General features: G+C 40.3%; 2 protein-coding genes across 2 annotated transcripts; one reads left to right on the top strand and one right to left on the bottom strand.

The window, feature by feature from the left end:
- Window positions 1-39382: 39382 nt before the first annotated feature.
- LOC117720708 (transcription termination factor 1b, mitochondrial-like) lies at window positions 39383-44327 on the bottom strand. Its single transcript, XM_034519336.2, is given in 2 exon segments — window positions 39383-40655; window positions 44228-44327. A coding segment is annotated over 1 exon segment (1137 nt). The 5' UTR covers window positions 40631-40655; window positions 44228-44327; the 3' UTR covers window positions 39383-39493.
- A 16-nt stretch (window positions 44328-44343) lies between these two features.
- Window positions 44344-117276, top strand: LOC143434431 (uncharacterized). Its single transcript, XM_076913081.1, has 5 exons — window positions 44344-44505; window positions 113659-113818; window positions 115051-115194; window positions 115858-116041; window positions 116751-117276. The coding sequence occupies exons 3-5, from the start codon at window positions 115109-115111 to the stop codon at window positions 116913-116915; spliced, it is 435 nt and encodes a 144-aa protein (XP_076769196.1). The 5' UTR covers window positions 44344-44505; window positions 113659-113818; window positions 115051-115108; the 3' UTR covers window positions 116916-117276.
- Window positions 117277-129291: the final 12015 nt, after the last annotated feature.

Raw genomic sequence — 129291 nt, 5'->3', positions numbered from 1 at the left:
ATATAAAATTAAGGATAGAGAAATTATAGTCTCTTAAAAGTAAATACCCAGCTATATTCTTCACATCGAAGAACGATTACACCCCAGGGGATGGTGTCATGCTGGTTCATGTAAATTCATGACAAGTTTGACTTGGCTAACAAGGCAGATGAACCTAAATCTTGGCAGAAGGAGTTATTAGATATTTTAAAGGATAATGGAAAATGATAGGCTTTTTCAGGGGAGGTATTCATCATGGTTTTTGATGTCTTTTTTAAATAGAAGAACCTGTTTGTTTTTTTTTTTTTCAGATAATTTAGCCAAAGTCTTTCTCCACAATAAGCATGTAACTTCTTTTACAGATTGGGAACTCTCTGAAATTTTTTTTTCCTCTGAGTTTGTCATTCCTCTGTCTTTCAGTGGTGCTTTTGCACTGATCTTTCTTTACCCACTATGCAATTTGTTTCTCACTGTCTTGTGATAACAGTGTCTCTAGAAGGCAGTGTTACCAACAGTAGTTTCTTCTGTTTGGAGCAAGGAGAGACATATTTTAGACCCATTACTGAAATACAGCACGGCGCCTAGGTTTGTGGTTTTCTAAGACCTTGAAATGCTTCCTCCCCTGTGCCACCCACAGAATTTCCTGAATTTGATTTTAATATCCTCTAGAATTCTGTAGTTAAAGAGAAAAGCTTCAAAGGTTTTGAGAGTCTGCTGGTTTCTGGAAGGTTTTTATTGGCTTCGAGTTATGATTGAAATTATCTATTTGCTATTCAGTTTAATATGTTAAGAGAGATTTCTAAGTGGGCTGCCTCAGGTTTTGTGGTGCTGACTGGAATAATAATGTAAAAACTGCATGGCAGTGTAGGAGACAAAAGATAAGGTCAGAGGGAAACAGCTGGATAATTGCGTCAAAAAATTAAGAAGTATCTTAATGCTTTTGTCAAGTATTTCTCCCCACCCCGACTTCAGCTCTGGCATCTGTTATCTTTGCGCATGTGTTTTCCAAGTTTGGGTAATGAATTCTGACATGTGTATACATAAAATATACATACACACCACATACATATTCATCTCTGTCACATGAGGCATAGCTTTATGTTTCAGTGAAATAAAAAAAATACTTTTGGAGAAGAAAATCAATATTTGCATATAGATAAATAGGTTTCCATAAAATTCCCAGCTTAGTATTTGTCTCAGTATCCTGAATCCCTTTAGTAAGAAGATGCCCAGAACCACAGACCATTTTTTTCTTCATCTCAGGAACTGTGTTGTAGTTTATTCTACAGGTAGAATGTGAAAGATATTGAATACCACAGAGCAAAAGCCTTTGCATGTAGGAACCCGAGTATGTACCACTGTCTTGGCAGCCCCAGACAAGTCACATAGGAGAGGACATTTAAGAAAATTGTGATAAGATATTGACTGAGAAGACTGTATGATGATTCAATCTGATGTTTCTGCAAGAGCTCATTCAAAGGGCCAAGGCATCATTTCAGCAGACCAAGTTGAAAAGAGGCTTATTCATATAACCCATCTCTCTTCAGTGAGGTTGGCTTCTATAGCCATAGGCTTGTGAGCTTGTCAGCCAGTTGGTCTGGCTAATGATGACCCTGGGGAAGCAACACCTATGACCTACGTCTCTCCATCCCTATTTTCAAAACAGCCAAATTAGTTCTAGAAATTGTCTGAGAAAAAAACTGCTTCCCCAGAATGGGTGCTATTCAACCCTCTGGTCAGCAACACCCTTCAGCAAAGTGACAATAATTCATTGTCTCCCAACCAGAGCTGTATTGGAGATCAGCAGTGGTGGCATGGGATCCCTTATAGCCTGAAGAAATGAGAAAACAAAAGTACAGTTCTTTCAAACAGTTCATGTGGGTTTTCTATGACTTTGGGAAATGGGGCTTAGGAGAAAGAAGGGAGTCACCAGGGATGTGGGGAACCCCTGGTGTATGCTATCCCTGGGCACTGGCTGAATGCTTCTGTACCGTTAGGTGAACAGCCTATGCACCCACCACTATAACCTTTCCTATCTTGACAGATGGAAAACATGAGCCAAAATAAATTTTCTCTCCTTAAGTCATGTCTTTGAGAAATTGTCGCAGTCGCACAAAAGCACAGCAATTCCTGCTCCTAACAGGATTCTGCTCCAACCAAGCAATCTCCCATCCAGTGCATACCCATCCTTTGGTTCCTTCACCCCCACTTTCCTTTCCTAATGCTAGCCACCAGGCTCTACATCTAGGAGGACCCCCACTTCTAAGCCAAAAGCCATATAAATTCTCTGGCTGTGTAACTTAACTGCCTTCACTGTTTCAACTCTATCTTGAATTGGAAATTAAACATTCAAGCTATTAAATACTAAATTCATCAAAATGTATCTCACATTCAAAAGTATAGCAGAAAGGTTTGTTTATCCTGCTGACTTTTCAACCTTCTCCTCTCTCTCTCTCTCTCTCTCTCTCTCTCTCTCTCTCTCTCTCTCTCTCTCCATATTTCATTTAACCACACTTGCCATTGAGACTGAACTGCCACAAAATTTCTTATTTAACACCTGAGGGTAGGTTTCTTCTCCCTGCACTCCACTGAGCTGTTTTTCTTGGAAGGTGACTACATTTGAGGTTTCTACTAATGGATTTTCCTCATTATTCTCTATTTTATCATAACTTGGAACAGTTTATAGTCTTTTCAATTATTTCCTCTCTTGAATTCTGTGACACCACTACTATCCCTTCATGACTGCCTTTTTAATTTCCTTCACTGACTCAGTTACTATCTCTTACCCTCATTAAGATTTTACTCTATAACAATTACTCTAAAAACTGTGCTTACATGTCTTCTCTGTTGTCAACACCTAAATAGGTACTTATGACCTTCTAGTTGTGGTGAAGTGAATGATAATGGCTTCCATAAGTTCACGTGTTTGCATACTTGATCAAAGTTCATGGAACTGACTGGGAAGAACTAGGAGGTTTGGCCTTGCTGAAAGAGGTATGTCACTAAGGGTAGGTTTTGAGGTTTCTAAAGTCTACACCTCTATCTATCTATCTATCTATCTATCTATCTATCTATCTATCCCTCTGTCTATCTCTCTGTCTCTGTCTCTGTCTCTCTCTCTCTCTCTCTCTCTGTCTGTGTGTGTGTGTGTGTGTGTGTGTGTGTGTGTGTGTTTTTGTTGTGGTTGTTGTCTCGATATGCAGCCTGCCTGCTGTTATGCTCCTTGCCATGATGGACTTACCATCTGACACTTAAGTAAGTCCTAAATTAAATGCTTCCTTTTGTAAGTTGCCTTGATTGTGATGTTTTATTACAGCAATAACAAAGTCACTAAGGCACTACTCTAAAGCCCTACACTCATAGGTTTGGCTGCTGAAGTCCTCTCGTTAGATACTGTGTTCTCACTTTCAAATCATCATAGTTAAAGTTGAAGACTTTATCTTTCTACCCCTCAAGCCAAATACTCTACAGCCTTTCCTTTTTAAGATGTGTGTGTGTGTGTGTGTGTGTGTGTGTGTGTGTGTGTGTGCATGCGCTGAGTGTGTACAGGTACCCACAGAGGCTAGAAGAAAATGTCAGATCCCCTGGAGCTGGAGTTACAGGCAGTTGTGAGATGCCTGATGTGGATAATAGAAACCAAATTCAGGTTCACTGGAAGGACAGGAAGTATGCTTCACCAAGTAGCCACCTCTCCAGGCCAGCCACTCCCTATTGTCTCATTATGTGATCAATAGAACACTGTCATAGAGACATGAAAACATTCACTATATACTTTAGGTAGTAAAGATGAATGTATAGTCTTTTTAATTTCAGGCACAATACTAGGAACTAGGAACACAAAGATAAAACATACCCCTTAAATGATTTACCACAGTACATTCTCTATGACATGCCCACCCCCACCCACCCCAGGATCTCTTCATGTTAGACTCAAAATGCTTTCCCTGGAACTGTCCTCTGAGCTGTCCTCTGAGGTACTTCTGGGATAGATGTATCTGAGAAAAGTCATTTACTCATTCTCATAATCTCAACTGTGTCACTTTTTTCATATATTGGTTTTTATGTTCTGTCAACGTTCCTCACATTTAATACTTACTATATTTTTACTGGTCATCCACCCTTCTCAAAGTTTTTAACCCAGAACTGTTCCTGTCTAAAGGAAATGCAGGAACAAAGAATGAAGCAGAAACTGAAGGAAAGGCCATCCAGAGACTGCCTCACCTAGGGATCCATCCCATCTGCAGACACCAAACCCAGACACTATTGCTGATGCCAAGAAGTGGTTGCTGACAGAAACCTGGTATAGCTGTCCTCTGAGAGGCTCTGCCAGCACCTGACCAGTACAGACACAGATACTCACAGCCAACCATCAGACTGAGCCCAGAGACCCCAATGGAAGACCTAGGGGAAGGACTGAAGGAGCTGAAGGGGATTGCAACCCCATAGGAAGAACAACAATATCAACTAACCAGATTCCCCTAAAGCTCCCAAAGACTAAGCCACCAACAGAAGAGTACACATGGAGGGACCCATGGATCCAACTTCATATGGAGCAGAGGATGGCCTTATCTGGCTTCAATGGGAGGAAGGGCCCTTGGTCCTATGGCAGCTTGATGTCCTAGCATAGGGGATGCTAGAGAAGTGAGGAGGGAGTGGGTGGGTGTGGGGGAGCACCCCCTTAGAGGCAAAGGCAAAGAGGGATAGGATGGGAGGTTTTCAGGGGGGAAACTGGGAAAGGGGACAACCTTTGAAATTTAAATAAATATAATAATAGGGTGTTGATCGGCCAAAAAGAAGCACACGTTAAGCCCCTAAGCCACCTCTCATCACCCATCTGAGCTTTATAAAATGGCACATGGGGTTTGGAATATAGGTTCAAATGTCCTTGATGATTTTTTTTTTTTTTTACAATCCTTAAAATTTTTTTTACTACATTTATCTATTTACTTATGGTGTGAGGCCATGTTCACCCTACAGCATGAGTATGGAGGCCAGAGGACAGCATGTATCTTACAGGAAATTGTTCACTTCTTCCTGCACAGAACTTAGAATGTCATCAGACCTTGTTGCAAGCATTCTTACCTAGTGAGCTGTCTCACCAGCCCCATGGTGAATCTTTGTTCTGCCACTTACTGGATGGGTGACCTCAGGTAAGTTATTTAGTGGTTCACACCTCAATATCCTCTTTTGTAAGCTGCAGGCAATCATATTCTTTTTCTCCTATAGACATAAGAATAAAGTAGAGGGGCTGGAGAGATGGCTCAGAGGTTAAGAGCACTGTCTGTTCTTCCAGAGGTCCTGAGTTCAATTCCCAGCAACCACATGGTGGCTCAAACCATCTATAATGAGATCTGGTGCCCTCTTCTGGCCTACAGGATACATACAGGCAGAACGCTGTATACATAATAAAATAAATCTTTTTTTTTTTAAAAAAGAATAAGCCCCTCCTCCAGTCTGAGGCCTGCGGGTGAGTGCACCCGGGATTCCGCCAGACATGTTCGGGGGGGATCCACAGATCCCACAACCAGCTTTAGGTAGGAAAACCCACATACTACCCTGAGCTCATAGCTGGGCGCCCTGAGTGCTCAGAACCCAGCAGATACCCCTCCCCGCACCCCTTCCCCCGCGCCCCTGCCGGCTAGCACCCCTTTTCTGCCCATCTCCCGGGTCTGAGTCCCGGACCAGACCTCTACCAGGTCTGCAGTTGTGTGGACCCCAGTCACCGCCTGAGACATACTGGAAGGTCCGCTCAACCCAGAGCCACAGAGGAACAACTTAACTCAGAGTGTCAGACAACATACCCTGAGATATCCAAGAGGAGACACTGCACCCAGAACAGCAGACATCTAGCTGGACTGCTACATAGGAGGCACCATACCCTGAGGCATCCTAGAGATACTACTGTAATCAGGGCAGCTGGAAAAAATCACAAAGACATCTGGACTCCTAGAAGACCAAACACAAGCGAGACAACTGGAAAGACAGGCTTCAATCAGAGACAGAAGTACAGGTACCACTAGAATTAACCAGATGGCAAAAGGCAGGCGCAAGAACGTAAGCAACAGAAATCAAAGTTACATGGCAACATCAGAACCCAGTTCCCCCATCATAGCAAGCCCTGAACACCCCATCACACAAGAAAAGAAGGATTCAGAATTAAAATCACTTCTCATGATGATGATAGAGGACTTTAAGAAAGACATAAATAACACTCTCAAAGAACAGATAGAAACCCTTAGAGAGGAAACACAAAAATCCCTTAAGGAATTGCAAGAAAATGCAACCAAACAGGAGAAGGAATTAAACAAAACCATGCAGGATCTAAAAATGGAAGTAGAAACAATAAAGAAATCACAAAGGGAGAACACCCTGGAGATAGAAAACTTAAAAAAACGATCAAGAGTCATAGACACAAGTATTACCAACAGAATACAAGAGATGGAAGAGAGAATCTCATGTGCAGAAGATACCATGGAAAACATTGACACAACTGTCAAAGAAAATGCAAAATACAAAAAGCTACTAACGCAAAATATACAAGAAATCCAAGACACAATGAGAAGGCCAAACCTAAGGATAATAGGAATAGATGAGGGGGAAGACTCCCAACTTAAAGGACCAGTAAATATCCTCAACAAAATTATAGAGGAAAACTTCCCTAACCTAAAGAAAGAGATGTCCATAAATATACAAGAAGCCTACAGAACTCCAAATAGTTTAGACCAGAAAAGAAATACTTCCCGCCACATAATAGTCAAAACATCAAATGTACAAAACAAAGAAAAAATACTAAAAGCAGTAAGGGAAAAAGGCAAAGTAACATATAAAGGCAGACCTATAAGAATTACATCAGACTTCTCACCAGAGACCATAAAAGCCAGAAGATCCTGGACCGATATCATACAGACCCTAAAAGAACATAAATGTCAGCCCAGACTACTATACCCAGCAAAACTGTCAATCATTATTAATGGAGAAACCAAAATATTCCATGACAAATCCAAAGTTACACAGTATCTCAACACAAACCCAGCACTTCAAAGGATAATTGGTGGAAAACTCCACCACAAGGAGGGAAACTACAACCTAGAAAAAGCAGGAAAGTAATCTTCCAAAAACCGTAAAAGAAGGTAGCTACACAAACATATCTCCAATGCCAATAACAAAAATAACAGGAAACAACACTCATTTTTCCTTAATATCTCTTAATATCAATGGACTCAATTCTCCAGTAAAAAGACATAGACTATCAGACTGGATACGTAAACAGGACCCAACATTTTGCTGCATTCAGGAAACGCACCTCTGTGGAAAGGACAGACACTACCTCAGAGTAAAAGGTTGGAAAACAATCTGCCAAGCAAATGGTCCCAAGAAACAAGCTGGAGTAGCGATTCTAATATCAAATAAAATCAGTTTTCAACCAGAAGTAATCAAAAAAGATAAAGAAGGACACTTCATATTCATGAAAGGAAAAATGTACCAAGAGGAACTTGCAATTCTCAACATCTATGCCCCAAATGTAAGGGCACACACATACATAAAAGACACTTTACTAAAACTTAAAGCATACATTGCACCCTACACAATAATAGTGGGAGATTTCAACACCCCACTCTCAGCTATGGACAGATCATGGAAACAGAAACTAAATCGAGACACAATGAAACTAACAGAAGTTATGAACCAATTGGACTTAACTGACATCTATAGAACATTTCATCCTAAAACAAAAGAATATACCTTCTTCTCAGCACCTCATGGTACCTTCTCGAAAATAGACCATATAATTGGTCACAAAACAGGCCTCAACAGATACAAAAAGATTGAAATAATCCCTAGTACCTTATCAGACCACCATGGATTAAGATTTGTCTTTGACATGGACAAAAACATCAGAAAACCGACATACACTTGGCAACTGAACAATGCTCTACTCAATGATAACTTGGTCAAGGAAGAAATTAAGAAAGAAATTAAAGACTTTTTAGATTTAAATGAAAATGAGGACACATCATATCAAAACATGTGGGACTCATTGAAAGCAGTACTAAGAGGAAAAATCATAGCTCTAAGTGCTCACAAAAAGAAAGTGGAAAGAGCATACATCAACAACTTGACAGCAAACCTGAAAGCATTAGAACAAAAAGAAGCTAGTATACCCAAGAGGAGTAGACGGCAGGAAATAATCAAACTCAGGGCTGAAATCAACCAAGTCGAAACAAAAAGAACTATACAAAATATCAACAAAACCAGGAGCTGGTTCTTTGAGAAAATCAACAAGATAGACAAACCCTTAGCCAGACTAACCAAAGGGCGCAGAGACAGCATTCAAATTAATAAAATCAGAACTGAAAAGGGAGACATAACAACAGAAACAGAGGAAATTAAAAAAATTATCAGATCCTACTACAAAGGCCTATACTCAACAAAATTGGAAAATCTGGAGGAAATGGACAATTTTCTAGATAGATACCAGGTACCAAAGTTAAACGAGGAGCAGATAAACCACCTAAACAGTCCCATAACGCCTTAAAGAAATAGACACAGTCATTAAAAATCTTCCCACCAAAAAAATGTCCGGGCCAGATGATTTCAGTGTAGAATTCTTTCAGACCTTCAAGGAAGACCTAATACCAATCCTCTTCAAGTTATTCCATCAAATAGAAACAGAAGGAACACTACCCAATTCATTCTATGAAGCTACCATTACACTCATACCTAAACCACAGAAAGACCCAACAAAGAAAGAGAACTACAGACCAATCTCTCTTATAAATATTGATGCAAAAATACTCAATAAAATTCTCGCAAAACGAATCCAACAACACATCAAAACAATTATCCATCAAGATCAAGTAGGCTTTATCCCAGGAATGCAGGGATGGTTCAATATTCGGAAATCCATCAATGTAATCCACTACATAAATAAACTCAAAGAGAAAAACCACATGGTCATCTCACTAGATGCTGAGAAAGCATTTGACAAAATTCAACATCCCTTCATGTTAAAAGTCTTGGAAAGATCAGGAATACAAGGCCCATATCTAAACATAGTAAAAGCAATATACAGCAAGCCAGTAGCCAACATCAAACTAAATGGAGAGAAACTTGAAGCAATCCCACTAAGATCAGGGACTAGGCAAGGCTGCCCACTCTCACCTTACCTATTCAATATAGTACTGGAAGTCTTAGCTAGAGCAATTAGACAACAAAAGGAAGTCAAAGGGATACAGATAGGAAAGGAAGAAGTCAAAATTTCACTATTTGCAGATGATATGATAGTTTTAAGTGAACCTAAAACTTCCACCAGAGAACTCCTAAACCTGATAAACAACTTTAGCAATGTGGCTGGATATAAAATCAACTCAAACAAATCAGTAGCCTTCCTCTACTCAAAGGATAAACAGGCAGAGAAAGAAATCAGGGAAATGACACCCTTCACAATAGCCAGGAATAAAATAAATTATCTTGGAGTGAATCTAACAAAGCAAGTGAAAGATCTGTATGACAAGAACTTCAAGTCTCTGAAGAAAGAAATTGAAGAAGATCTCAGAAGATGGAAAGATCTCCCATGCTCCTGGATTGGCAGGATTAATTTAGTAAAAATGGCCATCCTGCCAAAAGCAATCTATAGATTCAATGCAATACCCATCAAAATTCCAAATCAATTCTTCATAGAGATAGAAAGAGCAATTTACAAATTCATTTAGAATAACAAAAAACCTAGGATAGCGAGAACTATTCTCAACAATAAAAGAACCTCTGGGGGAATCACCATTCCGGACCTCAAACTGTACTACAGAGCAGTAGTGATAAAAACTGCTTGGTATTGGTACAGAGACAGAAAGGACGATCAATGGAACAGAATTGAAGACCCAGAAATGAACCCGCATACCTATGGTCACTTGATATTTGACAAGGGAGCTAAATTCATCCAGTGGAAAAAGGACAGCATTTTCAACAAGTGGTGCTGGCTCAACTGGAGGTCAACATGTAGAAGAATGCAAATTAATCCATTCTTATCCCCTTGCACAAAGCTCAACTCCAAGTGGATAAAGGACCTTCACATAAAGCCAGGTACACTGAAAATATTAGAAGAGAAGTTGGGGAAGACCCTCAATTACCTAGGCACAGGGGAAAAGTTCCTGAACAGAACACCAATGGCTTATGCTCTAAGATCAAGAATTGACAAATGGGATCTCATCAAATTGCAAAGCTTCTGTAAGGCAAAGGACACTGTCAACAAGACAAAATGGCAACCAACAGATTGGGAAAAGATCATTACCAATCCTACATCTGATAGGGGGTTAATATCGAATATTTACAAAGAACTCAAGAAATTAGACGCCAAACAACAAAATAACCCCATTAAAAAATGGGGTACAGAGCTAAACAAAGAATTCTCAACTGAGGAAACTCGAATGGCCGAGAAGCACCTTAAGAAATGCTCAACATCGTTAGTCATCAGGGAAATGCAAATCAAAACAACACTGAGATATCACCTCACACCAGTCAGAATGGCTAAGATCAAAAACTCAGGTGATAGTAGATGCTGGCGAGGATGTGGAGAAAGAGGAACACTCCTTCATTGTTGGTGGGGTTGCAAACTGGTACAACCACTTTGGAAGTCAGTCTGGCGGTTCCTCAGAAAATTGGATATAGCACTACCTGAGGACCCAGCTATACCACTTCTGGGCATATACCCAGAAAATGCCCCAACAAATAACAAAGACATATGCTCCACTATGTTCATAGCAGCCTTATTTATAATAGCCAGAAGCTGGAAAGAACCCAGATGCCCTTCAACAGAGGAATGGATACAAAAAATGTGGTACATTTACACAATGGAATATTACTCAGCTATTAAAAATAATGAATTCGAGAAAGTCTTAGGTAAATGGATGGAACTAGAAAATATCATCCTGAGTGAGGTAACCCAATCACAAAAGAACACACATGGTATTTACTCACTGATAAGCGGAGATTAGCCCAAAAAATTTGAAACAACAAAGATTCAACTACCAGACGACATGAAGCTCATGAAGAAGAAAGAACAAGTGAGGATGCCTAGGTCTTTCTTAGGAGGAGTAACTAAATAACCAAGGGAGCAAATATGGAGACAAAGTGTGGGTCAGAATCTGAAGGGGGGGTTGTAGGGAGACCATTGCATCTGGGTATTCATTCCATAGGCAGTCACCAAAAATAGACGCTGATAGGGATGTCAGGATGGGAAAGCTGACAGCAGCTTGATAAGGCTGTCTCCTTAGAGGTCTCTCAGAGTCAGACATACCCAGAGACAGATACCCACAGCTATCCATTAATCTGATCAAAGTTCCCAATGGAGGAGTTAGAGAGTAAATTGAAGGAACTGTGAACTGTAAGGGCTGGTGGCCCCATGAGGAAAGCAACAATACCAACCAGCCAGAGCTCCCCAGGGTCTAAACCACCAGCCTAGGAGCACATAGGGAGAGACACATGACTCCAGCTGTATATGTAGGGGAGGATGGCCCTGTTGGGCGTAGGTGGGAGACAAGATAATTAGTACCCTGAAGGCTGAGCACTGAGGGGGGGGGATCTGAGAGTGGGGAGGGAGGCTGGGGGTAGGTGGGTAAACACCTTCATAGAGGCAGGAGGAGGGGGGATGGGATAAGGGGTTCCTGGGTGGTGGGGGAAATATGGTAAGGGGATAAAATTTGAAATGTAAATATTATATCCAATAAAAGAGGGGAAAAATAGAAAAGCGGTTAGAACCAACATTCTTAATAAAATGTCAGCCCTCTTTAAAAAAAAAAAAACTATCTTGATACTAAAATTTGTTTTGAGAATTGTATATTGCAGAATTATCAGCCTTGGTGTATCTACTCAACAAGCAAGCTGGGCAGACCTGCTCAAACCTCTGAGGTCCGTGAATTCCTTCTGGAGGCAGCGAAGACACAGCATCAGAGGATTGTCAATTTGCTCTCCCCCCCACTCCTCTTCTAATACCTCAACGCCCATAATCAGCTTGAAGAAGCTAATGATGAGTCAGCGCCCCTATTCCCTGGGCATGGGGACTAAGGTGGTAAATGTTGGGCTGTCTCTCTAGGGAAAAGTAGTGGTTTTGTCGGAATAGAGAGGATTAGCTAGGATTTATTGCATAGCCATAACCTATTAGTAGAAATCTGTATAATTAATATCAAGATGAAGATATAAATTCTTAAATGGCACCAATTTACTTTGTTTACAAATTTTAAGGTTTTCATTGGCATGAGCTTCTTAGTGATATAAGAGTGAGATGAATATTGTTACTCTCATAGGCATTGTACCAGTATAACACACTTAGGAATACAAAGCTTAGACCCAGTCCTTCTTTAACTTTTTTAACTGATTTGAGATGGTCAGCCTGTGAGTTAAGGGACTATAGCAAATTCATGACTTGGAGTTTATTATAAGGGTGTTCTCTATGTTTTATTTAGAAATAGCTGAGTGGAGTTAACAGGCAACAGTCCAGATTACCTTACATGGATAGCTGGTTTTCAAAACATCAGAAATCCTTAGAATTGACATGACAAACATTTCAGTATTAATGTTCATTTTCATTAGAGACCTGTCTGCTCCGGACAGCTTCCTATGTTAAATTCTAAGAAGAAATTGAGCATCCTTGGAGTTACTCCAGTTGTGGTGAGACAGCCACTAGGCAAGAATTGCCACTTTCCTTCTACAGACAAATTACTGTCCAGAAAAGGACACACTTGCAGAATAGTCGACTGATTATATCTGCCTAGACAGAGTAATCAGCCCTTAATAATTCTGCAGCACTAAGGTCTGTCAGATGATCCTGGGCCAGAAGGCAGAAGAACAGATGCTCCAACGTTTTGAAGTAGAGCGAGTGTCCAGGTGTTCAGAGGTCTCTATAAATTGGCTAAGTTTTAGAAGCTATGCTTTGTGCTTCCCACAATTATAGTCAACTCAGTCATTCTGGATTTCTGATGGGGTTGAAAACTTATAGCTATTTACTTTGAGAGAAAAGATCTGAGTGTATGGTCATCAGCTGACATTCATCCTAAAGCCAAGGAAAAAGCCAGGTTCAGAACTAAGTGTTTTAGTTAGGATAGATGACAGAGGTGCTGGTTAGTCAACAAAAGGATGGACTGGGTATTAGGACTATCTTGTACCTCACTGGTACAAATTGGCATAATTATGCTCTAATTGTATTTTGAGAGAAAAGTTTCCTTTTAACAGGAAGGGTGATGTGTAGGAGGAGCTAAGGTGGGAGGAGTACTGAGAGGAAGAAAAGGAGTAAGAAGAGGAGAAGAAGAAGGAGAGGAGAAGCTAGGTGATGAAAGAGAGATAGAGGGGGGAGACAGTGAAGCAGATGTTCATGTATCTCCACCAGTCAAAGATAGTTGATATATCTAGGTTGGGTAGTGGGTTACACCTCTGATTGAACAATACCAAACTTATAAAGCCTATGATTAACATTTCTTAAAAAAATGTATAAAGGCAAAAAGGAAAAGGGGGCATGGGATAGGGGTTTTCTAAGGGGGGGGGTAATGGGGAAACGGGATGGTATCTGAAGTGTAAATGAAAGATCTAATAAAAAAAACAAAAGTTATTAAGTAATATAAATGTAACAAATTATTGGGTTTATAAATCATGCTTAAATTCCCTATTCCATCTCAGTACTTAAAATAAGAAGGCAGAAAAGCACTGAAAAATATTCCATAAATTCAAACCATTAAAATGAAACCTGTCCCTGAAAGTTTGAAAAGATTTATGGTAAAAATATTGGTTTGATATTAAGTCAATAAAACTAATATCTTTCATGACTCTGGGTTGAAGAACACTACAAAATTTAATGCTCCTGTAATAGAAGGGACTTGTGGGTTCCTATAAGTTTACTAGCACTAAATTCAAACACAAGCATTGCCTTGTTGCTCAACTTAGTCAACTACCCATTAGAATTTTTTTTTTTAATATGGAGACATCACTATAAGCTAACTAAAATCTTACATAAGAGTTTGCTATTGGTTTTGTTTTTACTATCTGACAGGCTCAGTCTGTCTTTGGTAAAGCTGCTAGGTAGCAGTTGACAGTCAGCAATGTAAAATTGAATCCAATTAGTTACCTAAGCATTGTCTGTTGATTATAGAACATGCAGAGCTATGGTGGGTGGGAAGGCAGAGAGTGATAACCTGAAGCACAGCTTTCTCTTCTTACAGCACTGGCTGACAAAGACCCAGAATTCAGCTCCCATCTTCCACGATTCCATTTTCTAAACACATCTTTTAACTCCACAAACCTGTGCCTAGAGCAGTGTTTAGATGTTCCTAGTTCATCTAATAGGCTATAAGTCTCTTGTGATTGGGATCATGATGGAACCGTCTTCATAAATCTCACAAATCCACTTTAATCAGACCTATTGATGCACATGGACCCTATTAAACATCAAGCCTAGAAAGGACAGAAAATCCAGTCTGACTATTCTAAAGTTCCCCAACGTAATGCCTCAATCCTAGTCAGCACTTAAAAAACAGCACTTGCTGTTTAAATGACTAAATACTGGTGAACGAGTATCAAATACTATGCAAAGTCTTGATAGCAGATTTGGGAATCATTCCTACGTAACAGACAACCTTGTGAGACAGGCTCTTCTGCCCTTGCTGACTGATTCAGAGATGGGGAAATCACGGCTACGTAGGCTGTGGTAACTTCAGAAAAGTGAGCATTTCTGCCATGTCCCGAAATTGCTGCTTCAAGCTGGTAAAATAGAACATGAAAGACTAGAATTTTAATGAGCTTTGTTTAAGCACAAAGCACTAGTGGCCACTACATGGCATTTTTATGAGTCCTGGCTCTAATGTGAGAAGGGACTGGGGTCCAAAAGACTTCTCTAAATGTATACATTGAACTTTGCAACTGAATTTTAGTTGGAAAATAAATATATAAAAATAAAACCCCCTTGTCATTTATTAATGCCAATTGTGATTATTTGAATGAGAATGACCTTGTACATGTGAATATCTGGCTCCCAGTTGCTGGACTGTTTGGGAAGAATTAGGAGGTGTGTCTTGTTGAAGGAAGTGTGCCACTGGGGATGGGTTTTAAGGTTTGAAAAGCTCACACCAGGCAGAGTCTTCCCCTCCCTCTGACTCGAGCTTTCAAATCAAATATAAGCTCTCAGTTGCTGCTCCAACACCATGTCTGCTGCCCATTCTCCAAGCCATGAGCATCATGGACTAACCTCCAAAATGCCAAGCAAGACCCCATCAAATGCTTTCTTTTATAAGCATTTATTTGGTGTTTCTTCACAGCAATACAACAGTGACTAAGACATTATTTAAACTTACACTGTGCTTATACTTCTGTTATTACTAATATTGCTGTCATGCACTATAATGTACTAATATATAATACCAAACTATAGCGTCTGTAAAGTTCTATAATATGATAAACTCTGCCAAAATACTTTTCAAAGTAGAATTCTTGGTGCTTATCACAAACAAATGTGGGATCCAAAGTTTCATCCACAAGAATCTTGGGAATCTGGTTTTAATAATCTCCTAAGGGGCTTCTTGTAGAATCTTTTCCATAGAACATGGCTATTGCTTAAGACCAGGTTCCTATGAAAAAGTCATTCATAATTTCTTTTAAAAAAATCAAAGGACACATTCCCCACCACCAAAGTACCTTCTTATTGCAGTGAAGGCTCCCCGACTTTATGTTCCTAGCAAGGTTTGTAAGCTAAGAAAAACTTCCAACAGAGCTCCGGGGATAGAAAGGAAAGGAGTATATGCTCTCTAAAGGTGTGGAAAGAGAGAGACACAAGGCATCTGTGGGACAGGATTCCTGCCATTATCAGACTTTGAGAGTCAAGAGTTACCCCTCACATGTGTAATTCCAGCATGCAGCGGGCTATGGCTGGCAGAGAGTATACTCAACTCTATTCTCTGTATCAGAAACTAACGACTACAGGAGTACTTCTTGTGCCTACTCATTTTTCTACCACTACTATATTGGCTACTTTTCTGTTGCTGTGGTAAAATACCATCATCAAGAGTAACTTAAAGAGGAGTTTGTTTTGATGTATGGTTTCAGAGCATTAGTGTCCGTAATAACAAGGAAGGGAGCTGAACAATAACATTCAACCACACCTATCTACCTTTCTACCAATCTACCTATCTACCTATCTACCTATCTACCTATCTACTTTATCTATCTATCTATCTATCTATCTATCTATCTATCTATCTATCTATCTATCTACTTATCTATCTATCTATCTATCTATCTATCTATCTATCTATTTACCTATCTACCTATCTATCTACCTTTCTACCTATCTACCTACCTATCTTTCTATCTACCTATCCATCTTTCTACCTACCTATCTATCTCTCATTAGCATAACCCCATCCAAGCTACCAATTTCTCTGCTATCTCCAGGTGACTTTGATTACAAAGTTTCTCCTTTCCCAGCCTCACTATAAAATTCATAGCCTCAGAGTTTCTGTCCATGAAGCCTGTTATTAAATGCCTGCCTGATTTCTTATCATCAGTATGCAAAATAAGTGAATAGGTACTGGAGATAAAAGCATTGGCTGTGCTTGCAGAGAACCCAGAAGTCCCAATACCCTCATAGAGGCTTATAACCATCTTTAACTTCAACTTCTTCTGGCATCCACAAGCACCAGGCATGCACATGAAATACAGACAGACACTCATACACATAAAATAAGAATAGAACAAATGGCAGATAAAGGCCTCCCTTGTCCGCATTGCTCCATCTCCTACGGGTAGAATAGCCAGGCAAAAAATATAGACAATTAATTTTAGCAAATATTTTTTTAGTATAATATGTCTCAAATATCATAGGGGATGTATTTGTGTGTTATTTGTTTAACATCCTTATTTGTGAAATATGCTAGCTCTGGCTGGGGCAAAGGGATGCATACAATAATCAGGTGGCATGGTAAACATTTGTGGTCATAGAGGTTTGCAGTGAGAGCCATCTACATGGGATGAAGTCCAGACTCTAAGTCCTGTGGACATGTCACCTCTGCAGCAGAGGATCTGCTACACCGTGAATAGAATAAACCCCTTTCTCAAAAAAAAATGAAACAAACAAACAAACAAAACTATTAATAAGATTTAAAAAAACAGAACAAAGGAAGGATAAGAAAACATGGAAGAGAGAGGAAAGGCATTTCTTACTGAAGTGCAGTCAAGAATGATCTTGAACTAAGCCAGGAGGATTTGTAAACACCCATAATACAGTGCTGAAGAGACTAAGACAGGGCTATCAAAAGTTTGAGACTAGCCCTGTCTATAGAGCAAGATGTTATATACATGTGCGTGTGCTTTATATATATATATATTATATATGTTTATATGTATGTGTGTGTTGTATATATGTTATATGTTTTTCTATATGTTTTTTATATATGCTTTATATATGGTATATGTATTTTATATGGTGTGTATGTGTGTACATTCTGATCAATATCTGTCCTGGGCCACTTTAAAGACAGTGATCCTCAATCCCCAACTAAAAAGAACACACATAATTGAGAAATACTCATGTCAGTTTATTTATTTAAGCAGTTCCTATTTCCTAGAACATGTATTTGAGTGATCCTGAAGAATAATCCGTTCCAGTGAAAGCTGGCTCTAGTATTTTCTTTTTGCTGGAGCGGTAGCCCACGGCCCTGGGAAAGCCAGGCAAACACTTTACCCGAAGCTACATCCTCAGCCCTTGATTTTTTAAAGACAAAGAGTTTCCCTTTGTAGTCCAGGATGGTGTGATTTTGCCTTTATCCTACATCCCAAGCACTGGGGTTGTAGGCATATGCCATGTCTGACTTTTTCTCTTCTTCCTTAGAGTACTGGGGCACAGCTTCCATGTCCCTCAGGTCTCAAGGCTCCATAGAATAATGTGACTTGTTCTCAGCAGCAGAGCCAGAGAAGAGCCATTGGATTGATGAACATATATAATCTCTCTCAATCTCTCTCTCTCTTTCTCTCTCTCTCTCCCTTGCCTTTCTCCCTCCCTCTCTCCCTCCCTCCTTCTGCATACTTCAGAGCAGAGGTTGTCAACCCTTTGGGTTGTAACCCCTTTGGGAACCAACCCCTTTCACAGGGTTAGTCTAAAAACATCATGTATGATGTCAAGGTTCTCTGAAGTCACAGAACTTATGGAATGTCTCTATATATTATTAAGAAAAATTATTGGAATGATTTACAGTCTGCAGTCCAACTAACACAACAATGAGCAGCTGTGAATGGGAAGTTTAGAATCTAGTAGTTGCTCCGTCCTACAAGGCTGGGTGTTTCAGCTGATCTTCTGTATAAGCTGGAATCCTGGAGAAAAGGTAGGTTTCAACAGATGTGCTGGCAAGTAAGTGCAAGCAGGTGAAGAAGAAAGAAGGCTTCCTTCTTCCATTGTCCTTGCGTAGACCTCTAGTAAAAGGTATGGCCAGATTAAATACGTGTACCACCACACCTACATCTAAACTGTTCTTTACTTGGAACTTATTCTGTACCAAGCTGGCTTTGAACTCAGAGATCTGCTTGCCTCTGTCTTCTGGGATTAAAAGCTTGTATCACCTTGCTTGGGCCTAAGTTTTTCAATACCACTATGTCTCAAGATCTGGATCAAAAGCCTCTGTCTTCCAGCCTCAAGAGCTAGATCACAGGTGTGTCCTCCATTTCTCGATTGTAGTTCATTCCATATATAGTCAAGTTGACAACTAGAAATAGCCATCACACATAAAAAAACACATATATTTACATTATGATCCATTGGAGTACCAAAATTACAGTTATGAAGTAGCAATAAAAATAATTTGATGATTGGGCTCAACCACAACATAAGGAACTGTGTTAAGGGCCGAAGCATTAGGAAAGAAACACTAGTTTAGAGGGTGGCAGAATGATTTTCCCAAAAAGACTGGATACTTGCACTTAGCAAAGGCCCCTGACAGCCTCTGTAGGCTGTGATGCAGCAGACTGCCCTTGGTGGGACTGAGACATACTTGGAGTTACTGTGTCTGACTAACTTGACTCCCAAGTTAAACACAGGATGGATAACATTATGAAAAATATACTGGGCCTGATACAAACTGTTAGACAAACAGGTTCTTTCAAAGCATCCTGACCTTGAGCAAGGTATATCAGGGATGCTGTCAGTTTTCATTTTAACGTAAAAGCATTTTGTGCCTGTAGTTCTGAGATGGTAACTATATTAGCAATGCTGTCAATTTGTTTCTTTCTTTCTCCATACATTAATTTTTATGTAAATCACAAAATAAGGGCTATTTATATGGATGAGTATATGTATGTCTCTCTCTCTCTCTCTCTCTCTCTCTCTCTCTCTCTCTCTCTCTCTCTCTCTCACACACACACACACACACACACACACACAGACACCAAACCCAGTAGGGAATATCAGGGTAATGAAGAATGAATTTTATCAATCTGATACCCTTCAAAATTGTCTTATATAAGAATACAATCCTATAAACATTTAGCCTCCCTTGCCTTACCTGATAGTGGAACTAATTGCCTAGATAAATAATTTATAAAAGTGACTCAAATGAGTTGAGTTAATTTACCTTGTTGCCTATCATGAATTCCCACCACCTTCAAGATCTGACTCAGACACCCCGAGTCTTTCTTATCTCTCCTGGCTCTGTCTTACTTCCCCATCTCCTCACATTGACCTAGAAGCTTATTGAAAACACAGAAGTTTGGCCCCAGTGTTGAGAATTTTGTTCAGAAGATATGTGATAAGACTCTATCCTTTGAATTTTAAGTTATGAGTCGGAATTTTAATAAGTGTCTCAGATGTCTCTATCACAAGTGAATTACACATCACCTTTGGAGAAATGATCTTTAAAATAAATGATATGAATACCTAATACTTGGCTATATTTTACATGACAGAATCTTTACAAGGAAAGAAAACCACAAAATACATCTATTTCTGATATTTTTAAAATACATAACGCAGTTACTCTAGTCATATGTGAAGTTACAAAATAAACACGCAGGCCATTTCTAAAATGTCCACTGAATTTATTTCTAAAATAACTGCCAGAGTCACTTTCTACTTTGCCTAAGTACTAACAACTATCCTAACTTCGACTGTGGTGCTTTCAAAACTATGGGTCTGTATACTGAACTAGCAAAGTGTTGGCTCGATTTCTGTACCTATTAAGCTGAAAAAATAGAGAGTAGTAATATAAATAGATATTGCCCTGATTCATAAGGGTAAATAGTCACACAGCAAGTTCAATGGGGAAGGGCCCAGCCTCTGCCTGCTAGATATCTCAGAGTCACAAGCCACATTTTAAATTTTAGACAACAGTTTCATAGATATGAACTATCCGTACCTCAGTTAATTTAATTTCCAAAGTCAGACTCCTTGAGTGAAATTTGGAACTGAAGACTTTAACTTTTGTTTCTCACTTTACTAAATAAACCATGAGATATTTTATAAATCAACCCTCCTCTTTCTTATACTACCCCATCTAAAAGGTAGGACTAATCTTCGCCAGTAACCTTGAGATTTAAAAAATAAAAGATGCCATAATCGTATCTTTAAGAAAACTTGAAACTCCAGGAAATAAGTCACTAGCTATAACTGAAAATGTAATTATCTGAAAGTTTTCCCTGTTGCAGTCTTCGTAAGTTCACATTTCAAACATAAATATTGAAGAGGACCACGCTTATCATTAACATTAATAAATATTTATTGAGGTGCCTATCGGGTATTTGGTAATAATGCACCAGTCAGCAGTCTTACATCAATATTGAAATAGATTCACATTGCCAAGAAATATATAACTTAAATTAGAGTGTCAAAAATTGGAGAGTGGCCAGGTTCTCCACTGGGAAAAAAGAATGTGAACACAGAAAGATTGCCTGGCTACTTGAAAAAACTGGACAAAGATCTCAACGGCTAAGCCGAGCCACTTCCTCGGTTGCCAACCCCACCAGCATTACTTTGAAATTTCTTCTATAAAGTGATATGGCTATAATCCCCAGCGATCTTAAAGGAGTGCTCCTTAAAATTCAGGACTTTTTCCCTAGGAGCCGCGCGCAGCTCTTCAAGGCAGTCCTCTAAGCCTCACACCCCAAAGGGCCCGTAATTTTCATAAAACCTCAAACCTCCCCACCGAGAATCCTCTATTTAGGATTCTAGACTTGGTTTCTTAGATTAGAGATTCTTTTAGCCAATTTGTAGAGATTTAGTGAAGAGAAGAAGTAACAGGGCGCAAAGCCAAGAGGTCAGTGTCAAGGACTCAAAATCCCCTTCCACCTTTCATTCACTCTGGGAGTCAAAATGCTAAGTTCAGTTCTCTGGTACCCTTTTTTTTTTTTTTTTTTTTTTTTTATTCTCATCTAGAAAATGAAAAGATGAGTCTAACTTGCTTTGACCAGAAGCTTGATCATGAGGGGGACACATTTGTAAAGGTCTTTGAAAGATACAAAGCGCTGTAGCAGTGTTAAATAAAAGTTCTGTCGGAGCAGGACTAGAATGGCTACTTCTCTTCGTTTTCACTTCTGTTGGAAAAAAAGAAGGAGTCCTAACTTCCTCCCTAAGGAAGTTGTTTAAACACAGACTTTAAATGCCTTCTTGTTCCTGTTTCAAGTGATCCTGGAATTGACTTGCCCTTTAGCTTTCTGTCTATGTGGATGAGGAATTCAGATGAGTCACCTAATGATGAAATGTCTACAGGCTGGCTTGATGCCCAAGGAAGACGCATTCAATCTTCCTTGATTAGATTAGAGAAACTTGCCTCTTCCTGTAAATCGGGAGGATCCTTCACCTTCACACTTAGGGCGCTCCCAACACCTTAATATTTCCTCATCAAGTTAGAATAGCTTTTCTCAAGGGATTTGAGCTGGAAGTTGGTTTACTTCCTTACCACCTCAGAAGCTTTTCCTCTCTGGTTTATTTTCTGAAAATAACTCATTGATATCTACTACAGTTCACAAAAGGCTTCTATATTTATTGTACATGTACACCCAATGGAGATGGAAAGGAATAATAGTTTGATTCAATCCCTCAAACCTATGTATAAATTTCTATGTTTAGCAAGCAATAGCTGGCTGCTCCAGGTCCAAGTATTGAAAAGACAATGGTTCTCCTGCACCTTGAAATTTTACAGCAATCCAAGGTATTTGTAACATGTTGCTTTACCAATCCTGAAGTAAACTAAAAGAATAAAATATAAGAGTAAAGTAGAATTTTGAGCTATAAAGGAAATTATTGTCTTAGTCTGCTTTTGCCAACCCAGAAATACTAGATGAGTTACTGACAGTAATCTTCAGTATTTTTTCATAGGGAAAAAGGTAGAAAACACTATATAAAATCCACAGCAATATATTTTACAATGAGACCAAAACTTTATATTTTGATTATTTAGTTTAACTTTATAACAACCTGTGAGGTACATAGCACAGTTATTATTACTCTGTCTTTTGGATGAAGAAGTGAAAAGTCAGAAATGTCATTGTCTATTAAGTAACAAACGATAAAACTGAAACAAGTCTAGGTTTATGCTTTCTGTACTGTACAAACTGTTTATGTTAATTACTAAAAAAAATGAGAACTAAGTTTGGAAGATAGAAAGGAGCCGAGATCATCCCAGAGCACCTGATATTCAGGTTCCAAGGAAGTAGTTTTGTTTTTCTGTTTGTTGATTGTTTGTTATTTTAAATCAGAGAAAATCATACTAATCTGACCTCTGTGTGTGTGTGTGTGTGTGTGTGTGTGTGTGTGTGTGTGTGTGTGTGTGTGTGTTTAAGGAAAAGATAGCATATCAGTCTGGATGTTAAAAATAATCAGGAACCACACTGAGCAGGAGAAATTTAAAATAAAAATATTTATAATAAAGAAGTAACCATAAAGTTGTGAAAGAATTTTAAAAGAAACAATATGTCTGATGGATGTACACGTGAAAGAAATTGAGGGTAAGACCCTCTCCTCTTTGGAGTGGAGTGAAGATCTCATTGAAGAAAATATAGTTTCAGGCCACTGGTTAGTACTGACGCTAGTTCCAATCCTCATTCCTCAATCACCAGGTAGCAAAAAAAAAAAAAAAAAAAAAAATAGTGCTCCAAGAAGCAGGAAGGTCAATGCTGGTAGATGCACACACAGAGAGACTGGAGTACAACGTCTATTAATAGGGCTAGACCACACAGGATCCACAGTTACAGGAAATGACCTGAAGTGTAGGTAGACCAGGATTGAAGAGCAGATGAGCAGAAGAAATCATAGTGCCACTGTCAGAGTGAGTCCTGCAGTGCCAAGGTACACTAAGGACTACAGCCAGGTAGTCAGTGGTTCAGATCAGGACTGCTAGTCTCAAAGAGACTGTGTATTTGGGAACTCATCTGAAACAGAGTACAAGTAGATGGCCCCAACATACACTGACCAGTAGCAGACCCTTCATCAGAGTCAGAGGATAATTAAGTGCAGCATGGGAATTAAGAAGGAAAGATATGTCCTCCTGCAACACCCACCATCCACCAGCAATATCCATCCATAGTCAGCTTTTAACATCATTCTTACTACGACTGACAAAGGCCTACAGAGTTCAATCCATGACACCAGGGCAGGTAGTAAAGGTACATTTGGAGCTGGGAGGTGATTGATAATTAAATTCCATTCTTCCCTTTATATGAACGAGAGAAATGACAATATAGCTCACCCTTTGCTGAAAGCATGATACAGTCAGAATCCCATGGCCATTTATCTGAGCTCACATAACCATGACCTTAACTTGGTTTCTTTAAAACGTGTTCTGTTGCTGTTTATAATTGCAGTGTACTATCCTGGTTCATCATCTGGCTTCCTACCTCTTTTTTCTTTTTCTTTTTTTTTTTTTTTTTTTTTTTTTTTTTTTTTTTTTTTTTGAGGGGAGACAAATAGGACAAGGAAATGGGGGAAGTCGAAGGGAGACAGCATGTGGAGAAGCAGAGACTCTTGTTCCAGCATTCCCTCATGGACCAGGATTTTCAAAGCAACAGGACTTCAGTTAAAAACAACTTCTAATCCACTGAGTGAATGATCCTCTTGCCTGGTCAACAAATACTTTTGCCTCAAGTAGAGGGATCAAAACACTTCTCCATTGATCTTGTCAAGTTTAGTCTCACTCATTCAAGGAATGAAAGAGACCAAAGGGAAAGAAGGGATTAAGGTGTATAGTCTTCACAGAGCCAGCCTTGCAAAAAGCATGTTATTGCTCATAGTCTGTAAATAAAGGACTGTCTTGTGTAAGCTTCTCCACCCAGAATGTATTTACACGGATTTTAACAAACTCTTTAATGTTTAGTGATCTAAAGGTCTCTAATAAGGGAATAAATTCCAAAGGAGGAAGAAAAAAACAAGATGGCATAAAACTTTGAGTTCTCCCATCTCTCATACAATGTACTGTTCTGTCCACAAGCCATCAGTCCATCCACTTTCTTTTCTTTTTAAAGTAAATCATCTTTTACTCTATGGGCACATCCTAAAAGTTGTAATACATACTAACTAAACATCATCTTATTATTCAATAAAGCAGCAGTACATTTGATATTGCCAATCGCTCACTTCTAGTGGATTCGACAATACCATGCTCTCTTAATTTTCTTCTGACTTTACTTTCCTCTCTAGGCCCCTTCTGTCTTTACTTACTCATCTGTCTCAGTCATAGTTCTGTGGCTTCAGTCACGACCTACATTCGGAAGCTGTGAGTCTGTTCTGAAACCTAGACCGACCTTCTAAAAAGCATATCCATATATCCCACTGACTCTGAATACAGTCTGAGTGCATCCATTTCATACAAAATGGAAGTCTTCATTTTGCCTCCCAACTTCTTTCTGCTTCTTTATTCTTAATCCAGAAAATGGCACCATCTTCGCCTAGCTATCAAGCTAGAGACATTAAAAAAAAAAAAAGGAAAGAAAGAAGAAGGAAGAAAGGAAGGAAGGAAGGAAGGAAAGAAGGAAGAAAAGAAGGGAGAAAGAAAACACTCATTCATCTTTCCCTCTCTACTCCTGTTGAAAATTCTGTGTCCTAAGTATTTCTGAAACATACCTACCCCCTCTAGCTTTCCTGAAACTCCCCTATCATATGGCAGATTCTATCACACAAGGCTCACTCCATACATTTTCTATACATCAAAGACACTCCTAAAAAAAAAACAGAAATTACATCATGTAATTTTATGGTGAGAAAGAATAGAGTTCCAATTTAACAGAAGGTCTCATATCTTGCCCAGTGTCTGTTCACACTGGTTCCTCATCTTCTGTCACCAGCATCTCCGGAGTGTCTTCTTGATACACTATTGGCTCTGCTCACCTTGTTCTCCTTCTACTTAACCTGTACATCCAATCATGTTATGACTAAGGGTTTCATTCCATGAAGATATTTTTTGAAGCCTCTAATTTCTACTCTACTCTATGCTGTGGCTCCAGAGCACTCTGCACTCCTCTCTGTCTCAGCATGTGCCACACATCATTTTTCCTTAACTGTATATTTTAAAAATATATTCTAAGGTAGAATTTGATTCTCCAACCTAAATATAAACCTTACCACATTTTGACAAGAGTATTAGTTGTGTGTCCACCTCCATAATGAAGACAGAGGAAATTTCCATGAGCTCTCAACTCTCTGCTGTGCTTCAATCCAATCAAACTTCTTCCTCTGCCTCTGATTTCAGATTAGTTTTGATTTGCTATCACTATCATTTTGCCTTTTTTCTGAAATACCATAGGGACAGAATCCTATAGTACACAGCAAGTCTCTTGCTGATGGGTTTGTTAATATAACAGAATGCTTTTGAAATTGTCCATGTTGTGTATAGCAATAATTGTTTGTTGTTTCTCTCTTTTTCTCCTTTTCATTTGAATATGTGCGGTGTGCACGTGTATTATAGTTACATGTGTGTATGTGTGGACAGGGAGGCCTAAAGTTGAGATTGGAACCCTTCCTTGATTTCTTTTTCCATCAAGGGTTTTGTTTTGCTTGTTTGTTGTTTGTTTGTTTGAGGCAGAGTCTCTCTATTTTACCCAGAGTTCCCTGAAGTGGCTAGTCTCCTTAACAGCCTGCTCTAGAGATCTGTTCTGCCTTATAGATGAGCCACTGAGCCTACCTGCCGTTTGCATGGGTCCTGAGGATCTGGGCTCCTGTCTCACTTTTCCAGTGTTGTCTAGCATTCCATTGTGAAGTGCCAGTCTCTTTACTTATCTGTTTTCCTAACTGTTTGCTTCCCTTTTTGGACAATTAGAAACAAAGTTGCCACAAGTATTTGCTTTACAGAATTTATACCACACACACACACACACACACACACACACACACACACACACACACACACACACATTTGACTCAGGAGGTTGAAGCAGGAGGATCAAGAGTTTGAAGCCAGCCTGGGTCACACAGCAAGACACTGTTTCATATATCCTTCTTGATCGTTATATGTAAATAGTACCTCTTTTCTTGTACACCACTTTATTTCTTTTGTTGGTTTGGAAACAGTGTCTCACTCTGTGGTCCTGACTAGTCTTGAATTTATCATTTCCCAGCGTCCTTCCAGAATGCTAGTATTATAGTTCTGTGTTGCCATGATTCACTGTTTTTGTTTGGTTTGATTTTGTATGCAGAAACATGTTCTTTAAAAAAAAAAAAAAACTTCATACTCACTTTTGTATATAGGTTTTATAAAGTTTAAAACTACCTCTCTTCTATTTTAATTCCTCCATAGTTTAGAAATTATTCTGGTATTTATAGATATTTCTTTATCTCTTATAGGTACAGATAGAAACCAACTACACTATGTCTCCAGTGACAAGTGCTCACCTAGCTAAGGACCTGCTGATCTACAGGTTCCAGAAGGATGACTCCATTGATCCAGACACTTAATAATTGATCCTGATTTCGTCGTAAATACCAAACTTGGCAGTAGTGCAGCCAATGAAGACTAGACCCTAATGGTCGAGAGTAAGGGAAGGAGGAGCTGTAATTTAGGATTCTGAATAAGGTCAGAGGAAGGTCATGAGTTTGTATTTAGCTATTCTTAATAAAAATGATGAGAATGTTTGACAGGGTTGAAAATGTGGACTTCGAGCTTGGAAAACAGTTGAGAGTGGTTGAATGTGCCAAGAGAAGGAAATGAAAGCTAAGGACTTAGCCCCAGGTAATGAATGGCCAAATGAGAGAATATAAAAAGGAACACATGGAGAACCAGCTTTAAGGGAAAAATAAAGGGCAAAGTACTCGGAAAAATACAAAACTCTGCAGCATCCAGGAACACTTGAGAGCAGAGAATTTCAAGATGCATTAACTCAGCAAAGTCAAGGAAAACAACCGAAAAATCCTTGTCTGGGGATCAGAGAATGGAAATCAACAAATCCTTCAGGACTGTCTGACTCACAGTTTCCCAAATGCCATACAGACTCCTCTGTATCAACCAAAGAAGATGGGGTGGAGAAGTGACCGGAAATTAATCAGACAGTGTCGGGACCTCAAGAAGAACGGAGTTTATCAGAGAAACATAACTACTGTTTTACTGACATTTCTGCCGATGCTTACAAAAACCACGCCTTAAAGTTAAAAAGCATTCTGAATATACTTTGTTTTGTGGATTTAGAAGCAGCACCCCAGAGAGAGTTTTGTTTAAAAAGGAAAGTAGCCAAAAAAAAAAAAAAAAAAAAAGCACGATTGCATAAGAAGCCAAATATAATCTTCCCTTTTGCTGGCAGTCACTGGGTATCCTCTGAAGTTACAGTCAGGAGCTTTTAATTGATAAAGCTTTGATATCACAAAAGGTCACCATGGATTAGTCAGGCCTGTTGTGAAACATACTGTGCTCTTCACAAACATTAGCAATTAACTGCAATAAATAATAGCATGACTCACCCCTTTCAAACACAGGACAGAGACTTGAAGTCCCTTACCTGCAGTTGGAATTAGCCTTTGTTATAAACTTTCAGTTGCCTTCTATGTCATTCTGAACCTCCTCTGGTTCCCCCCTCCCCTGCTTTAACATCCCCAGTTACACTGGGGTCCACTGATATTACCCACATGATAAGAAAATTACATTTTAAAACAAGCACATTGTATCATAAACACAGTGTGTGTGAGACCCTTCAATTTCTGTAAATCTCTTTGATTAAATTATTCCTCCTGTTAAGCAAGACCTTTCATTGTCTTAATGATTTATTTTAATTCAGCCCAACTGGCATCCTGCTGTAACATGTCTTATCCCCATTCCAATTTTGTTCGCAATAAATGTGCTACAGTTCTTCCACTGGCGGTCAGGGAAACTTCGTACAAAAGCGGCATTTATTTGCAGTTACAACAGAGCCAAGTAATACATGCTCCCTTTGACAGTTTGGAGGATCTGTTTTCCAGTATTCATCTGGAGCTGTTATTGGAACCATTAAAATAATTTTTTTCCAGTTTTTAAAGGCCCAAGACACATTAATTTATCCTGATAGATGGTATAATGTGTTCATGTAAAAGAAAAACAAGTGTTACATAAAACATGACCAAACCATCAGCCACCTTTCCTTTATGTTCACTCTTACGTTGTTTCATTCTCCAATGAAAATGACAAGCAATAAAAAAGGAATAATTCCCCCATTTGCTCTATTCTTTACTTTTCACGCCCCTTATCACACCGGGCGACACCATTTTTGATCTGAAGTAAGAGTGAAACCTTTGCTTTCACACAAAAGTAAACACAGATGGTCTGATAATAGCCGAGAAGTTTAGAAGCAAATGCCTTGCTTGAGCAGGCTCGTTTAATGCCACATTTCATTAAATATGTCCGTTCTTAAAGCAGACAGGCACTCCTCCAAGGAGCCAATCTTTATCTTTATTTGAACTCGGAGTGTGTGGCTTGTCTTTCACTGTAGAAGACGTTGCCCTCTTTGTACAAGGACAGCCATGAAAGCTGAAGAACAGGTGGCCTTCTTCAACCCAACCAGACCCATCCAGCTGACAAGCAGATTGCATTCAAACGTTCTTTTCTGCCAGTCTATTTCGGGACATTTACAAGCACTTTGCCATAGAAACAGTGTTACCCACAGTGGTATTATTCTTAGGAAAAGGTATGAAGCCTGCTTCACTCATTACATACAGGGTTGTGGTAATAATTTAATAGGATCAAACTGTGCTTGTGCTAAATAATATCATAATCAAAGAATGCACACTAATGCTTCCATAGGAACGAACTCATTGGCAATGCCAGCCTCTTTATACCTGGAACATTTCCTTCTAGTAATACCTCTGAGTTCCTCTTTCAAACCTCTCTTGGCACTAGGTAACAGGGCCCCAAATGCCAGCCACAGATGCCAGCCACTGTTACCTGGAGCCAGGCTGTTATAGTTTGGCCTGAAATGTGCCATCAAAACCTGTATATTACTGTCGTGGTCACCAGCCTGTGGCACTATTGGAAGGTGGTAGAAACTTCAAGTGTTGGGCATAGTAGAAGAAACTGAGTCACACTAGAATCCCAGATAACTTCTCTTCCTATTTGTTTCCCGGCTGCCATGAGGCAATCAAGCCCCCTCCACTGTACTCCTGATGTGCTGGGCTACTGCAGGTCCAAAGCAACAGGCGTAAGCAACTGCGGATTGAAGCCATGTTGGTTCTCTCACTATTTTGTCACGGTGATAGAAACTGACTAACACAGTGAACAGCAGCGTGTACAAGGATTCACTCAAGGGATAACAACTGACAAGGGCTGGGCTTGCGGAGCAAAGGTGCGAGATGGGTTTAGGAAGATCGAACAAAGTATGCGGCCAGTGCACACACCAAGCATTAATTGATCCTGTGCATCGTCTTTCTCATCTTCCACCCGCCCCAGGTTGTTCGGATCCCCCCTTTCAAAGCTACTACCCCCAACTGCGTCTACAAAGGTTTTTCTCCTCCTTCTGGCTGACCACACCACAGACCAGTAGCCTCAGATGGCTCCTTTGTTCCTGAAGTTCCCTAAACAGTGCTGCAGCTGCTAACAAAAGAAACCAAGAGATAAAAGAGCTCTCCTAAATTTACCTTCCACGGCTTTTTGTTTTTAATTCAGACTATGCTGAAAGATACAAGCCTACACCTGGATGGTAACAAAAGATTTTGAAGGACCGAATGAGGTTTGAATTTGTTTTACAACCATCAAGGGAAGTCTACCCAGAAAATATATATTAAACAGATATGCTCCACTAATATATATTATATTAATATGTAATTATGTACTTTATATATGTATACATGCACACATATATGTATATATATGCTGGTAGGAGAATGTATACACACACACACATGTATATATATATGTATGTATATATATACACACACACACACACACACACACACATATGTATTCTCCTACCACCTAGAGAAATCAAGATACTACAAGCCATGCTTAGGAGATAACCTTACTCCTACACACACACCCTAAGACTGGAGGCAGAGTGGTGCCCTGAAAGTGGTAAGCTTTCTTATTCTCAGGCCATCATGTTCACAGATGTAATGTTCTTTGCCTAAGACCAGCATCCCATTCAAATGTGGGACACAACATCAGCTTCTGTGACATTTATAAATGTTCACTGTCCACAGCATTATGTCCCAGCTTAACCTGCAATCTTCGTACGAAGGGAAGAAGGATGAGATCCATGGCTCACAGCGCTGTCTCCTTGACCTGTTAGCTCTGAAAAGGTCTTCCATGCCCGTCAATTGTTTTTGCTCCCCTCATCAAACCTCAGCATCTTTCATGCCACTCTCCCCAGCAGTATCTAATCCTATGACATAAATCTGGATGGTGGAGTTTTATTTCAAAGACTAAAGAACCTCCTCACTGTGATGTAAGTCCATCCTATAAAGGCAATTTACAATAGGCTGAAACTAGGAAGCCCAGAATCAGAGCATACTCTTCTAGGAATGGTGGAAAGGTCTAAAATCTATGTCCATTTTCTACCCTGCCTGGTATATTTCAGAGGAATTGCCAGTCTTGGCTCTTGGATTGTTTTGTAAGCCAGCTGTAAAGACCACTGGATATGGGTTGTGAGTATGAATGAGGGCTTCCAACAGAAAACACACCAGACCTTATGCACAACTCAAGCCCAAGTGGATCAAAGAGCACAACATAAGACTGGATACATAGATGTGATGGAAGAGAAAGGGAGTAGCGGTCTTTAACACATTGGCACAGAGACAGCTGCCTAAAAAGAACACCAACAGCTCAGGCACTAACATCAACACTTGATAAATAAGACTTCGTGAAACCGAAAAGCTTCTGTAAGGTGAAGTTCACCATCCAAAAGGCAAAATGGCAGCCTACAGAATGGGAAAAGATGTTCACCAACCCTACATCTGACAGATGGCTAATATCCAAAATATATAAAGAACTCAAGAAACTAGACATCAACAAATAATTCAGTTGAAAACTGGGGTACAGAGCTAAACAGAGAATTCTTGGGAGAAAAAAATCTTAAATGGCACTTAAAGAGATGCTCAACATCATTAGCCATCAGCAAAATGTAAATCAAAAGAACTCTGAGGTTCCATCTTACACCCATCAGAATGGTTAACATCAAAAACTCTAGTGATACCACATGCTGGTGAGGACGTGGAGCAAGAGGAACACTCCTCCATTGGTGGTGGAATTGCAAATCTGTACAACCACTTTGAAAATCAATTGGTGCTTTTTCAGAAAACTTGGAATAGTTCTACCTCAAGACCTATACAACACCTAGGAGTATACTCAAAAAATTCTCCACCATACCGCAAAGACACATGCTCTACTATGTTCATAGCACCTTTCTTCATAATATCCAGAAACTGGAAACAATCCAGACACCCCTCAACTGAATAATGGATACAGAAAATGTAGTTCATTTACAGAATGGAATACTACTCAGCTATTAAAAACAAGGACATCATGAATTTGGCAGGCAAATGGATGGAACTAGAAAATATCCTCAGAGATACCCAGACCCAAAAGGACATGCATGGCATGTACTCACTTATAAGTGTATATTAGTCATAAAGTACAGGATACACATGCTGCAATCATGGACCCAAAAAAAGGCTAAACAGGAAGAAAAGCCTAAACAAAAATGCTTGAGTCTCACTCACAGAAAGGAGAACAAAATAGTCATAGGAGGCAGATAGAGGGAGGGAAGTGGGTGGGAGAGGGGATAGGGAGAAGAATAACAGGGTGTTCAGGATCAGGTGTGGGGAGAGTTAGGAGAAAGGACCAGAGGGCCAGGAGAATGGATGGAAATCGGCAGCTGGAAGAGGGAAGGGCATGCCAGAAACCTGGGATGGGGGAGGCTTCCAGGAGTCTATGGGGGAGGGGGTGACTTTAGCTGAGACTACTAGCCGCTGGTATATAGTACCTGAAGTGGCCACCTCCTGTAGCCAGGTAGGACACTCCCCCTGCAATGGAGGGATAAGACATCAAGCCATCCACAAAACTTTTGAACAAAAATTTGTCCTATCTACAAGAAATGCAGGAACAAAAATGGAGCAGAGACTGAGGGAACAGACAACCAATAACTGGCCCAACTTCAGACCCATCCCAAGGACAAGCACCAATCCCTGACACTATTAATGATACTCTGTTATGCTTGCAGACAGGAGCCTAGTATAACTGTTCTCTGAAAGGCTCCACCCAGCATCTGACTAAAACAGATGCAGAGACCTCCAAGCCAAACACTGGGCAGAACTCAGGGAGTCTTATGGAAGGGTTGAGGGAAGGATTGAGAGCTCCAGAAGGGATAAGAACCCCACAGGAAGACCAACAAATTCAACTATCCTGGACCCTTGGAGGCTCTCAGAGAATGTAGCACCAACCAAAGAGCATACACTGGTTGGACCTAGGACCCCCGGATGTATGTAATAGATGTGCAGCTTGGTCTTCATGTAGATCTCAATCACCTGTGCAGGGGCTGTCCCTAAAGCTGTCACCTGTCTGTGGATTCTGTTCTCCTAACTGGGCAGCCTTGTCTGGCCTCAGTGAGAGAGGATGCACCTAACCCTGGAGAGACTTGATGTGTCAGGGTTGGGGGAGATACCCAGGAGGAGCCTCCACTCTCTCAGAGAAGAAGAGGAAGGAGAATGGGGGAGGGACTATGTAAGAGTAGGATCAGGAGGAGGGAGGCAGTGATAAAGATGTAAAGTGAATAAGTAAATAATTTAGTGGAAAAAGAAACAAAACTGACTATTGGATACAGGCACTGAGTATGGATGTGAGGGGCTCCCACAGAGAACACACCAGACCTAGGAGATGAGAGCTTTACGACCCCAGTTTTCTTTCCAACCTTCTTTTCTGTTTAAAAGCCAGCATTTAAACAAGCTCACCACATTCTAAGCAGGTCAATAAATGATTAATATAGATTATTTTAACAAATTCTCACAAGCCAGTGAAATAGGCTATTATACCAATTTATAGGTGAAGAAATTATGGCTTCATTCCCAGAGAAAGTATTATATGAATTTATGGCTACAAATAATTTATAGTTATAAAGAGAATATTAAAAAATAAATCAAGGCTGGGGAGATAGCTCAGTTAATAGTGTCGGCTGCCAACCATGAGGCCCTGAGTTTGATCCCTGGAAGCCACATAAAAAGAGAAGGATAAGAGCATGTGCTTATAATAGCCCAGCACTGGGTGGGGTGGGGGGGTGGGGGGTGGAGATGAAGACAGGCAGATCCCTGGAGGCTGTCTTTATATCCATCCTAACCTAAATGGTGAGTTCCTAGTCTCAGTCAAGGATCCTGTCAAACAAAACAAAACAAAAACCAACTAACTAAAGAACAACAACAACAACAAACCCAAAACAAAACAAAACAAACCAGGTACATACTCTTGAGAAACAATACCCAAGGTTGACTTCTGGCCACATATCCATACCCTCACTTTCATATTGACTAGATAGTAATTTTTAAACAACACAAAGTATAAGCTAAAACACAATATTAAGAAACAGGCAAAAACCCTTCCTCTCAGGACTCAGGGAACCCTACAGAAGAGGAGGTCGAAAGAGTATAAAACCCAGAGGGGATGGAGGCCATCAAAGAAACAAGTCCCTCTAAATCAACATGACCATGCACATATGAACTCACAGAGACTGAGGCAGCGTGCACAGGGCCTGCACGTGTCTAATCACACGAGGTCTTGGAGCTGAAAAAAGTGGGCACATGTCCCCATCCCTAACTCAGAATCACTCAACAATTGATAATCACATGAAGTGTGTGTGTATGTGTGTGTGTGTCCACATGAGTGCAGGTGTCCACTGAGACCATAAGAGAGCACCAGATTCCCAGAACTGTAATTACAGACAGTTGTGAGCATCTCAATATGGATGCTGGGAAACAAACTCGTGTCCTCTGCAAGACCAGCAAATGATCTTAAGCATTGTTGAGGCATAACTAGACTGTATAATACATTCTTTCTGTTGAGAAGCATTGGTGCTAGTTACTATTTCATGGTCTTAGTCACTATTCTACTGCTGTGAAGAGACACCACCACCAAGTGACTCATAAAAGAAAGCATTTAAATTGGGGGCTTGTTTACAATTTCAGAGCTTTAGTCTATTTTCATCCTGATGGGCAGCATGGTGGTACACATGGTGCTGGAGAGTAGTGAAGAGCTATATCCTGATCTTCAGGCAGGGGCAGAGGGACTGGGCCTGGCATGAGCTTTTGAAACTTCAAAACCCACCCTGAGTGACACACTTCCAACAAGAAGCCACAACCCCTAATCTAATCCTTCTCAAGTAGTGCCAAATAGTAGAAACAAGATGGGATTTCCTAGACAAGTCACACTGTGTGTGATGACTTCCTGGGCCCATGCTAAGCCTCCTGGGAAGCCAGGTCTAATCCACAACCACTGTGGGTCAGTGTTCTCAAGTTTTACACTTACCTGAAAACATACCATAATAGTGTATGGTATAGATAAACAATCATCACATTTCTAAAGTTAAAACATTGATTAATTTGGTTCAATTTCCTTGCTATAGTGACTAAAACAGCAATAGGCATTGGGGTGTATGTGTCTTCTGGTAGGGCATGAAGTCTTCTGGGTATATGCCAGGAGTGAAATGACTGGAGCCTACTAGTTCTATTTTTAATTTCTTAAGAAATCTCCAGAAGACGTCTATACTCGCTTTCTTAGTTTCCATTCCCGTCAGCAGTGAGTAAGGGCTCCTGTTGTTTAAAAGAGAATCAACAAATAAAATTCTAGTTCATCAACAGATGAATGAATCGTGATAATCTTTTACATACATGAAGTCTAATTGTATTCAGCATCAAAGAAAAATGAAATCACGTTTTGTAGGACAATGGACGTGTACAGATATATGTGTAAACAGATGTGTGTGTGCACATTGTAACACTTAGAAAGGAAAAAGAAAAGGGTGATGTCAGACGATGGGAAAGAATGGAAGGCAGATAAAGTCGTAAAAGAGAACTTAAAGTTAACTCTTTTTCTGTTTTAACTGTCATGGTTTTTTTCTTTTTATGGTAGGTAAGTACATAAAAATGCAACTGAAAATGAAAGCATAAAGCCGTAAGTGAGGCCCCACAGCTTCAGAAGGGCCACTGAACATGAGAGAAGTTCACTGAGATGCAGTGTTCAGAGTGAGCAAGTGTTTGTTTCCAGTGGCTACATCACTCTAGCTTTGTGATGTCTGTTTGTGAGTTCATTGCAATAAAACAACTTTTATAATACAACCCCTAAGAACACTGTTAAACACCATGGTACAGAGTTGATACTTACATATATGTTGACCACATTTTCAATTAAATTTTACAAGGAAATTGTATGTATGTATTTTCTACATATAACATTTTATTTCAGAAAGTAACTAGAGGACTATATGCCTCCATGTCAACAAGCATTTTCTCCAGGGTACTGAGATTATGAATATTTTCATGTGCTTATTTTTCTGTATTTCCCAATTTTTGTAGTCATGTGGTTATTTTGAAATCAGGAAAATATGTTACTTTTGCAAATAAAAGCTACCAAAGCTACCAGGCTTCTAACATCCTCGACTATGGTGCTGACTCAGAGTGTGGTGATTCTGTAAATACAAATGACAAAGTTACAGTGGTGTGACTTGTGATTTTCAAGCTTATGATGATACAAAAGTGATACACATTCAGCAGAAACCAGGCCCTGAAGTCTGAATCTTGATCTTTTCCCAGGCTAACAATGTGTGCTATGGGATCAGCATGCCCAGAGGTCCAGAGTTCAATACCCAGTCACTACATGGTGGCTCACAACCATCTGTAACGAGATTTGATGCCCTCTACTGGCATGTGAGTGTACATGCAGATAATGTACTTACACATAAAGTAAAAGAAATTTGTTTAAAATCAACAAGTGCTATTAAACTAAAAAAAAAAAAAAAAAAAAAAAAAAAATATATATAAAAATGATTTCTTTTCCTCCAGCTTGAGGGTAACAGAACCTATAGATAAAACAACTGAACTCCTCTTCATGTCTATGAAATGTTCTTCAGTTTGAATCACCCACCAGATTTGTGGTTATCTGCCTTTAGAAAAGTGTGTGACCAAACTGCTGTCTACAGTTCCCCCTACAGCTCATCAAGTTCTATACACAAGTAATCACGGGATGACTAGGACATAATATTCATGTTTTATCAGTCTATATTTTATCAGTGATCCATAATTTCTATAATTAACTTTGTTACCAGGGGCTCATACACTAAACTGGACTTTAAATTCAGCGAAGTTTATCACATGACACGCGACTGATAAGCTGAAACCACGTATGCCGTGCTCATGTGAAGTGTAGGCATAGGGCTTTCATCAAAACAGCAGGCACTTGGAAGATGCTGAGCAGGTCTGAGATACAGTCACATACAGTGTTCCAAGCAGGCTGCAGTAGTCCTAAGTGCATGATTCAGTTAGAGGCATTCCAGTTAATATTCACATGGTAACGTGACCCAGCAGGGAAGAAAAAAAAAGGTAATGTCTTCAAGTAGGGGTTCATACTCTACCCATAGAAAAAGAACTGAGAATGGGATCCCATTTCATTTACTAATGAAGAAACACCGGTTCACCACAGGCCAACGTCCTCATGAGAGCAGAAAGGGCAAAGTCTGTGAGTACAGCTCCTAGGCAAGGAACGGCAACACAACGCAGGCCTGCACTGCTTGCTTGGTAAACTCCAGCTACTGATCCTGTCCTCACTATGAAAATGAAAACCTGCAGGTGTTGTCCCTACGGTCTGATCCCCAGGTTCTTCCACTGGGGGGGGCGCAACCCCACATGGGGGTCGCACATTGGTACTGTGTAAATTTTTGAAACGACAAAAAAAGTAATTCAAAATCAAATATGTAATGAATTCTGGCAGTGCTCACCCGCGTGACAACGGCCCTTCAGGGACTTGGTCCTGAAGGCACGCAGTGTTCACTTTGCACTTCGTGTTCCATCGTACAGTGCTAATGATCACCGCTGGCCAGCAACGCCTCGACTGGACACTACTGTACGTTATGAATTGCAGTGTTTCAATGTTCATAAAGTTTTTGCTCTTATGAAAATATAATCGTTAGGGCTTTTAGCATTTTCCGACTGTAATTCTTCAGCAAGCATCACATTAGGGGACCTCCGGGACTCTCATTTTTTAGAATATTTGAGTTTTTAAAAACGCTGAATTCCTGACTTAAGTTTCAGTTTTTAAAAGTCCTTAAATTAATTTTAGCTTAAGAGTGGGACAGAATTTCTAACAATTTCTGCAGAGGCCTTTCTACACACACTTCTGTTGTTGCATGCATCTATTTAAAACATTGACAATTAGACAATCGACACACCAATCAACCCTAAAAAGCACTGAAAATGCTCTGGGTTCTCCGGCACCAAACAGCCAAGATGTAACACATCCATAGTGTGCAAAGTTGCTTTCAATCATTAATAAATTGGAAATTTGTATGTATAGCAAAGAATTCTTTCAAAATAAAACTTTGTGACTTATTATCAGTAAATGTTTCATTTACATGCTTATTTTATATACATATATAGGGTTATATAAAAATTTCTCAAGTGAAAAAGGGTCTTAGTAGAGACAGATTCCGAAACCCTGGTCTAACCTATGTTACAGTGTGATTTGAGTACAGGTTGTTAGGGGAAGGCAGAGGTTTAAGGAATTTAGCACTCTTTTGTTTCTTTTCGTTTACATTTTATTGCTTATTTTATTTACTTACATTTCCACTGTTATCCTCCTTCCTGGATTCCCCTCCAAAAACCCCCTATCTCATCCCCTCCCCCCTGCTTCTATGAGGGTGCTCCCCCACCCACTCACCCACTCCTGCCTCACTGCCCTAGCATTCTTCTATGCTGCGGCATCAAGCCTTCACAAGACCAAGGGGCTTCCCCCCACTGGTGTCGGATAAGGCCATCCTCTGCTACATATGCAAATGGACCCATGGGTCCCTCCATGTGTACTCTTTGGTTGGTGGTTTAGTCCCTGGGAGCTCTGGGTGGTGTGGTTGGTTGATATTGTTGCTCTTCCTATGGAGTTACAAAACCCTTCAGCTCCTTCCCCTAATTCTTCCATGGGGACTGGGTGTACAGTCCAATGGTTGGCTGCAATCATTCGCTTCTGTATTTGTCAGGCTCTGAAAGAACCTCTCAGGAGACAGCTATATCAGGGCTCCTGTCAGCAAGCACTTCTTGGCATCAGCAATAGTGACTGGGTTTGGTGGCTGCATATGGGATGGATTCCCCAGGTGGGGCAGTCTCTGGATGGACTTTCCTTGGCTAGCTATATTGAAATGAAAGAAAATCTTGGGATTAAAACGAGAAGAAACAGAACTATAAAATTATCAATATTCCCATACTGGGTATCTGACCCAGGGTCCACGTGCTGAGAAAGCTATTATCTCCAACTCAAATATGTCGACTGTTAAAACATAAACAGAAACTATGAAAGCAAATTTTGTAAAAATTTTTCTACACATGGTTCTACTGTAGATTTCAGGAACTACTTACCACCACCACTACTACAACAGCTAAAGCTTAAACCACATAATTGATAATGGACTGTTACATTAACTTAAACTAAGAAGGGGTAGCTAGAAGGACTATATTTGAGCATAGTAACTGCAAGTTCGTATGTCCTATAAAACAAAGTATTCATGAAATCATTATACATGTGTCCGTGGTGAAAAATCAAAGCTCTTGGGCCAGCAAAAGGCTCAGTGGATAAAGACACTTTGCTTCTGACCCTGATAACTTAGCTTGTCCCTGGAACCCACTCTGCAGAAAGACATTCAGCTCCTAACATCTCTCCTCAACCTCCACATGTGCCTTGGCATGTACACACGTGAGCAGACACACACACACACACACACAGACTTGCTATACATACACACAAAACACATATACAAGTAAATGTAATCTTAAATATTTTAAAATATTTATTAAAACAATAAAGCTCTCCTGTTTGAAAAGTCCAACTGGAGCCAGCACACTAGTCCGGTTCCCCGTGACTCCTCCAGCGCTGTCCTATCCACTCAGTCTCTTCAGCTTAGCTTCATATCTTCTCTGACTCCAGGACAGCAGAGCGATGCTAGATGTGCTCAAGTCATACCCAGCACGTGACAACTCTCTGACGCGAGTGTTCAAAGTATCTATGCTGGAGTCTAACACCCTCGGATTTTCAATTATTTGTGACATACTGATTTTTTCTTCCATAAGGCAGTCTATTTTATCGTTAAACTTTTTCTCTGACAAGAAGATCATATTCAGATAGCTTAGGACAAACCTCTGTATCTCCTCCTCGGTGCATCCGAGAGAAAGCAGCCTCTTTTTGATGTTTGTGTAGTTTTTTTTGGTACAGTCGTTGGAAAGGTCTAAGATTCTAGCCCCTGAACCACATATCAGAAGCAGCAGGTCCTTTTTGTTTAAGTTAAAAGTTGACTGTAAAAATTCAATGTTAGTTTTCATGCATTTGGTACTCTGAATTAAGATGGAAGGATTTTTAGAAATTATCTTTCTGACAAAATCTGTGGGATCCTTGTGACCTAAGGATATACTGGTCTCCTGCAAAAACTCAACCATTTGTTTATTCAAATTCAGACTGTTGGAGAAGGTTCTGGGAGCACTGGTCAGCAGTCGGCAGAGGCATTTCTGAGTCAGTCCAACAGAGCAGAGGAACTTTATGTTATTCTCTAAGTTCAGGTTGTTATTAGACCGAAAAAAGGATTCAGGAGAATGCTCCAAAATATTTACAATGTCAAGGTCTGATGTCATAATCTTTCTCCACAGATCCCACCATTTTGAAAGACTTTCAGGAGTGCATGTTATGGCTCGTGCATATCTTGATATGATGCTACCAATCACTTTGTCACTAGCTCCTTTGGAGAGAAGAAATAGCTTCAGCTCCTGCTCATTCGTAACAGCCCTGTTAAAAACTCCAGGCTGTCACCTCCTTGCCCTGTCAATGTCAACTCCCATGGTGAGCAAGTTGTTCAGTAGGTCCTCATTCTCCACAGACTCCTTGTCTTTACTGTTGCACTCCACACTAAACGGCCTGAATGAAATCGACCAGAGGAAAACTGTTGAATACTGGAGCATCCAACCTCTTAAATCAAAGAGAAAGTCCCTTCTTATAGACCAGATGTTTCTTGATGCCATAATCATCAGATAGCCCAAAGTATTTCAAATGCTGTGTGAAATACAATATTATGTGAATAACCAATGTCAATATTATGATTCTCCAGGAGAAAGTGTCTCTCTCTCCAGCTCTCCTGGTACTGCATGCATCTCCTGTCTCACTGCTTCTGTTGGGCTCCTGTGGACTTAGGGCTCTTCCTCTACTGACTTACAGAGAAGCAGAACAGCACTATTGCTGCCCCAAGCTGCCCTGCCCTTGTATTGTTCTGTTTGTTCACTGTGCCTCCTGTTCTGACTCTGAATCAGTTCTCCTCTCCATCTCTTCTGTTCTCTGGTTTCTTTGGTCTCTGGCATCTTTGTTTTTTTTCCTAATAAATGGCACTTTCATTACCATTTGCCTTTCAACTTGCTAGATGTCTGGACTGACTCTGCCCACAGACAATAGATTTCTTTGCTTCTGGCTACCTTAATCTCAAACTCTAAATGTAGTTCTAAAAAACAACACTTCAGACTGTCTAATTTGCATCTTTGCATCTTTAATGTTTTTTTTTTTAATTTATAATACCATTTAAATGGATCACATTGATCACACACAAACACACATCTCTGGACAAGAGCTGTCAACATCAATCTCTACCTCAGTTTACCAAACTGTTTCTTTGAGTGCAATACAATAATTCTGAACTCATTTCCATCTTGACAATGATACAGTTGAGGGGATGGAGTGTAATTCAGAGGTAGATCAGTGATACAGCATATATCCTTAGCATGCATGAGGACATGAATTCAATCCCCAACACCAGAAAGGAGAAGGAGGAATTAATTTTCTAATTCAAAGTTGTTTGGTCTTAAACCAGGGACAAGAGTTTGCCAAGAACACTAGCTGAAGTGTTCTTGACGTCAAGATACTTCAGCTAGTATCAAAGCTGACCTGGCTGCCAGGTTCTCCCACCATCCCTCAGTCCTCTACCTGTTACAGGGTCCTCCTGGCTGGCATATCCCACCCCTGAACTCTCCAGCCAGAGGCTGGGCTGCCCTTCCCCAAGCTGCTCTTCCATATATAATCTAGCCATTTGGCAATGCCAGCGCTTTTGGTCCTTTTTGCCTCTTGGCTGATGCTCAAATTTCCCCTCTCTTCTTCTCCTCTCCTCTCTCCTCACATGGCCCAGCTCAGTCTGCCGCTCATGTCCACTATAGATTATTCTAGATATCTCTGGCTGTTATATTCCCCATATCTACAATAACCCTTCTCATCCACCAACCTCAAGAATAGTCATGTCCTCCTTTAATTTGTTTGTTTGTTTTTTCAGTCAAGGGTGTGGGCCCCAGTACATCAAACATTCTGATGGTGGCCATATAACCAAAGGAATACAGGCAACACTAACTGGATTTAATGGTTTAAAAAAGAGAGAGAGAACACAAAGTTGAATGGTCACAGGATGGGATGTGAATCTTGGAGGAGCTGGAGGCGTGGGGTGAATTTGATGAAAATACACTGCATTAAATTCTCAAGAAAATAATAAAAGTATACATAGTAAGTAAGAAAGAAAGCTCTAGCCTGTATAATTCAGCAACCTTTTCCCTTCCAGATACTCATGGGTGACCTCTGCTGGATAACTGGACAGAACAGTCACATTACAATCAGCCAAGTTTTATAACAAGCTTTATAAATAAACATGTAAAATGATCCAATAGGGTGTAAGAAGAGAACACAGTATGAATTTCCAACTATACTTGTCTTATCCTGTGAAGATTTCTATTTTATGTACCTTTTATAACATATATATCATTGAATAATAAATTTTTAAAAAATCAGTCACTAACAATACATATACTAAGTCTATCAGCACGATTACTACCCTAGACAGTGAATTCTCTTCAGATGATTAGCACCATGGTAAACGATAAACATGCCACCAAATATTCAAAAGAAATTCTAAAGCCAATAAACCAAAGATAAGCAAAAGCTTGGGTAAAACTCCTAAGGGTAAAAAAAAATCTATTAAGGTTTCTGCTAGATCTGTCACAAGTAGATTTTGTTTTTCTTTATATAACTTACCCTCCAAATAAATATCTTCAAAGTGAATCAACACATAAGAAATTGAACTGAGCATCTATGATTGCCCAAAACAGCCCTCCTCTGATTAATGTCATTTGTGATAAACACCCCCATGGGAGTTTTTTCTCTCTTCCTTGCCCACTCAACTTCACTCAAAACAGTAAGAAAGCAATCTTGTTCTGAACATCCTCGCCCATTTTAGTCTCAATGTCCTTGTTGTCTTTTCATTATTTTTAACTGACATAATAAATGATAGAATTTATATTTATATCTACCTTTCCAAAGTCCCTCTTTTGTTTTCATGTCACAAACATGCATATATATGTACATATATCTATGTATATATATTATAAATATAAATTCTACATTAGAAACATGTCCTATTATTTTTACCCATAATTCTCATATTCCCATCCCCTTCTAGGTAGACCCTTCCTCCCCACAGAACTTACTACTTTCATATCAAACTCACAACTCACATATGAGTGCACTTGCAGATACACAAGCACGTGCACTTTTCTGAGTTAAATTATCTTTTTGTTCAGAAAAAAAATGACATTACAATCATTTTCTTGAGTCCAAGCTATATTTGCAAGTCACTGTATAGACACAATGTCCTTTTAAAAACAGATTGTTGAGCTGAATTTGTAACCTCTGGCAAGTTAACTAGCCCAAGACAATTTTTTAAAGTAAATATAGAATAATTACCTTCAGTTTTACTCTAAAACAAACCATTTTCTTAAGGAACATTATAGTGAGCATCATCAACATCTTGGTGATTGTAACTAGTGACGTTCAAGAAGAAAGACTTATGTTCTGTCCCACAGTTGGAAAGCTAACAGGCTTTTAAAGAAAACTGTTTATCAGTGGCATTGGGGCATCACAATCCAGCTAATTTTGTTTGTTTTTGCTTTTCTTTGACGCAGCATTTAAGTGGGGAGGTTTTCTTTTGGTTTTATTTATTTATTTATTTTTGGTTTGTTTTCTGGTTTTTGTTTTTGTAAGACGGGAGACTTTGGATATCTTCAGAAAAGGGTAAGGACCAGACTACTGCCACACCTCCAATCCCGAAAAGAAAAGGCAAAAATATCGCCAGTGTAATAGAGAATAAAGAGATCCGGGCTGGACACCTCCACATCATTTTTGCGAGATGCACGACCTCTCGCTAACTAAACATTTCTCAGTCATAATGAAAAGAAAACGGCAACAAAAGACCATCCTCCATGCATGGAGGAAAGGTGGCGGAATCACAATCGCACTTTAACCCAGAACCCAGTGTTTTACATACATTATTTCATAAAGATATATATATCCTAAGGGGCGGGCACCGTCCCTAAGGTTACAATGCTGACACAATGCCGAGCTCCTTAGCTGTGTGAAGGGTAGAACTTGAGTCTAAACTCAAAACCGCCGTAATTCCACATCGAAGCCTCTCCTTCCCTCAATTCTGCAATGGCCTTTAGCATTGCACTGTCTAGCAGAGACCTGCAACCCGCTTACAAACGCCACAGCGGCGCCCCAACCTCAGCCCCAACCCAACACTGTATTCGCGTTCCCTTCCGTACCAAAGCTCGCGGTAGACACCGTTTACTTCCGCCTCTAGACGCCCAGGAGGGACGGGAGAGCGGAAGTAATGACTGACTTCCGGCCTCCGGCCAGGCGCTGAGATGACGCCATCGGCTGTGCGCGGCGTGCTTAAATCCTAGCAAGTCTGACCGCAGGAGACCAGCAGAGGGCGGCGACAGACTATGGATGCTCCTCTGTGGCGCTGGTTCGAAACCACAGAGCAGAGCCAAGGCTTCCTTATGACTGGGGCTGACATTCTGTCTGTACCAAGGATCAGGTTTGGTTTTGATCTCACTCTTTCTCTTAGGTTGCTTTATTTTTTTTCCAAATACTTTTCTATTTTTATGTTTGGTTTGGTGTTTGTAAGAAAAAACATTTCTATTTGGGAATTTACATTATTAATAATCAGTTTACCCAGAAGGTGAAACTACTGACTGATCACAGTTTATTCCTTGCCTGTGTTTATTCAGTGACTATTTATTGAGGACATGTGCATTCTTGGCCTGTTTAACGTTCACCAGTATCGGGAAAAGCAAAGCAACCACTCCCATGGTGTCACTTCTCCCTGAATATTCTCTCCTCAGCATGCCCCACGGATTTTCATTTACAAACACCAGGAGATGGCTTAAGTCCCCACGAAAGTGATGTCAATGAGGAAAAGGTGCGGCTGAGATATTGGAGAGTTTGGGAGGCAGGAAGACCAAGGGTAGGGAGTGAAAGTTGAGGAGCAGAGAAGAGGAAATGAGAACTAGCAGCAGTATGGTAGACTTTTCCCAAAACGCTGTTCTTGGGCGCTCATCTTCCTTTAGTCCTTTAAAGGATGATTAAGTCAACTTTGTATCAAAGTTGTGTTGGTATGCAAACATCTCTCTTTTACCATTTCTTTTTTGAAAGGATGGTGACGTGTGATGATGCTTGTGACTTTAAATGACCTCGCGTGGAAGGAGGAGAGTAGGGAAGTCTACATCAAGACAAATTTCTCCCTAAGATTAGACTTAAAGCACTAGGTCATTGTCTTACCTAGGGTTACTGTTGTTTTCATGAAACACCACAACCAAAGCAATTTGAGGAGGAAAGGGTTTTATTCAGCTTATGCTTCCACATCACAGTTTGTCACCAAAGGAAGTCCAGACAGGAACTCAGACGAAGCAGGAGCCAGGAGCTGATGCAGAGGTCATGGAAGAGTGCTGCTTACTGACTTTACCTTTATAGCTTGCTCAGCCTGCTTTCTTATAGGAACTAGGAACTCCAGCCCAGGGATGGCACCACCCACAATGGGCTGACCCTCCTCTCCAACCACTTATTAAGAAAATGCTGGACTTGTCCACAGCCAGATCTTATACAGGGATTTTTCTCAATCGAGGATCTCTCTTCTCTGACTGTTAGGGCCTAGGTAAAATGTTAAGACCTAGGTAACAGTTACCTGACTAGCCTGCCAGTATAAGGAAACTTTCTCATATGTTTCTTGTGTTACTATGGAATTTTTCAATGCCAAGTTTATTACATATTCTGTTATATTATGTGCCCTTAGAAACCAATCACAATAGAAGTCAGTAGAACAGTATAGTTACCTACAATAAGCCTTGACCCGAACCGACCGCCCAACAGCACTTCCTACACCTATTCTGAGGTTTTATACTATAAGCTGCCTCTGAGATGGACCCCAACTTAAGAGAGATACCTGGACCAATAGAAGGAATCATTGGGAATAAGTTTTCTCTTTTGAGTAATGGTGGAGTAAAGTTTAAGTTCCTAAGACATACCTGAGAATTGACATCCTACTTTGTAAAAAGAAACAAGTACATGGGTAACTGACATCCTGGTGGGCAGTTCAGACATGACTATTAGACTAGGCAAGTCCCCTGGCACAGCTGAATACCCCAACCAAAGAGAACAGGCTAAATGTACAATGACACGTTCCTAAGGGAATTCCCTATCCTGACATCCTGATTGGTGGAATAACATGGGACAGATGTTTGTGGATTTTAGGCATAAAAAAACCACTGTAGGATCTAAACTTTGTGTCACATTGCAGTTCCCAAATCTTGACTGTGACTCTGATTGATCAGTCCTGGAGTATATGCTCAATAAACTGTCCTAGTCTGGCTGAGATTGGTGTTCCTGTAGTTTGTAAAGTGATTCGTTGATCAGTCCTGGAGTATATGCTCAATAAACTGTCCTAGTCTGGCTGAGATTGGTGTTCCTGTAGTTTGTAAAGTGATTCGTGAACCCCAATACTGACGACTACATTGTGTGAGGTTGACATTGAACTAGCTAGTATACTCACCAAGGGAACATAGGTCTCTACCAGGAGGGCTGTATAGTCTTGCCTGTGGTTGTTTTGTTTGCACATGAGAAGTCTACATAGAGTTCTGGATGATTAAAACAGTAAAGTTACCCAGTGAGTTTAAAGTAGTTAACATCCTGTAAACTAACAAAAACCTAGCTCAATGTCCTTCCCTTTCTGATGACTTCACAGTCCTAAAGATCTTACTCTAAGCAACTTACTTTCTTTGAAAAGCGCCTAACGAGAATCTAGAAAGACTCCTTGAGTCAGATATCCTATTATAACAAAGGCCTGTGGCGAAGAACAGGACGGTAGCTTAGGAAATTTAATGCCTGCAGACCTGAAGGGATCCTGGATTCCCATGGGAATTAGGCTGACAACATAACAGGACAGAAGTGGCCAAGACAAATGGAATAATTCCTAGAAGTAGTAGACAGTCATGAGTTTAAATGCCTGTGTGATGTTTTGATCTTACAGAATTGTATCTCTACTCAATTACCATGCAGTAATTTTCAATTTTGGTAGAGAATTTATCTCAGCACAGAGATGGAAAGCAAAAACTCAGAAGGATGGTATCTTTCTGTTCAAAACTGCTTACATTATGTTTTAAAATTCCATCCATAAAGACTTATTCTTCATTATTATAGTGTGGTAGTTGCATGCCAGGCAGTGGTGGTGCACGCCTTTAATCCCAGCACTTGGGAAGCAGAGGCAGGCAGATTTCTGAGTTAGAGGCCAGCCTGGTCTACAGAGTGAGTTCCAGGACAGCCAGGGCTACTCAGAGAAACCCTATCTTGAAAAACAAAAAACAAAAAACAAACAAACAAAAAAAGAAAAGAAAAGAAAAAGAAAAAAGAAAGAAAAGAAAAAAGAAAAGATGAAATGATTTGAAAGAGGAAATATTAAGCTAACAGTGGGAAATTTTTCTACAAAGAGCCAGTTATCATCCAAAGCTTGTAAACTGATTTGTGTATTATTTTCTTTATTCCTGCTTCTTGTTTTAACCTTTTACTATTTTCTACCCCCTTTGTTTTGTGTGTGTGTGTGTGTGTGTGTGTGTGTGTGTGTGTGTGTGTTTCTGTGTACATCTCTGTGCATCTGCACTTAAGTGCATGCAAATGCCCCAGGGGCAGGGGCCAGGAGAGGGCATCAGATTTCCAAACTTACTTGTTTCACATTTCTGTATACATAGGAAGTCATTCCCATTTCTGTATTTTGAGCCTTTGGTCAATCATAGTAATTCTAAATTCATCCCATCTGTATTTAAATGACGTAGCACCCATATCCTGTCTCCTTGCTGTTCAACAGCACCGCCTTGTAGACACAGTATCTTACTCATCCTTGTGGAATCCAACTACCAACTGTCTTCTCATCCTCTGCCTCTGCTAACTACACATGACCTGGTGCACACAGAACCCAGAACGATTGGGCCTGCTACTCCAGTAATTTACACCTAAAATATTCAGACAAATGAAGATTATACATATCAGCAATGCCCTGACACACTGTTAAACTGACTGACTCACGGTTTCTTTTTTTCTGAATGGTCCCGAGAACTTTAGGATCCTCTGGTTTTTATCCCAGTTCAACTGTGTTCTGTCCTGTCTCCACACTGACATCTCTAACTAGCCTGAGTCTCAGCAGAACCATTTCACATCTAGGACCCTCCATTGTTGGAATAGTGGGCAATACTTCACTATGGCAAACCCATTTTCCCAATCAGGCAGTTTACTATTCTGTTTCTTCACAGAAAATACCATAAGGAGCATAAATAATTAGTCCATGCACCTAAATTGTAAGCAGAAACTACGCCCATTACTATCTGAAACCAGAGTCTCAGCGCAGACCCAAACTCTGCTAATCTCTACAGCGCCGAATACAATGCCTTCCCTACTGAGTGCATTAGAATGTTAACTGGAATAAAACAGAGCTGCATTTTTCTAAGAGTTCAGAAATATGTTATACGTGAGAATTTTGAGGAGAAAAGAACAAATCCACAATTGTCCAATTAAAGCAAGCTGTATTTCGGGATGCACCAGGACTGGCCAGTATGCTGTCACACCCTAAGTAGGGATGTGAGAGAGTACCCCCTGTCAGCATCTTGAAGTCTCTTTTGTTGGAGACATAGGTGTTAACCTGGGCAAAGAGTAGGCTGTTACATATTATTAGGATGATACATTGAAAGGGAAGGTCAAGGGTAAGGATTACATCACGGGAATGGGCTCACAAGTTTCGTGTAGGTTGAAAACCTGCTTTGCAGTTTACCTCAGATCTAAGAAACAGGAACATATTCTTAATTACAAGTGGAAACTTTAACATGCAAGGAATTAACACAGGAGAAACAGGAACTTTTTCATTACAAATAAAAACCTTAACTTGCAAGGAATTAACAGAGGTTAGTTGGGAACATATTCTTGACTATCTTAACTGCAAACAGAACCCTTAACCTGCAAGGTGTATGGCTCCTGTTGTGCTCTCTGACTGACTTCTAAGATGTCTTGTTCCTCTTTTGGTCTCCAACTACCTTGCAAAGTATATTCTTCTTGTTTGGGTTTCACAATACTCAAGTCTAATATATCTAATAACATTTTGTTTTATTTTCATGCATATCTGCAGCTTTCTATGGTTTTTTTTCCAGTTTTGAATAATGTATTAACTCTGAAACTCTGTTTATTTATGTTTTATTTAACCATGAGTTGGCCATTTAATACTTTTGCACCAACTCTGTGGTGAACCGAAACAAAGATACAGGAGAAATAGCCCTTGCTATTTCGTGCTAGCTTTGAGAAAATAATCAGAAACACAGGTTTTCTGTAGCAAGGACAGGGCAGACTGCTGGGAAGTATTTGCTGCATAGGTTTCACTGTGTATTCCAGTGAAGATCCCTCACCCAGGTTAGCCTCTATGACCTATCATGGAGACTACAGAACTGTGGCTTCATCACAACCTAACTCTCCCTGGCAGGAAGTGCTTTCCTGTGATTAAGAGAGCTGGCTATCTACATTGCAGAGATCTTGGTTTGTTTATCTCTCAGGCATCCATACCACTTCTTGGAATTAGTGGATGCTGTGCACTGCATACCTTGGTATCCTCTCCTTTGTGATTGCTGTGGTAGGAGTCTGTTCTCCAAATTCCATGTATTGGAGCTTGAGACCCAGTGCAGTGGTGTTGAGAGGTAGGATTTTTGCAAGGTGATAATGTCACAAGGGGTATCTTCTTGAGTGGGGTAATGCCACAATCTTAAGAGTGGCTTTGTCATGTAGAGGAAATGGGTTTCCCATAAAAGGATATGTTTAGCTCTCTCGTTCTCTCTCTCTCTCTCTCTCTCTCTCTCTCTCTCTCTCTCTCTCTCTCCTTTTTCTTTTTTTTCTCTCTCTCTCCTTTTTCTTTTCTCTCTCCTTTTTCTTTTCTCCCTCCTTCCTTTTTGCGCTCTCTCTCTCTCTCTCTCCTTTTTCTTTTCTCTCTCCTTTTTCTTTTCTCCCTCCTTCCTTTTTGCTCTCTCTCTCTCTCTCTCTCTCTCTCTCTCTCTCTCTCTCTCTCTCTCTCTCTCTCTCTTTCTCTCTCTCCTTTTTCTTTTCTCCCTCCTTCCTTTTTGCCATCTCCCATGGGATGATATGGAAGGAAAGCCCTGTCCTGAAACCAATGGATGTTAGATTTATCTTATGCAATCTTTGAGAAATAAATGTATTCTCTTTATGTGGATATAGAATATCCACTATGTGGTATTCAATCTTGTAATATGAAATAGACTGAGATAGTGCTACAAATGCTTTTGCCCATGAGACCTGAATAAACCCAGCTGTCCTGAGTTGTAGGTCAGAGGCCTGAGCTCATTTTTCTTCTCTATTTTTTGTCTGCTGTTTTCTAGTGACAACATTCAGAAACAAATGAATTGTAATTTTTGAATAGGAAGGGATATTAGAGTTGGAAGAAAGAAAATTAGAGTTGGCATCAAAAATCTTTTTATTCCATTTCTGCCTGAAGCAGAGACCACAGGACAAACTTCTGCTAGCTCAAAGTGACAAGGATTGAAGTGAAAGTAACTGGGGTGTGACCAGGCCCTGGCTTCTCAGGTCCTCCTGCCCCTCTCCCACAGCATGTGAGCAGGCCCTGGTCCTGCTCCTCTCCTGGGACAGCTTCTGTTAGAGCATCTAGATGAGCATCTAGATAAAGCAAACAAATCACTTCAGGACAGGACAGTGACACCCATCTCATGGCATATGACTTCTGATAGATTCATCAGTCATAGGACCAGAAATTGTGAATTTAGGAAAGCAGAACTTTTGTATGTGCCATGTGAAATAAAACATCTGCTAGCAGTGAATAAGCTGTTCTTTTTAAAACTCTTCATAGAAACTCTTCTGAAAATGTCAGCATTTCAGAAAACCTGGATGGACAAAGATCAGGAAAGATTTAGGGAAAGAATTCAATTCTTGCAAACTCTTCTGACATTTCAAAATTTTTGGATTCACTGCTCTGCCCCAGTCCCTTGGTTTGTCATGTAGAGAAGACTTCTATAACGTCTGGAAGCCAAGAAGCCAAGTACAGTCCCTTTCCTAGGAAACAAGATGGCTGCTACTTTCACATGGTAACACTCTGATTAAGCAAAATAACATGAGGAAGGAGGACTTTCTCATCAGAAGTGGGTACTTCAGAGCACACTGGGCTAGGGATGTTCGGGAAGGCATCTCCATCTCAATCCCCAGGTAGCTTTCACTGTGTTTGAGAAGCTCACCAAACCTTGCTCCTTACTCCTCATTGGTTTATCTGTGAGGAAAAGATGATTTAAATTTTTCATTTGTTCTGAGGGTTATTTTTATGAATTGGAATGAATTGTGTAGACAAGTATAAATATATGTGGCTATTTTGAATATCTTTGGTTTAAATTCCACACTTCAAAGGGCAGCAATGGGGTGTGAGACCTGACACCGAAGTGTGTGTCATAGAGCTCAGGAAGTATAAATTCTGATGGCCCCTAGATTGGAAAAACATGACTTTCTGACAAAAATAGATTTGACCTGTAAAATTTTTATTTTCTAATAAAATAATGCTGGTACGTAGACCTTCTTTAAAAATCATCTGCTTGAATTCTGTGAGGTTTATGACTTTGAGGACATGTGGATGATGCTATGTGGCACACGGAAGAAAGGAAAAGGTCTAGTTGTAATAAAAGTAGAACAGTGAGGGGAAGCAAAGGAAATGTAAAATCAAGTCGAGATCAAAGGTGGGGTAGAAATGTCAATGGAAAGGTAGGAGAGGCCAAACCGTCTTGAATATTTTATAGAGAGCTTCAGTGTGAGCTTGATCACCCAAAGGACACACCACAGGGATCAGTGTTCGAAAATGAACAACAGCTGTTGGATGTCAACAGACAATGTCGCAGTGGGTAGAGAGCATTTCAGGTGAGAGACTATGTCTTCAGGTGGTCGCTGGTCCTTTGGGTAAATCTTTGATGAGGAATAAAACCTTTCCCATCCTTAGAGAATTGTTAGAGCAACCCAGTCGTTTTCTGGTGAGTGTGCTTCACGGTGAGTCTGTGAGGAAATTTAGTTAGCTAAAAGTCATTTACAGAACATCCTCTGAATGTAGGTCACTGTGCTTTGTCATAGAGTTTCCCAGAGGAGTTTTTAACTGGAGAAGACTCTGACTGACCAGTGCCTTGGAGCAGCTCAGGTTGTATGAGGAGGAATGATGGGTTTTCAGGATGTGACCTCCTCCAAGTTGTCTTCTCTGGCTCCTCTATTTCTGAAGTGTTTCTGAGATCTTGCTCTGATGAGTGTTTACTCCACTCTTCACAGTTTGTCCTCCCAGTGTTGTATCATCTTCTGAAGTTTTATGTACATATTCTTCTTTATTCATTATTTGTCTTCTTTATGTGTGAATTCTAGCAAATTAGAGATGGTTTTATCTTCACCACAGTATCCTCAATGCCAAGAACAGAACCTGGCACAGTGAGTGGCAGGCACTCAGAAATGTACCCAGTGGTATTCCAGACACAAGATGTAGTTAAAGAACTCAAATGAAGAGGGCATGTATACTTATGATGAGCAGAAAATGTAGAAGCCACAGAATAGAGAGGGAGGCAAGTCACAATGTGCATGTTGTTCTCGCTGTCTTGAGTGGTAGGTTGAGAAAACAGCAAGTCTAGACAGTCTCTGGTCCAGCGGAGTGTGTCTGAGGAGCTTGCATGAAAGGACGGGGCAGGCTGTGTCTGCAGGTGCTTCAGGCCAACGAGCATCCAGCAAAACCTGCTGCTTCCTTCTCTCCTTCTCTCTCCTACCCACATCCTCGAAGGAAAATGCCGAGGATTATTGTTCCGGTTTCAGAAACCTGGGTACTGATGATTCTGCCAAAATTACCACATTTACCTAATAAATACATATCATTTGATGCTATACCAATCAATGGTACCACTCAAAGAAAAAAATGTATTAATTATCTCTAAGCGGAATTTATTTTTGATGACTGGCAAAGGTTTAGCTGAGGTTGTAATTGGTGGAACTCTACATTTACTGCTCTTAGAGGACGGCAATGGCGTCTTTGGGAGCAAGCAATCTCTACCACTGTTGATTTGTGACATCAGTTGGAAACAGAGAGCACTAGATATTGAATTGTTTGCCCATTCATTAAAATAACACTCAAGAACTTAATAACTGTGCTTCAAAAATGACTGCCACCTTAGGTTATTAAGACAATCCAGTTTCTCTATTGTGAGGAGTCAACTATGTTCAAAAATCAGATTAATTCCTACTGTGTGCTAGGTCCTGAGGAAATAAAATTGAGATGGACAAACATTCATACTACAAGGAGCTCAAAGTACAGAAGGTGAGACACACCAGAACCACAAAGCCACATGAGCAGAGCAGAGGTGGAGCTTAGAAGAGGATCTGTTTCCCCTCAGCTAAGTGCAGGGAATAACGAACATAGGGGAGCAATCCTAGCTAAGAATCTCTGCCTATGGGGCAAGAGTTGGTCTGTTAAATGTCTCCTGAGTCTGAGGTCATAGAGACGGGAGATGCAGTCACCACTGAAGCACAAAACCTGGCAGCCTGTGATTGGTCCTAGAGAACTCCTGAGTTGGTTTCAAGTTTAGTTCTTTTAACAATTTTAAAGTTATTATTTTGCCTGTACGTGCATGACATGTGTGTGTTAGTACATGTGTCAGAGTGTGCTCATGCAGGCCAAAGGACACCTCTGTGGGGTTGGCTATCTCTTTTCACCTTTACATGGGTTCTGAGAATGAACTCAGGTCAGCATCCTTGTGAAGCAAGTGTCTTTACTTCCTGAGCCACCTCTCCAGTCCTCATACTTAAGTTCTTGATCCAAGCATTAAGGTTGTGGGAGGAAACATGGCTTTAGCAGGGGAGTTTCCTTAGGTGTGGAACTAGCCTGTACTTTTCCATAAAAGTAAATCTATTCTATTTCAATAAATAGTCCTTAATTGGAGACTATGTCTTAGCTGATGCTAGGCTTCTTAGTTGGACACTATGTCTTAGCCATTGCTGAGCTTTTTCTTTTGTGAATGATGTTAACGAGTGGTTATTGTCTTGCTTTGGCAGAGACAATATAGGGATCGACAGATGCCATAGAAAAAATGGCAATATGAAAATAAGAGGAATTAAATGATATATGAAAATATCTGTGTAAATTCATGTCGTGGGGTTGGAAATGCATCTCTGTTGCTCCTTTTAGGTGCAGATATCTTTACCAGTTCAAGTGCTCAACATGCCTTAAATTGGATGCAGAAACCGCTTTCTTCTGTCTACAGTAACTAGTTCCTAAACGTTTGAGCCCAGTTTGTCTGATTTGTGACCCTAAAAAAAAGTGATCACATAAACATATCGGTAGCAGTGACAGCAGTGGGTACTTTGCTTTTTGTCATAGTTTGGTATAAGAGCACTTCCAGTAGAGAGAAGTGTGAGTCTTCCATTAAAGAGGTGGGTGCGTAAAGCTGGAGCTAGCTGCTTATCTGCAGCCTCAGAGATTCCTGAGAAACCACTCAGTCACTTACCAGCTATGAGTGAGCTCGAGGAAACAGAGGAAAGAAGGCATCTCAAAGGCTCCTTCTCCAAAGAGTTTACAATGCAGTGAGTTACAAGACATGTGAAAACAATTTGACTTGATGCAGACATGGGAAGACAGAGACTCGAATCTTTCCTGTGAGAACTGAGGAAAATGGCTGAGTTCCACTGTGTGGTCATTGACTACTTCCAGAGGAGAATGCAGGCTGGGCCTCCTGAGCAGGACTTTTCAGAGTGAAGTCAGAGGCTGAGGGTTGGGAAATAGATAGAAGACCTGTGTCCATCAGAGAACAAGTGGTTCACTCTGGCTGGAACATGTGTCCATGGGTAATGTGGGATGTTACAGATGCAATGATAAATAGGCAGTGACTATGTCACAGGTTGGTTCTCATGTGTCAAGAACAAATTTGATCTTATTCTTTAGATGTGAGAACTCTTAGATCAAATAAGATTTTAGAGGTTTTAAAAATATACGTATTTATTTGTTTATGTGTGTTTGTATGTGTCTGGTTGTCTGGAGAGCTGAGGACACATCTGGGCAGTGTGTTCTTTCCCTTTACCATGTGAGTTCTGAGGATGAAGTCAGGTCATCAGGCTTGGATACATGACAGGTATTGTGACAGGCTTTTCCTGAAATATAATATACTCTTTGCATAAAGATCAGGAAAGTGTGTTTTGGTTCATTCACTTGCCATATATTTCACAGGTTCTCATCTCTAAGACTGTGCTTTGACTACTGGGTTATCTTTATGTTTCTGTAAACTTCATAGTTAAGAAGCCCCCTCAATTTCTCACAAGCTCAAAGGAATCAGTTGAGCAACCCACTCTTCCAGCTTTTTTCATCTCAGACATACACAGGTTGTAAGGTAGTTTTCAGAATGCAAGTTCTGGAGTCAGAACATGTAGCATTTTACTGGAACCTAACTACTGTGTTTCAATCTGCAAAGACACTGGTGCTGGTCCCTGTGTCACAAGCTTAATGGAGCATTAGCTGCTGGGTTACCTGTTTGTCATATGGTAAAATATTGAAGCAAACAACCTAGGGAGGAAATATATATTTTCATTTTTTCAATCCCGTCCTTGATCCTATTGTTTGTGTGGCTGTGGTGAGGCAGAAGCTTCATGACAGAGAGCTTATGGCAGAACGGCTGACAGCATGGTGACCAGGAGGCATAGAGAATGAGGACAAGCCTGTGCTAGTGGAATGACTACTTTTTCTGCTTTGCCCTACCTACATCCTTAACCCACTCATGACCGGTCTTCCTCCCTCAGTTGCTGTCCCAGTCTATCTTACTCTAGAAAAACAGCCAGAAGTGTTTTTCACTAATCCCCCTAAGTGTCCCCCAGTCCAATCAGATTGCCAACCATCACGTTGAGTTCTCTTAGGCAAAGCTACTCACCAGGAAGACATTTGATGAACACTCAGTGAGTGATGGCTTTTGTCATTCCGCCTGTCTCCACAAAACCCAGCCCCACTTTGTTGTAACCATTTATGGAAATCTTTCTCATTGACCCAACGACTGTCACCTCCTTGAGGGTAGGACTCTTTTTCTAAGTTTTTAAATAACACTTCTTCATACAAAAGGAATTTGTTGATCTACTAATCTGTTCTATATTGTTGGTTTAGAGTACAGTACTTTCTTGAGAAAGCAAACTGTCAGACTATTTTCCCTGTTTACACCATTAACCTAGTATTTTTAGTTGAGTGTTAAGACCTTTTGCCATTGATATCTGTGGTGTCCTTGATTCTAAGTATTTGGTTAGGAATGTTATTTATTATTTCACTTTTGTGATGGGAAACATAATCTTCTTATGATTTAGTTTCTAGGAATGGTGATAATTCTTCCAGGAATTGTAGTAATTATGGACTATTTATACTTTTTCTAAAACATTGACTAATATATCATATATTATATAATGCATAATACACAATAATAATACAATATATAACACATAACATATAACAAATAATAATATTAATATATAACATATAACATGTAATGTGTAATTATTATATAAGATATAACATAATATTATATTATTATGTGACATATAATATAAAACATGTAGCATATAATGTGTAATATACAATGTGTAATATATAGAATTAAATATGTAATAAATAAATGTGATAATATACAATTATATATATTATATTTATTATAGGTATAATTATTATATTTTAAATTATCATAGGTCTTACAAATATATATATTATCATAGGTCTTTCAATTTTCTAGTTTTCCTGTCTATTTTCTGGACACTAAGGCAAGAAAGGCTTACCATTCAGTTGTCCACCAACATAATAATAATGAGATCCCGTTTAATGATAAATATATCAGAATCAAAGTGCTGTTTATAGTTAAGCTAATAAATAAAACTTTTCATTCATATCTAGTCATGAATGTCATGTCTTTGTTATAAGGAGCTGCACTTAAATGAGTTTTCCACGGAATTGAAGTTTGTCATTTAGGTTCCCAAACTATCCTCAGTTTTGTTTTATTCACTAGAAATTCTAAAATAATTATTTAATTTACTAATTTCCTTTTTAAAATATTCTTCTCTCATGTATTATATTCCGACTGCAGTTTGTGCTCCCTCCTCTCAGTCTTCCTTTCTCATCCCCCCCCCCCAAATCCACTCACCTGCACCTCCCCTCAGAAGCAAGCAGGCCTCCCAAGGACATCAACCAAACATGGGTTAACAAGCTACAATAAGACCAGGCAGCGAACCGCCGGTGGCCCTTAAGGCTCCCGCCCTCAGAGGGCGCCCCGTCTCTTTGTGTGCCGGTTCGAGTCCCGCTCTCTCTCCCGCTTCCCGCGTCATCTCGTGGGGGGGGGGGGGAAAAAAAAAAGAGTTTGCCGGGCGGTGGTGGCGCACGCCTTTAATCCCAGCACTTGGGAGGCAGAGGCAGGCGGATTTCTGAGTTCGAGGCCAGCCTGGTCTACAGAGAAACCCTGTCTCGAAAAACCAAAAAAAAAAAAAAAAAAAAAAAAAAGACCAGGCACATTCAATCACATCAAGGGTGGATTGGGCAACCCAGTAGGAGAAGGTCCTACAAGCAGGCAAAAGAGTCAGGGGTACCCCTACTCCCACTGTAAGGAGTCCCACACAAACACCAAGGTACTTACCTGTAACATATGCAGAGGACCTAGGTCAGACTTGTACAGACTCTATGATCTCTGTGAGGCCCCATGAGCCCCAGTCAGTTGATTCTGTGGGCTTTGTTCTTGTGGTGTCCCTGACCTATCTGATTCCTTAAGTATATAGTATCAGACATCAAGATTTTCACTGATAACTCACCACAGATTTCATTGCCAAAACACAACATGTGCTTCAATGATATAAGAAATACAAAATGTGTTAGGGTGAAGGAGACATGATTCTTGGTCGAATGATTATAACAGGACTCAACACCTCACAGAACACGGTTATGAGGAGCACATCTGGGAACCTAAGTGACAAGACACAGTCTCAGAGAGGTGGGTGAAGGCAGAAACAAACAATGGAACACCAACACGCCCATCCTGTGCTTCAGAGGAGCCTAACAGTATGGAGACAGTCAGTGTGAGAAACCAGGAGCTATGGAGTAAACTAGGCTCAGGTGGGGAAAGGGAGAACCTGTGGGGAGCCATGGGCAGAGCAGCAGGTGATGTCTCTTTTGGCCAGTCAGCTGCCAGGCTTGTGCGTAGAGCCACATGTGAGAGTGCTGAGGTAGTTCCTCAAAGCCAGACAGGATCAGACATCAATTGCCTGATGGGAGGAAGAAGGAAGCTACAAGATGGCATTGAGGTGGGTTTGCAGAGCAGCAATCCAGGTTAGGCAGGCACTCTGTCCAGACTCCAGACTGACCTTCTCATTATCTCTGCCTCAGTTTCTCCCTCTGCACTCACTGTCTGTTTTGACATTTCCCATCATCCATCCCTTCTCTAATCTTTCTTCCTTCCTTGTTTTTCCACTTCTTTTGCCTGCTGTTTTTTTGTTATTGGTCACTACTGCCTACTGCAAGTTTCCACAGCCCTCCCAAAGCTCTGTGAGTTATCAAATATCAGCTATCAAGTAGTGATATTTTGAATAACAAGGAAAAGAGGCATAGAGAATATGATGCCTCTCTTAGAGACACCATCCAAACAAAGATTTGTGGATTTTTCTCGCACTGAAAACAACAGCTGCTTCCCTGCACCCTGAAAAAGCACCACACAGGACTATTCACACAGCTTAACTGGTGCTATAATGGCAGAAAATCAGGGCAGGAACCAAAGCCGCTGTCACAAAGAAATAGCTCTCCCCATTCTCTATTTGGTATTTAAAAATAGGAGAGAAGTGCATGGCTTGAATCTGAGATAATGCTCGGCACTTTGGGAAGGCTCTCCCAGAGTGTCACCTTCGAAACAAATTGGCCCTCGCCTATAAAGGTTTCTTTTTTGTATTCTTGAAAACTCATTTTTAATGGCCTGTGTGGCATCAGTTATGCCCCTGAGCTGTAATGAAACTCTCTGCACGTCACCACATGCAAGTCAGAAATGCATCTCACCAGAGAGGAGAGTACCTGAACGTTAATGGGTTTTAATCCAAGGTAAGCAAACACATTTAGCTGCCACCATGTGCTTTTAAAAATCTAAATGTCATGAAATTTTCATCAGCTTTTCCTCGCCTGCAAATCAGTTTGGGTCCAGAGACAGCCAAGGAAGGCAGCTTTTCCTCGCCTGCAAATCAGTTTGGGTCCAGAGACAGCCAAGGAAGGATCAGAAAGGGAAATCTCAATGCACACAACTGCCCAGGAGCACACCTTGAGGAGTTTACAAGCACCACCCAGGCTAAACCAAGTAATAATTGCTGGAGCACAGGGGAACCTGGTGGCTGAGGCAAGCAGATGTGTAAAAAGCTGGAGCAGCCGACTTTGTCTTGCAATGCATTTGATTGTATCTGCATATATGGGGTGGAAAGGGGGTACTGAACCTGAAATTCTCTATAGATGGGCCCTCGGGGTTCACTGAAGCACAGTGGCAGTGAATGTGCTGCTTGCTTCTTGCAGTGATCACAGAGTTAACAGAGACTCAGCTGCTAGGCACCTGTCTGAGACTGCATTTTGCACAATGCCTCAGCAGCTTTTGATAGATGACACTCTCCACATTGAGGCAAAACAAATCAACTAGTGAGACCTTTGCATACATGGGAGTCTAGGGTTTAAGTTAGCATTTTTTTTTATTTTACAGGTAGATAATAGTAACATATGCGTCTAGACTCGGGGACTCCTCCTTAGGGCTTTAGGACCCAGGCTACTGATCTCATTTGCAAGAGTCTTGTAAATATTTGCTTATAGTTAATTGCTCCAGTTAACTGCAGAGAGCATCCTGACCCCTGAGATAGGATCTCTTCTCTCTCACAAAGGCAGAATATGTTCTAGTCCTACTGCAACTGACACACAAAAGCAAGTTAGGTAACTCCTAAGGCTCTGGAAAGGAAAACTTAAAAGTTAGTCATACTTTCAAATTTGTATTGAGACATCATTGCAGAGCTTGCTGTGTGCAAGGCATGATTCCAAGAGCTTTATGACTTTAATACTCGTAAGTCCTCACAGAGGAGGTCCTCTCATGACACCTGATTTAAATGAGCCAGCAGAGCATGGGGAAGCTAAGGAATTTTCCCCAAGGTCACACAGCTCACAGGCGACATAAGTACAATTTGAACCCAGGCAGCCTAACTTATCTTTGGAGTCTCTGTGTGCCAATGCTGCTCTGCTACCTTCCTTCCTGAAGCAAGCAGAGTGAATGTCCCCACTTAATAGTGAACTGGAGAGGTTGTAGAACTCTCATTTTATTTTCCAATTATCAAAGTCTATGAGTATGGAGTCAGAAAAAAAGCATATGAGTAATTTGCAGTGACCCACAGAGAAATCCCAATGCACTAGATTTTAGTTTGACTCAAGTGTACTCTGTCTCCCTACAATCTCTCTTTACACTTAGCAAGTGCTGGATTATCCATGGCACTACCCATAGTTTGTAAAATTCAAAGCTACTGGTAAGTCTTTCATATAACCCCACATTCTGCTACCCTGGGTCATGTGTGACAGACTGGGGACCATAAACAGTTATTCTAAATGACATATCTTCACTTTGTTGCTTGGAAAATCAGATCCAATGGAAAGAGCAGGAGCCAGAGGTCTAGGATAAGATTCAGACTTTCATGTGCTTATGAATCTCTCACTGATCTAGTGGGAATGTACATTCTCTGTTGATTGATGTTGGTTTTCTATACTGCAGTAGAGAGAGAAATTTACCAAGATGCCAAGACTTCATTTTCTGAAGGATCAGTGGGGTTCAGCCTTCTTGGGAAAGACTGACACCCATCTAGCTCATCACATTACTTTATTCAAACATTATACAGAGGTAACTGGGGCTGGGAAAGGTTCCTATGACCAACGTCATCTTGCCCTTGCTGCCTGTGAGAGCAGACAACCCATAGCAATCTCAGTCCCTTTTGACCATGGCTACCCATAATCCAAAGAAAGAACTCCAGGTTTGCCAGCAGTGTTTTAGCACCAAGGTTGGTGCAGCTGCAAATTCTCATGTAGCACCAATAGCAGATTCTCTAGAGAGACAATAGTTCTTCAAGATTCAAGCAGTCTCAAAAGAATTCTCAGCATCAACTGATTGACACAAATGTAGCAAAAGCTTTGCTAAAACCTCTCCCTCAAAGCCAGGCACAAAGGCTTTCAGCTACAGCCAGACACGGAGGCTTACTCTAACATCACTACAGTTCCCACTTACAGGTCTAGGGTGGGGCTGCATGGCCTGCTCTTCTGACTTTGAGGAGTTGCTGATCCAAAGACCATATTTTGTTTTTGTTTCACAGTTTAAAAGATTATTTTTAATTTTATATGTACATATAATGTATTTTGATCAAATCCATCCCTTCCCCCTTCCCTTCCATCTTTCCCATACTCCCTACTACTTTTCTCTCCCAACTGTTTTTATAACTTATGAGTCCATTTAATGTGACCAGTATCCTTCATGAGTATAGGGCGGTTCACTGAAACTGAAACATGGGTAGTCTATCAGTGGCTTCTTCTAAGGTAAACTTATTCTCCCATTTCTTAGCAGATATAGCTTGTCATAGTTCTCAGCTAGGCAGGGACTCTGTGAGCCCATTCATGCTGGAGTGTTATCTGGTTTGATCATGAGTTTGTGCATAATAATAGCTTCTGTGAGCTCATGTGTGCAATGTCTTTTTCATGACCAGAAAACACTTTTCCATAATAGTGCTCTCCTACCTCTGACCCTTACACTTGCCCCACTCTTTCTATAATCTCTTTGTTATTCTCTTCACTTTGACTAGCCATGAGTATCTATATTAATCACCATGTATACAAAAGAAACTTCTCTGATGAAGATTGAGAGCTGCATTAGTCTGCGGCTATAAGGATAAGTGTTTATGATTCAGTTTAATATAATTTCCATTTAGCAAAACAATGGTGAAAAGTGCTCTCCTAAGGCCCATGGCCTATATATATGGGCCATGGGTTTTGGGCTAATTAACAGTACCGGACCATGTTGCTTTGGTTACTCAGAATACATTTGTGCCACTACTGCACCTGTTCCCATATCATACCACATCCTTGACCGTATTTTAAATACAAAGATCTGTTGGACTTTAGAAAGGTAGTCTTCAATTATACTCCAGGATTATTTAACTATAATATACATTATAACAAAATATACATACACAGTATATTGTATGTACACAGTTAAACACACTATAAATCAACTGGTCATAGTGAAGGAGGATAGAATCAATATAAAGTTCTTACTAGAGGTTTTATTCAAGTCTTTCAAATATTTATTTTATTTTCAATCACTTCAGTTAAAGAAAAGATCCTTGAAATGTTCTATTCCTTAGTTTATTTATAAAATTTGTGCAATATTTTCATTCAGAAAAACTGTTCAACTCTAGTTCTTCATCCTTTGGGGTCTGGTGTAAACCAAAACATTGGGACAATTAGAATTTGGAAGAAAGCCAGGGGCCTTTCACACTGGCATCTCCACCTCTAGGTTGCAGAGTACTGTGATCTTGGTCACTTTTACAATGTGGTACTCTCATCCAGACTGAGGATGACTACCACCTTGCCCACTCAGAGACTTTCTGAAACTCACGCTCAACTCCGACCCTTCCTGTGTTAGTTCCTCTGTGTGTGTGTGTGTGTGTGTGTGTGTGTGTGTGTGTGTGTGTGTGTGTGTGTTTAGGCTATTATAGAGGACAAAGGAATGTGGGTCTAACTTTTTCCCTCAACAGAACTGGGTGCTTCTCTAGCTCATAGAAGTTTTTAGGATACGATGTAGGAGAGTGAACCCAGGTTTGCGAAGGTGCCAAGAGTCAGAAGCATAGGGACTGAGAATTCAGCTCAGGAAGGGAAGGAGATGTTAGGAGACAGGACTATGCTAAATCCTCACACCTCCCATGATTCATCTTCACATTGACTCACAGACTTACACATCAGTACCAGTATATGAATTTTAAGACGGTGACTACAGCTTTGAGCTATTAGGGTAGGACCTTTCTGAGGATGGGGCCCTGTACAACTGCATGGGTCACATGCTCCTGAAGCCAGATTTGACTTTGGAAACTGGAATCTTTGCATTTGAGGCATTTATTCAGAGCTTAGCAGGTTTTGTCTGTCTAAACCCAAATCATGCGGATGATATTTATAGAGTCTAACAAAGTGCATCTCTAGTTCTGCGCCTAGATCAGCATCAGCAGCAACAGGACATGAAAACTCACTGGGAACAGATTCTTGCTCTCCCTGCCCCCAGTGAGAGCAGGGTCTCTAGGTGTGGAATCTAGAAGCTCTCCCAGTGGATTCTTGTGCTCTGCCTTTTTCTGGTGCTGGGACTTGAACCCATGCTATTGTGCATACAAGATTAGTTCTACCCATTGAGCTACATCCCTTGCCTTTCTTATAAAGGATCTAAAGTTTTCTATGTTCGAGAATCAAGTGGTGAAATGGTTCTAAGCTTTCTGTAGATTTAGAGTAACTTTATACAGATGTTTCCTGTGAACTGTAAGTTCTTTTAGAATTCCTAACAAGTATTTGGAGGTTACAGTGACATTGAGTTATGGGCCACACAGGTATTTATTACTTATGCCCATTTTCTGCTAATGAGGAAAATCTTTTTACAGCAGATTTGTGCCTGGTGAAATGGTGCTTTCTATAATGCGAGTACTTGGGAGGCTGAGGCAGGAGGCTGTCATGATTCTGAGGCCAGCATGGGCTACATAACAAGTACTAGACCAGCTAGGGTCACCTAACTATACCTAAACACTAAACCCAAACCCAAACAAAACCAGCAAAAGGACACACACACACACACACACGAAAGCTCAGATTCTTCAAGTGCCCTAAACCTTAAGTATGTGCTCCCAATAGCTGTTAAAAGGTACTAGGAATACTCTAGCATTGTATGGGCAATGGATAAAGAAACTGCTTTGAATGGTTCAAATTCCAGTTCTCTTTCTAACTAGGAGTGAAACCTCAGAGAGATTATTTACTCTCTCTGAACTCACTGGGATAATTACCATTGGCCATAAAATTGAGATGAAATTAATATGTACTTTATTGCTTTTTAAATTTTTTGTGAGGTTTTATTGAGCTTATGAGTGGGAGTCTTTATCATTGATCCTGGTATAGAGTCAGCGCTTAAAAGAATAATTGATTGCATGCTTATATTATTAAAAAGTAGAGGGGTATATATTTGTGGATTGGACTGCCACTAACAATTACCTAATATAAATTGAAACATTATATTTCCACGAATATTCATGGAATATATACATACACAGTTACACACACACTTACAGGCACACACAGGCATATACACATACACAGACACACAGAATCACACACACAGAGTTGCACAGAATCACAGACACACAGAGACACAGATATGCAGACATCCACATACTCAGACACACGTATAGACACGCACAACAAACAAGTGGAGTCACAGACATATACACAGACACATACACACATTAAAAACAGACATACACATACACAAACAGATATACACACAAAGATTCTCACACAGACACACCCAGAGACACACACATACACAATCCCAACCCAATGTAAAAACTATTTCTTGGAGCAATGTGGAGAGTCCATTCAATAGGTCTACAAGGCAGGGACTTTCATCAACTTCAAGTGATAGAAAACAGAAGGAGTGATGGAGCATCTTCATCTTTTGCATAATTATTTGGACATGTTTGGGAGTAGGGAAGTTGAGTAAGTAGTATTGCCCTTCTTAGGTACCCAAGTTTGGTTCCTAACACCTACATCAGATGGCTCAGAAATATATGTAATTACAATTCCAGGAGATATCACTCTATATTGTAAAAACGGGGGGGCTTTCTTTATGTCTATTTTATACCTTTTAACTAAATTAGCTTATTTTCAGTGTAAAACAAAATCTTTCTTCTGCATTCTCTTCTCTTACTGGGTTTTCAGGGTTTCTGTTTGGTCCTCTGGGGGCTTCAGTTTGGTGCTGAAAGTTCACTTCTTTCCATGATGAGCTTTTGTGCTGAGCATACAATATGAGAATTTCATGGGCTTTCCTCCTCTTAGATCCCAGATACTTTAAAAATCAATAATTTGGAAAGTTAAAAGGCCCTGTTTCAGTAAATATTTGTGAGGAGGTAGATCCATCTCCCTCTGCATCCTGAGCCGAGCAAAGGCTGACTCTAAGCCTGGTGACGAGAGGATGATGCTGTATTGATTTTCTACCTGCTACTTGCTCCATCATTGCATCCCTTGTAGGAAGAATAGAATTAACCTTGCTCAGATTCTCGGGTCTTTTCCTGTGTGTTTGTGTCTGAAAACCAACTCCAGGCTACTTGTATTCATCTTATTGAATAATAAATGAAGATCAAGGTCTGTTTGGCTCTGAATACAAGCTAACTTGAGTGTGAGTTAACTATCAAGGACAAGCTTTTCCTGCAAGCACGCCCTGCTTTTCTATTAGTGAAGAACCAACTAAACAAAAGCAAGAGAAAAACAACCCAAACCCCAAATGGCTTAGTGGTAAAAGAATAGTCTGTTTAGAGACTTGGGTCCCCAGTGGTATGCATCTGGATGCCATTAGTGCTGCAGAACTTTGATGCTAAGGGCTGAGCACACGTACACCCGGCTCTCCCTGGTATCAATTTCCTTCACACTGATTCAGAGTCGGCCTCTTGGCATTTCTCTACTGCTGCTAGCAGCTCAGCTCTGGCCCCAAAGGGCTTTATTTAATGAAACATAGAGCTTAGACTGTGAGAAGCTTGCCCTGGAATTGAAGTTGTAGACGTCCCAATGGAGAACATAAGTCACAGGAACCACCAAGGGATGAGACGATGATGCGGAATCTGAACCACTGCATTTGTTTTCAAGAGAAGGACGGCAGCCTTCCAATGACTGTGGAGACTCAACAGGAGCTGAAAGATAAACTGCTTATGTGAAATATGTACAGAAGTCGTACTGGGAGAGGAACCAGAAAGAGGAGGGGGCTGGTCATTATAAGGAGAAATCTGTCTGGCTATGTATTAGAACTGGGCACAGACATCAGGGCCTTTAGGAAGAGTTAACAAAAATGTATCTTTAAAAATACAATTTTATTTCAGAGCAGTTTTATATTTACAGAAAAATCGTGACAATGGTAGAGAGAATTCCCACATGCCCTGCACATCATTCCTCCCCTTGGTAACATGGCGTATGAGTATGTTACATTTGTTCCTCTTAGTATCCTATGTTGACAAAGTATCTGTGGTGGCTTGAGTGGAAAATATTCCCATTAGGCTAGGGTATGTGAACTCTTAATTCCCTCCCAGTGGCACTGTTTGGGGGAATGTTTAGAAGGTGTGATCTTGCTGGAGAAAATACATCACTAGGACAGGCTTTGAGATTTTCCAACTGTATCCTACTTGCAATTTGCTGTCCCTATTTCGTACTTGTAGTAAAGCCTCTGGTTTCTTAGCTTTCTGCTCCTGTGGCCATGCCTGCCTGCCCCATACCTCCCTGCCATGTTAGATTCTTATTCTCTAGGATGGTAAGTCAAAATAGACTCTCTTCCTTCAGTTGGTTTTGGCCATGGTTTTTGTTACACTCAAAGAGAAGTAATCAATACCTTAATAGAAACTAAAACCACCAACTCTATCTAGATTTCCTTATTTTCCAACCAATGTTCTTTTCTCGTCTAGGCAATTATCTGTATGACACTTAGGTTGTTATGCTCAAGTCTCAGGACCCTAAAGACTACTGAGGAGCCAATTCTGAAGCAAACACATAAAAATCTTTACTAGGAGTTCTTGAGCAAGGACTGTCATCTTTGAGGGTAAAAAATGAGGGCCTCTAGTCCAGGGGTGCAGGGTATTTATTGTGGTTACAGCAAGCTTGGGGAATTTCCATATGGGTCAGCAAGTTAACATTTTAAAAACTGCATTTCTGGCATAATCTTCAGGAATCGAATGTGGGGCAAAACCCCCTGACAAACAGGATGGCTAGGTTATCTATTTTCTGTAGGATGTCTTACATTATCTTTAGGTACTTTGATCCTGCCATTGTAGCCTGACTGACTGTTAATAAGGGGGGAGGGGGGTGCAATAGGATGTCTGTTCTTTTGGTGCACTCTCAAAAGCAGAGTTGGTTGAACTTTACAAGGTATCATATCTCCTGGGCTGGGACAGTTTTCCAAACATTCCTTGTTTTTGACAAGCTTGACAACTTTCAAAGAACTGGTCAAGGACGGGGTCAAATGATCTTCGACTAGGGAGGCAGGATTTATCACCTGCTTTTCTCATGACTAGATTGGGGTTATGTGTTGTTGTGGGGGAGATTGTGCAACTAAAGTGAAAAGATAAATATGTCAAGTGCTTATTTTAGCAAGAAAAAAACACCTTTGCATCTTACAGAAGTGGTTGAAAATGTACTAGACATGAATGAACATCGGAAAATATGAAATATATTTGATCCTTCTTCTACAAACTTAAAAGAATTTCAGTGACACAAGTAGTTTACCTACAAAAGAACTGACCCCTGGTCACAAGGACACTTTAAAACTCAGAATCTGAGATGGCCTCACCAAGCTCACCTACTCAGAAGGAATCATGAAATAAGAAAGATACAGAGGTTCTCCTACCAGCTGTGTTTTCTTTGTGGTACCTTTCTACAAGTCTGCACTTCAGAATGACTTTCTGGTTTTCACCGATCCAGCAAAATATTGATTTGTATAAAATCAGCATTAAAATCAAGGTAATCGTAACTGTCCGAGACTGTGTTGTATAAAGTCTTCACCTCAGTGGCAAGGAGTTGTGCAGTTCCAACCAGAATTATGACTTCAGGTCTTCCTGCCTCAGAAGTTGTTTCTACAGCAGGATCAGCCACTGCTGAGCATAGGAAGCTCACACTCAACCATTGCAGTGGCTAGGGTGAGGATGAGCATGGTGTGTGTGTGTGTGTGTGTGTGTGTGTGTGTGTGTGTGTGTGTGTGTGTGTTGTAGTGCAAAATTCTGTGAGTTAAGATCACTTTGTGGTGGTGGGGAAAGACCTTAGAGGAAGAATATTAGATTGTTGGGGTTTCCAGAACAAAGTGTCACTACATGTGGGCTTAAACAAAAGAAGCTTACTCCCTCATAGTGTGGAGGCAAGAAGTCTATCAAAGGGTCAGCAGGGCTTGTTTATTTTGAGGTCCCTCTCTTGGCCATGTTGATGGACTTTCTTTCATTGAGAATGCATAGCATTGAAGTCTTATCTTTGCCTGTCCAGGTCTTAATTAATCTCTGCTAATACCGATCATAGTGGATTAGGTCCCTAATGACCTCAGTTAACCTTAATGACCTTAGGTTTTGCATCGAAATGAAGTCCCAGTCTAAAAATATTGGTGGTTGGGGTTCAATATGCTATTTTGTGGGGACACAGCTCCACCATTGAAAGACACTGAAAGACACAATGGGAGCATCCCTCTCTCCAGACTTGATTCTAGGAGCTGAAGATTTTGGACAGATATTTGGAGCAGACTTTTGGCTAGGCTATCTGAGGGAATTATAACAAGGAGGAAAATGTGTGAGAGAGCGAGAGCCCTTCGCATGGGGAGCAGACGTGCTGTGTAACATGGCTTGGTCAGGAGCCCATTGCCAGGAGACGCCTGTGGTGTTTGCTCAGCTCTTCCGCTATTGTCCCCCTCAGCAGCCAGAGGCTGATGTCCTGGTGATATTTCACCTAATGTTCTTTGCATCTGCCTTACATGGGATAGTTTAAGTCCTGAATTAAAAAATACCTCAGCAGAGTGCTGATTTATTAATGTATATTTAAAAGAACAATCACAGAGAGAACTGGATACTGCAGGTCCTTGGCTGGCATGTGCTACCCTTGTAGGCTTGCCGCCAGCATATGCCCATAAGCAGGAGACTACATTATCATCAGAGGACAGCTTGGTGTGTGTGGATTGACTCTAGAAGGTGGTTTTCTGATTTGGTGACCCTATGCTTTTTATTCTTTAGGCTAAACAGTGCTGAGCAGAATGTAGACCGACCTTCAACTTTCTGCCTTTCCCACCGTCTCTCCCCTATCCAGTTCCACCAGCCCTGCTCTCAAGAGCATTTCAGTTTCCCCAGGACAGAAGGGGACCCTCCTCTTCCTCCTCACCTGTAGCATTTTATGCAGTTAGAATTTTGCACTCTGTGCTGTGGTAACTTGTTTTCTGTGAACATAGATACTGAAGTGAAGAGACTCTTGTGTATCATGTAGAAGACATAAGTGGCCAGTGTTCAGTAACTACTAGACTGGTTACTGGAAGTAGTTTCATTTGTGCCTGCTTTTGCTTTTGCCTTGAGGTTTAAGACACTTTCTAGAAAATAATTCATAAGATATAACCTTGCACCAATAGCAGTGAGGTGCAATGGGCAGTTTGGCGTGTTTCAGAAGCGAGCTTGCTCAGAGGTCAATGTCTCTGTCCAAGTTCTTTTCCTTTATTTTTTTCTAAAACTTTAAAAACTAATCTTGAAGTTTCTTCAATGTTTAAATATTTGTTGAGTAGTTTCAGCTATCATAACATTCTGTACATTTGGTATATTTATGAAAATTATTGGGAATATCTTCAGTCAGACATGTGCACAAAGAAGCACTCATTAAAAATAGTTTTCATATCAATTATCATCAGCACCAGGCACTGCACTGTGGCAGAAAAGAGCTTCACTGGACCTTGTTGACGATATTCTTCAGTGTTTGGGTAAAATGTTCTCCAGATATCTGTTAGGTCTTTCTGAATCAAAACCTTTGTTGGTTTTGTTATTTCTGTTTAGTTTCTGTCTCATTGACCTGTTCATTGGTGAGAATGGGGTGTTGAGGTCTCCCACTATTAAAGTGTGGAGTTCAATATGTGATGTAAGCTTTAATAATGTTTCTCTAATGAATGAGGGTACCCTTGATTTGTGGCATGATGCTCTGAATTGAGATGTCCTCCTGGTGGATTTTTCTATTGATGAATATGAAGTAACCTTCCCTGTCTGTTTTTATTGCTTTCAATTGAAAGTCTATATTATTAGATACTAGAATGGCTACTTCAGCTTGTTTCTTGGGTCCATTTGCTTGGAAAACCTTTTCCTAGTCCTTTATAATGAGATAGTGACCATTTTTTTGCTGAGATGTGTTTCTTGTATACAGCATAATGATGGATTCTGTTTATGCATTCATTCTGATAGAACTCGGGATTTTTTGGCAGGTTGGTCAATAAGTTACTGAAGTTAATCTTCATTTAATGAACCATCAGCAAGGGAGATGACAAGTGTTCAAGTTCAGGAACCTCTTTCCCAATCTTTCTCTCTTCCTTCTGTCTTCCTAGTTACTGGTTTAATGTGTGAGCCCCTCCTCCCAACCCTTTAGCCAGCACCCTTGAGAGTTCAGTCTTGTAGAGATGTTCTCATTAGAGTCAATAATTCACCATGGCATATTATATAGTGCCCTGAATATCTATAAAGACGCTCTTTCATGTTGAACATCCTGGGATGCTCAAATAATTAATTTTACTAGCTTTACAGAACAGTACCTTCTATTGTGAATGGTAAAAAATGTACTATGCACAGAGACAAATATGCAGTCATGGCTGGGAGGACAGGCTGTGTAGGAAAACTTCCCTGAAAGATTTAATGTTAGAATCAGGTAGTCAGGTCTTGGCTTTATAGAGAGCTATAAAGTGTACTTGTGGTGTGGAAACAATCAATGGCCAATTGATCGAAATACTTTCTTTGGGTGTTTTCTTCTCTCTTCTAGCTTTTAAGAGTAAAGAAAAATTTTTTAAACAGTTTACTTGGTGGCATTAAAAACCTTTCTTTGGCATAAAGAATTCCAAAGGCACAATAGTAAGGCGGAAAACCATACCATCTCTTTCCCACATCAATTTGGAGCTGTTAGGTTTCAAATAGCTATTTATATAAAATTAAAGACCTCAATTACGTTTATATAAATGAAAGCCATTTGCTAATGGCCAATTTGGTTAAAAAAGAAATATGGGTAACATTACGATTTTAGTTATTGTTAAATAGCAACACAGACTCAAATTTATATTGTGTCACATGAGTAACAATTTAGATAAAAGAGACAAGGATTTTAAACAAAACAAGAATCTTTAAACTTATATGCCATGAGTAAGAGTAAGTGGTCCAGATTCAAATCCACCTTCTATAAGAAACTGAGTAAGAGGCCCCGCTCCTTCCTGTTGGAATGTTCTGTATGTCTTTCTATGATCATGGCTTGGCTTCCAATTAAAAAAACAGTAACCAATTGGAGCAGACAAGTCCAATAAACTTCATAGAAAGACAGAAAGGAAGGAAAGAAGGAAGGGAGGGAGGGAGGGAGGGAGGGAGGGAGGGAGGGAGGGAGGGAGGGAGGGAGGGGAGGGAAGAAAGGAGGGAGAAAAGGAAGGAAGGAAGGAGGGAAGGAAGGAAGAAGGGGAGAAATGGAGGGAAGGAAGGGGGAGGGGGAATAAAGCTGGAAACACAGTAGCTATAGATTCTATAGATTTAGCCTAACATATACACAGGAGGAAAAACAATATTGCTCGAGAGATCAAAGGTCTCTCAAAAGTACCAAAGGATCTCTGCCTTACTATATGGGGATTTGTCTTCCTGGAGACTTGAGCCATCCTTGGAGGCACCTGGAAAATCTGAGACTGCACTTCCTTTTCTAGAGGACTAAGTGTAACATCAAGTAGATTGAACAGTTTTTTCCCTCCTGCTGCTCATTAGGAAATAATGACTCATTCAATTAATGATAAAATAATAAGAGATTGTGTTTATAATCAGTTTTGCACATCCAAGCTGTATGTGTATATGTGTTCTAGTTACCCACTGTTTCTTGCTGTGGTTAATATACACATTGTATTTTGTAAAATTCCTATGTTTACTATCAAATCATAGGCAAAGAACACATTTTTTTGGCACATCATATTGTACTTGTCAATAAAAGTCCTTTGTCCCCAGACATCTATTTCTCAGTGCTATTCAGAGGATCCCAATCGGTACAATTTTTGGACTTAATAAAACTCTGTTCTCACTGGCTTCCATTGCTGTTCTGTGCAAAATTCCCCACTGAGTATTTGATGAATATACTCCTTGGGAGCCCCGATGTTTTGTGAGTGTGCTGGGGGATCCACATGCCTTGTCAGAGGGAGGAAGATGATTCCTCTGATAACACTCCCCTGGCACCTGAGTAACTTACCTGAGCCCTTTATTTGGCTGTTCTGTTATGCTGGCACGGGGCCAGAGCACTGGGGAAGAAAGGCTTGTGAGAACACTTTATTCCCTCTTGGGAAAAGTGAACATGACTCAAAGTCAGGAAGGGAAATTTTTCATATAGATAAAGGAAAGGAACATCCGCCCACCCTTCCTAATGGTTAAAACACATTTAACAGCCCTTCTGTGTTCTGTTTTCTTGGGAGCTTGAATTATTCCAGAAAACTCTAATTTCTTGAAGCAAGACCAGGCCCAGATTTTTTTAAAAGTAAAAATAGTCTATTTTCCGTTTCCCTGGAGATAAAGAGGGTGAGAAGACTTAAAAGGAGGAGGTGCATCCAATGGGATGCAGATTGGAGCATGTGAGGGTAGTTTCTGGATAAAAGGCCCAAGAGTGAACAAACTGAGCTCTTGATGTTGAGAAACAGAGGAAGGAATGGCAACTACTAAATTGGTCACATAAGGTATTTATTTATCAATAGATGCACATCTATTGTAAAGAACCTTGCTACTAAACCATCACATAGACCATACATCCAAATAGGAAGGTGATGGGTGGCAGCAAAAGCTGGTCTAATCCTTGTTGACCTTTGTCACATTTGCCTTTGCTTGATCCTAACATCTCTGGAGAGAGTAGAGATTATTCTATTTTATGTTTGAAAAACAACCCCACAGTCAGAGTTCTAGGACTGTGCTTATTACCATTACATATGCTCAGTAAATATTCACGAATTCTCAAAGATAGGCATTTATTGGTTCTAATGCAATAATTTATATAGACCTCAGGGAAGGCCCTGGCCATCATGTAGGAGGAAATATTTGTCTTTCCTTATGTTGTCTGTGATTAGAAGACAAGTTTATTGATAATCAAGGCACAATTTTTGTATTTCCCCCCAGCCCCGTTTCTTCCACTCTAGTTAACCTGTGAGTGAAGGATGAGTAATGTAGGGTGTCGGAGAGCCCCCAGTAGCCATTCATCACATTTCTACTCCTTAACAACTCAAGTAATATAAATGAATTTGACTTTGTTACTGTCTTACTTCACTTGACACAATGTCTTCATGGTTCTTCCATGTTAAGCATGTGTCAAAGTCTTCTCTCCATTCAAGGCTGGATAGTATTTCACTGTGTGCATGTGTTTGCCTGCTTACCTTCATCCATGAATGGGAATTTTGAGGAACACATAGATTTTGTTTATAGAATTCCCCAAAAGATTTTCATGTCTTCATCTCTAAACCACGAATATTTTATTGTATCATATTTTAAAGTATATGGCAACAATAAAGACTTTACAGACAGGATTAACTTAAGGAACTTGAGGTGGAGGGATTATCTGAATAGGTCTTGATCTTGCTTTTTCAGATAGGTCTTCAATGCAAATATTTGCATCTTCTTAAGAGGGAAACAGGATTTCAGGAATCAGTTTAGTCTGGCCTCCAATTGGTTATCCTCCTGCTTCTGCCTGGCTCTCATTTCCCTTTCTTAGAATGGACACTCTGGAAAGCATTCTTTTGTAAGATCATTTGAGGTCTATTCTGGATGATTTGTGAACTGTGTACTTTATCTTTTATCTTTTGAGAGTCATTTTGTTTTTCCTCTTCGCGCGCCCATCCTCCACCCTGCCCTTCTTTTCCTCTCCACTTTTCTCCTTTTTGTTCCCTTTCTTCTTTCCTCCCTCTCTTCCTCCCTCCCTCCTTTCCTCTCTTCTTAGTCTTCCTTTGCTGCACTAAGGATATATCTCTAGGCCTCGGACATGCTAGGCAGGTGATCCACCACTGAGATATGCTCTTGGATGCCTATTGTTTTTAAAGTTTGCTATTTTATTAATTCAAATAATGAAAATGTCAATACTTTAAAATACAAAAGAGATTTTAGTTTTTGTGCTTCCATAAATATAGACCCAGTTCTTTTTTTCTGATGAAGGAAGACTATTTTCCATTTCCCTGAAGATTAACAACATGGTGAGAGGGACTAAAACGGTGAGGTCCAATGGGATGGAGATTGAGGCATTATATATATATATATATGAGAGAGAGAGAGATCTGGTTCAGGATCCTGAAACAATATGGTAATTATAATAATCTAATTTCCTGGACATTCCAATGAAAAATTAATTTGTTTCTTATGTGCAAGATAAATCTTATTAGTAGGCAGATTGAATGTGTTACTTTATACAAAACTATTATGTATCTAATGATCTAAGGTAGTATAACTTCAATATTTTAGAAATTTGTAGATAGTATCCATTCCATCCCTTTTAACTAATACTAATTTCTGATTTAAAAACAAATATTTAGAGAGCTGTTCCACTTCTAGAGAACTGATAATTCTGAAATCTTAAACATTCTTAGTTTCAATTTTTTAATAATTTTTATTAGATATATTATTTACACTTCAGATGCCATCCCCTTTCCCCATTCCCCCCCTTTAGAAAACCCCTATCCCATGCCCCCTTTCCCTTTTTGCATTTATACATTTTTTTTAAATAATGTTAATCATAGGCTTTATAGGTTTGGAATTGTTCAATCAGATGTGTAACCCACTGACCAACCTAGATATAACAACTATCTTTGACTGGTGGAAATACATGAATATCTGCCTCCCTGTCTCCCCCCTCTTTCTCTCTTTCATCACCTAGCTTCTCCTCTCCTTCTTCTTCTCCTCTTCTTACTCCTTTTCTTCCTCTCAGTACTCCTCCTACCTTAGCTCCTCCTACACATCACCCTTCCTGTTAAAATGAAACTTTTTTCTCAAAATACAATTAGAGCATAATTATGCCAATTTGTACCAGTGAGGTACAAGATAGTCCTAATACCCAGTCCATCTTTTTGTTGACTAACCAGCTCCTCTGTCATCTATCCTAACTAAAACATTTAGTTCTGAACCTGGCTTTAGGATGAATGTTAGCTGACAATCATCCTCTCAAATCTTTTCTCTCAAGATAAATAGCCAGGATTGGCTATGAGGCTATAAGTTTTCAACCCTGTCAGAAATCCAGGATGACTGAGTTAACTATAATTGTGGGAAGCACAAAACATAGCTTCTAAAACTTAGCCAATTTATAGAGACCTCTGAACACCTGGACACTCCCTCTACTTCAAAACGTTGGAGCATCTGTTCTTCTGACTTCTGGCCCAGGATCATCTGACAGACCTTAGTGCTGCAGAATTATTAAGGGCTGATTACTCTGTCTAGGCAGATATAATCAGTCGACTATTCTGCAAGTGTGTCCTTTTCTGGACAGTAATTTGTCTGTAGAAGGAAAGTGGCAATTCTTGCCTAGTGGCTGTCTCACCACAACTGGAGTAACTCCAAGGATGCTCAATTTCTTCTTAGAATTCAATATAGGAAGCTGTCCGGAGCAGACAGGTCTCTAATGAAAATGAACATTAATACTGAAATGTTTGTCATGTCAATTCTAAGGATTTCTGATGTTTTGAAAACCAACTATCCATGTAAGGTAATCTGGACTGTTGCCTGTTAACTCCACTCAGCTATTTCTAAATAAAACATAGAGAACACCCTTATAATAAACTCCAAGTCATGAATTTGCTATAGTCCCTTAACTCACAGGCTGACCATCTCAAATCAGTTAAAAAAAAAGTTAAAGAAGGACTGGGTCTAAGCTTTGTATTCCTAAATGTGTTATACTGGTACAATGCCTATGAGAGTAACAATATTCATCTCACTCTTATATCACTAAGAAGCTCATGCCAATGAAACCCTTGAAATTTGTAAACAAAGTAAATTGGTGCCATTTAAGAATTTGTATCTTCATCTTGATATTAATTATACAGATTTCTGCTAATAGGTTATGGCTATGCAATAAACCCTAGCTAATCCTCTCTATTCTGACAAAACCACTACTTTTCCCTAGAGAGACAGCCCAACATTTACCACCTTAGTCCCCAAGCCCAGGGAATAGGGGCACTGACTCTTCATTAGCTTCTTCAAGCTGATTATGGGCATTGAGGTATTAGAAGAGGAGTGGGGGGGGGGGAGAACAAATTGACAATCCTCTGATGCTGTGTCTTCGCTGCCTCCAGATGGAATTCCCGGACCTCAGAGGTTTGAGCAGGTCTGCCCAGCTTGCTTGTTGAGTAGATATACCAAGGCTGATCATTCTGCAATATACAATTCTCAAAACAAATTTTAGCATCAAGATAGTTTCTTTTTTTAAGCAGGCTGACATTTTATTAAGAATGTTGGTTCTAACTGCTTTTCTATTTTTCCCCTCTTATATTGGATATAATATTTACATTTCAAATTTTATCCCCTTACTGCATTTCCCCCACCACCCAGGAACCCCTTATCCCATCCCCCCTCCTCCTGCTTCTATGAAGGTGTTTACCCACCTACCCCCAGCCTCCCTCCCCACCCTCAGATTCCCTCCCCCTCAGTGCTCAGCCTTCAGGGTACCAATGACCTTGTCTCCCACCTACGCCCAACAAGGCCATCCTCCCCTACTTATACAGCTGGAGTCATGTGTCTCTCCATATGTGCTCCTAGGGTGGTGGTTTAGACCCTGGGGAGCTCTGGCTGGTTGGTATTGTTGCTCTCCTCACGGGGCCACCAGCCCTTAAGGTTCCTTCAGTTTACTCTCTAACTCCTCCATTGGGAACCTTTGATCAGATTAATGGATAGCTGTGAGTATCTGTCTCTGGGTATGTCAGACTCTGGGGGACCTCTAAGGAGACAGCCTTATCAAGCTGCTGTCAGCTTTCCCATCCTGACATCTCTATCAGTGTCTCTTTTTGGTGACTGCCCATGGAATGAATACCCAGATGGAATGGTCTCCTTACAACCCCCCCTTCAGGTTCTGTCCCACACTTTGTCTCCATATTTGCTCCCTTGGTTATTTAGTTACTCCTTCTAAGAAAGACCTAGGCATCCTCACTTGTTCTTTCTTCTTCATGAGCTTCATGTCGTCTGGTAGTTGAATTTTTGTTGTTTCAGATTTTTGGGCTAATCTCCGCTTATCAGTGAGTAAATACCATGTGTGTTCTTTTGTGATTGGGTTACCTCACTCAGGATGATATTTTCTAGTTCCATCCATTTACCTAAGAATTTCTCGAATTCATTAATTTTAATAGCTGAGTAATATTCCATTGTGTAAATGTACCACATTTTTTGTATCCATTCCTCTGTTGAAGGGCATCTGGGTTCTTTCCAGCTTCTGGCTGTTATAAATAAGGCTGCTATGAACATAGTAGAGCATATGTCTTTGTTATTTGTTGGGGCATTTTCTGGGTATATGCCCAGGAGTGGTATAGCTGGGTCCTCAGGTAGTGCTATGTCCAATTTTCTGAGGAACCGCCAGACTGACTTCCAGAGTGGTTGTACCAGTTTGCAACCCCACCAACAATGGAGGAGTGTTCCTCTTTCTTCACATCCTTGCCAGCATCTACTATCACCTGAGTTTTTGATCTTAGCCATTCTGACTGGTGTCAGGTGGTATCTCAGTGTTGTTTTGATTTGCATTTCCCTGATGACTAAGGATGTTGAGCATTTCTTAAGGTGCTTCTTGGCCTTTTGAGTTTCCTCAGTTGAGAATTCTTTGTTTAGCTCTGTACCCCATTTTTAATGGGGTTATTTTGTTGTTTGGCATCTAATTTCTTGAGTTCTTTGTATATATTCGATATTAGCCCTCTATCGGATGTAGGATTGGTAATGATCTTTTCCCAATCTGTTGGTTGCCATTTTGTCTTGTTGACAGTGTCCTTTGCCTTACAGAAGCTTTGCAATTTGATGAGGTTCCATTTGTCAATTCTTGATCTTAGAGCATAAGCCATTGGTGTTCTGTTCAGAAACTTTTTCCCAGTGCCTAGGTATTGGAGGATCTTCCCCAACTTCTCTTTTATTAGTTTCAGTGTATCTGGCTTTATGTGAAGGTCCTTTATCCTCTTGGAGTTGAGCTTTGTACAAGGGGATAAGAATGGATTAATTTGCATTCTTCTACATGTTGACCTCCAGTTGAGCCAGCACCACTTGTTGAAAATGCTGTCCTTTTTCCACTGGATGGATTTAGCTCCCTTGTCAAAGATCAAGTGGCCGTAGGTGTGCGGGTTCATTTCTGGGTCTTCAATTCTATTCCATTGATCATCCTGTCTGTCTCTGTACCAATACCATGCAGTTTTTATCACTACTGCTCTGTAGTACAGTTTGAGGTCCGGAATGGTGATTCCCCCAGAGGTTCTTTTATTGTTGAGAATAGTTCTGGCTATCCTAGGTTTTTTGTTATTCCAAATGAATTGGTAAATTGCTCTTTCTATCTCTATGAAGAATTGATTTGGAATTTTGATGGGTATTACATTGAATCTGTAGATTGCTTTTGGCAGGATGGCCATTTTTACTAAGTTAATCCTGCTAATCCAGGAGCATGGGAGATCTTTCCATCTTCTGAGATCTTCTTCAATTTCTTTCTTCAGAGACTTAAAGTTCTTGTCATACAGATCTGTCACTGGCTTGGTTAGATTCACTCCAAGATATTTTATTTTATTTTCGGCTATTGTGAAGGGTGTCATTTCCCTAATTGCTTTCTCAGCCTGTTTATCCTTTGAATAGAGGAAGGCTACTGATTTGTTTGAGTTGATTTTATATCCACCCACATTGCTAAAGTTGTTTATCAGGATTAGGAGTTCTCTGGTGGAAGTTTTAGGGTCACTTAAGTATGCTATCATATCATCTGCAAATAGTGATATTTTGACTTCTTCCTTTCCTATCTGTATCCCTTTGACTTCCTTTTGTTGTCTAATTGCTCTGGCTAAGACTTCCAGTACTATATTGAATAGGTAAGGTGAGAGTGGGCAGCCTTGCCTAGTCCCTGATCTTAGTGGGATTGCTTCAAGTTTCTCTCCATTTAGTTTGATGTTGGCTACTGGCTTGCTGTATATTGCTTTTACTATGTTTAGATATGGGCCTTGAATTCCTGATCTTTCCAAGACTTTTAACATGAAGGGATGTTGAATTTTGTCAAATGCTTTCTCAGCATCTAGTGAGATGACCATGTGTTTTTTTTTCTTTGAGTTTATTTATGTAGTGGATTACATTGATGGATTTCCGGATAGTGAACCATCCCTGCATTCCTGGGATAAAGCCTACTTGATCTTGATGGATAATTGTTTTGATGTGTTGTTGGATTCGGTTTGCGAGAATTTTATTGAGTATTTTTGCATCAATATTCATAAGAGAGATTGGTCTGTAGTTCTCTTTCTTTGTTGGGTCTTTCTGTGGTTTAGGTATGCGTGTAATGGTAGCTACATAGAATGAATTGGGTAGTGTTCCTTCTGTTTCTATTCGATGGAATAGCTTGAAGAGGATTGGTATTAGGTCTTCCTTGAAGGTCTGAAAGAATTCTGCACTGAAACCATGTGGCCACGGACATTTTTTGGTGGGAAGATTTTTAATGACTGTGTCTATTTCTTTAGGCGTTATGGGACTGTTTAGGTGGTTTATCTGCTCCTCATTTAACTTTGGTACCTGGTATCTATCTAGAAAATTGTCCATTTCCTCCAGATTTTCCAATTTTGTTGAGTATAGGCCTTTATAGTAGGATCTGATGATTTTTTTTAATTTCCTCTGTTTCTGTTGTTATGTCTCCTTTTTCAGTTCTGATTTTATTATTAATTTGAATGCTGTCTCTGCGCCCTTTGGTTAGTCTGGCTAAGGGTTTGTCTATCTTGTTGATTTTCTCAAAGAACCAGCTCCTGGTTTTGTTGATATTTTGAATAGTTCTTTTTGTTTCAACTTGGTTGATTTCAGCCCTGAGTTTGATTATTTCCTGCCGTCTACTCCTCTTGGGTATACTAGCTTCTTTTTGTTCTAATGGTTCAGGTTTGCTGTCAAGTTGTTAATGTACGTTCTTTCTATTTTCTCTTTGTGGGCACTTAGAGCTATGATTTTTCCTCTTAGTACTGTTTTCAATGAGTTCCACAGGTTTTGATATGATGTGTCCTCATTTTCATTTAAATCTAAAAAGTCTTTAATTTCTTTCTTAATTTCTTCCTTGACCAAGTTATCATTGAGTAGAGCATTGTTCACTTGCCAAGTGTATGTGGGCTTTCTGTTGTTTTTGTCCATGTCTAAGACAAGTCTTAGTCCATGGTGGTCTGATAAGGTACTAGGGATTATTTCAATCTTTTTGTATCTGTTGAGGCCTGCTTTGTGACCAATTATATGGTCTATTTTGGAGAAGGTACCATGAGGTGCTGAGAAGAAGGTATATTCTTCATTTTTAGGATGAAATGTTTTATAGATGTCAGTTAAGTCCACATGGTTCATAACTTCTGTTAGTTTCATTGTGTCTCGATTTAGTTTCTGTTTCCATGATCTGTCCATAGCTGAGAGTGGGGTGTTGAAATCTCCCACTATTATTGTGTAGGCTGCAATGTATGCTTTAAGTTTTAGTAAAGTTTTTTTTATGTATGTGGGTGCCCTTACATTTGGGGCATAGATGTTGAGAATTGTGAGTTCCTCTTGGTACATTTTTCCTTTGATGAATATGAAGTGTCCTTCTTTATCTTTTTTGATTACTTCTGGTTGAAAACTGATTTCATTTGATATTAGAATCGCTACTCCAGCTTGTTTCTTGGGACCATTTGCTTGGAAGATTGTTTTCCAACCTTTTACTCTGAGGTAGTGTCTGTCTTTTCCACAGAGGTGCATTTCCTGAATGCAGCAAAATGTTGGGTCCTGTTTACGTATCCAGTCTGATAGTCTATGTCTTTTTATTGGAGAATTGAGTCCATTGATATTAAGAGATATTAAGGAAAAATGAGTGTTGTTCCCTGTTATTTTTGTTATTGGCAGTGGATATATGTTTGTGTAGCTACCTTCTTTTACGGTTTTTGGAAGATTACTTTCCTGCTTTTTCTAGGTTGTAGTTTCCCTCCTTGTGATGGAGTTTTCCACCAATTATCCTTTGAAGTGCTGGGTTTGTGGTGAGAATTGTGTAAATTTGGATTTGTCATGGAATATTTTGGTTTCTCCATCAATAATGATTGACAGTTTTGCTGGGTATAGTAGTCTGGGCTGGCATTTATGTTCTTTTAGGGTCTGGATGATATCGGTCCAGGATCTTCTGGCTTTTATGGTCTCTGATGAGAAGTCTGGTGTAATCCTTATAGGTCTGCCTTTATATGGTACTTTGCCTTTTTCCCTTACTGCTTTTAGTATTTTTTCTTTGTTTTCTACATTTGATGTTTTGACTATTATGTGGCGGGAAGTATTTCTTTTCTGGTCTAAACTATTTGGAGTTCTGTAGGCTTCTTGTATATTTATGGACATCTCTTTCTTTAGGTTAGGGAAGTTTTCCTCTATAATTTTGTTGAGGATATTTACTGGTCCTTTCAGATGGGAGTCTTCTCCCTCATCTATTCCTATTATCCTTATGTTTGGCCTTCTCATTGTGTCTTGGATTTCTTGTATATTTTGGGTTAGTAGCTTTTTGTATTTTGCATTTTCTTTGACAATTTTGTCAATGTTTTCCATGGTATCTTCTACACATGAGATTCTCTCTTCCATCTCTTGTATTCTGTTGGTGATACTTGTGTCTATGACTCCTGATCATTTTTTTAAGTTTTCTATCTCCAGGGTATTGTCCCTTTGTGATTTCTTTATTGTTTCTACTTCCATTTTTAGATCCTGCATGGTTTTGTTTAATTCCTTCTCCCATTTGGTTGCATTTTCTTGCAATTCCTTAAGGGATTTTTGTGTTTCCTCTTTAAGTGTTTCTATCTATTCCTTGAGAGTGTTGTTTATATCTTTCTTAAAGTCCTCTATCATCATCATGAGAAGTGATTTTAATTCTGAATCCTGCTTTTCTGGTGTGATGGGGTGTTCAGGGCTTGCTATGATGGGGGAACTGGGTTCTGATGATGCCATGTAACTTTGGTTTCTGTTGCTTATGTTCTTGTGCCTGCCTTTTGCCATCTGGTTAAATCTAGTGCTACCTGTACTTCCGTCTCTGAATGAAGCCTGCCTTTCCAGTTGTCTTGCTTGTGTTTGGTCTTCTAGGGGTCCAGATGTCTCTGTGATTTTTTCCAGCTGCACTGATTATATTGGTATCTCTAGGATGTCTCAGGATATGGTGTCTCCAAGGTAGCAGTCCAGCTAGGTGTCTGCTGTTCTGGGTGCAGTGTCTCCTCTTTGATATCTCAGGATATGTTTTCTGACGCTCTGAGTTCAGTTGTTCCTCTGTGGCTCTGGGTTGAGTGGACCTTCCAGTATGTCTCAGGCGGAATGTGGGGTCTACATACCAGCAGACCTGGCAGAGGTCTGGTCCAGGCCTCAGACCCGGGAGATGGGCAGAAAGGGGGTGCTAGCCGGCAGGGGCGGGGGGTGGTATCTGCTGGAATCTGAGCACTCAGGGCACCCAGCTATGAGCTCAGGGCAGTATGTGTGTTTTCCTACCTAAAGCTGGCTGTGGGATCTGTGGAGCCCCCAGAATGTCTCTGGCGGGATCCTGGGTGCACTCACCAGCAGGCCGGGCAGAGGTCTGGTCCAGGCCTCAGACTGGAAGAGGGGCGAGCAGAGGAAGGGGAGTGCTAGTGCTGGCTGTGGGATCTGTGGAGCCCCCAGAATGTCTCTGGTGGGATCCGGGGTGCACTCACCAGCAGGCTGGGCAGATGTCTGACCCAGGCCTCAGACCGGAAGAGGGGCGAGCGGTGGAAGGGGAGTGCTAGTGCTGGCTATGGGATCTGTGAAGCCCCCAGAATGTCTCTGGTGGGATCCGGGGTGCACTCATCAGCAGGCCGGGCAGAGGTCTCCTTAGTTTCAAATTTATTTTATTTTTCCTTGAAGAGAGAGATTCAAAGACGTGGGAAGTTGCATAAAATGTTTTCTATGTGGTTTGGATGTCAGATGCATGTAGGGTTCAGTCCCCATTGGATGTGTTATATCAAACAGAATGAGACAATAATACTAGAGGGCTATTTTGGTCCTTCTGACCAAATTCTAGGAAAATAAATACTTTGCATTCTCATCTGAGATAAAACCTCATTCCTTTCAAATTCTCAGCATTTAGTCTTTGACAATTTCCATTATTTTAAGGAACCAAACACTCCTGGGGATAGAATCTGATAAGAGGAAGGCTACACAGAAAAAAAAATCACCCAGAGTTGGCAGTCCAGCTCTGTGGAGAAGACAAGCTCATAAAATAGTTTTAGACCTTAGCAGCAACTTATAAACACTAACCCAAGGCTACCAAACATGCAACAAGTTCCTACACTGTACTTCTCTGATTTGTTTGATCCAAAAAAGAGTGACACCCTTCCTAACCATCCTTTACACCATTGGCAGCTGTCACTGGCTAGATGACAAAAGTCTCCCTGAGATGGAATTTCTCAGCAGCATAAAGATATCTGGAAGCTTAACAACTATGTTTTACTTTATACACAATTGGTAGCTTATCAGTTTTGGAATGACTGGTAATACAAATTAGAACTTAGGAAATGTTGTCTTCTAAGTTTTAAATCCCAGTCCCCCACACTGTTGATGGAGACAATTAAGGCTCCTTGTGGTCCATTCCCCTCTTCTCCCCTTGCCAACATATGTCTCCTAAGTATCAGACCACCTCTTTTCTTCCAACCACTGAATTAGATGAACTCACTGGTTTTATAGTTAAGCAATTTTGGACATCAGCACTTTAATCTGGTTCAACCCAACTCTACTGGCATCTCTGCAGACTACACTCCCTTCCAGCTTCAAGTTAGACGCTTCTACTGCTTCCTCTCACAGCCCCTCTGTTGATGTGGAAGCAATTCTTTCAGAAAGTCCTTACCATTGACCTAACTCCCTCTTGAATCAATTAAAGCCAGTTAGTTGTCTTTTCTAGAAAGATCATTGAAAAGGACAGGTCATCAGTGCTTATCTCAGTCCCCTCATCATCCTGAAGACTGGGATGAAGTGTCCAGTCAGGCTCCATTATCCAGTTAAACACTTGCTCCCTGACAGGGGTCTGCTTCCTTTCAATATGACAATGCTGTTGGCAAGGAGAAAAAAGGGAAATGAACCCCAAGCAGCTTTGAATCTCCCCAAGACTCAGCCTTTTCTCATACAAAGAGTTGGAATAAAGCAAAATGTTTCCAGTGCTCTGCAGATCTTCCTTTGGGTGTAGGCTCTAGAAAGGGACATTTGTGTATCTATATGTGTGTACATGTGTGTATACCTGTGCATGTCTATGAGGCAATGGGAATGTAGAAGGACTCAAGTGTGCATATGTGTGCATATGTGTGCATATGTGTGTATATGTATATGTGCATGTACTCAAGTGTGAGATGATGAAGATGTAAGATTTGTGTATATACATGTATGTACTGTGTGCATGTGTGTACATGTCTGTACATCTGTGTGTATGTGTATGTCTATATATGTGCATGCACTCAAGTATGAGACAATGTGAGTATAGAGGGATTCGGGGCCAAGGTAGAATTCAGCATACATATCTCTTAAAATTATTCTCTTCTCTGAATAGAATAGAGAAACAACCCCCCACACACACACACACACACATATGCAGACACACACACAGGTAAAATATTTAATCCTCTGTTTACAGTGAGCTATGAGAAAACATTTCTTGCTTTTCCCACCCCCTATAGAGGCTTATGCTCAAGGCCTAGAACATGCCAGGGAATTCCCACTGAACACAGCTACCAGAGAAACTCTTGAACATGTTCATAAGAATATGTATACAAAATTCCAAGGTAGCTTTCTCTGTAATAACAAAACAAACAAAAATAAATTCAAATGTTCATGAAAATCTGATTGCATAAGTTGTATTGTCTTGTTACAAAAGATACCGTACAACAGAAAAAGTAATCAAAATATTTATTTACCACATGGATAAGTCTCAGAGGGGTGATGAGGATAATAAAAAAGCCAATAGAGTACACAGAGAGACTTCATTCATGCACAATTCAAAGTCAGGCAACCCCAGTTACACATATAAACTGAAACAGAAGTGAATTAATGCATAATAGTCTTTTAAATGAACAATATATTTTAAAATAAATTTTAAAATCAGTCAGGGATCAAGTTATGGGCCATTATTCTTTTATAGTAAATATGACTATAAGATCTCAGATTTTTAAAAATTAAATGCAATGAGATCATATAAACATAAAGCCATGGGTAGAGGTAGATGGCTCAGTAGATAAAGGTGCTTCCTGCTAAGCCTGATGGCCTGTGTTCAATCCCTGGGAGAAGAAGAGAATTGAATCCCTGAAGAAAACTTTGTACAAGGAGAGAACTAAATACCAGTACACACGTACACACACACACACACACACACACACACACACACACACACACACTGAGATGCAAATATTACTTTTACCTACTAATGACCTACTTAGGAAGCATTCATTTGAAAATGCTTGGTTTCTGGTAGCCACAAAATTATAAATTTCCACAGGAGTAAAACCTGTTCATAAAAAACATGAGCACAGCTGTCAGGTGTGCACTTGTGAATGTGTGTGAAGTCCCACTGAAAGTCCACACCGAACCTGTCACATCTGCACTCCAAAGCCAATGGTGGGATCACTTTGCCCATTTTGTGGTACAAGGATGTACCACATTTTTGTGCACATGTGAGACCTTGATTCTTTCTTCCTTTCGGGGCTGGCTTCTTTCTCATTCTCTCCTCGGGCCCTTGCACACTGTAGCTAGCTTTGCATCACATTACTCTTACTGGTGTGGCAAACACAGTTTCTCTTTCTGAGTCTCTTCTGGGTCCTGTTCTCTAGTGCCAAAGGGAGTGGCCTTTAATCCCATTGAAGCTGCAGGATCTGCAGGTTTTAAGGTTTGTTATGATCTGATGAGGTCAGGGAGGATGGTGGAGTCAGATAGAGGGGACTGAAAATGAGGGGCTTAGGTAGCTTCTTCTTTGATGGCAGGGCCACCCAGCAGTGTAGGGTGACAGAGAGCCCTGGCTCATCTGACCCAGTTACTAGAGGCCTAAATATGGCCAAATCATCAGTTAATCATAAAACATCACTTTCCTTACTTTGTCTTCTTTACAAGATGAAAGAAAAGATATTAACTCTGCAAAAGACAAAAGAAATATTTTTCCCACTTAAACAATTGTTGGTTTTTAATTCTGTGTGTGTGTGTGTGTGTGTGTGTACCACTGGTCATGCCATGGCATATGTGTAGAGCTCAGAGAACACTTTCTGGGGGTTCATTCTCTCTTTCCATGTGTGGGTCTTGTGTGAGATTCTATATGGGATCGGACTGAGGTTGTCAGGTTTCAGAGCAAGTGCATCTCCCCATTTTTCCATCATACCAGTCCCACAGACTGAATTCCTGTCCACCAATGTCTCATCCCAATTTCTCTCATCCCAATTTCTCTCTCTCTCTCTCTCTCTCTCTCTCTCTCTCTCTCTCTCTCTCTGTCTCTGTCTCTGTCTCTCCCCTCTTCTTTTTCTTTTCCTTCATTCTCCCCAGCTCTTTTTTTTTTTTTTTGGTTGACAAACAAAAGTATTTGGTTTGTTAACTTCATAAGTGTGTGACATTATACTTTGTTCTTGGCTGTTTCCCTTGTGGTCCCCTCCCGTGGTACCCTTTCTCTCTGCTTCACTCTTTTTCTCCCCATAGTCCCTCCTTCTGCATCTCTTATAAGCAATGTATTACGATCCCAATTCCACCCTGCTTTAAAATCTCTTCCTCCCCTCTCATAATCCCCTGTCTAGCTTCATGACCTACAAACACATTTGCAGACACACACACACACACACACACCACTCATAAAATTTTAAGTTCTGCACAGGAGAGATAACATACAATATTCTTTCTGAGTCTGGCATGTATTATTTAACATAAAATTTCTAGTTGTGTCCCTTTTTCTGAATATGTCATAATTTCATTTTTCTTTATGGCAGAATAAAAACACATTGTGTTCATATGGCTTGTTTTCTTTATCCATTCCTCGGTTGATGGACATCTAGGTTGATTCTGGTTCTTAGTTATTGTGAGTAGGGTAGTAATAAACATGGACAGAGTACCTCTGTGGTCTGTTGGCTAGTGTCCTTCACAGTTAAATGATACCACTGAGGCACATGGTAGCATTTCAGCACTTGAGAATCCTCCATAGTGATTTCTCAAGTGACTACATAAACTTACAGTCCCACCAGCAGAGACTAAAAGTACTGTTTTCCCCACATCTTTGCAAGCATTTGTTACCAGTTCTTCTTTATGATAGCCATTCCTTAATGCGCCAGGGAAAACATGGAGTTTCAGTGCAGTTTTAATTTCCTTGTTCTTTGTGGCTAACAGTGATGAATATGTTTTGTCATATTTATTGACCTTTGTATTTCTTCCTTTGAGAATTGTCTATTCAGGTTACTGATGTTAATTTTTGCCCTTTCCTTATTACACCCTCTGTACTACACTGTGCAGGTGACACAGACAATCCCTCACTCCCCTTGTTTTTTCAGACTGTCCCTTACTCTGGTGATGTTTCCTTTGCTGTGGAGAAGCTTCTTAATTTCACAGAATCACATCTGTCAGGTTTCAGGATTACTTCCTATGCTACTGGAGTCCTGCTCTGAAAGACCCTGGCTTTGCCTATGACTCCAGGAGTTTTATCTGTGTTTTTCTTTAGCAGTTTCAAAGTGTCAGGACTCACACAAAAGTCTTTGATCTATTTTGAATTGATTTTTGTCCAGTGGACCCAATTTCTAATAATTGTTTGCTCTTGAATAAGAACATGAAGAATGATACATTTGGTGCTCCAAATTAAATTTAAACTAATTTCAAAGTAACTATGTCTACAGATACATTTTTATCTTAAAAATAAGACCAAATTGCTTATCTTGAAAATGATCAATGCAAAACAACATCTAGAAAGTATAGAGGAACTACAGTGATTATAATAATAAAGGAGTTACATTGAAAGTTACCAATAAATGTCTATAGAAAGACTGTGACATTGTTTTCAGATGAAGAAGGTAAAACCCTGAGTGGAACAGAAGGAATAAAACTCTTTTGTGTGGGTATTTAATGTATTCAATGTACATACTAGAACATCTAAAGTGAAAGAGAGGTTTAAACAACAGAATCTATGATTGGACAACACTTTGGAGAAATAAACCATTAGATCTAGATCACAGTAGAGTCAAGATAAGTTCCAAGTGGTCTAATGGCTTTGCCATCCAAGCCCTATAAATTCCAGCAGGAGAAGAATCTGTTCACAATGTAGCCTCAAAGATGCTCTCCTCTCATCTACCGCCAAAGCCTGGCTGTGTGAAAGGAGGATGAACAGCTTGGCCTAACAGGAAAAACTTGCAAATAGGAAGAGGCCAAATATAAAGGTGGAAGTCAAGAGATGAACGGAAAGATGTAAAATGGGCTAGTGTCCATAAGAAATTGAAGAGATCAAAGCAAAAGAAACAGAAAGAATGAAAGAAAAAGGGAAAAAGATATGAAGGAAGGAAAAAGAAGAAGGAAGGAAGGAAGGAAGGAAGGAAGGAAGGAAGGAAGGAAGGAAGGGAAGAAGGGAAGAAGGAAGGAAGTCCAACAGAAATTCAAGAGTAAAGGACTACACAGGCACCTCACAGTTTGGAGTAAAATGAGACCACAATAGTTTATAACCCTCCCCAAGGGCTTCTGGCACCCCCTCCACTCTCTATTGATCTGGGTAAGGGAAAAATGACAAATATCTTTTTGACAAAGCCTTATCCTCTTGACAAAGCCTTCAGACACAGTTGTATCATTGGGTGACTTTGCCTTTTCGTTCTGAAGATTCACCATTCTCTCTCAGAGAGGCCCCAACTCTGTTGTTACCAAGTATCTTGTGAACATTTTGTTTTGAATAGCTTGCAATCATTTAAAGTATTCAAGTGGAATTCATTTCTGATAAGACACATTATATGAATTTTTAGTACACTAACTTAAGATCCCATATGCATTAGCTATTTATTTCTTCTCAGCAAATTAACTACAGTATTTAGCAGCCCCAGAATTGTTTCTTTAGGATAGAATTTGTCTACAGCTCATCTAGATGCATCTGCTTCAAAGCAGTAGGTTTACAGGGCTGTACTCCATGGACAGGAGCCGAGGTCTCATCTGAAGTGTTGGCAGAAAGGGCATGTGATTGCTTCTGGAGTCACACACAGAATGACTGGAAGAATTCAGATCCTCACACATTCTGTCCCTTCATTCTCCAAGTGGACACCTCTGTGGGGCAGCTTATCACCCTGCAGACACATGCTAAAATCATTTGGGAAGAAAAACTCTCAATTGAGAAAATGCTTCTATAAGATTGGCCTCTAGGTATGTAAGTTGGGCATTTTCTGTGTTAATGATTGGTGTGGGAGGGCCCTGCCCACTGTGGGTGGTGTCACTCCTGGACAAGTGGTCCTGAGTTGTATAAGAAAGCAGACTGGACAAGCCATAGGCAGCAAACCAGTAAGCAGTGTTCCTCCATGTCTTCTGCTTCAGTTTTTGGTTCAGGTTCCTGCCCTGACATTGGTGATGGATGAATGAACTGAGGATTATAAAATGAAATAACCCTTTCTTCAAAAGTTACTTTGATCATGTTGTCTTAACAATAGAAATCTGAACTAAGGCAGGAACAGATACCAGGAGATGGAGTTCAATAGAAACCAAATTAGAAGCTCCGTGTTCCAAATGCTGAGACGTCCAGGTGAACTGCCAACACAGACAGGTGAACTGCCAACACAGGCAGGGGTCAGAGTTAAGGGGCAGACTAGCCTGGGCATCAAAAGTTCAGAGACAAACACTGGAGCAACTCAGAGTAGAAGCTCATAGGCAAAGGTGGGAGGGTGAAGTAAGGACAGAGTGGGTTCAGGTTGAAATTCCGGCTTCAGAGAATCTATGACAATGCAGATGGGTGCATAGCATCCCAACAAGCTGCGAGTCAGGAGCGTCCACGGCACAGGACACTGGTGCCTGTCTGATTTCTGAAGAAATGAGACAGGTTCTGGCCTGCAGTTGTGTGGGGAAAGTAGTGATGGGTAATTCTGCTCCTGATGTTGATCACCACAGAAGAAAACTTCCAGAGCTGGCATGGCCTTGAAGTAAGCCTGTCTCCTTAGAGTTCTTGGTTTTGAGAAGGGCATCTTAGTTCTTCTTATGGCTTCATCTGAAATCTCTTGGCTCCTCTCTCTCCTTGACTCTCCCATTCATTGGACTTCAAATTAATAATTCAACTTGAAGTTGTGAAAGTCTCAGCATCATCTGTGGCGCTCAGGCAGGTTATGCAGTCACACTCCGGTGAACATTAAGCTCCTGCAGTACATGTCAGATTGGACGTGTGTCATCTAAGAGGGTAGACACTTGCTACTGGTGACTTTTGAGTACTTGAGATGTGGCTATGTGATTGAGGATTTGAAATTTAATGATTTTAAATTTTCAATCATTTTAAATTAAAATGATGAAGTATATAATATTTTTTCTGCCCCAAAGAAATTTACAGGTTTATTAGAACATTTTACTTTTACCATAAAAATATTTCACTTCCATTGAGATCTACTGTAAATATAACTACAGAATACATTTTAAAGTGATAGTGTGACAAAATTATCTGTATGCTAATGACATTTTAAAATAAGGTTAAGATACTTAAAAAACAAATAAAATTTGTTTATATTTAGCTAAACAAATATTAATAAAATGTCTCTTTGGGCTAACAAGAAGGTGGGCATGAAGAAGTGCTTGCTGCACACAGCTAACATTCTGAGTTCAATTCCAGACCCATCATGGAAGGAGAGAACTGACTCCCCAAAATTATTGTCTGCCCTCCACATAGATGCTGTTGCACTTATGTGTGTGCCCCCGCCCCCGCTCTTCCCCCAACGCATGCAGCCTAACCCATGGGCCCAATACAGGAGAAATGGGGTGAAAAAAGCCACCAATCCCTGGACAGAAAAACCCACCAATCCCTGAGCTCCCCACAAAACCTACCTGAGCAGGAAAACCTACCAATCCCTGAGCTTCCTTCCTTCCCCCAAGCTGAGGACTTGAAATCCCATCAACTCTCAATCTGGAAATCTCTGCCCTGAGGAGCTCTGGCCCCTAAAAAATCCTATGTAAACCCTGCCCGTTAGTCCAGTTCCTTGCTGCCCACCTCCAGGAGCAGAGGCAGCCATCTGCAGATTCAAACTTCTACACTCTGGACCCTCCAATAACTCTCTCATGAGACTTTGCTGCCTGTTATGACTCTCTCATTGCAAGAAGCCAAGAAGCAATTAAGAGAAGAAAAGAAGAAGTAGAACAGGGGTGAGGCTCCTGAGCTCCTCAGCTCAGTGGGGTTCCCCTCCCAGGGAGCTGCTACACCCTCTTTTGAGGATTCCTTTCAGAGCTGTGTGGTTGCAGGAGCTCCCCAATCCCCAGATGCATTTCCCTCCGGACACTGTCCCACCTCAGAGCTGTAAGGTTCTTGAGCTCCCATGTCTCAGCATGCCCTGCCACTAGGATACTTCTGTAGGTATTTCTCATTTCCCTAGTGATTATTGGTCAAATATTTTGTGAGAGAATTATATTGCCATGTACCAAGTGTTTTCATTAAAGTACATAGCCTTTCCATCTTGATATAAGCATTTTGATCTTTTATTATTATGCAGACACTATTTTTGTACTTTCCTTACTTTAAGTTTTCTTATGTTGTGTAGTAGTTACTTTTTTAAATAATAAAATGTTTTCTTTGACAATTTCACAATGCATATGGTCTCTGGTTTTCTTTGCCCTTTCTTATTTTCCCAGGACCTGTTGACCTCTCCCCTAATTTCTACAAATCCCTTTCTGGCTTCCAAATCTTTTTGTTTTGTTTTGAGAGCCACTGAGTTTAACCAGGGCTCTCTGTTTAGCTATCCACCGAAGGCTCGCAGGCTCACCAGCGTGTGCACAATTGAGGACAATGAATGTTCCTCCCCTAACAGCCAGCAATAGCCTACAATTCCTCAGGAAGGGGTATGATCACTTGGGACCCTTCCATACCCGTGACTGATGGTTGACAGCTCTAGTCTCGTGCCCACAACCGCAGCTGTGTTAGTTCCTGATGCAACACTGTATCGTTCACAGAAGACAGCCTTTCTCTCCATCATCTGGCTCTTGGATTCAGCCTTGGAAAGATCACGAACTGGAAACAATGAGGCATACTCCTTCCACCATGGGCCCCGTGGAGCTCTCAACCCAGTGATGGCTCTTTACAACGATATCTGGCTTAGCAACAGTTATTGACAGCTGACTGGAAGGTTAAGTGCTGAGTCCCCAGTTCAAACACTTAACCATGTCCCCTCTAGTTAACCGCCATATTCTGTTGAAGTTTTAGATACTGAGGAATGAGGAGATATAAAATCAGGGATGCTGCTATGTATTGAGCATCTATGATGTCAAAGTCACTGTATAACCAAGCATCAGCCTGCCTGGGCTCAGTGAGCTTGATGCTTTGCAGATTTTTAAATTTTTATCTCACTAAATGTATACTTTGTTTTAATAATAGGTATATAGGTATATAGTAAGATTTTGGGGTGATGTAGAACTTTATAATAAAATCCACGCACTATTTTGATTCTCAGTCATGTATGAGGTAAGCAGGGCAGTGAGCAACACCAGAACAAACGTGGTGAGGAAATGGGGGCTTGAGGTGGTTAGACCATTGGCTACGATTTTTGGATCGGGATTAAGGGTTGGGGTTAAACTTCAGGATGATCCACACAGCCAATTCAGTGTGCAGTGAAAGGTCATGAGCTGAGAGGTAAGTGAAGATAAAAACAAGCCGGAGAATTTCCCCAGACCCAAGTGAAGGCATAGTTGAATTAATGTGCAATTGCAATCTGAAGCAATGATGGCTATCTTTGTCTCTGTTTCAGAACCTCAAGATGATTTTATTTCATGTGGGCAAGCCTTGCTTTTTCACCATCTTGGTGTTGAAACATGTTCTGTGTATCAGGTTCCTGTCAGCAAGCACTTCTTGGCATCCACAATAGTATCTGTGTTTGGTGTTAATATATGGGATGAATCCCCAGGTGAGGCAGTCTCTGGATGGCCTTTTCTTCAGTCTCTGCTCCACTCTTTGTCCCTGTATTTCCTTTAGACTGAAGCAGTTTAGTTTTGGCTTAAAGTTTTGGAGATGAGGGGGTGGCCTCATCCCTCAACCAGGGGCCTTTCCTAACCTCTGGATATGGTCTCTACAGGTTCTCCCTCCCCTTTGTTGAGTATTTCAGCTAATGTCATCCCCATTGGTTTCTGGGAGCCTCTTGCTTTCCTGGCATCTGGAACTTTATGGTGGCTACCGCCACTGCTCAGTTTTTTATGCCATGATTCTATTTTATTTTATTTTATTTTATTTCATTTTATTTTATTTTATTTTATTTTATTTTATTTTATTTTATTTTATTTTATTTTATTTTATTTTTAGCTATCCTGGGATGGGAATCCTTCAACTCTACCCTTTGTTTTTAAGGTGTTTTTTTGTTTGTTTGTTCGTTTGGGTTTTTTATACCGATTGTGGAACCTTTACATTTTCATACCAGTTTTAAAATAAGATTTCAGCTGAGTCTTCAATAGGGATCACATTAAAGCTGTTTGGAGAACATTGTCTCTTTAACCTCTGATGTTCCAACATGGGATGTCCTTCCCTTTTAAAACATAAAAACAAAAAACCATGCAGCCCAGTACAGTGTAGGAGTTTCTTCCACATTGAAACATTCCATAGAGAAGCTCATTGAGACAGGAAGTAAACAATTCAGAAAGATAGTTTCAGAAAGTTCCTGAAATTGCCCAGATTTGTTAGGTGCCTCCCTCTCTAAGAGAATATAAACAGAAAGAATTTCAAGAGTCACTCTCATGGAAGACAAATTCCAAAGACTCTTGGACAAGTCCAGCTGCCTGGAAAAAAAACAAGAGACCAGCTGAACCAACTGGGAGAAAAAAAAAGCAGCAGAGCTGCCTAGAAGACATTCAGACAACTGAGCTTTTGCAAGAGAACATTCAGTTGAGCTGCCAGCAGGTTCCAGTTTTTGTGATTGGGAATAACAGTTGTCTTTGAGTAATTTATACTCCTGTGAGTAACTCCTCAACCATATTCCTATAAGTGACCCCAATAAAACACATTGGTTCCCCAAGATGGCCTTTATATCTTTATAAAGTGATATCTTTACTTTGATCTGTCCTTAGTATCTTGGGTGTCTAAGAAAACAGTGTCAGCTCAAGAACCCCAAGACCAAGTTCTCAGCATAAAAGAGATGTATTTGCCCCAGAGAGACAGAGGGCAGGGAATAAGAGGAAAGGCAGGAGATAGAGGACAAGACAGACAGGACAGAGAATCAGGGAGATAGACTTGGTGGCTAGTCTTAGGAATATAATCTAACTGTTCTTAGCAAGACAGAGGGAACTGAGGAAAAGGGTAAGGCCTGCCAGCGCCGTGTTTATCATGCTTGGACTGGCTAGAGTCCCTTCAGCATGTGGACATGGTTTTTCACATTTCCCCAGAAATAGTGTCACAATACCTAGGCTGGCCTGAAACACTGTGAAGCTGAAAATGACCTGAACTCCTGATCCTTCTGCCCCTGCCTCCCAAAACCCAGGGTTATGGCTGTGCAAAGTCATGCCAAGAATATCTTTTGCTGTACTTTGAGCAACATTTTAGAACTTTTAGAATGTAAAATTTAAACTGCTTTCAGTAAATTTCAGCAGTGGTTCAGAACCTTCCTAATGAGTGACACTTTAATACAATTGCTCACATTGTGGAGGTCTACATAATGATCCACATAAAACACTGGCTAATTGGCCAATGATTCTGTGTTGGCCAGAAACTACAATAGCCAAAATGCCTATTGTGGTCTCATCAGGAAGATAGATTTTTTTCTGAAATCATGTAATTAAACTACTCTTCAGGGTTGAAATCAGAATTAGGACAAGTTGCCCTTGAAGTGTAAGTTAATGTATGTGAACAGTCATACCCTTTTTGTTGCTACTTCATAACTAGTTTTGCTACTGTTGTGAATTTAATGTAAATATCTGTGTTTTCTGACTGTCTTAAGGATACTTGTAACAGAGTCATTCAAACCTCAAAGGGGTTGAGACCCAAAAGTTGAGAACAACTGTGTTGCAAAAAAAATTTATTCTTTTTGATGAAAATGAAATTATTTCCTTAATTTTACCTTTTAATTTATATTGCAAGTAAAAATTGGATGAGTTTTGTGTTATGATTTTGTGTGCAGAGCTCATTGTTCATTTTAATAGTAGTCTCAGTGGACACTTAGAATTTCAACACACAAGATCATGCAGTAATAAAGATAGCTTTATTGTTTGATGTTGTTTTAAGCTTGACAAGATTCTCTTTGTTGTGTGGGTGTTTCAGTTAAACGATGGTGAAATGCTCATGTGTATCAGATTCAATGACAATGTAGAGAATAATGTAGAAATCCTTTGCCTCCTAGCTGGTCTTGACCTAGAATTGATGCTGAGCAGAACATCATTAAGTGACCAAGTCTGAACTATAGTCATAGTGCACAGACTAAAGTAGTGCTTATTAAAGGCTGAATAACTAACACAAGAATCATTGTGTATCTTTTTATCAATTTAATCAGCAATCACAACTATTCCAATGAAAACCCATTGATAACATTCTTTATGCTAATTGGCCAATGATTCAGTGTTGGCCAGAAACTACAATAGCCAAAACGCCTATTGTAGTGCCATCAGGAAGGTTGATATTTTTCGAATCATGTTATTCTCTTCAAGGTTGAATTCAGAATTAGGACAAGTTGCCCTCAGGGTGTAGCTTAACGTATGTGCAAAATCATACTCGTAAACATTATGAAGTGAACAATGCAGAACTATTTTATTCTTCTTAAGATGTTTCTGGTCCAGCTGCCCTGACTGCTTGCTATCTCCACAAGTTCTATTATTCAGCAAATGAATAAAACTGTATAAAACATGAAAATTGAAATAGAATTAATAAAACACAAACTGAGGCAATCTTGGAGATGGAAGACCTAGGGAAGGGATCAGGAGCAACAGATACAAGCATCCCCAACAGCATACAAGAGATGGAGGAGTGACTCTCAGGTGTAAACAATACAATAGAAGAAATTGATATATCAGTCAAAGAAAATATCTGTGCCTTTATAAGGAAACTTGAAAGTTCTTATACTAAATTTAGAAATACAGCTGAAACCTCTAGAACAAAAAGAAGCAAGCACACCCAAGAGAAGCAGATGGCAGGAAATAATCAAATCAATAAATTAGAAACAAAGAAAAGAATACCAAAAAATCAACCAAACTAAGAGCTGTTACTTTGAGAAAGTCAACAAGATAGACAAACCCTTAGATAAACTAAATAAAAGGCAGAGAGACAGTATCTAAATTAACAAAAACGGCAATGAGAAGGAAGACCTGACAGCAGACAGTGAGAAAGTTAGAAGGATCATTAGGTCTTACCTCAACAGTCTATACTGAATAGCATTGGAAAACCTAAATGAAACAGATGATTTTCTACATAGACACCACTTACCAAAGCTAAATAAAGATCAGGTAATGTATTTAAATATGTCCTATTACCCCTAAAAAAAAAAAAAATAGAAGCAGTCATTAAAAGTCTCCAGACCAAAATAATAATAATAATAATAATAATAAAAAGCCAAGGGCCAGATGCTTTTAGTGTAGAACTCTACTAGACTTTCAAAGAAGAGCTGAGACCAATACTCCTCAAGCTATTCCACAAAATAGAAATGGAAGGAGCACTGTCAATCAAATTGTACAAGGTGACAGTCACCCTAATATCTGAACTCAGATTTTCTACCAGAGATCTCATGCAGCTGATAAACACCTTCAGCAGTGTGGCTGGATACAAAATAATTTTTTAAAAAGAAATCAGTAGCCCTCCATTATCCAAATGATAAATGGGCTGAGAGAGAAATCAGGGAAACATCACCCTTCACAATAATCACAAGAAATATATAATATCTTGGTGTAACTCTAACCAAGCAAGTAAAAGCTCTGTATGATGAGAACTTCAAGTTGCTGAAGAAAGAAATTGAGGAGCTATCAGAAAATGAGAGCTCTCCTATGCTCATGGATCAATAGGATTAACAGTAAAAATTGCCATCTTACCAAAACCAATCAACAGATTCAATGCAATTCCCATTAAATTCCAACACAATTCTTTACAGACCTTGAAAGAGAAATTCTCAACTTCATATGCACAAACAAAAAACCCAGAATAGCTTTTAAAAATTCTGTATAATAAAAGAACTTCTAGAGGTATTACCATCCTTGATTTCAAGCTGTACTACAGAACAATAGTAGTTAAAACTGTATGATATTGGCATAAAAACAGACAGTTTGGTCAACGAATAGACTCAAAGTCCCATAAATAAACCCACACACCCATGAACACTTGATTTTTGACAAAGAAGACTAAACCATACAATGGAAAAAATATTTAATAAATGGTGCTGTTCTAACTGGATGTCTGCATGTAGAAGAATGCAAATAGATCCATATCTATTACCATGCACAAAACTAAAGTTCAAGTGGCTCAAAGACCTCAATATAAAACTGAACACTAAACATAATAGAAGAGAAAGGAGAGAACTGCCTTGAACACATTGTCACAGGAGACAAATTCCCAAACAGAACACCAATATTTCAGTGACTAAGACCAACAATTAATAAACAGGACCTTATGAAACTGAAAAGCTTTTGTAAGGCAAAAGACACCATCGGTGGGAAAAAAGGCAGCCTACAGAACCAGAGAAGATCTTCACCAGCCCTACATCCAACAGAGGCTAATATCCAAAATATGAAAAGAATTCAAGGAATTAAGTACTTACAAACAAAATAATCCAATTAAAAAATAGGGTACAGAGCTAAACAGAATTCTCAACAGAGAAACTTTGAATGGCCAGGCAGCTCTTAAAGAAATGTTTAACATCCTTAGCTAAACGTTAAAAATCACCCCAAGACAGAGCTATACCACTCCTGGGCATATACCCAAAAGATGCTCCATTGTACCACAAGGATACCTCCTTTATTCATAGTAGCCAGGAACTGGAAACAACCGAGATGTCCCTCAACTGAAGAATGGATAAAGAAAATGTGGTTCATTTACACAGAAATACAGCTATTAAAAACAAAGACATTGTCAGATATACAAGCAAATGGATGCAACTAGAAAAGACCATCCCTAGTGAGGTCATCTACATCCAGACAGGCGTCCATGGAATATATTCTTGGGGTAAACTACTATCATTTTAAAAAAACTGCAAAATTGATTTCTGAAGTGGTTTTACAAATTTGCACTCCCAGCAGCCTAGGAGGAGTGCTACCCTTGTTCCACAGCCTTGCCAGTATGTGCTATCACTTGAGTTTTTTATTTTAGTCATTCTGACAAGTATAAGATGGAATCCCAGAGTCATTTTGATCTGCATTTCCCTGATAACTAAGGATGTTAAACATTTAAGAGCTGCCAGGCTATTCAAAGTTTCTTCTAAGTAGGTATTAGTCATAAAGTGCAGGATAACCATGCTCAATCCACAGACCCAAAGAAATTAAGCAGTAAGGAGAGCCCAATGGGAGGATGCTTGAATCCCACACAGGAGTAAATAAAACAGACATTGAAGGTGGATAGAGCGAGGGACCTGGGTGAGAGACAAGGTGAGAAGAGGAATGATATCGGGGATCAGGTGTGGGGAGGAGTGCAGGGGGCTGGGAGTGAGATTGGAAATCAGTGGGGAACATCTTTGTGACTGCCTGGGGACCTGGGAAGGAAGAGGCTGCAGGGACTCTAAGCAGGTGACTCCTAGCAGCTAGGGATATGGAGCCTGAAGTAGCCACCTCCTACAGTCAAGTGGGACATCCATTAGAGGGAGAGGACATCAGTCCACCCATAAAAACTTGAACCCAAATTTTGTCTTGCCTACAAGATGTGCAGACATAAAAATGGAGTAGAGATTGAGGGAAAGATTAACCCATGGCTGGCCCAACTTGAGACCCATCACATGGGAGAGACCCAACCCTTGACACTATTAATGATGCTTTGCTATGCTTGCAGACTGGAGCCTAGCATAACTATCTCCCAAGAGGATTCATCTAGCTGTGGATGTAAAAAAAAAAAATGCAGAGACCAGTAGGAAAGCATCAGATGGAGCTTGGGGGTGGGGGCAGTCTTGTTGGAGATTAGGGGATAGGATTGAGTGAGCCAGAGGGGTCAAGGGCATCACAAGAAAACCTACAGAGTCAACTAACCTGGGCCAATAGGGGCTCCCAGAGGCTGAACCACCAACCAAAGAGGTGGCAGGAGTTGGACGTGGGCCCCCTACACATTTGCAGCAGATGTACAGCTTGATCTTCGTGTGTTTCTTTCAACAACTGGAGCAGAGGCTGTCTCTGAATCTCTTCCCTGCCATTGGATCCCTTCCCCTAGCTGGACTGCCTGGTCCAGCCTCAGTGAGACAGGATGTGTTTAGTCCTGCATCAAATTGATGTCTCAGGAAGGGGTGGTACCTGAGGGGGTCTTCCCCTTCCCTGAGGAGAAGGGAAAGGGGCAATGGTGGAATGGATTTGAAAGGATGGGCCTGGGAGGAAAGGAGGGAGCAGAGATGCTATCAAGATTACAGTAAATAAATAAATGAAAAAATAATAAAAAAAATATTTTTGATAACCATCTCTTTATTTAGTCTCTTTCAGGGTCCCGGAGGGTTATCTGGAATTCACTTCCTGTCATTGTACATCAGTATGCTGATACCCTGCAAAATCACTAGCTGCATTTGTACATGATGGCCCATATAACAAATAACCAGCTTAAAAAAATACATGCAACATGAGTTCAACATCTGAGAACAGAAAAAAGTTCAGTAATTCCTATTATACAATGTTCTCAGCCAGATATTTAGCAAGTGTTTGCCAATTATCTTAAAATGAAATTATAGGAATGGGCAAAGAGCACTTGAGTACAAGAATTGTTTACATTTGAGACCATTAACTCTTATCACCCATAGGAGACTATAAAGACAATGATTATATGCAATGTCCATACATATTTCTCGAACAAGAAGCAATTTTTTTTCTGAACATGTATGCTCATAATGGACATTTATTTAGACATGTGCAAATTCAAATGTGCTGCCATTAAAACCTGTTTGATAGGATCACTAAATTATAACCTATGTGTCAATAAAAACCTGAAACCTTGTACATATTAGTTATTATCTAGTTAAATCATTTTTTAAAATTTTAATTCAATATTTTATTTATTTATATTTCAGATGTTATCCCCTTTCCCCATTCCCCACCACCCATTAACCCTCTACCCCATCCCTCCTCCTCCTTTTTCGCTTTTATACTGTTTAAGTATTAAGTGTTAAAGTCAGTTCTAGGTTGAGGAACTAGCAATACAATAGATGCCAATAGTCAAGGAACAAGCAAGACAATAAACACAAATAGTCAAAGAACAAGCAAGGCAATAAACCCAGAAAGTCAAAGAACACACATGACAATAAACAGACTCCTGTGATCACTATTTCTAAGGGCTTATCAGGATGACCAAAATATATGAGCCTACTTCCCTAACCTAGCCCAAAGTCATTTTTATGTCTGAAGCATATTTCTTTGTTCTAGATTTAGATTCCTGCCTGAGATTTCTTCTTTGTTCTAGCCTAGAATTTAGATTTCTGCCTGAAATTACTTCTTTGATCTAGCCTAATGTCAGATTCCTGCTGCAGTCCATTTCCTCGTCCTTGGCCTATGTCAGATTCCTTCCAAGCAACCCATTTCCTTGTCCTTGGCCCATATCAGCTTCTTGCCAAGCAGCCCCAAAAGCTCTCCACATCTCCCCCATTTTATTGCATAAATCAGACTGAGCCTGTCTTAGGTCATTCTGACAAGAAAGCCTTCCTTACACGTCGTGGAATATGCATTATCAAAAGCAATGCACTTCTGTATTAGGTTGGTAAGGCTCTGTGCAGAATCTTGCCCATCCTTGGCTTGCCAGCCTGTTAAATTAGTAACTCTGGGGGGTCCATGTTCAGTTCCAAGTCATGTACTTTGGCTGCCAACCTGTTGGTGTAGTTAAAGACAAGCTTTAACATGGTGGGCAGGAATAAAAGTATTTCCAGGACAAGAAGGGCTAGCATGATCAAGCTATATATGCCATTCCTGAGGTTTGACCAAAATGGAAATACCTCAGGCCATGGATAATTTTATCAGCATTATCTGCAGCATCAAAGCTCAACAGAGCAGCATTCTTTAAATTCATAATCTCACTATGCAAAGTCAACACACCCAGAGAGGTGTTAGGATTATGCTAAATATGCTGCAGGTGTCTTTAAACTTTTTTCTAATTATAATGACAATCATTGTGAATTTGAGGAGTATTTGTCATGACACTTCAGATGCCTCCTAACTCTTGAACCCTGAACCTCCTTCAGATAATTTGAATAGGATATAGAGCATCAATCCATTGTTCCAGACACCTATATAAATCCTTTTGTATACTCAATACATTAGTAACATTTTTTTTGCTAGATGGTTAACAAAAGTAGCTGTCTTAACTCCTTGTGTCAAAGCAATTGTAGAAGCAGTGGTGCTAGCAATTAATGAAATTAAAGCTGTTATACCAGCAGTAATCAAGCCCACTACCCTCTTGCTTCTGATTAAAGCCTAACTCACTTCTTCCAGAACTTTCAAGCTTTTTTCAGAGAGTCAAGGTTTTCTAATACTCAGGGCAGTGAGACAAAAGCTGGTTGATAGACGCCCTACAACAGACATGCCAGGTTTCAACACACTAACAAAATTGGAAATTATACAGTCAATGCAACTTATAATAAATGCTGTAGAAAAGACAAAACCAATTTTAGCTTGGAAATGAAAAGAGCCTTAAAACATGCACTAACCCTTGTTTGAAATCCAGATCCTGTCCCAACATTATCTCTTGCTATCCTAACATCATGTGAGCTACAGCTAGCTTCCAAATATGTTCTGACAAAGTCCAGATCCAGTCTTCCAAAAGTAGACTGTTATTTCTTATATTGGATGGATTTCTAGACCAGTACATGATTGAGTCCTAATAGCTGGGCACCTTTAAGAAGAATACAAGAGTCATTATAATTTCTCTTTTTGATTCTCTGTCCCACAAAGTCTAAAAACTTGAGTCAAGGCAGCTGTTTCCATCTGGGATATAGGCAAGCAAAGGTGGGTCAGGAAAATATGTCCAATACAGCTTCCCAGTCACCCCTTGTCAGGGCACTCAGCAAGCTCACATGTCAACATCATTCTTTGTCTCAGCAGCAGCATGTCTCACCAATCATTCTGGCAACCGTGCTCCTACAGCATCCTGTAGAAAAAACACAAACATGCCCTTTTCCCAACCAGGAATTGGTCGGGATCATGCCTGTAAGTGAATCCTTCCTTTTCACATAGGCATAAGTCTGCCTAGTGGAAGGGTGCCATAGACACTCAGCAGAAAGTTCCTTGGTCTCCAAAAACAATTTTTAATTTAAAATAAAGGAGCATGATTTAAATAAATTTGTGGTGTTCAGGTATACACCTCCCCCTTTTTATTTTATGAAGATATTAGTTTAAAGTTCCATGGGCCCCTTCCACAATACCCTTTCCATGAGGATTAAAAGGAATCCCTGCAATAAACTGTTGACAAAAAGTCTCATCTGATTGACACAATTGCCATTTCCATCATCTGTCTCTTTTATTGGACATTTTATTTATTTACCTTCCAAATGTTATGCCCTCTCCCATTCCCCCCAAAGCCCCTTATCTCTTCCCCTCTCCTTCTATTTCTATGAGGATTTGCCCCCACCCATCCACCCATTCCCACATCTCTGCTCTCTAATTTCCCAACATTAGGGCATCCAGATTTTCAGGGACCAAGGCCCTCCTCTTTCACTGATGCCTGACAAGGACATCCTCAACTACCTACACAGGTGGAGCCATGAGTCCCTCCCTTTGTGTTCCCAGGATGGAAGTTTAGACCCTGGGAGCTCTGGTTGAGTATTTTGTTATTTCTTCTAAGAAGAACCAACGCACCCACACTTTGGTCTTCCTTCTTCTTGAGCTTCATGTGGTCTGTGGGTTGTATCTTAGATATTGTCAGCTTTTGGCCTAATATCCACTTATCAGTGAGTGCATACCATGTGTGTTCTTTTGTGATTGGATTACCACACTCAAGATGATATTTTCTAGTCCCATCCATTTACCTAAGAATTTCTTTAATAATTCGTTTTTTTTAATAGCTGAGTAATATTCCATTGTGTAAATGTACCACATTTTCTGTATCTGTTCCTCTGTTGAAGGACACCTTCTTTCCAGCTTCTGGCTATTATAAATAAGGCTGTTATAAACATAGTGGAGCATATGTCTGTTATATGTTGGGGCATTATCTGGGTATATGCCCAGGAGTGGTATAGCTGGGTCCTCAGGTAGTGCTATGTCCAATTTTCTGAGGAACTGGCAGACTGATTTTCACAGTGGTTGTACCAGCTTGCAATCCCACTAACAATAGAGGAGTGTTTCTCTTTCTCCACATCCTCACCAGCATCTACTATCACCTGAGTTTTTGATCTTGGCCATTCTCACTGGTGTGAGGTGGAATCTCAGAATAGTTTTGATTTGCATTTCCCTGATGCCTAAGGATATTGAACAATTCTTTAGGTGCTTCTTGGCCATTTGAGTTTCCTCAGTTAAGAGTTCTTTGTTTAGCTCTGTACCCCGTTTTTAAAATCAGGTAATTTGATTGTCTAGAGTCTAATTTCTTCAGTGTTTTCTATGCCTTGGATATCAGCCCTCTATCGGTCATAGCATTGGCAAAGATCTTTTTCCAATTTGTGGGTTGCCACTTTGTCCTATTGATGGTGTCCTTTTCTTTACAGAAGCTTTGCAGTTTTATGAGGTCCCATTTGTTAATTCTTGATCTTAGAGCATAAGCCATTGGTGTTCTGTCAGGAACTTTTCCCTTTACCCATGTGTTAGAGGCTTTCCCCCATTTTTTCTTCTATTAGTTCCAGTGTATCTGTTTTATGTGGAGGTCCTTGATCCACTTGGACTTGAACTTTGTATGAAAAGATAAGTATTCTTCTACATGCTAACCTCTAGTTGAAACAGCACCATTTGTTGAAAATACTGTCTTTTTTCCACTGAATGGTTTTAGCTCCTTTATCAAAAATCAAGTGACCACACGTGTGTGGGTTCATTTCTGGGTCTTCAATTCTATTTCATTGATCTTCCTGCCTGTCTCTGTGCCAGTACCATGCAGTTTTTATCACTATTGCTCTGTAGTACAGCTTGAGGTCAGGGATGGTGATTCCCACAGTTCTTTTATTGTTGATAATAGTTTTTGATATCCTGTGTTTTTTGTTATTCCAAATGAATTTGAGAATTGCTCCTTCTTTCTCTGTGAAGAATTGAGTTGGAATTTTGATGGGGATTGCATTGAATCTGTAGATTGCTCTCGGCAAGATGGCCATTTTTACTATATTAATCCTGCCAATCCATGAGCATGGGAGATCTTTCCATCTTCTGAGATCTTCCTCGATTTCTTTTTACAGGGATTTGAAGTTCTTGTCATACAGATCTTTCCCTTGCTTGGTTAGATTCACGCCAAGGTATTTTATATTATTTGTGACTATTGTGAAGGGTGTCGTTTCCCAGATTTCTTTCTCAGCTTGTTTATCCTTTGAGTAGAGGAAGGCAACTGATTTGTTTGAGTTAATTTTATATTATATGTTAATTATTTACATTTATATAGTTCTCTGGTGGAAGTTTTTGGGTCACTTAATTATACTATCATATCATCTGCAAATAGTGAAATTTTGACTTTTTTCTTTCCAATTTGTATCCCTTTGACCTCCATTTTTGCCTAATTGCTCTGGCTAGGACTTCCAGTACTATATTGAAGGGGTAGGGAGAGAGTGGGCAACCTTGATGTTGGCTACTGGTTTGCTTTTACTATGTTTAGGTATGCGCTTTGCATTCCTGATCTTTCAAAGACTTTTACCATGAAGGGGTGTTGAATTTTGTCAAATGCTTTCTCAGCATCTAGTGAGAATATCATGTGTTTTTTTCTTTGAGTTTGCTTATATAGTGGATTACATTGATGGATTTCTAAATCTGAACCATCCCAGCATTCTTGTGATAAAGCCTACTTGATCATGATGGATGATTCTTATGATATGTTTTTAGATTCAGTTTTCGATAATTTTATTGAGTATTTTTGCATCGATATTCATAAGGGAAATTGGTCTGAAGTTCTCTTTCTTTTTTTTTATTTTTCATTGGATATTTTGTTTACATTTCAGATGCCATCCCCTTTCCCCATTTCCACTCCTGAGAAAACCCTGATCCCATCCCTCTTCCTCCTTTTTGCTTTTATACAGTTTTTATATTGTTAATCAATGGCTTTATAAGTTTGGTTATGCTCAATAACAAGATGCCCATACAATCAGAAGTGTAAGCCAATACCCAAACTAGATATACCAACTACCTTTGACTGGTCGATGAGTTACATCTGCCAAGACAGAGTAATCAGCCCTTCATAATTCTGCATCACTAGGTCTGTCAGATGATCCTGGGCCAGAAGGCTGAAGATTGGATGCTCCAATGATCTGTAATATAGTGACTGTCCAGGTGTTCAGCAGTCTCTATAAATTGGCTAACTTTTAGAAGCTATGCTTTGTGCTTCCCATAATTTCAGTTAATTCAGTCATTCTGGATTTCTGACAGGGTTGAAGACTTAAAGTCTCATAGCCAATATAGGCTATTCACTTTGAGAGAAAAGATTTGAGAATACGGTGTTCAGCTGACATTCATTCTAAAGCTAAGAAAAAAGCCAGGTTCAGAACTAAGTCTTTTAGTTGGGAGGGATGACAGAGGTTCTGTTTAGTCAACAAAATGATGGACTGGGTATTAGGTCTATCTTGTACTTTACTGATACAAATTGGTATAGTTATGCTCTAATTGCATTTTGAGATAAAAGTTTTATTTTAACAGGAAGGGTGATACATAGGAGCTAACATGGGAGAAGTATGGAAAGGAGGAGGAGAAGAAGAGGAGGAGCTACCTGATGAGAGAGAGAGAGAGAGAGAGAGAGAGAGAGAGAGAGAGAGAGAAATGGAGGCAAATGTTCATGTTTCTCTGCCACTCAAAGGTAGTTTGGGTATTGGCTTATACTTCTGATTGTATGGGCATCTTGGTATTGAGCATTACCAAACTTATAAAGCCTTCAATTAACATTAAAAAAATACTAAATGATCTAAAAAAAAACCTCACAAAAACTGAGACCTTTGTGATAAAACAATTTAACAATAATAGCCACAGTGCACACACAAGAGGGAACTGAGTGGAAACTTGGGAGGCCTTGATGCTGCATAGAGAACGAGAAATTCTGAGAGTGGAAGAAAGAGTCTTCTGCGGGGGGAGAACACACCAATTAGTTATCTACTACCAAGTGCTCAGGCCTAGAAATGTGTGTGTGCCGGTGAATGTGTGTGTGTATGTGTGTGTATAAAATTATAAGTACACATTAAACTTAGAATGTGTATATACATATACACATGTGCATCAATTAATTTTTTAAAGGAGGCCATGAATGTGAAAAGGAACATGAAAGGAATGTGGGAGAGTTTGTCTAGCAAAATGGAAGGGAGAAATGATGTAATTATACAATAATCTTAAAAATAAAAATTAAAAAATAAAAAAAACAATTAAAGATAAAATAAAAAGAAAACTATAACCTGTATTGAGCCAATTGCAGTGTAGTCGTTCAGCTTTTCATTTTCTGTTAGGATTTTCAAGCCATCTAGAGTAGCACTATTCAAGGTCCTCAGACCTTCCAATAGGATGCTTCCCTACCTTAACTCTCCCATTGAAGACCTCCCAGGTGACTTGCTAAAATTGCTGACTTCTCAGTTTTTCCTCAGCAGGAATGATCTCTCTCTATGTCCATGAGTCTTGGCAGAAATAAGGAGCATCAAAATGGTGTTTTAACAGACAAAAATCCCAGGCATTTACCTTTACCAAGGAAGACACATGAGCCAGATGCTGGGATGAGAGACTGCTGTTTCAGAGACACAGGCAAACACTCAGCTTACCTCTCTACTCCACTGACATCTAGAAAGGATACTTTCCTTCTCCTTCTGTATGCTGTCTTACATGCCCTTTGTTCAAAGAACCCACTTTCTGTTTACTTCTGTTCTTTCTCTGTCAGCTGGTTACTTGCTCTGCCTCTTGAGTAGTGGTTGACATTGCTTAGCTTTGGAATAAAGGTGTGTGCTGGGCTGAGCCACAACAGAAGACAGATACAGCTCTTGTTTACAGTAAACAGACAGTTCTTGGGTTAATGGTCTGCACTAGGGTTGAGCAACACCACAGCCAGGGGTTTTCAGTAAGAAACACAATCCTGAGTTTCAAGTGTGATCAAACATCCTGCAGCATTAACCAGTAATGTTCTCTTCATTATATGAATGGAGCTTTCTGGGCACTCTTCTGGCCGTTCCCAGGCACATCTGAGGGCATCATCATGGGACTCCCAAGGATCATCAGAACTGGGCTCTTCAAGCTGGTGCATATGGCCAACAGGGACTCAACCCCCCTCTGACTTCCCCCCCCCCCACCCCCAGGAGACCCCTGATCTATTTAAAAGATTTCTGCCTGCAGGCCACAAGAGGGCACCAGATTTCATGCTTAGCTCACTACATGCTTATTAGGTTGCTGGCAGTTGAACTCAGAACTGCCTCTGGAAGGGTAGTCAGTGCTCTTAACATCTCAACCATCTCTCCAGCCAGGAAATCCCTATGTCTATACAAATGAATTTCTCATTTAAGAATTTATATCTTCATCTTGATATTAATTATACAGTTTTCTACTAAAATGGCACCAATTTACTTTGTTTACAAATTTTAAGGTTTTCATTGGCATGAGCTTCTTAGTGATATAAGAGTGAGATGAATATTGTTACTCTCATAGGCAGTGTACCAGTATAACACATTTAGGAATACAAAACTTAGACCCGGTCCCTCTTTAACTTTTTTTAACTGATTTGAGATGGTCAGCCTGTGAGTTAAGGGACTATAGCAAATTCATGACTTGGAGTTTATTATAAGGGTGTTCTCTATGTTTTATTTAGAAATAGCTGAGTGGAGTTAAGAGGCAACAGTCCAGATTACCTTACATGGATAGTTGGTTTTCAAAACATCAGAAATCCTTAGAATTGACATGACAAACATTTCAGTATTAATGTTCATTTTCATTAGAGACCTGTCTGCTCCGGACAGCTTCCTATATTGAATTCTAAGAAGAAATTGAGCATCCTTGGAGTTACTCCAGTTGTGGTGAGACAGCCACTAGGCAAGAATTGCCACTTTCCTTCTACAGACAAATTACTGTCCAGAAAAGGACACACTTGCAGAATAGTCGACTGATTATATCTGCCTAGACAGAGTAATCAGCCCTTAATAATTCTGCAGCACTAAGGTCTGTCAGATGATCCTGGGCCAGAAGGCAGAAGAACAGATGCTCCAATGTTTTGAAGTAGAGCGAGTGTCCAGGTGTTCAGAGGTCTCTATAAATTGGCTAAGTTTTAGAAGCTATGCTTTGTGCTTCCCACAATTATAGTTAACTCAGTCATTCTGGATTTCTGATGGGGTTGAAAACATACAGCTATTGACCTTAAGAGAAAAGATTTGAGTGGATGGTCGTCAGCTGACATTCATCCTAAAGCCAGGTTCAGAACTAAATGTTTTAGTTAGAATAGATGACAGAGGAGCTGGTTAGTCAACAAAAAGATGGACTGGGTATTAGGACTATCCTGTACCTCACTGGTACAAATTGGCATAATTATGCTCTAATTGTATTTTGAGAGAAAAGTTTCATTTTAACAGGAAGGGTGATATGTAGGAGGAGCTAAGGTAGGAGGAGTACTGAGAGGAAGAAAAGGAGTAAGAAGAGGAGAAGAAGAAAGAGAGGAGAAGCTAGGTGGTGAAAGAGAGAAAGAGGGGGGAGACAGGGAGGCAGATGTTCATGTGTCTCCACCAGTCAAAGATAGTTGTTATATCTAGGTTGGTCAGTGGGTTACACCCCTGATTGAACAATTCCAAACTTATAAAGCCTATGATTAACATTATTTTAAAAAATGTAAAAATGCAAAAAGGAAAAAGGGGCATGGGATAGGGGTTTCCTAAGGGGGGTGGGGGGAATAGGGATAGGGGATGCCATCTGAAGTGTAAATAAAATATCTAATAAAAAAACAAAAGAATTTCCCATCCCTCTTGTCACATAATTTATGGCAAGATGTCACCATTTCTGACTTTGGCTTATTGTCCTATGTGCTGCTGAATAGAAATGTGGGGATCTAGGAGTCATCCCACAAACCACATGAACACTGATCTCACTTCAGCAGGCATGCTTTATTGAATGCACATCCCAAGACAAATAACCAGGGCAAAAGCTCAAAGCTGGTTTTCGGACATTTCTTAGGGCCAGCTCAGTATAACAACCACAATGAGCTCTCTCACAGGTTCTGGAAACTCTGCCTTCTGAGGGCCTTCATTCAAGTCCTTTTAGACAGAACAGTTCATGTTGACCTCGAATTGGAGGGATCCTAGGTGAAGGTACAGTTGTGCAATGTCTTAAGATGAACAAACCTCATAACAGACAGAACATAACAGGCATTGTGGTCAGCATGACTCTGCTCAGAGTCCTTTTGATTCCATACATGACTGGCAGTCATATACAGCGACAATAAGAAATAGCACCCAGCCATGGAGCAAAATGGCTACAGCTATGCAAGGAGGACAAGCCTCAACAGGAACAGTTCTGTATCATTAGGAAAGATGTCTTCATAACCTTACCATGGTCAGACAAGGTCCATATCTTCTACAGGAGCTCCTTGGATAGGGAACAGAGAATGTGTTTGTTACCTGAAGTGGGGGCCTCAGCAGTGCTGTTCAGCCTGCTCAGTGCCCATTCCAGCTCACTCTGTCCCTGCAGAGGATCCCAAGGTGAGCGCCCATCTGCCTGTGAGGCATGGCCAGGCCCACAAAGGCCAGGACACGGTGCTGGCTTCCCACTCCTCAGTTATGCTAGATTCTCCACTAATGTACTCGTGTAAAGAAATAAGTTACTGTCACCTGATTACTGATGTATGGGTGAGCCACACCCAGTAAACAGCTGTTGCTTGACTACACACAAGCCTCTAACAAATCTGTGCCCTGGGAAGGAAACCCAGATAAAAGTGGGATGGAGGTGCTTGAACTCTGCCCTGTACTGAGCTCAGAAATGTGGAGGATGGGAGAAAGATGGATGGTTAAATAGCCCACTGGGTTCGCATTGGGTCAGCTTCATTTCATCTCAGGACAAAGAAGTGGAGCAACTCTCATGGCTTCTGTCTAGGTTCCTGAAGTGATCAGTGGGGTTTCCCTCAGCACTTGACACTTCCTGCTGTGACAGCATCCTTTAGGGAAAGCAGAGTTTCTCATAGGCATAGTCCTGTGCTAGGAGCAGTGGCTATGACTCAGGAGTTAAGATGGTGATGACCACTTGCATTTGGTCTTACTGTGGACCTAATCAATGACAAGAATAAGGTCCTCAGAATTGAATGATCATTGCTAATTCCTTTCCATCTTCCCACAAAGAAAGGACGGTAGGGAGAGCATTGGTAAGTTTTTTGTAATAGACAAGGATTCTGAGGTGAGGCCTTGGAGGTGGGTGTGTCTCAGTGGTGTTTTCTGAAACAGGGTCTCCTGTATCCCATGTTAACCTTGAGCTCAGATAATCCTGCTTTCACTTTCCAAGAGCAAGGCTTACAACAGGTTCCTCCAAGGACTGTGGGGACAGCACTAGTCACTGAGAGAGACCTGTGTTTCTTAATGGTGATGTCTAGACCCCAGCCCCAGTATACATGTAAACATTATTTCCATGCCCGCCAGCTATTCCATATTGTTGCTGTAATATGCCTGTGAACCACTGATACAGAGAAAAACTCTGACTCCAGGAAAAGTTGTGCTGACCACATATTCTGTTAAGTTCTGTGATCTGTATGACATCTGCTAATCTTGAGAAATTCCACAAAGCTTTGCATAGGAACCATCAAATTAATGATCAATATGCATGCTTAAATCTACAATGAGCTGAATCAGAGCTAACCACCAGGCGACAGGACACTTCCTGCATCTTCATAGGAGCTACTTGGTTTTGTGGGGGTTTTTTTATGTTGACAAAGAACGATATTTGGGGCCTTGGCTTCGCTCCTCATTTTCAGCTATGGTTCTGATCAGTGAGTAGTTAAGGGTGCATACAATAAACCATTCCTGTTTGACCTAGGTAGGTGTTTGTGTGGTTTGTGAGGAGACTCATGATCCTGAAGTACACCTAGTCCCTCACTCTGGCACTGAAATATGTCTATATGTATTGTCCCACACTCGCTGCCTGCACGTCTTTCCCAAAACATGTTCATTATATTCTTTGGTTTTTCAGTCACAGTGTCATGGTGTGTCTCACAGAGCCCTGTAAGCAATTCTGCTTTGGTGTCCTTTGTACACATAGGAGCACCCCACACTAAGCCCAGAGCCTTTTTCATTGGTAGTTCCACTATTTCACTTTCCTGTGTCAAGAGATCTCTACAATATTTTCAGCACCATGATGGATACACATCTCTCTCCTAGGGAATCTGGGGGAAACTTTCAAATGCTAAGCACATGGCTTCTATGAGTGTACCCTCCTATCACAAAACCACATTGCAACCTGCCCTGCAGGATCTTCCTAGATGTGCTTTCAAACAACTGTAAATGATGAGGCAGGACATCTGTCCCCCTCCACAGTCATCCTGGCATGATTTCTCAGCAGTCTTTAATGGTTCATATTGCAGAATAAGGACAACTGGAGGTAGGAATGAGACAAGGACTATCTGGGCAAGGCTTGGACAGGAAACACTCAGTTGCACACATAGGAATTACTTTGGTGTTTCCAACCAAGCCTTGAGCAAATCCTGGCTTTGTAAGGAGGAGGTGCTCCATGGCTATGTCCCAGGACAGTCTCCAGGAAAGGGTTCCTCAGCTTCCTGTCAGTGCAGGAAGAACATTAGCAGGAGCCAAAGGCAGTAGCCCATGACATCAGCATCCTTCTTGGACATTCTGGAGAGTCCTTGGCATCCACTGTGACGTCACCATTGTTGTAGTGACTACAAGTGCAGCAACTTCTCTCATTCAGTGTCTACAGGATACTGTAGAAACATGTTTTCTCGAGTGAGAACATTTTTTAGGAGAGCAGAGGTGGACATGACAGAGACGAGGGAAAAGAGGAAGGAGGCTGGCCTTTCAGCTGAGAGCAATGAAGGACGAAGGAGGTGGTCTTGGCGAATGTGGAGTAAGTCCTGGGCAGTCCATGTTGAGAATCCGGGCAGGGCTGGGCTTGAGCTGGCCTTTCTAGCAATGGGGCAGAGGAACTGGAGTCTCTAGGAAGCAAAAGGATTTCCATAATTATCACAGTTCTTGAACACGAAGGATTTCAGAACATTACTTTCTCCATCCCTAAGGCAAGAGATGGCCACTCCAAAGCTGTTATCCTGCGCACTCCAAGTCTTTAGTTTTACTGGGTATTATGGGTATTTCATGGGGACAAAGTTATATCATCAGGAGTCACAGAGGGTCTAACCTATGCCAATTTAGGGCAGGACATCACTGTACTTCACTCTCACGGCTACTTATACCTTCAGTGGATATGTGACAGTAGCACCAGAGAGAGATTTGTGCTCCTGGCCATGACCTTATGTTCTCAGAACTCCTCTGACCTCCTCTCCCTGACTGTACTCACCTTATCTTTCTTTATCACTGGTCCTGGGCAGCAAGCATTTCTCTATTATAACCAAACACCTGTCAGATGTGACACACCCAGACAGAAATTGGATCCTGTTGCCCCTTCTAGGGGGTTTGCAGTTTCAGTAGGGGGAATTGATCAGTGTGTTGACCATGTCCTTCCCCTGCATGACATTTTAATCCCATGTCCTGGGCCTAGAGTAACAGGGTGGGTTATCTGAGAATTCTATGCACATAAGGACCTGTGGATAGTGAATTTATCATCTGCCTTGTGAAACCACAGGACTGGGGATCTGAAGCCAAGTTTTACCCTGTGCAGTTGATAATAATCCTGGAGAAGCCATCTCTCTGGTCATCATAAGCATGTGTAGGGAGACAGAGGAAACACCAGGCTACTTACATCTCCTAGTCTCTATTGAGTGATGTAGACCTGAGATCCACTGAGGTGGCACCTCAAGCCTGAACCAACTCTTTGTTGTGTCTTTGGCTCCAGGCATGTTTTCCTTGTGTTTGGCCTCAGGGTGGTCTGTATACACTGTATGCATTCTCACTATTCCAGTTCACTGGGTTTCCTCTACTTGCAGGGGTCGGCAGAAGGACATCATCCCCTGCAAGTGTCCTCATCAAGAAGCTGGCCAAGAATGAAGAGGAGAGGCTGACAGAAGGGCTGCAGCTCATTACCCAGAAGAGAGATGAAGAGAGAGATCGGCTGATCTTTCTCACTGAGGGGTCCAGTAACAAGAGGTGTGCATTGCTCCAAACCCTTTGGTATCACTATGGGGTCTGCAATGTCACTCTCATCTTAGTAATTTAAGGTGGTGGGTTCTAGAAAGCTGTACCCCCAGAACGTCTGAGTGCCCTACAACATGTCCCTAAATACTTCTTAGAAGAGAGGCAGACCTGAAGCTTGGTCAAGAGGGAGTTGGGAAATGCACTCTTCTGCTTCCTCCAATAAAGTTGAATTGTGGTCTGAGGAAAGAAGTCAGGGATGGAGGTAGTGGAGAGTGAGTTCCCAGCATGCATTTGAAAAGCCCTTACCAAGCTGTGGCTTTGTGAGGTTCTAGGTGCTGTTTATGATGAGTCTTTGTGCTTGGATGTCAGGTGACTGAGTGCTGGATGCTCCTGGCAGCAGCTGGAGGGGCCTGGTCCCACATTGTTCATCTCAGTGCTTGAGTAGAAGGCCTGAGCCTCAAGACTGTTCCTCTACATCTGTGTGCCATGTACTCTGAGACAGCAATGTTGCATGCATTTCTTGTGTATCTCATTGTGCTCTCTCTTTTGCTGTTTCTGTTCCTCTTTCTCATCCTCTGACTCTGTTTCCTTTTCTCATTCTTGTGGGTTTGTCCAATTTTGCGAGTCTATGTTTATGTGTCCACATGCACATACATGTGCATACATTTTGTATGTTTCCATTTTCCTCCACACTTTGGAATCTAGGGTTCTGTGATTGGGCTTGGGGATTTACCTGTATAACAGTTTCAGGGTGATGTGAGTGCTGAGGTCTGGGAGGCCCCACTATACATAACACTGCTCTTTGCCTATGTCATCACAATTGTCCATACATTTGTATTCCTTGGGCAGATAAGAGAGCTTCAGAGATGTCTGTTGTCATCTCCAGAATTATGTATAATGTCTGTCTCTACACTGTACTTATCCAAGATGTAGAATCCCTTTTGTGAAAACAGGTGAAATATAATCACAGGTTTCTGCTGGACAAACACTTGTGGCCTAGGCTCTTGAGACCACACCAGTCTAGACTGCCCTCCATCCCTACAGAGTGAACATAGGGCACCCTCCATCTGGAATCCTAGCATTTGCTGTCCTGGGGACAGAATAACAAGTTCCCAAGGTGAAGAAGGAGTCAGTACATAGAGTCAAGAAAGTAGCCTTCCCAGGCTGGGGTAGTACAGGACCCAGGCTGAGTTCATGTGTTCCTGAAAGCCCATGTTCATGGAGTTCTCTCTTCCTGGGGCCAGGCCCTTCCGCAGGCTACATCCAGAGTATGAACTATTGAAGTACAAACAGAAGAAAGTCATGTCTTTTTGGCACAACTTAGAGATGGACACCATCAAGGCCCGTAAAGACCTCCAGGAGCTCAAGAAAGAGACTAACTTCTATAGGTAAGTACTGGTCAGGGAGACCAGCAGTTCTGGAATGGCCATTTCTGCATTCCTTTGAGTCTGGATTGGGAGTCTGAAGGGCTGTGTCTCTCCATTCTGCTTTTTAGCCATGAGTGTGCCTTGGGCCTTTTGAACTGCATCTTCATAAGTCTAAAAGAGATTGTCACCACTCCCAGAGTTGGTCAGGCATCCTCAGGAGCCTCTCCATAGAACAGTGTTTCAGATCCTGAGAGGTTTATTATGCAGTCCTCTTCCTCAGTTACTTAGGCAGGGTGTTACAGAGCTGAGTGGGATGAAACATGTAGATCCTATGCACTCTCCTTGGTTCTACTGACCTACGTTGATGGTGTTTGCCCCCTACAAGTTGATGTTGCCCCAGTGCATTGGGCTGTCATAGATAGATGGAAATCCCTCCTCCTTTTTTTTTTTTTTTTTTTTTTTTTTTGAGAGTCATGGGCCTTATTGTTATTTGAGCTTCAGCCATCATTTTTTTTCTTTCCTGAATTGGCTGTTTGCTGTTTGTGCAGCTCTGATGGATGTAGGAGATATATTGTGTTAGATCTTCATGGGAACCTGGGTCCTGGTGGAGTTAATGGCACCTGGAAGTAGTCATGAGAGGAAGTAGGAGGCTGCAGGATCTTACTATGCAGATGTTGTTTCCAGCAACCTGCAGAAGCGGATACTGACTGAGAAGAATCTTGTACAGCAGCATTTGGACACACTGAACCAGGAGACGATGGCAGTATATGTTGACTTTGCTGTAATCAACAAATATTTGACTGACTTCAACCCAAATGATAAAGACGAACAGGAGAAGACCAGCAACCTCCAGACCCAACACCATCAGGTAGGGACAAGCATCTGAGTTTGGCTAATACTGTCTGATGGCATTTGTACCTTGGATCCATCTTTGCTTTAGCCCAGCACCTTTCTAATCCATACTCCCAACCAGCCACCCACCTCATGCAATGTAGTTGTTCATTGTTCTGTCTATGCACACGTATTCTGGGACATTAGTCTTTTGTGAGACACTGAATTTTTGGCAAGTGTACCTTGTTGCTCTGCTTGAAGCTGCAGTCCAGTAAGTTTAACAGATAAATAACCTGTCACATTCCTGCAATTTGTCATAATAGGAGCGTTGCTGTGCAAGTTTTTTGAGTGAGTTCTGGGTCCTGGGAAAAGGTCATGCAGAGGTTCATGTGACATACTGTGTCCAAGCACACTGAAGGGATTATAGCCAAGTGCAAATGTCAAATGAGTGATTCTCATTGTCCTAGACCTGGGTGGCATGTGGCCTTCTCCTTTCTTCCAGTAACCCAATGAGGTCTTTTCCACTGCCCTGGTTTGCACTGATAGAAGTCTGAGTGGCAGCTTCTTAGCCCATGTTTTTGTGAGTGTTGCTGGATATTTTGCCCTGCCTGAAGATTTAGCAGCAATGGTTTCAGTTAAAACATCAATGTTGACTGTCTTGATGTGGTGATGGGAGGCAGCAGCCTGAGAGCTGACATGCAGGTCCCCACCAAGCCTGTGTCTTCATAACTGCCTTCCTCTCCCAGGTCTCAGAAACTACAAGAGGGGTGAAATTGGCCACATCCTGGAAAGAGCACCCCCTGCAGGATGACTTGCCACCTCAGGAGCCCCCTGCTAAGCTCCATTCTCAAGAGCCAGAGAATCCCTTGGATAAATCTTCTTCCATACAGTTCCTTCATCAGTGTCAATAAGCCCTAAGTCTCAGCCAGTGAGCCAGCCTGGCTGATTTGGGATCTGATTCCCATTCCTGTCCTTTCAAGAGCAGTTGAGAGAGAACTGAGGTGACTGTTGCCACCAACTGTCCAAGAGGAGAAACAGCTGTAGTCTGTGCTGCTAAGTGTGCAGTGAGAGAAAGCTGCTCAACAATGTTTTCTTTAGGGTTTGTTTCAAGTTTTGTTTTCCATTGTTTGCATTTTTATTATGTTACAGGGAAGTTCTATGTTCTTGTTTTCATTTTTCATTTTTGATTTTTGCTTTTAATTTTTTATATTAACTCTTCTTTTTTAAGGTTTTTTGAAAATTTCATTTGTTTATGAATAAAAATTGATTTGCAACTGTTGAATCTTTTTTTATAGTATCTCACCTATGTTTTAATATATTAGCTGAAATTCTATCAGTTTGACATCTTGTATGATAAGATAATATATGTTACTGAGATAACACCCATGAGATCAATCGGTTACATACATGAATCCACATTTCAGTAATTGCAGTCACCCACCTCATAAAAACTGTCCTTTCAGAGTTAGTTTATAGTTCACTGAAGAGGATGTTGTATGGTAAAAGCACCAATCTGATCATCACTTTCCAGATGACCTGATACAGGAGCCTTGACATCTCCCAGATCATTTTTGAATTGGAGCCTCATTAATATACATGTTGTAAATATTTAGTGAATGCTTACCATCTGTCTGTGATGGACAGAATTTTTCTCAATTTTCAATAATTTGGTACATAAAACACTTTCGTGGCATAGAAGTTTTTAAGTGAGACAAATATATGGTTTCTATGTGCAACAAAAAATGCTTTGAATTTTAGATCATTTCAGTTTTAGGCTTTTCAGATGAAGAATCCTCAACTGGGGGGCCATAGTTTACAATCTCATGATTTTTTTAATGTTAATCAAAGGCTTTATAAATTTGGTAATGCTCAATTACAAGATGCCCATACAATCAGAAGTGTAACCCAATACCCAACCTAGATATTTCAACTACGTTAAATGGCAGAGACATGAGAATATCTGCCTCCATGTTTCCCCTCCGCATCTCTCGTCACATAGCTCCTTCTCTCCTTACTTCTTTTCTTCATCTCCTTTCTCCTTCCACCTTATCTCCTCCTACATATCACTCTTCCTGTTAAAATAAACTTTCCTCTTAAAATACAAATAGAGCATAACTATACCAATTTGTATCAATAAGGTAGGTACAAGATAGACCTAATACCCAGTCCGTCATTTTGTTGACTAACCAGAACCTCTGTCATCTCTCCTAACTAAAAGACTTAGTACTGAACCTGGCTTTTTTCTTGGCTTTAGAATGAATGTCAGCTGAAAACCATACTCTCAAATCTTTTCTCTCAAAGTAAATACCCAGGATTGTCTATGAGACTATGAGTCTTCAACCCTGTCAGAAATCCAGAATGACTGAGTTAACTGAAATTATGGGAAGCACAAAGCATAGCTTCTAAAACTTAGCCAATTTATAGAGACTGCTGAACACCTGAAAAACCCCTATACTACAGAATGCTGGAGCATCACATCTTCAGCCTTCTGGCCCAGAATCATCTGACAGACCTAGTGATGCAGAATTATTAAGGGCTGATTATTCTTTCTTGGCAGATATAATCAGTCAACTATTCTGCAAGTGTGTCCTTTTCTGGACAGTGATTTGTCTGTAGATGACAAGAGGCAATTCTTGCCTAGTGGCTGTCTCACCATAACTGGAGTATCCCCAAGGATGTTCAATTTCTTCTTAGAATCCAAGACAGGAAGCTGTCAGGAGCAGACAGGTCTCTAATCAAAATGAACATTAATCCAGAAATGTTTGTAACATCAATTCTGTGGACTTCTGATGTTTTGAAAACCAATTATTCATGTAAGGCAATCTGGACTGTTGTCGGTTAACTCTTCTGAGCTATTTCTAAATAAAATATAGAAAACACCCTAACAATAAACTCAGAGCCATGAATTTGCTAGAGGTCCTTAACTCACAGGCTAACCATCTCAAATCAGTTAGAAAAGTTAAAGAAGGACTGGGTCTAAGCCTTGTATTCCTAAATGTGTTACATAGGCACAATGCCTATGAGAGTAACAATATTAATCTCACTTTTATATCAATAAGAAGCCCATACCAACTAAAACCTTAAATTTTAAATCACAGTAAATTTTGTATCATTTAAGAAATTATAACGTCATCTTAATAACAATTATAGTTATTTCTCCCAATAGTTTATGGCTATGCAATAAATCCTAGCTAATCCTTCCTGTTCCAACAAAACTACTACTTTTCCTTAGAAAGACAGCCCAATATTAACCACCTCAGTCCCCAAGCCCAGGGAATAATGGTGCCAACTCTTCACTAACTTCTTCAAGCTGATTATGGGTGTTGAGATATTAGAAGAGGGGCAGGGAAAAGAGTAAATTGATAAGCCTCTGATGCTGTGTCTTCACTGCATCCAGCTGAAAATCCAGGACATCATAGGTTCAAGCAGGTCTGCTCAGCTTGCTTGATGAGTAGATACACCGAGGCTGTGTATTCTGCAATATACAATTCTCAAAACAAATTTTAGTATCAAGATAATTTTTTGTTTGAATTCAGGAATGTAGTCTTCTGGTAGCCTGCCTCTGTCATGTCTAATCCATATAATTCTGGGAGTTTTTATGAAGGTGTGCTCCCACCATCCTCCCATACCCACCTCCCTGCTCTTGAATTCCCCAACACTAGGGAATCCAAACTTTTGGGCACCAAGGCCATCCACTTCCACTGATGCCTAACACCTTACCCCATCGCCCCAACTCCAATTACTATGAGGATGGGCTCCCACCATCCTCCCATTCCTGCCTCCCTGCTCTTGAAATTCCCCACCACTAGGGAAACCAAAATTTCAGGCACCAAGGTCATCCACTTCCACTGATGCCTGGCAAGACCACACTCAACTACCTACACAGGTGGACCCATGAGTCCCTCCCTTGGTGTTCTCAGGCTGGAGATTTTAGAATGGCTACTCCAGCATGTTTCTGAGGACAATTTGCTTGAAAAATTGTTTTCCAGCCTTTTACTCTAAGGTAAAATCTGTTTTTGTCACTGAGGTGGGTTTCCTGTATGCAGCAAAGTGCTGGATCCTGTTTATGTATCCAGTCAATTAGCTAATGTCTTTTAATTGGGGAATTGATTCCATTGATGTTAAGAGATATTAAGGAACAGTGATTGTTGCTTCCTGTTATTTTTTTAACAGAAGTGGAATTATCTTTGTGTGGCTATCTTCTTTTGGATTTTGTTGGAAGAGGATTACTTTCTTGCTCTTTCCAGGGTATAATTTCCCTCCTTGTATTGGAGTTTCCCACTAATATTCTTTGAAATGCTGGGTTTGTGGCAAGATATTGTGTAAACTTGGTTTCGTTGTGGAATATCTTGATTTCTCCATCTATGGTACTTGAGAGTTTTGCTGGGTATAGTAGCCTGGGTTGGCATTTGTGATCTCTTAGGGTCTGTATGACATCTGTCCAGCATCTTCTAGCTTTTGTAGTATCTGGTGAGAAGTCTGGTGTAATTATGATAGGTCTGCCTTTATATGTTACTTGGCCTTTTTCCCTTACTGCATTTAATATTCTTTCATTGTTTTGTGCATTTGGTGTTTCGATTATTGTGTGGCAGGAGGTATTTCTTCTCTGATCTAGTCTATTTGGCGTTCTATAGGCTTCTTGCTTGTTTATGGGCATCTCGTTCTTTAGATTAGGGAAATTTTCTTCTATTATTTTATTGAAGATATTTATTGGCCCTTTAAGTTGGGAATCTTCACTCTCATCTATACTTATTATCCTTAGGTTTGGTGTCCTCATTGTGTCCTGGATTTCCTAGATGTTTTGTGTTAAGAACTTTTTGCATTTTGTGTTTTCTTTGAGATTTGTTTCAATATTTTCTATGGTATCTTCTGCACCTGAGATTCTCTCTTCTATCTTTTGTATTCTGTTGGTGATGCTTGCATCTATGACTCCTGATTTCTTTCCAAGGTTTTCTATCTCCATGGTAGTCTCCCTTTGAGATTTCTTTATTGTTTCTACTTCCGTTTTTATGTCCTGAATGGTTTTGTTCAATTCCATCACCTGTTTGGTTGTGTTCTCTTGTAATTCTTTAAGGGATTTTTGTCCTTCCTCTTAAAGGGCTGCTACCTGTTTACCATTGTTCTTCTCAAATTCTTTGAGAGTGTTATTTATGTCCTTCTTAAAGTCTTCTACCGTCATCTTTAGAAGTGATTTTAAATCTGAATTCTGCTTTCCTAGTGATAGGGAATTCATGATGTTCTTGTGTGGGAGAGCTAGGGTCTAATGATGCCAAGTACCCTGGGTTGCTGATGCTTGTATTCTTGTGCCTGCCTTTCACCATCTAGCTCTTCTTAGTGCTACCTGCCCTGTCTCTGACTGGAGGGGACATCAATCTAAATGGAGAGAAACTTGAAGCAATCCCACTAAAATCATGAACTAGACAAAGCTGCCCACTCTCTCCCTACCTATTCAGTATAGTACTGGAAGTCCTAGCCAGAGCAATTAGACAACAAAAGAAAGTCAAAGAAATACAAATAGGAAAGGAAGATGTCAACATTTCACTATTTGCAGATGCTATGATAGTATAATTAAGTGACCCAAAAACTTTCACCAAAGAACTCCTAAATCTGAGAAACAACTTCAGCAAAGTACGTTGATATAAAATCAACTCAAACAAATTAGTAGCTCTTCTCTACTCAAAGGATAAACAGGCTGAGAAAGAAATTGGGGAAATGACACTCTTCACAATAGTCACAAATAATATAAAATACCTTGGTGTGAATCTAACCAAGCAAGTGAAACATCTGTATGACAAGAACTTCAAGTCTCTGAAGAAAGAAATCGAAGAAGATCTCAGAAGATGGAAAGATCTCTCATGCTCATGGATTGGCAGAATAAATATAGTAAAAGTGACCATCTTGCCGAGAGCAATCTACAGATTCCCACTTAATTATTCAGAGAGATAAAAAGTGCAACTCTCAAATTCATTTGGAATAACCAAAAACACAATTATCCAAAACTATTCTCAACAATAAAAGTAATTCTATGAGAATCACCATCCCTGACTTCAAACTGTACTACAGAGCAGTAGTGATAAAAAAAAAAAAAAAAAAAAAAACTGCGTGGTATTTGTACAGAGTCAGGCAGGAAAATGAATGGAATATAATTGAAGGCCCAGAAATGAGCCCACACTTGATCTTTGTCAAAGGAGCTAAAACAGTCCAGTAGAAAAAAGACAGCCTTTTTAAACAAATGGTGTTGGTTCAACTGGAGGTCAGCATGTAGAAGAATGCAAATTGAGCCATTCTTATACAGTAAAACTAATAGAAGAGAAGGTGGGGAAGAACCTTGAATACCTGGGCACAGGGGAAAGTTCCTGAACAGAACAGGAATGGCTTATGCTCTAAGATCAAGAATTGACAAATGGGACCTCATAAAACTGCAAGGCTTTTGTAAGGCAAAGGACACTGTCAATAGGACAAAGCAGCAACCAACAGATTGGGAAAAGGTCTTTACCAATCCCAAATCCAATAGAGGCCTAATATCCAATATATACAAAGAACTCAAGAAATTAGACTCCAGACAAACAAATAATGCTATTTAAAAGGGGGGTACAGAGCTAAACAAAGAATTCTCAACTGAGGAAACTCAAATGGCCAAGAAGCACCTAAAGAATTATTCAATACCCTTAGTCTTCAGGGAAATGCAAACTAACACAATTCTGAGATTCCACCTCACACCAGTGAGAATGGCCAAGATCAAAAACTCAGGTGATAGCAGATGCTGGGGAGTTATGGAGATATAGGAAGACTCCTCCATTGTTGGTGGGACTGTAAGCTGGTATAACCACTATGGAAATCAGTCTGGCAGTTACTCAGAAAACTGAACATAGCATTACCTGAGGACCCACCTATACCATTCCTAGGCTTCCAAAAAATGCTCCAACATATAACAAGGACACGTGCTCTGCTATGTTCATACCAGCCTTATTTATAATAGCCAGGAGCTGGAAAGGACCCAGATGTTCTTCTACAGAGGAATGAATACAGAAAATGTGGCACATTTACACAATGGAATATTACTCAGCTATTAAAAACAATGAATTTGAGAAATTCTTAGGAAATGGATGGGACTAGAAAATATCATCCCTAGTGAAGTAACCCAGTCACAAAAGAACACACATGGTATGCATTCACTCATAATTGGATATTAGCCCCAAAGCTCACAATTTCCAAGATACAACTCCTACACCACATGAAGCTCATGAACAAGGAAGACCAAACTGTGGGTGCTTTGGCCTTTCTTAGAAGGGGTAACAAAATACTCATGAGAGCAAATATAGAGATAAAGCGTGGAGCAGAAACTGAAAGAGGGGCTGTCCAGAGACTTCTTCACCTGGATATCCATCCCCTGTGCAGTCACCAAAGGTAGATGGTAATGTGGATGCCAGGAAGTTCATGCTGACAGAAGCCTGGCATAGCTGTCTCCTTAGAGGTCTGCCAGAGCCTGAAATATACAAAGGCAGATAGATGCTCACAGCTAACCATTAAGCTGACTATGGGGCTCCCAATGTAGGAGTGAAAGAGAAGACTGAAGGAGCTAAAAGGTTTGTGGGCCCATACTGAGAGCAACAATACCAACCAACCAGATTTCCCAAGGTGTAAATCACCAGCCTGGGAGCACATAAAAAGGGACCATGGCCCCACCTGTATATGTAGGGGAGGATGACATTGTCAGGCATAGGTGGGTGATGAAGTCCTTGGCCAAGTGAAGGCTGGACGCCCCAGTGTGGGGAAATTGTGGGTGGTGAGGTGAGAGTGGGAAGGTGAGCCGGGAGCATATCCTCATGAAAGCAGGAGTTTGGGGGTTGGGATGGGGTCCCTGGGTGGTGGTGGGAATGGGGAAAGGGGATTACATCTAAAATGCAAATAAAATATCCAATAAAAATTTCTTAAAAGCTTAAAAAATCTTAAAAAATAAAAAAATATTACGATAATAAATAAAAATAAAAACTATATTGATTAATTAAAAAATAAGTCTCTCTTCTATGGTTTGTAAGGCTTGTATCTTACTAATCTGTTTTTCTTTGGGATTTTAAAGAAAATGATTATGGCTATTAAGAATAAAGTACAAAATATGAAAATGATAAAAACCTGATTTGAGATAGTTAGCCTGTGAGTTAAGAGCCTCTAGAAAACTCATGGCTCTAAGTTTATTGTTAGGGTGTTTTCTATATTTTATTTGGAAATAGCTGAGAGGAGTTAACAGACAACAGTACAGATTGCCTTACATGGATAGTTGGCTTTCACAACATCAGAAGTCCACAGAATTGATGTTACAAACATTTCTTTTTCTTTCTTTTTTTAAAATAATCTTTATTGATTATTTTATTTACATTTCAGATGCCATCCCCTTTCCCCATTTACCCTCCCTAGAAAACCCTTATCCCATCCCCACTTCTCCTTTTTGCTTTTATACTATTTTTTAAATGTTAATTAAAGGCTTTATAAGGTTGATAATGCTCAATAACAAGATGCCCATACAATTAGGAGTGTAATCTAATACACAACCTAGATATATTAACTATCTTTAACTGGCAGGGACACACATACATCCACCTCCATGTCTCCCCCCACCCCCTTGTCACCTAGATCCTCCGCTCCTTCTCCTCTCTTTTCTTTTCTTTTTTAAAATACTTTTTATTAGATATTTTATGTACACTTCAGATGGCATCCCCTTTCCCCATCCCCCCCCTTAGAAAACCCCTATCCCATGCCCCTTTCCTTTTTTGCATTTATACATTTTTTTAAAATAATGTTAATCATAGGCTTTATAAGTTTGGAATTGTTCAATCAGAGGTGTAACCCACAGACCAACCTAGATATAACAACTATCTTTGACTGGTGGAGATACATGAATATCTGCCCCCCTGTCTCCCCCCTCTTTCTCTCTTTCATCACCTAGCTTCTCCTTTCCTTCTTCTTCTCCTCTTCTTACTCCTTTTCTTCCTCTCAGAACTCCTCCCACCTTAGCTCCTCCTACACCTCACCCTTCCTGTTAAAATGAAACTTTTCTCTCAAAGTACAATTAGAGCATAATTATGCCAATTTGTACCAGTGAGGTACAAGATAGTCCTAATACCCAGTCCATCCTTTTGTTGACTAACCAGCTCCTCTGTCATCTATCCTAACTAAAACATTTAGTTCTGAACCTGGCTTTAGGATGAATGTCAGCTGACGACCATCCACTCAAATCTTTTCTCTTAAGGTAAATAGCTATAAGTTTTCAACCCTGTGAGAAATCCAGAATGACTGAGTTAACTATAATTGTGGGAAGCACAAAACATAGCTTCTAAAACTTAGCCAATTTGTAGAGACTTCTGAACACCTGGACACTCGCTCTACTTCAAAACGTTGGAGCATCTGTTCTTCTGCCTTCTGGCCCAGGATCATCTGACAGACCTTAGTGCTGCAGAATTATTAAGGGCTGATTACTCTGTCTAGGCAGATATAATCAGTCGACTATTCTGCAAGTGTGTCCTTTTCTGGACAGTAATTTGTCTGTAGATGGAAAGTGGCAATTCTTGCCTAGTGGCTGTCTCACCACAACTGGAGTAACTCCAAGGATGCTCAATTTCTTCTTAGAATTCAATATAGGAAGCTGTCCGGAGCAGACAGGTCTCTAATGAAAATGAACATTAATACTGAAATGTTTGTCATGTCAATTCTAAGGATTTCTGATGTTTTGAAAACCAACTATCCATGTAAGGTAATCTGGACTGTTGCCTCTTAACTCCACTCAGCTATTTCTAAATAAAACATAGAGAACACCCTTATAATAAACTCCAAGTCATGAATTTGCTATAGTCCCTTAACTCACAGGCTGACCACCTCAAATCAGTTAAAAAAAAAAAAAGTTAAAGAAGGACTGGGTCTAAGCTTTGTATTCCTAAATGTGTTATACTGGTACACTGCCTATGAGAGTAACAATATTCATCTCACTCTTATATCACTAAGAAGCTCATACCAATGAAACCCTTGAAATTTGTAATCAAAGTAAATTGGTGCCATTTAAGAATTTATATCTTCATCTTGATATTAATTATACAGATTTCTGCTAATAGGTTATGGCTATGCAATAAACCCTAGCTAATCCTCTCTATTCCAACAAAACCACTACTTTTCCCTAGAGAGACAGCCCAACATTTACCACCTTAGTCCCCGAGCCCAGGGAATAGGGGCACTGACTCTTCATTAGCTTCTTCAAGCTGATTATGGGCGTTGGGGTATTAGAAGAGAAGTGGGGGGGAGAGCAAATTGACAATCCTCTGATGCTGTGTCTTCGCTGCCTCCAGATGGGATTCCCGGACCTCAGAGGTTTGAGCAGGTCTGATCAGCTTGCTTGTTGAGTAGATACACCAAGGCTGATCATTCTGCAATATACAATTCTCAAAACAAATTTTAGTATCAAGATCGTTTTTTTTTTTTTAAGAGGGCTGACATTTTATTAAGAATGTTGGTTCTAACCGCTTTTCTATTTTTTTCCCCTCTTTTATTGGATATAATATTTACATTTCAAATTTTATCGCCTTACTTCATTTCCCCCACCGCCCAGGAACCCCTTATCCCATCCCCCCTCCTCCTGCTTCTATGAAGGTGTTTACCCACCTACCCCCAGCCCCCCTCCCCACCCTCAGATTCCCCCCCCCCTCAGTGCTCAGCCTTCAGGGTACCAATGACCTTGTCTCCCACCTAAGCCCAACAAGGCCATCCTCCCCTACATATACAGCTGGAGTCATGTGTCTCTCCCTATGTGCTCCTAGGCTGGTGGTTTAGACCCTGGGGAGCTCTGGCTGGTTGGTATTGTTGCTCTCCTCATGGGGCCACCAGCCCTTAAGGTTCCTTCAGTTTACTCTCTAACTCCTCCATTGGGAACCTTTGATCAGATTAATGGATAGCTGTGAGTATCTGTCTCTGGGTATGTCAGACTCTGGGGGACCTCTAAGGAGACAGCCTTATCAGGCTGCTGTCAGCTTTCCCATCCTGACATCTCTATCAGTGTCTATTTTTGGTGACTGCCCATGGAATGAATACCCAGATGGAATGGTCTCCCTACAACCCCCCCTTCAGATTCTGTCCCACACTTTGTCTCCATATTTGCTCCCTTGGGTATTTAGTTACTCCTTCTAAGAAAGACCTAGGCATCCTCACTTTTTCTTTCTTCTTCATGAGCTTCATGTCGTCTGGTAGTTGAATTTTTGTTGTTTCAGATTTTTGGGCTAATCTCTGCTTATCAGTGAGTAAATACCATGTGTGTTCTTTTGTGATTGGGTTACTTCACTCAGGATGATATTTTCTAGTTCCATCCATTTACCTAAGAATTTCTCGAATTCATTATTTTTAATAGCTGAGTAATATTCCATTGTGTGAATGTACCACATTTTTTGTATCCATTCCTCTGTTGAAGGGCATCTGGGTTCTTTCCAGCTTCTGGCTATTATAAATAAGGCTGCTATGAACATAGTGGAGCATATGTCTTTGTTATTTGTTGGGGCATTTTCTGGGTATATGCCCAGGAGTGGTATAGCTGGTTCCTCAGGTAGTGCTATGTCCAATTTTCTGAGGAACCGCCAGACTGACTTCCAGAGTGGTTGGACCAGCTTGCAACCCCACCAACAATGAAGGAGTGTTCCTCTTTCTTCACATCCTCGCCAGCATCTACTATCACCTGAGTTTTTGTTCTTAGCCATTCTGACTGGTGTCAGGTGGTATCTCAGTGTTGTTTTGATTTGCATTTCCCTGATGACTAAGGATGTTGAGCATTTCTTAAGGTGCTTCTCGGCCATTCGAGTTTCCTCAGTTGAGAATTCTTTGTTTAGCTCTGTACCCCATTTTTTAATTAATTTTTTAATTAATAATTTTTAATTCTTATTTTGTTGTTTGGCGTCTAATTTCTTGAGTTCTTTGTATATATTCGATATTAGCCCCCTATTGGATGTAGGATTGGTAATGATCTTTTCCCAATCTGTTGGTTGCCATTTTGTCTTGTTGACAGTGTCCTTTGCCTTACAGAAGCTTTGCAATTTGATGAGGTCCCATTTGTCAATTCTTGATCTTAGAGCATAAGCCATTGGTGTTCTGTTCAGAAACTTTTTCCCAGTGCCTAGGTATTCGAGGGTCTTCCCCAACTTCTCTTTTATTAGTTTCAGTGTATCTGGCTTTATGTGAAGGTCCTTTATCCTCTTGGAGTTGAGCTTTGTGCAAGGGGATAAGAATGGATTAATTTGCATTCTTCTACATGTTGACCTCCAGTTGAGCCAGCACCACTTGTTGAAAATGCTGTCCTTTTTCCACTGGATGGATTTAGCTCCCTTGTCAAAGATCAAGTGGCCGTAGGTGTGCGGGTTCATTTCTGGGTCTTCAATTCTATTCCATTGATCATCCTGTCTGTCTCTGTACCAATACCATGCAGTTTTTATCACTACTGCTCTGTAGTACAGTTTGAGGTCCAGAATGGTGATTCCCCCAGAGGTTCTTTTATTGTTGAGAATAGTTCTGGCTATCCTAGGTTTTTTGTTATTCCAAATGAATTGGTAAATTGCTCTTTCTATCTCTATGAAGAATTGATTTGAAATTTTGATGGGTATTGCATTGAATCTGTAGATTGCTTTTGGCAGGATGGCCATTTTTGCTAAGTTAATCCTGCCAATCCAGGAGCATGGGAGATCTTTCCATCTTCTGAGATCTTCTTCAATTTCTTTCTTCAGAGACTTGAAGTTCTTGTCATACAGATCTTTCACTTGCTTGGTTAGATTCACTCCAAGATATTTTATTTTATTTGTGGCTATTGTGAAGGGTGTCATTTCCCTAATTTCTTTCTCAGCCTGTTTATCCTTTTAATAGAGGAAGGCTACTGATTTGTTTGAGTTGATTTTATATCCAGCCACGTTGCTAAAGTTGTTTATCAGGTTTAGGAGTTCTCTGGTGGAAGTTTTAGGGTCACTTAAGTATACTATCATATCATCTGCAAATAGTGAAATTTTGACTTCTTCCTTTCCTATCTGTATCCCTTTGACTTCCTTTTGTTGTCTAATTGCTCTGGCTAAGAATTCCAGTACTATATTGAATAGGTAAGGTGAGAGTGGGCAGCCTTGCCTAGTCCCTGATCTTAGTGGGATTGCTTCAAGTTTCTCCCCATTTAGTTTGATGTTGGCTACTGGCTTGCTGTATATTGCTTTTACTATGTTTAGATATGGGCCTTGAATTCCTGATCTTTCCAAGACTTTTAACATGAAGGGATGTTGAATT

The sequence above is a fragment of the Arvicanthis niloticus genome, chromosome 15 (assembly GCF_011762505.2).
Source record: "Arvicanthis niloticus isolate mArvNil1 chromosome 15, mArvNil1.pat.X, whole genome shotgun sequence".
In the NCBI taxonomy this organism is placed as follows: domain Eukaryota; kingdom Metazoa; phylum Chordata; class Mammalia; order Rodentia; family Muridae; genus Arvicanthis; species Arvicanthis niloticus.
The sequence above is the reverse complement of the archived record's forward strand: the minus strand, read 5'-3'. Positions and strand labels throughout refer to the sequence as shown.

What these genes read in the sequence shown, in the direction of transcription:
- LOC143434431 (XM_076913081.1), top strand. Translation starts at nt 115,109, where the DNA reads ATGTCTTTTTGGCACAACTTAGAGATGGACACCATCAAGGCCCGTAAA. An exon ending in AAAGAGACTAACTTCTATAG is followed by an intron (nt 115,195 to 115,857) that starts GTAAGTACTGGT and finishes TGTTGTTTCCAG; the next exon opens with CAACCTGCAGAAGCGGATAC. An exon ending in TCCAGACCCAACACCATCAG is followed by an intron (nt 116,042 to 116,750) that starts GTAGGGACAAGC and finishes TTCCTCTCCCAG; the next exon opens with GTCTCAGAAACTACAAGAGG.